At 41.9% G+C, this 144,179-nt stretch overlaps 1 protein-coding gene across 2 annotated transcripts; it reads right to left on the reverse strand.

The window, feature by feature from the left end:
• Nucleotides 1-32,586: 32,586 nt before the first annotated feature.
• SDHAF3 (succinate dehydrogenase complex assembly factor 3) lies at nucleotides 32,587-111,016 on the reverse strand. Of its 2 annotated transcripts, XM_084618567.1 has the most exons (3): nucleotides 110,491-111,016; nucleotides 109,772-109,846; nucleotides 32,587-33,269 (listed from the first exon to the last, which is right to left on the reverse strand). In XM_084618567.1, the coding sequence occupies exons 1-3, from the start codon at nucleotides 110,671-110,673 to the stop codon at nucleotides 33,066-33,068; spliced, it is 462 nt and encodes a 153-aa protein (XP_084474693.1). In that variant the 5' UTR covers nucleotides 110,674-111,016; the 3' UTR covers nucleotides 32,587-33,065. The 2 variants fall into 2 exon arrangements, with proteins under 2 accessions (XP_084474693.1, XP_084474694.1); XM_084618568.1 differs by lacking the exon at nucleotides 109,772-109,846 and having other exon boundaries at nucleotides 110,491-110,747.
• Nucleotides 111,017-144,179: the final 33,163 nt, after the last annotated feature.

A 144,179-nucleotide genomic window follows, 5' to 3' on the forward strand; every position in this document is an offset into this window, starting at 1 on the left:
GAGAGCAGCCGGCCAGGGTTCCATACCCATGAGACATTTACTGTGGGAGACATTATGAGTGGGTAAAAGAAGTGTGCCCCACATCAGGACAGCATTGCAAGAAAGGCAGCTTGTTGAACCATTTTAGCAGTGTATGCAAGAGCAGAGGAAGCTCCTAGAAAGATTCAGTCAGAGTTGTTTGATATGGGAATGGCACATCAGACAGTGGTGATGATATCATGGTTCTCTCTGAGTGTGAGAGCATAACAGGATCAAGCTGTTGGGGCAGAAAAGCAACAAGCAATAATACCAACCACTGTGCATGCAACAAGGTTAGCAGGGAAATGTCATATGTGATTTCAGCTGTACTGTGGGGCCTCCTGCAATGTGACATTATGATGTTGAACAGCTGCTACTAAAGTTAGACAATTTTAAGTCAGCAGGTCTGGATAACTTGCAACCAAGAGTTTTAATAGAGCTGGCTGAGGAGCTCACTGGACCATAAATGATGATTTTCAATGAGCCTTGGGACACCACAGAAGTTCCAGAACACTTGAAGCAAGTTATTGTGTAAATATTTCAAATGGGATGATCTGGGTAATTATAGGCCTGTCAATCTGACATCAATCCTGGACAAGACAGAGCAACTGATATGGATTCAATTAATAACAAATTAAAGTAGGGTAATATAATTAATGCCAATCAACATGGGTTTACAGACAATAGACCCAGTCAAATTAACTTGAATTTTTTAAAAATAAGGTTACAGGTTTGGCTAATAAAGGTAATAGCGTTGATGTAATATGCGTAGACTTCTTTGACTTGGCATGGCATGACATTGTGATTAAAAAAACAGAAAGATAAGAAATGAACAAGGTGAATATATATATTAAATGGATTTAAAGGTTGGCTAACTGATAGGTCTCAAAATGTAATTCTAAATAGGGAAATATGACTGAGTTGGTGTGTTTTTAGTGGGATCTCACAGCGATGTTCTTATCTCTATGCTATTTAACATTTTTATCGATGCCCTGGAAGAAAACAAAATCATTAATGATAAAATTTGTAAATGACACAAAAATTGGAGGAGTGATCAATAATGAAGCGGACAGATCACTAATACAGAGCAATATCAATCAGTTGGTAAACAGCACGCAAGCAAACAATATGCATTTTAACATGGCTAAATGGAAATGCATATCTAGGAACAAAGAATGTAGGGAAGCAGTGACTCTGAAAGAGATTTTGGGATCGTGGTGGATAAGTTCTGTTGTCCACAATTCAACAAGGGTGTTGAAAAATTGAAGAGGACTCAGAGAAGAGCCACAAGAATGGTTAAAGGATTAGAAACATGCCTTATAGCAATAGACTCAAGGAGCTCAATCTATTTAGCTTAACAAAGAGATGGTTAAGGGGTGATTTGATTGTATTATGAAAAACTACTGTATCATGAATGCCTAAACGTATGTGGACCCACCATTGCTGACAGCCCTGTGACAGATACAAAGCTGCCAGATTCACTAAGGGGTGCTTAGGACTCAGTAACCCTATTCAGATGCAAACACCAGGTATAATGGGCGACATACGTCATTAGAAAATTAGTCAGTTGACTCCCCTACATACGTCATTAGAAAATTAGTCAGTTGACTCCTCTGAAGGGAGGGGGGAAAGAAAGCAGCAGTGGAATGTTGCCCAAAAGCCAGAACAAAGGAAGCTCGGGGAGTTAATAGCAAGCCAGACAGGAAGAGGACGTGTGGGGTAGGAGAGAGCAAGAAGCTGGGTAAGGGGCTCCAGGAGGGGGAGACTACCCATCATGTAACAGCCTGCATGAGTTAGGGGACTGCCTCCCTTCCTGGACACCAATGGTCCCTAACGACTCACAAGGGAAGGGTGAGCTAGTGAAAGACGTTACAGTAAGTTTACAGTGTGGATTGTATTGTATGGTCTGTGCTTTTTACGGTTAACTAAACGACCAGTCATGTGTTAGACTCTGTGCAAAGCTAGATACACTGAGTGTGTTAACAGCTTCACAAGCAACTGCATTGCCTGAGAGAGTTAACTTGTAAACCAGGAGCTTCACGCTTTGGGGATGGAGCTTTGGGATAGGGCATGTTCAAGTAGAGGGGAGTCTGAAGTGTTGGTGCTGCACTCAGAAGGTCTAGGCAGCTGGACAGCAGGTGCCAGCCCTTAGGTCTGGTGCCCCAAGAATGTAGCTGTGGACCCCAGGATGGGGGCAGTGGTTGATCTCCATTCAGGCACCAGGGGCCCAAAAGGCCCTGGGACTCCAGAGCACCACAGATTTGGATTCCCCTCAGAGCAATCCTAGTGGGTGGCCAGCAAGGGGGTTTTCACTGGGATCAGTGACAGGGCGGTGTGGATAGGTAATAAATACAAAGCCAACAACTGCCCTACTAAAAATAGCTTTTAAAAGTGTTTCTTAAAAGTGGATCGATATGACTGGCGATACTAATTCCACCTGCCAGCGCAACAGCAAAAGCTTGCTCAGCTGTTGAACTAATATGCCATGGTGAGCCACCATGAAATGACTATGAATAGCCATTGGACAGGGCAAGAGAGTGAGAATGACTCCTTAGCCTGGTGGTTAGGGCATTCACGTAGGATATGTAGGAGCATTAATTAAAAATATATATATGTGTTCCAGTCATTCATTATTTATAAAAAGTTGAACAGCTTCAACAGGAGAGATTGAGAAAGTGCCACACCACAATATCCCGTAGAGCAGCCATAGCTAGGGCACTCTTCTGCACTGTGGAAGACACAAGTCCAAATCCCTTCCCCACCCCACAGGGGAATACAGCCTGGGACTCCCGCATCCCAGGTGAGTATCCACTGAGCTAAAGGTTATAAGAGAAGGCCGCTCTCCTCCTTTTCCCCTCCCCATAGTGGTTTGTTAATTTAGTCCTCCTTTGCTTTTGTCAAAATGCCCAAAATCCAAAAGGAAAAACTGCAAGCTGGGTAGAAATGAAACACTTCATTTCAACATCCCTGAAACATTTTGATTTTTTGGGTCCATTGAAACTATTCACCAAAGTCGACACAAATTCATGAATCGTTTCGGGTTGATGAAAACCCCATCTTTTTGGACGAATAAACAATTTGCTAAAAAAAAAAATAAAAAAATTGCCCAGCTCTATTCCTCATCAGAACAGCCAAAGTGGCAGAACTTACGGATAGAACAGAACTGATTTGGCAGTTTATACTCATGCAAAACTTCCTTTGTAGTTTTGCATAAGAGACGAATGATCTGGAGTTTGATTCTATACCCACTGAAATCAATGAGAGTTTTGCCATTGACTTCAATAGGAGCAGGCCCTTGCGTTTTTTCCAAGTGATAGGGAAGAGTCCTCATTTTTCATCTCTAGGACAACATTACTATTAATTAAATCAACATAATTGATATGAAAACATCCTCAGACATCACCATTTTCTCCCTTGAAGTCAATGTGTGCAGGCTATGGGACTTCACCCTTCTTTAAAATAGTGCATCGTGCTTGCCATTTCAGCAGAGAAAAGCAACATTTCACAAGGCTGCCTTGTTAATTCAGGACATATAAAACCATGGCCCTAGGAGCAGCTGTGACTGAACAGTGAATATGAGACAGCGCCCTGGGTTAGGAAATGCTTGAAATGTTATGTTTGAACTAGTCTGTGCTATTCTGCTGCCTTATCTGGAACTTTTTACTTAAGACAAGAAATAAAAGGCCCAGAGGAGACTCCCAGAAAATGCTAGAGAAGATGTTTATGATGATTGAGGCAGCCTGAGTAAGATTTTCTCAAAAGGACTTTAGTAAAATAAGATTAATTGGATGGCATATTACAATGTCACCTTAACCACTATCAAGCAATGCTTGTGGAGAATACCAGCACACTGATCCAGACAACACCACAAATGGTGATTTTCATTACGGTCAGTTTGTAAATGCAGTTACTGATGTCTTTGGAAAATAAAGGCAGTCGTTTTATTAATCAATTTTATATGTTGGGGAAGCATTCTACAAATTGAATAATCAATGAGATGAGGTACATGAGACAAACCCCAAGGATGAGAACTTTACAGCTGTAGCTTTGTATTTAAACCCTCTGAAAACCAGCTGTTGAGAGCCAAAAGAGTGCTAACTTGGAGACCTACACAACATATTAATACAAAAACACAAACCCTGAGAACAGAATGGGATTTGCCTGAAGAGCAAGCATCTTGTTTACCAGTTTATAGCAACTTAACTGAAATCCAAATGAAAAAAATTCAGGATCAAAATTGAGGTCTGTCATAAATATAAAGGGAAGGGTAAACCCCTTTGAAATCCCTCTTGGCCAGGGGAAAGCTCCTCTCACCTGTAAAGGGTTAGGAAGCTAAAGGTAACCTCGCTGGCACCTGACCAAAATGACCAATGAGGAGACAAGATACTTTCAAAAGCTGGGAGGAGGGAGAGAAACAAAGGGTCTGTGTCTGTCTATATGCTGGTTTCTGCCGGGGATAGACCAGGAATGGAGTCTTAGAACTTTTAGTAAGTAATCTAGCTAGGTATGTGTTAGATTATGATTTCTTTAAATGGCTGAGAAAAGGATTGTGCTGAATAGAATAACTATTTCTGTCTGTGTATCTTTTTTGTAACTTAAGGTTTTGCCTAGGTGACTACAGACCCAGACCCTTGGATCTTAAGAACAATGAACAATCCTCCCAACACTTGCACCCCCCCTTTCCTGGGAAATGTTGGATAAAAAGCCTCACCAATTTGCATAGGTGACCACAGACCCAAACCCTTGGATCTTAGAACAATGAAAAAGCATTCAGTTTCTTACAAGAAGACTTTTAATAAAAATAGAAGTAAATAGAAATGAAGAAATCCCCCCTGTAAAATCAGGATGGTAGATATCTTACAGGGTAATTAGATTCAAAAACATAGAGAACCCCTCTAGGCAAAACCTTAAGTTACAAAAAAGATACACAGACAGAAATAGTTATTCTATTCAGCACAATCCTTTTCTCAGCCATTTAAAGAAATCATAATCTAACACATACCTAGCTAGATTACTTACTAAAAGTTCTAAGACTCCATTCCTGGTCTATCCCCGGCAGAAACCAGCATATAGACAGACACAGACCCTTTGTTTCTCTCCCTCCTCCCAGCTTTTGAAAGTATCTTGTCTCCTCATTGGTCATTTTGGTCAGGTGCCAGCGAGGTTACCTTTAGCTTCCTAACCCTTTACAGGTGAGAGGAGCTTTCACCTGGCCAGGAGGGATTTCAAAGGGGTTTACCCTTCCCTTTATATTTATGACAAGGTCCAATTATTCTAGATGCTCCAAACACACAAGATTGATGTGGGGAAGACATGGTCAACACCCTACAAAGAAGTTTACAGTCTATTTTAAGAGTGAATGAATATTAAACAATAGAAAGGAAGAGCAAGGACAGACAAAGATAACAGTAATAAGATCACACAGTTGCTGTCTAACAATATGCACAATTTGATTATTCCAGATCATTTGGGGAACGTTTTTTTTAATACCACTGTCAGATTTTGTTTCTAAAACCTCTGCATATGTCCATGTTCCACCTTCCTTCTTATTAAATCTCTGCCTAGTTATATTTTTCCTTTTTCAGACAATCTATTTCTATACCTTTATTTTCAAATTACTGCTCATCTCTATTTCCCTCCTACCCATCCCTCCCTGCTCCTTTCAAACCTCTATTTCTATTACTGTGTTCTCTCGTACTTGTGAAACTGCCTTCCATATGTATATATGGGCGCAAGAGATCAGGATGTACAGCAAGTAATGCACTTCAGAAAATAGCGAGGGGGGGGGGAAATCAGTTGAAAATAGTTTATTTTTTAACTTGGAAATGTTCCGTGGGATCCCATGGGAGTTATAGTTTGGGTGCTTCATGATCCATTCTCCTCTATAGGCAGGGTGGCCTCACCAGACTACACCACCTACAATGCACCATGGTCTCCCCCGGTGAGGGAGGTGCATCATGGGAGTCTCTGGCTTTGGTGTATTATGCAAGATGTAGTCCAAGACCAGCCCATGGAGGATAACGGAGATGTGAGGAAACTGAACTACAATTTCTATGAGGCACAAAGACAGGATAATTTAATCAAAACATTTGCAGCTTTGGCTGAAACATTTGAATATTTGTTTTTTCAATGAAAAAAAATCAAAATTTTCCCTGCAAAGCAGACACTTCATGAAAAAATTCATTTTGTAGATAATCCCATTTTGTGTCCAAAAACAGTTCTGAAAGAAAATTATCAATCATCCCTAGCAGCAAGTTACCTGTGTGATAAACCAAAGGGTCACCATAATGCTTTGGCTTTGTTTATAATGATTGTTTCTCCCCAGTGGATGGTCTGAAAAGAGGACCAATTACTAGCAGTAGCTAAAGAAGTTCTCTTTCAGCTCAAGTATTAGATGTTTTTGGTTTTGGTGCTGAAAGTTAACAGGGGATAGAACATGGAATCACCCCGTGTCTGTACATCTGTTAAATTTTGGGGTTTTTTTACATATTGGTTAGGGCCCTATCAAATTCAAGGCTATGAAATCTGGTCTTGTGTGCTTTGTGTGCTTTTCCCTATATAGATTTCATGGGGGAGACCAGCGTTTCTCAAATTGGGGGTCAAGACCCAAAAGGGAGTTGCTGGGGGATTGAAGGTTCTTTTAGGGAGGTTGCGTTATTGCCACCCTTACTTTTGTGCTGCCTTCAGAACTAGGCGGCAGGATAGCGGTGGCTATTGGCCAGACACCCAGCTCTGAAGGCAGTGCCCCGCCAGCAGCAGCGCAGAAGGGAGGGTAGCAGTACTGCAAACCTCCACCCCCAATAAACTTGCGACCTCACCCACCCCCCACAACTGTTTTTGGGTCAGGAGCCCTACAATTACAACACGATGAAATTTCAGATATAAATAACTGAAATCATTAAATTTACAATATTTAAATTCCTATGATCGTGAAATTGACCAAAGTGGACCCTGAATTTGGTAGGGCCCTAATAATGGTACCCCAGCTGGGATTTGCATTCCTGTGTGGACTTCAGGGACTTGGAGGCTTATTAAGCAGGAGGGTTATGTAACACGCTGTCCTAATGCTTGTGACCAAAAGTCTACTAAATTCTGACTGCTGAAGGAGTAAAGGGCTTCACTTTTGGTGCTGAAGATCTAGATTTCAGTGCCCACTGAACACCTTAGTGCCTACACCTGGGCAGTAGGGGACCACAGTTTGTTACATCAGCATCAAGATCATTATCATGGTTACACTATTTCTCACAACACATGAGATATAAGTATTTCCTGACTCTTAGGTGGCTGCGGTCTGTGCTAATGAATGTTGTGTAACATAATTCACATGCCACCTTTCAGTCAAAAAAGGGGATTCTGGGGACTCAGGGTGTAATTTTGAAGTGAACAAAGTACCATTCGCATTGTATGCGAGCCCATATCTCAGGAGATCTTTTTGAGATTAGCTTTAGGCTTGGACTGTGTGGAGAAATTACTTAAGAATGAAGATTCCATTTGAGTAAGTGAAATATTGATGACTATATAGTACTCTGAAGGAAAAATTCACATGAGAAGAGGCTGTGAATAAAAGCTGAAACATTTTAAAAACTCAATAAATAAAGAGAAAACTGAAACAGAAGACTGAATGAAAGGGTCATGAGGAACAAGCAGCTAAGAGCTGTTGTATAAAAGAATAAAAAATGGAAATCTGAACCTAGAGTGGGACTTAATAGTTAGATAGCCCAGCAGAAATAGACAACACTTTCCTTAAATAGACAAGACTTTCCCATCTTAGAAGTACTGAGGAGAAATGATTGATGTGGGGAAGATCTTTTCATTTCATCATACACAAGTCCACAATAACTGAGTAGTTTCCAAGGCCAGGGAAATTCAAGGTGGGTGGATTAAGAAGTGTATCTCATTAGAATGTATCACTTATCAATTCAGATTTGAGTCAGACACACACACACGAGACCCACCCATTTTTAAACTTAAAATTGATATAATTTCTTTGAAAAAATGTTATATGGTTTTTCTGTTATGCTTATTGTTCTCCATGGGGTTCTAAAATGTGAATTTTATTTTGTTGGGTGTACTTTCAGTGTTATTTAATACAATATTTTCTACATGAGATATTCACTTAAATGCCATAGCAAACTTCTTGTTGCTAGATTGAAAGCCTAATCCTGTGAAGCACTGAACGCTTTCAGTTTCCAGGAGTTGAGGATGCTCTTCACAAAATAAGACCAAATTATTTATGTGTACATTCCTTTTAAGAAGTGGTCTTTTTCTCTTGATTCCTTAACACTGAACATCATTTCTGAGGGCAATTGCCTTGGAAAGGGTTTGGTAGGTACTACTGGTAACTTTATAGTTACTGTGTTTCTTTTGCTAGAAGACAATGAGATTGCAATTTAGCGGGAGCGCAAACTCAGCAAATCCACCACTTCCATGGCAACAATAAAGCACGGCTCGATGTCTAAGAACCTTTCACAAGGAGTGATAATATTCTGGCAGTGTAATGCAACATGGCACAGCAGGTGAGTTTGACAGCAGTTGTAGGGGGAAATCCTGCTGATCCCCTTACCTTCTTTGTAGGTACAGGCCAGAGGTGAAAGTAAGCCGGTACGCCCCGATACGGAGTACCAGTAAGATGCGGTGTGCCATACCAGGACCGGCTTTCTGGGAGGGCAATTTAAAGCCCTGGGGTAGCGGCAGTGGAGCTCAGACCGGGATTTAAAGGGCCCTGGAGCTCCAGCCCCCGCTACCCTCCCGGGGCCCTTTAAATCCCCACCTGAGCCCTGCTGCCCGAGCCCTGGGGTAGCAGCGGCGGGGCTCTGGCGGAGATTTAAAGGGCCCCGGAGCAGTAGCGGTGGCTGGAGCCCCGGGGCCTTTTAAATCCCTGATGGAGCCCGCCCACTGCTACTCCAGGGCTTGGGCAGCAGGGCTCAGGCGGGGATTCAAAGGGCTCGGGACTCCAGCAGCTGCTACCACAGCGGAGCCCCAGGCCCTTTAAAGCTCTGCCAGAGCCCAGAGCCCCAGGGTAGCAGTGGCAGCTGGGAGCCCCCAGGGCTCCTCAGTGATTTCAAGGACCCGGGGCTCCACTGCGGTAGCGGCAGCTGGAGCCCTGGGCCCTTTATCACCCTCGAGCCCCAGGGCTCCCAGCTGCCTCTGCAGCTGGCAGCTCGGGGGTGATTTAAAGGGCCCTGGGCTCCCAGCCACCACTACCACAGGTGGAGCCCTGGCCCTTTAAATCTTGATTTAAAGGGCCCGGAGATTTAAGGCCCTGCCTCTTCCAGTTGAGGCCACGCCTCTTCTGGTTGAGGCCACGCCCTCTGCTCAGAACTCCAGCATAGCGGTAAGTTCTCTAACTTACTTTCCCCCTGGGTACAGGTGGACCTAAACAGAGAGGTCCTGTGGGTTTGCTATGCAGGAGTGGCGAGAGCAGGATTTGGACGGCCAATGCAGCCTTCATGAGACAGAGGTACAGCAGCCTTCAGGATTAGTATAGCCCAAGATTACTGTAAACCATGTCAGATCAGCCCTGTGGCCTGGGCAAAGGATGTCTTTGGCCCCCAGCAGATAGCATGTTTTGAGACCCCAAATTGCCCAACTAAATCTCTGTTTAAGGGAGGGAGCTACTATAAAATGAAAGCCACAAAACAACGTGGTTTTGCTTGTAATCATTGCTAAGGATTACACCTGGTATTCATGAAACAGCCACATTGGAGAACAATGGTGTAGAATGTGCTATTCATCCTAGTATCTAGTTTAAAACAGCAGTTTGAAACAGCTACCCCAGTAGCACCCATATTCCATCTTACAAGATGTCCCCAAGTTTCTTAAGGCAGAAGGGGCAGTAAAAACCCTTACAATTTACTATGCCTTAACTAACTGCTCAGTAATTCATTTGCTTTAATGAAAGTGTATTATGTAGAGCATGTTGCAGCAACAATTAAAATCATCACAGTGATTATAGCTCTCCGATGGAGTCATTGGATATGTATGCTTCCTGGACCAGGTATTGTATTTTACATCAAATGATAATCTCATTAATTTTTTTAGCAGTCTAAGTATGTCTCTCAGGCATTTTTAGCTTTCCAATATCTCAGGTTTTCATAACTATTTGTCTTAAGAGCCTGTACCATTGTTGTTCCTAATTATTCTTTGACATGAAAAAATTAGCCACTATATTTAAACTTCAAGTGGTTCCTATGGTAATAAAAAGATGCATCACGAAGGGCAAAATATCACGAACAGACAAACTGATGGCTTGAGAGTTCTATACGACAAGTGCAAATTGCCCTTGGTGACTCAGCTGAATCATAAGATACATTCAGTGTGAAGGGAATAACAAACATGGTGAGCTGGGATGAGGATATATTTTGCTTATATCAAAAGTTCAGGCCACAGTACTAAACCTTAGCACAATTCCGGGAAGGGAAAAGTTATTGAAGTTATCACCTTTTGACAGCACAAGTCACACTTGCAAGGACCCATTTGTCCCATTAAGTGAATGAAAGCTCAGACCCGTGAGCCTTAGGTGAACCTTTAGCATACTTACCAGGCTTCAGCAAACCAGTCAGTTCTTTGAGCTTATATGTACAGTACACAGACATGTCTGTTATTCCAAGAGCATTAGGCAAGCTTCAATAGGGGGAAAGAAAAAACAACACTGCACTTCACCACATCACTATATCTGAAAAGGTTGGTGGCATACAGAGAGGTGAGAACAAATAACTCCTTTAGTGCCCTAAGCTTTTTTTTCCCTCTTCATCCCCAAATAACCAAATAACCAAAACTATAATTCAGCCAAAAGCATCCTCAGAAACAGCAGTTGCAGCTTCATTTTATTCAAAAGTGTTTTGAGAACTAGGTCTGAAAGGGTCAGATTAGATTCAGTGAAGTAAACAAGTGCTTTGGAAAAGTTTATGTTTTCTTTTTCTTAAATGAAACACTTCCTAGAAAATGGTTTGCCTTTGAGATAAACTAGTCTTCCCTCTTCAGTTATTTACCTACATATTAACTGGGTGTACTGCTATATAAAGACAAGAATCAAAGTTACATTTAATGGCTAGATCCAGCTATATAACAGTAAGTATAACAAAAATTAAGGGCTTGGATTGTTCCCAGATTTGTAAAATATATAGGGGCCAGACAGCACTTAAAAAGGTTCCTTCCCTCACCATCTTCTTTCCTTGGACACTTGCTACCCAAAGGAAGCAGGAAGGGGGCAGGCCATAACAGCACCTCCATGTCTGCAGCAGTCGGCAGGCTTTTGACCCTTTTGAAAAGCTAATGGAATTCCCACCATTGCACATTGCACCATTCCACCATTGCACATTGCAACCGATAGGCAGTCTGGATAGTTTATTCTAAGTACCTCTACTTAACCTCTGAAGCAACATCCTGCACATGTTGCTGAACTGTCACTCCCAGAAACACCAACTTTGTGGAAGTGTTTTAGTGCCCAGAATATCTGGGTACCTGTAGGTGAAATGGCACATGCAGAAGTGTGGCTCACTCTGGACATGCACTGTTATAATAAAGCCCAGACACAGTACATGCAGTGAGCAGGTACATTCTTTGCTTAGCAACCCTAAAGCCTACTCATGGCATGGAGTGCTTGCACAGAGGTGTGCAAAGTCATCAGCTCAGCTGTGTACAGTCACATGGAGAAATGAGACTTTTTAAAAATGCTTTTCATGAAAATCTGTACAATTGTTTAAGGGTGAAGTTTCATGGCTTCCATCTGCAGAGTTATCTGCTGGGAAAATGGCAATATTTTTTTCAGGAAGCCATCCAGATAAATCTTTAATGCTTAACTTGAAAAATACCTGTACAACAAGCCCTGACATTCTCAAACCCAGAGGGTTAGTACTCTGTCTACCTAAGAGATTATATAATGAGAGAAGGCACTCCAACGCTCTGTGGATGCAACCCTATCCACTCTATACATCTTGAACAAATCCATACTTAGTCTCCTGTATCAATTTCTTCACTCATACTTGGCAGAACCTCTGAACTCACCTGCCTATCCCCCACCACATTTCTTGTCACATCTCTAAAAGGTGTCTTTGAATCTACATTACACCTCTCTTCATTTGTCCTTGCTTTTCATATAAACTTTAATAAATGGAAATACCTCAATATGCTTCAACATATTTTTTGCCATTCTCACAACACTTCGGATGAGATCCAGCAGCCCTTATGAATGCTAGTAGCTCCAGTAACCCTTATTTATGTGAGTAGCTTCAGTGACCCTATTAAATCAGTGGAACTATTCACGTGAGTGTAACCCTTCTGCCAGGTGGAGCCAGCAGCAACCAGGGCCGGATTCAATATCTAGGGGTTCCTTTCCATTGATACAACACAGAACCAGCTTGAGCTCCCACCCAATAAACAGGGAAATTTACACACCACCTGTGGGTGCCTCTGAGAGGCAATACTTCCCGACTCCCAAGCACAGAGTCTGAGTGTAGAAGATAAACTTTTAATAAAAGGAGGAAAGTAACTGGGTGTTAATTTGGGAAAACACTGCAAACAGGGTTCATAAACAAACCATGAGTAAAAGACCCACTCCCAAGTAGGATGGGCAGTGTCCTTTTCCGCTCAGGTTCTTAAGTCCAGCAACCCAAAAGTCCCTTTCACATGCCCGACCCTTCTCTGAACCCCACTCACAGTTGCTGTCCTTGATCAATGCAGACCCAGAGTTCAGAGGTGCATCTGAAGAGTTCACCTCCCCCTCACAGTGGGGTAAAGAGGTACTTTACTCACTTCACTGCTCAGGCACTCGCTCGCTACCCCTCTCTGCCAGCCACCCTGCTGGCCGCTGACCGGCCACTCCTGCCAGCTGCCTGTTCACTGCTTCCACCAGCCACCTGCTCGCCACACCAGCCGCCCGGCTGGCCACTCATTGCACCTTTCTGCCGCACCAGCCACTTGTTCACCAGCTGACGGTCAGTCGCCTTCTGCTGATCACTTTGACACTGCTGTATCTGATGAATATATAAACAGAGCAGGAGCAAACTGTATGTACATAGACACACCCAAAGTCTCTTCCCCTGCTGGTAGCTGTCAGGGAAGCATTCATTCAGACCCTGCTTACATGAGTTAAAACCACAGGTATGACCCTAACACTGACGGGAACTACAGGTATTTTGTCACAATCAGGTCTCAGCCATTCTTGAACCACTCTGCATCTTGTAACGATGAGTGTGGTATTACAAAATTTCAATGTTATGCACAAAAGCAACCTCTCAAACAAACTGTATGTGGGACTTTGAAAAGTGGGATATTGATGTATTCTGAAATACTATAGTCAGTGCTCTCTAAAAAACCTTTAGTTTAATTCTTTTTCCTTCTCTAAGCTAGTGTATTTTAGAGGTGCTGGATGACTTGGGCTTAACATTTATCATTAAGAAATGGATTCCAGTAACTATTCTAGTGAGCAAACAAATCATTTTGAGAAAACGGAAATCAACAAGTCCTCCCTCATTCACAGACTGGCTGAGTTAGCTCTCTACTGATGCATTAACGGGCGAAAATGCCTCAGAAATGTTTGGAAAAAATACAAGGACGTCTGGTCACACGTGATACTATTGCATACCTTTGCAATTTAGTATATATTAGTCCCCAGACTATGTTTGCATTTATTTTGTTGTTTTAATAATCAATGCCCTGCATGACCTCTACGGGTTCAGGTTTTGTTAGTTTTGCTTTCAGGTTTTGCAAAAAATGAACATTGAACTGTGTTATTTATACACTATTTCCATCTTGTATATGTATTTATGTATGTTTTGCTCTATTATGTTCTTATATTTCATATAAAAACAATAAAAATGTTTAAAACAAAGAAAAACAAAGCAGGATATTTTCCCAAGTTTTTGATAGATTCATTTAAACACATTAGGCCATATCCAAAGAGCCACTGAAGGTGCCCTTCCAGCAGCTAATCTGGGTGATTTACCACAATGGATGGCTTCTCCAGTAGGAGAATAAGGGATGTGGGAAGCTGAATTAGTTTGCAGCCAGGGCTTAATAGGAGGCCCATTGGCAGAGGTTGCTGGAGGGCTCTACTGAATCATTGCATCACCCAGCCTGGCCACAACCCCTTCCCAGTTAGCATCATCCTCTTTTTTGGACCGAACTCCCGCCCAGGGCAGACTGTGGTTACTTTCTGCTGCAGCTGCAAACTCTTCCTAGGTGGGCTTTCTACAGGGTGGGCTTTGTGTCTCAGGTCCATCAGCGTAAACCAAATAAAATCTGGCCTTTGATGTAACTCCAATGGAGTTACACATGAGGTGAATTTGGTCCATTTCATTTTATATGCTAAAATATGCTTTCAAAGAAACCACTTAGTAACAAGCTAAAATTTTGCTATTTCACCAGTCAAAACAGGACTCTTCGCCTGTTGAAAGCCAGTAAATGGAGTCGTTAGCTTTCTTAACAGCACTTGGAGGTTTCAGTTCATTTTGTTAAGGTCAACATATCAAAAGATAATCAAAGAGAGGGCTCACCTTCGCCAGGAGTTGTATGTTTCAAATAGAGTTTCCCAATTGACCGTACCTTAAAGTCATTACAGATAAAACCACAGACTTGTTTCTGTGTTTTACAGCATTTCCATAACAAGCTGAAAAATGCTGAACAATGAAGGTCATTTTATGAAATAAAAGATTTATTTCTAAGGCCCTGAGTGCTAATTTCTGAACTGCAGAAGCGGAAATTCACTGTGGTAAATCATCAACTAATATGCAAAAATAAGTACAGTAAAAGCTGTTATCTGGCTCTATACCAGACGGAAAGCTCTATAAACTGGCATTTCTAATCTTCAAAGAAAGTCCGGTTTATAGTCCGGTTGGTGCGGGGCCAACAGGCTCCCAACCTGGCTCCTCATAGCTACTCGGTAGTGGCGACATGTCCCTGCTGCTCCTAGGTGGAGGAATGGCCATGAGGGGTTCGGAATGTGGGAGGAGGTGCGGGGCTGGGGTATGGGAGGGGGTGCAGGCTCTAGGAGAGAGTTTGGGTGTGGGAGGATGGCTCAGGGTAGGGAGTTGGAATGCAAGCGGGGACTCGGGGTGCTGGATCCAGGGGCACTCACCCCAGGCGGCTCCCTGCAAGTGGCAACCTCTCCCTGCTCTTCTTAGGTGGAGGCACAGCGATATGGTTCTGCATACTGCCTCTGCCCGTAGGTACCACCCCTGCAACTCCCATTGGCCGGAAACCACAGAGGCATCCTCCATGACCTTATCTAGTTCTTTTTTGAACCCAGTTATATTTTTGGTCATCACAACATCCTAGGGCAATGAGTTGCACAGATTAATTGTGCATTGTATGAAAAAGTAATTCCTCTTGTTTGTATTCAGCCCTCTGTCTATTGATTTCATTGGGTGACCCCTGTTTCTGTATTATGAGTAGGACTGTCAAGCGGTTAAAAAAATTAATCATGTGGTTAAAAAAATTAATCATGATTAATCACACTGTTAATAATAGAATACCATTTATTTAAATAGTTTTGGATATTGTCTACATTTTCGTATATATTGATTTTACTTACAACACAGAATACAAAGTGTACAGTGCTCACTTTATATTTATTTTTGATTACAAATATTTGCACTGTAAAAAACAAAAGTAATCATATTTTTCAATTCACCTAAGTACTGTAGTTTAATCTCTTTGTTATAAAAGTGCAATTTACAAATGTAGAATTTTTTTGTTACATAACTTCACTCAAAAAACAAAACAATGTAAAACTTTACAGCCTACAAGTCCACTCAGTCCTACTTCTTGTTCAGCCAATTGCTCAGACAAACAAGTTTGTTAACATTTGCAGGAGATAATGCTGCCCACTTATTTACAATGTCATCTGAAAGTGAGAACAGGCATTCGCATGGCATTTTTGTAGCCAACATTGCAAGGTATTTACATGCCAGATATGCTAAATATTCATATGCCCCTTCACGCTTCCATCACCATTCCAGAGGACATGCTTCCATGCAGACGATGCTCATCAAAAAAATAATTAAGTATGTGACTGAAGTCCTTGGAGGAGAATTCTATGTCTCCTGTTCTGTTTTACCCACATTCTGCCATATATTTCATGTTATAGCAGTCTCTGATGATGACCCCGCACATGTTCGCTTTAAGAACACTTTCACAGCAGATTTGACAACACGCAAAGAAGGTACCAATGTGAGATTTCTAAAAATAGCTACAGCATTCAACCCACGGTTTAAGAATCTGAAGTGCCATCCAAAATCTGGGAGGGACGAGGTGTGGAGCATGCTTTCAGAAGTCTTAAAATAGCAACACTTCAATGCGGAAACTACAGAACCTGAACCACCAAAAAAGAAAATCAATCTTCTGCTGGTGGCATCTGACTCAGATGATGAGTATGCACATGTATCAGTCTGCACTGCTTTGCATAGTTATCAAGCAGAGCCCATTATCAGCATGGATGTATGTCCTCTGGAATGGTGGTTGAAGCATGAAGGGACATATGAATCTTTAGTGCATCTAGCACAAATATCTTGCAACACCTACTACAACAGTGCCATGCGAACACCTGTTCTCGCTTTCAGGTGATATTGTAAACAAGAATCGGGCAGCATTATCTCCTGCAAATGTTAACAAACTTATTTGTCTGAGCAATTGGCTGAACAAGAAGTAGGACTGAGTGGACTTCCAGGCTGTAAAGTTTTACGTTTTTTTTAGTGCAGTTATGTAACAAAAAATCTACATTTGTAAGTTGCACTTTTACGATAAAGAGATTGCACTACAGTACTTATATTAGGTGAAATGAAAATACTGTTTCTTTTGTTTTTTTAGAGTGCAAATATTTGTAATCTAAAATAAATATAAAAAGTGAGCACTGTACACTTTGTATTCTGTGTTGTAATTGAAATCAATATATTTGAAAATGTAGAAAAACATCCAAAAATATTTAATAAATTTCAATTGGTATTCTATTGCTTAACAGGGCAATTAAAACTGTGATTGATCACGATTAATTTTTTTAAGTTAATCACATGAATTAACTGCGATTAATCAACAGCCCTAATTATGAGATAGTAAATAACACTTCTCTATTCACTTTTTCCACACCATTCATGATTCTATAGACCTCTATCATATCCCTCCTTAATCATCTCTTTTCTTTAAGATGAACAGTCCTAATCTTTTTAGTCTCTCCCCATATGTAAGTTGTTCCACATCCTCGATCATCTTTATTGCTCTTCTCATTTCCCTATAACATTTTTAAGATGGAGCGTCCAGAACTGGACACATTATTCAAGGTGTCAGCACACCATGGGTTTATATAAGGGCATTATGATATCTTCTGTCTCATTATGTATCCCTTTCCTAATAGTTCCTAACATTATTAGCCTTTTTGAGCAATGCTGAAATTTTCAGAGAACTATGCATGATGTCTCCAAAAATCTCTTCCTTGAGTGGTAGCAGCTAATTTAGAACCCATCATTATACGGGAAGTTAGGATTATTTTTTTTCTAATGTGTATTTCTTTGCACTTATCAATGTTGAATTTTGTCTGTCATTTTGTTGTCCAGTCACCCAGTTTTGTGAAATCACTTTGTAATTCTTCGCAGTTAGCTGCCTTGAGTATTTCTGTATTATCTGCAAACTTTGCCACCTAACTGTTCACTCCCTTTTCCAGATTATTAATGAATATATTGAGCAGTATAAGTCCTGGAGGGACTCAGTTATTTACACCTCTCCATTGTGAAAACTTACCATTTATTCCTACCTTTGTTTATTCCTATCTTGTAATCAGTCACTGATCTATCAGATGACCTTCCTTTTTATCCCATGGCTACTTAGTTTCCTTAAGTGGGACCTTTGGTGAGAGACCTTGTCAAAGACTTTCTGAAAATCAAATAACACTTTATCGACTGGATCACCCTTATCCACAAACTTGTTGACAGCCTCAGAGAATTCTAATAGACTGATGAGGAATGACTTTCTTTTACAAAAGGTAGGCTGACTATTCCCCTATAAATCATATTCATATGTGTGTATGATAATTCTGTTCTTTACTATGGTTTCTGCCAATTTGCTCAGTACTGAAGTTAGGCTTACCGGCCTGTAATTGCCAGGATAACGTCTGGAGATCTTGTTAAAAAATCAGTGTTACATTGGCTACCTTCCACTCATCTGGTACAGAAGCTTGTTTCAGTGATAGGTTACATAACCCCAGTTAGTAGTTCTTCAATTTTATATTTGAGTTCCTTCAGAACTCTTGGGTGAATACCATCTGGTCTGGGTGACTTATTCATAGATACTAAAGTCAGAAGGGACCATTATGATCATCTAGTCCGACCTCCTGCACAATGCAGGCCACAGAATCTCACCCACCCACTCCTGCGAAAAACCTCTCACCTATGTCTGAGCTATTGAAGTCCTCAAATCATGGTTTAAAGACTTCAAGGAGCAGAGAATCCTCCAGCAAGTGACCCGTGCCCCATGCTACAGAGGAAGGCGAAAAACCTCCAGGGCCTCTTCCAATCTGCCCTGGAGGAAAATTCCTTCCTTCTTTTAACTACTGTAGATGGATACAAATGTATCCATCAATACAAATACCTCTCTATCCATCTACTACAAATGTAATGTAGATGGATACAGAGGTGACACATGGGTGGTGGGGGGGGGGAATGCTGAGTCATGTGCTTGGCTTGTACTGAGCATGCTCAGTAACACTCAGTAACACTGCTGAAGCTGGCTGCCCTCACTCTGCACCCCCACTCAGGATGGATACATTTAATTGTAGAAATATTTTCACTTTCCAACCCAGGAAAACCTTTATATGAAAACACCTAAGCAACACTATAGTGGAACTTCAATTTGAAAATGCTCAAATAATTGACAACACGGATGATTTAAAACGTTTTGATTTTTTTCCACAAAAAATATAAGACACTTCCTAACTTTTGTTTGAAATTTTTTGCAGAACTTTTTGGACTTTAAATTCAATGAAAAAGAGGTTACTTGCCATACGGTCTCTGGAGTTGGAGATGCATTTGTCCCCACAGATCTCACTGTAGGTGTGTGTAACCCATATGTGCAAGCCTGGAATCTTTTAACCAGCAGCATCTATTGGGGCTCCACAAAGGCCTTTAGCCACCCCAACCCGGCACTCAGTTCCTTCGTTCACACAGACATCCAGGTATAAAGGGGCTCCTTCTCCCCATATCCATGGGGAAGGAGGATGGGTTGTGGGATGTGTGTGGACAAAGGCATCTTGAACTCCAGTTACTATAAGGTAAGTATCCTGTCTCTCTTCTTGGAGCATTTTTCCAGATGGATCCAACTGTAGGTGATTGACTAACAGTTACCTCTCAAGGAGGTGAGTGATGGAAGTCCTGTCTAAATAACGGTAAGAAATCCCTGCCAAATAGGGCATCTGATCTAGAATGGAGTAGTGATTGGTAAATGACTAAGCAGAACTCAAAGTGGCTGCCCTACAAATCTCAGAAACTGGGATTTGCCTAAAACAAGGTACAGATGTTGCCTGAGTCCTAGAAGAGTATGCCTTAACTTGAGAGGGACAGAGTGGTTTGTTCAATACATTAGAGACCTTAATAGAATCTGAAACCTACTTCAAGAACCTGTCCCTTGGATTTTTCACCAGCTATGATAAGCTTGGGAGACTTTTCGGATATGTTTTGGCCTAGAAAGGTAAAAGCGCAGGGCTCTAGGAACTTCAAGTCTATGAAGTTGAATCTCCATCGGAGAGCCTTCAGACTTGGGAGCAGAAAAAACCCCTCAAACATATGAATTAGTTTAAATTAAAATCCAAAAAATTAAAAATTTCAGGTGCAGCCTGCAAGTGACTCTGTCCTTACGAAATACAGCTATGGAGGGCCCACCATCAAAGCCTGTATCTCACTCTTCAAGTTGAAATGATAGCCACTAAAAATGCTGTTTCGATAGAGAGAGGATATAATTAACAGGATGACAGGTTCAAAAGGATGGACCATGAAGGACAGAAGCATTGCAGTCAACTCACTGGTAGGAAAGGCTCTAACAGCTGGAAATATATGAGTCATACTTTTGAAATCTGGATACAATAGAGTGGGGAATAAACAAATGACCCTTCACTTACAGATGATGCACCAGAGATAGCAACCAAATGCACTCTAATAGAACTGATTGCATGTGTCACAGACAATAAGTAGTCCAAGAAAAATTGAGATAGAAGGCTCTAAGGGTTGAAGTGCTTCCATTTAGTTTTATGTGTCAGTCCTTTAGAGGCATTTCTGCTCTGAATCCAAACTTCTTGACCTGCTGCCGTACAGCTTCTGTCAACAAAGATTAATCAGCTGATCTCCACATTCTCAGATGTAGAAATATTGAGTTTGGATGAAGTACTAGATCTTGGTTCTGTGAAATGTTGTCTGGAAGGTTTGAAGTGGAAAAGGTGGGCAGATTGATAAATGAATAAGAACCAAAACTGATGTGACCAGGCTGGAGCTATTGTTATTACCCAGACCTTATCCTGACTAACCTTCCTGACAATGCTAGGAGTTAGTGGAATAAGGGCAGGGGGAGAAGACATATGGCAGCTTTTTCCCCCATGAATCAGAAACATATCCATTAGAGTGTCTGGATTCACTCCTCCCTAGGACCAAAATATGGAACACCTCTTGCTAATATTGGTAGCAAATAGGTCTACAGAGGGAACCCCAGCCCCACATCTCTGGAATACTTGACCTAGAACCAAGTTATTTACTTCCCTTCCCAAGTTATTTACAGCCCTTCCTGCTAAGGCAATTCACCAAATTGTTCCCTGCCCTAGCAAATGAAGGGTTACCAGGTTGATTTGACAAAGAATGCACCATTCTCAGCTGGGGTGACTGGCCATGGTTATCAGGGCTGGTAGGCTTCATGCTCTGCAGCAGGGAGTCTGGCAGTTTTGGGGTCCCTGGCCTGGGACAATCCGCATGGCAGGCTGCCCTGGAGCTGTGGATCCCAGAACCCATGATTGCAAGCAGCCTGTTAGGAAACCAGCCATTTTCTGATGAACGAGTATTTTCCAGTGAAACTAAGTACCACTGGAAAATTTCCAACCACCTCTATTTATAGCTACACAAACAGTAACACTAACGAATTAACTGTCCTAAAACTATCTAATTCAGGTCAGATTACAGGGTTGTGAACAGCAGCACACACTGAAGTACTGTGCTGTGATTTCCCTGTGTGGACACAGCAGGAGCAAACTAAAAGGTTCTTGTTTGAAGAGGACTATGCCTGCAGCGTCCACATCATGGCAGTTACAATGCAGCACTTTGGTGCACACTGCTATTTCAATCCCCGTAATCTGGACTTTGGGACAGTATAGAAGAGCCCTAAAAAAACTACAGGGAAGCAGCTGGATACTGTAGCTCTGTCTCACTGCCGCAGGCAGTGAGAAGGATCTGAGTGGCAGTTGGGGCTGCTACATCCTTTGTGCCTTCAGGAAAGGGGGGCATGCAGAGTTCATGCATAGCCCCAGCAGTGGGCACTGCTGGCTAAAAGACTCCAAGTTCACACATCTGGGATGCACACACCTACAGTTGGATTCATGTGGACAAATGCTCAAAGAGACAAATAATTTTTGAGTTTCACACTGAAAAAATATTCATTCCCTGCCCCTTTCCTCATTTTTTTCCACCTGAAAGGAGAGAAAGGGGAAAAAAGCGAAAAAACATTCACAAATATTTTAGTCAAAAAGCCATTTTTAATAAAAAAATGTTTAAATGAAAAAAACGTTGACCATTTCTAATTGATGCTGTTTTCAATCTAGTACTGCACCCATTATTTCTTTTCCAATATTTAATAGCTCCTTCATATAATGTACATAAAACCAAAGCTTTTTTAGAAGCTTGCTCCAGAAGCCAACACTATGAATCTAGCACTGTGGCATGAAAAGACAGTAAATATTTAACAGAGCTCAGCCCTTCAAGTATATTACCCCTGGAAGGGTCCACAAAACAGCCCCCTGACCACAACAGATGTTACAGTTACTTTTCAGCATTAAGACATTTAGACTTTACTTACCTGCCAAATTTGTATTTTGGGCACATTGAGTGGGAGAGTTTGTCACATCTCTGAGGGATCTGTCATTTCAACACTCATTAGATGAGAACCTTGATCTGTTATTCTGCCTCTGACAGCCTCAGTAAATGTGCAGCTAAATACCATTTCTTGTAGATCAAGGGAATTACTCAGATTTATACATAATTCTATTGTCTATGTTTAATAATCATGAGAGGGGGGTTTTAGAAAGCAACTTGTTTACAAAGGAAAAACAATAAAGGTTTGAAGTTAATAAATAATTGTTTTCTAAACAGATAAATATAAGTATATGCAAGTAAAAACATTGTTTTTGATGTAAATTCCCTGAATTATTTTATCCAAGATGTAAAGAACTCACATTCTAATGTTTTAGCTTTTCTTAGATTTGTATTATTTTACTTTGCAATTATACCGTAAAAGCAATTGAAATGCCTCCAAATTATTATACCTAACCATTATGCTTTTATCTGTTGCCTCAACTAGGGAAAAGGTATGTTTTTCTATATAAATTCTGCTAGAACATTCAATTACAGCATATATTTTGAGGTTTTAAGCAATCGCTGCAGGTAGCAATTGCTTGTGAAATTGAATATTATGAATGTGAATTAGAGCCAGCTGATTTGTGCTTCCATTCACAAATGGCATAATAACATACCATGGACTATGTAAATTTAAAATAATCAGTGCAAAGATATGATATTGATAATGTACAGAGGTGGCAGATTTTATAATTATGAAAGAGACAAAAGTCAACACAAATTCTGGCTTCCATGGCACAGAACTTAAGACATCTTCCTAACTCAAGCCCTCCCCCTTCCAACACACAATTTTCAAGTCTTTCTCACTGCCCGAAGTAGAAGCATAGTTATCAGTTTTCTCTTAGCAGTTCAAATACTTTTCTGATCGTTCCCTCACTGTCTTGTTTGATCGGTCCTCTACCTTCCATATCCCGCTTCCTGTCAGGGTCTCACAGAACTCGGTCTTTGACACACACACACACACACACACACCTTTCCATCTACACCCTCTTTCTAGATGATCTATATGCTTGCACACTGTAACATCACACAGCTACGTGATCTGGCTCCAGGCTTGTTACTGCCTCAGTTTCCCCCTCACACACATTGGTTCTCTCAGCCCTCGGCATGGTCAGGTCACTGAGGTGATTTGGCCCTCTCTCTAAGGCAGAAGTCCAATCCCTTCCAAGGTACAAACAAGCACAAAACCAAAAGAGTCTTCAGCCCCACTCTTAGGCTGGGCACAGCCCTCACTTCCCAAAAGTTCTGTCCTATTCAGCCATACATTTGGCCCTGCTCCTGGGCTCTTATCAGCGTCTCACGTCTCCCCTTATTATAACGGGTCATTGCTTCACTTTGGGAGGTGGCAGTACAGGGGGAACCCACACCCTTCTGTGGATTCCTAGCCCTGGGACCCTAAAGAGTTGTGTTGCTTGCTCCACATAGGCTCAACCTGCCCTGTTTCTCCTTCCTACGCCCTCTTACCAGGCTTCCCCACTTCCTCCCACTCTTTATAGAGAACTGACACCTAAAGCCCCTCTCTTCTTGGCTCTCCAGCTAGAATCAATTCTTCTCTGCTGTCAGGTTTGCCCTTCTATCTTCCAGCAGGCCCAGCTTTTAGTCACCTGACCCCTCCTCAAATGACTGCTTTTCTCCACCTGGGGAGGTGAGTTGGGTCAGTCACAGGTGCAACTGAGCCCCAGCTCTTAAAGGGCCAGCTCACCCTGTGACCACTCCACCCTTGACCTTTCACCCTGCATCCAATCCCACATCTCAGCCAGTCTGTCTGACACTTGTTTGCGGATCTCTCGCTGTTAGCTTAAATACAGCAAAACTGAACCCCTCAGTTTACCCCCAAGTCCTCCCTTTTCCTGCCAATAGTAACTATCATCATCATCCTCAGTCACTGGCCTGTAACCTAGGGGCCACTTTTCTGACGGAACCCTCACTAAATCCCCATGCAACCAGGCCATATCAAAATCTTGTTTCTTCTTCTCAGTGTTTCCAAGATCATGCCTTTTCTCTCTATCCACAGTGTTAAAACTCTCATCCAGGTCCTTTCTCTCATCTGGGTGCCTACAACCTTATTCTCTACGGCCTTTCTTGTCCCACCTCACCCAAAAGTTCCATTCTAAACACTCCTGTAAAGATCATCTTCCAAACCCAATTTCTGATTGTGTCAACAATGCCAGGCTTGATCACTGATTTGGCCTCTTCTCTCCCACGAGGACCTTCAAGCTTCTTTCCATGCCACCCTTTACGTATTGAAAATCCTCACTGCACAGCCACTACCCTGTCTTCCTTTTCATTCTTCTTTCACAACCGCTCCTACCATGTTGCCTAGAGTAAATTGCCAACTCATAATAACTAGGCAAGTAGCCATCAGGGGTTATGGTTCTTATTCTATAGTTTATTTATGCATTTTTAAATCACCTACACCACGTTGCTGCTACCATCAACTTCCCTTCATAACACCCTGCCTTTGTTTGTTTACACTCCCTTTCTGCATCTTGATTTATTCTAGATTGTAAACTCTGCCGAGCAGGGATTGTCAGCACCTAGCCCAATGGGTCCCGAATCTGACTGGAACTTCTGGGCACTACTGTAATACAAATAATGATGATAGAATACATAATGTTTTTTAACAGATGACATTACAGGCTTTGTTTAAAAATGGTACAAGAGCCCAGTGCTATTGATGCAAGAATCCATGGGAACTGCATCCTGTTCAAAAATAACAGCATCCTTGTTCGCATCTGATGTGTACTTTTAAATTGATAAGAGCCAAGCCATTCAGTTCATTAACGTTCCCAAAGTTTGGGGGTGCTTAGAAACAGAGTTTTGGTTCAGGCCAGTATCATAATAACAAATAGATGTTCTTGTACAATGCTTAGAAGACTCTAGCTACTTAATGAATAATGATTTGTATTTAAGCATCAGCCCTGTACAAGGCACAAATATATAATGAATCATGGAATCATAGATTTTAAGGTCAGAAGGGACCATTATGATCATCTAGTCTGACCTCCTGCACAATACAGGCCACAGAATCTCACCCACCAACTCCTGTAACAAACCCCTAACTTATGTCTGAGTTATTGAAGTCCTCAAATTGTGGTTTAAAGACTTCAAGTGCAGAGAATCATCCAGCAAGTGACCCGTGCCCCATGCTGCAGAGAAGGCGAAAAACCTCCAGGGCCTCTTCCAATCTGCCCTGGAGGAAAATTCCTTCCCGAACACAAATATGGCGATCAGCTAAACCTGAGCATGTGGGCAAGACTCACCAACCAGATACCCAGGAAAGAATTCTCTGTAGTAACTCAGATCCCACCCCATCTAACATCCCATCACAGGCCATTGACCGTATCTACTGCTAATAGTCGAAGATCAATTAATTGCCAAAATTAGGCTATCCCATCATATCATCTCCTCCATAAATTTATCAAGCTTAGTCTTGAAGCCAGATATGTCTTTTGCCCCCACTACTTCCCTTGGAAGGCTGTTCCAGAACTTCACTCCTCTGATGGTTAGAGACTTTAGTCTAATTTCAAATCTAAACTTCCTGATGGCTAGTTTATATTTATTTGTTCTTGTGTCCACATTGGTACTGAGCTTAAATAATTCTTCTCCCTCTGTGGTATTTATCCCTCTGATATATTTTTAGAGAGCAATCATATCTCCTCTCAGCCTTCTTTTAGTTAGGCTAAACAAGCCAAGCTCTTTGAGTCTCCTTTCATAAGACAGGTTTTCCATTCCTCGGATCATCCTAGTAGCCCTTCTCTGTACCTGTTCCAGTTTGAATTCATCCTTCTTAAACATGGGAGACCAGAACTGCACACAGTATTCCAGATGAGGTCTCACCAGTGCCTTGTATAACGGTGCTAACACTTCCTTATCTCTACTGGAAATACCTCACCTGATACCTCCCAAGACCGCATTAGCTTTTTTCACAGCCAGCTCATAGTCATCCTGTGAGCAACCTGTGAGCAACCAATACTCCGAGGTCCTTCTCCTTCTCTGTTACTTCCAACTGACACGTCCCCAGTTTATAACAAAAATTCTTGTTATTAATCCCTAAATGCATGACCTTGCACTTTTCACTATTAAATTTAATCCTATTACTATTACTCCAGTTTACAAGGTCATCCAGATCTTCCTGTATGATATCCTGTCTTTCTCTGTATTGGCAATACCTCCCAGCTTTGTATCATCCGCAAACTTTACTAGCACATTCCCACTTTTTGTGCCAAGGTCAGTAATAAAAAGATTAAATAAGATTGGTCCCAAAACTGATCCTTGAGGAACTCCACTAGTAACCTCCTTCCAGCCTGACAGTTCACCTTTCAGTGTGACCCGCTGTAGTCTCCCCTTTAACCAGTTCCTTATCCACCTTTCAATTTTCATATTGATCCCCATCTTTTCCAATTTAGCTAATAATTCTCTATGTGGAACCATATCAAATGCCTTACTGAAATCGAGGTAAATTAGATCCACTGTGTTCCCTTTGTCTAAAAAATCTGTTACCTTCTCAAAGAAGGAGATCAGGTTGGTTTGACAGGATCCACCTTTTGTAAACCCATGTTGTATTTTGTCCGAATTACCATTTACCTCAATGTCCTTAACTACTTTATCCTTCAAAATTTTTTCCAAGACCTTGCATACTATAGATGTCAAACTAACAGGCCTGTAATTACCTGGATCACTTTTTTTACCTTTCTTAAAAATAGGAACTATGTTAGAAATTCTCCAGTCATATGGTACAACCCCTGAGTTTACAGATTCATTAAAATTTCTTGCTAATGGGCTTGCAATTTCATGTGCCAGTTCCTTTAATATTCTTGGAAGAAGATTATCTGGGCCCCCCGATTTAGTCCCATTAAGCTGTTCAAGTTTCGCTTCTACCTTGGATGTAGTAATATCTACCTCCATATCCTCATTCCCATGTGTCATTCTACCATTATCCCTAAGCTCCTCATTAGCCTCATTAAAGAATGAGGCAAAGTATTTGTTTAGATATTGAGCCATGCCTAGATTATCCTTAACCTCCATTCCATCTTCAGTGTTAAGCAGTTCCACTTCTTCTTTCTTTGTTTTCTTCTTATTTATATGGCTATAGAACCTTTTACTATTGTTTTTAATTCCCTTTGCAAGGTTCAACTCTACATGGTTTTTGGCCTTTCTCACTTTATCCCTACATGTTCTGACCTCAGTAAGGTAGCTTTCCTTGCTAATCCTTCCCATCTTCCACTCCTTGTAGGCTTTCTGCTTTTTCTTAATCACCTCTTTGAGATGCTTACTCTACCAGCTTGGTCTACAACTCCTGCCTATGAATTTTTTCCGCTTTCTTGCGATGCAGGCTTCTGATAGTTTCTGCAACTTTGACTTAAAGTAATTCCAGGCCTCCTCCGCCTTTAGATCCACAAGTTTTTCAGTCCAATCCACTTCCCTAACTAATTTCCTTAATTTTTTTAAGTTAGTCTTTTTGAAATCAAAAGCCCTAGTCACAGATCTATTTTTGTTTATCCTTCCATTTAGTTTGAACTGAATTAGCTCATGATCGCTTGAACCAAGGTTGTCCCCTACAACCATTTCTTCTATGAGGTCCTCACGACTCACCAAAACCAAGTCTAAAATGGCATCCCCTCTTGTTGGTTCAGCAACTACTTGGTGAAGGAATCCAACAGCTATCGCATCTAGGAAAATCTGAGCCCTATTATTATTACTAGCACTTGTCCTCCAATCTATATCTGGGAAGTTAAAGTCTCCCATGATCACACAATTCCCATTAGTATTTACTTCATTAAAAACATTAAAGAGGTCTCTATTCATATCGGATCCCAGCAGTCTCTAGCACACCCCAAGCACTATCCCAGGGCAGGCTCTAGTAGCTTTCTTCCCCAATGTGATTTTTGCCCAGACAGACTCTGTCTTATCCATTCCATCACTTTACAGTCTACCTCATCGCTGATATACAGTGCTACTCCACTGCTTTGCCTTTATTTCCGTCTTTCCTAAACAGCACATACCCTTCAATACCTGTACTCCAGTTGTGACTACTATTCCACCATGTTTCTGTTATCCCTATAATATCTGGTTTCACTTCCTGCACCAGTAGCTCTAGTTCCTCCATTTTGTTACCTAGGCTCCTCGCATTGGTGTACAAACATCTTAATTTTTGCCTTTTGGCTTCACTCACATTCTGTACCAGATTGGGCACAGACACTCTACCACCAATATGACCTGTTAGATTGGTATCAACACTGCCCTTCCGCCTTATGTCCATTCTCCTACCCACAGCTTTCAAGAGCTCCATGTTTAATAATACTGAACATAAGCATTTAAATCTATTGTTTTTCTGTGGTATTAAAGTCAAAAGTTGACTGCCTCTCTCTAAATATTTCCCTTAGTTATAAAAAGATAAAAGGAGTGTTCTAGATTTGCATTTCCTCTACTCATTCGTGCTGCTAATAGCCCCAAATTAAATGAACTGTTAGTCGGCATGTTTAGATTACTAATTAAATTAGGGAAATTTTCTGAAAGCATATTCTTGAAGCCTCCTGGAAAAGTACAAGAATATATCTTCTCAAAAATAAGAAGGGGAAAAGGTAACAGGAATTAAAAGTATTTACCAGCTAGAAAAGAGAGACACACCCAAATGCATTCAATTAAAATGGCTACTTCTAGGGGAGCAGCAGCTTCTTTCTAGCAAATTTAAAGAGCCGCCCCCCGAAATGCAAGTTGGGGAAAAATTCCAATAAAAGGGTAATCCTCAATTAGGAAAAGTCATTAAGGGCCAAGTAACTTCAAAGGAAGCTGTGTTATGTACTGCTGTGTTGTTGTGCATCAAGATGAGCTAATAAAAAATGTAGTTACAGGTGAGTTGTTAATCATGGGTCTTATTTGCTTTTGTTGCATCTTTCCCCCTATTCCCTGGGTATTTATCTATTTAGACTGTAGTTTAAGCTGGAGCCAAGGGCCAGACAGGGCTGAAGGAAGGGGGAACAGCAAAGGGGGGTTACCTGCTGGTTTCCTTGCTGGAGAGCTGGACTCTGAGGAGCAGTGAGAGAGCTGGGGGAGTGAAAGATGAGAATGCTCCTAGCAAAGAGTTGGTGGGAGATCCCACAGGTAAGAAAGGGGTGAACCCCACAAGGAAAGGCTGGGGTGACTGTCCTGGCAGAGGGACACGAGTGTGAGAGAAGACAGCAGGGTACAGTGAGAACAAAGCTGTGTTTTACAGACTACATGTACCAGTGGGGGGTGGGGAATTGGATTACGTTTGGGGACTTTTGTTATGGACTATCTGCACTACGTCTTGTTAATGCACTAAATGATAAGCTGATATGGAGCTAGTGGGGACCCAGGAGGGAAACTGAGGTAAGGAGCCACTGTAGGCCTGCCCCCAGGGGGCCCCGGGAAGAGGTCATGCATTTACAGACTGTATTCCTGTTTACCTCTCCATTTTCCATTTCTAGTGATTAACACCACAAAAAGAAAAGGAGGACTTGTGGCACCTTAGAGACTAACCAATTTATTAGAGCATAAGCTTTCGTGAGCTACAGCTCACTTCCTCAGATGCATATCGTGGAAACTGCAGCAGGCTTTATATATACACAGAGAATATGAAACAATACCTATTCCCACCCCACTGTCCTGCTGGTAATAGCTTATCTAAAGTGATTTCCAGCACAAATCCAGGTTTTCTCACCCTCCACCCCCCCACACAAATTCACTCTCCTGCTGGAGAGTGAATTTGTGTGGGGGGGTGGAGGGTGAGAAAACCTGGATTTGTGCTGGAAATCACTTTAGATAAGCTATTACCAGCAGGACAGTGGGGTGGGAATAGGTATTGTTTCATATTCTCTGTGTATATATAAAGCCTGCTGCAGTTTCCACGATATGCATCTGAGGAAGTGAGCTGTAGCTCACGAAAGCTTATGCTCTAATAAATTGGTTAGTCTCTAAGGTGCCACAAGTCCTCCTTTTCTTTTTGCGAATACAGACTAACACGGCTGCTACTCTGAAACCTAACACCACAAACTTACTCAGACCTTTGATCAGTTCCTCATGAAGCCTCATTTTCTGCTGTTTGTTGTGTCTTTTTTTCTTTCCTCCTTTGCTCCAGTGAAAGAATAGTTTGTGCTCTAATTTATGCATCCTTTTGGACTCCCCAACCTCCTTCTACACTAGGGGATTTTAATACTTCCTCAGTTGGCCCTTACTCACCAGATTTCTTACACTTCCAAAATCTGCAGTGTGAAATCTAATATCTAGGCACTGTATGCTCTCGGAGTCCAGTCCTTATTGTGCAGAATTCAAGTAGCCTAAGGTAGCTGGTTCCCAAGATTCCCATATACTCCATTCTTCTCAAGAATAGTAGATCCAGTACAGGTTTTCCTCTAATAGGGACTTCACATTTTAGATCATTACCTGCTTGCTATATAATTTTGAAAACTTTGATGCATGTTTGGCCTATACTTGTTACCCAACACAAGATAGTTTAAAATCCCCCATCAGTAGAGTATCCTGTGCTTCCAAGGAACCTGATAGATGCATTCCTTAACAACTTTCTCACTCTTCTTCAGTGCTGGTGGGCTGTAGCAGATGCCCATTGTCCTTTATTTTTCATTCATTGTATTACAAACCAAAGCCTTTCACCACCTCATTGTTTGTTGCTGGACGCGTAGCTGGTTGTTTTTTTAAGGACTATTCGTGTATGGGAAGTTAAGCACCTGCAGTGTTTGCAGGATTGGAGCAAAACTTGTTTGTTATGACCAATAGTCTTATAAAGCTTATAATGTGTTGAGATTTTTCCATCAATACTGGATTTTTGTGAAATGTGTAGGCAAAGAATATTGTTTAACTTACAAGCTGATAATAAAAACTCTGAACTGAAAAAAATTTAACTTCAGGGCCAAAATTAAACTTGAGTCCTTGCATTTATTAAAAAGAGGTGGTGGGTTTTTTTTTTTAAATAGATTAATCTTATCCCCAGTTTACTTTAAGTGTCAGGCCTATTTAAATATTTTAATGTAGATATTTACATACCAAATCACTCTATTACCCAATTTGTCTACTAGACATGTGTGTGACTAACTCTGCCACCAAATATTTTTATATGACTATAGACATATTCAATTAGCTATTTAAGAGTCAGATGGGTTTCATTTTTATGTGCTAACAAAGGAAGATGCGTTTAGAATAAGAGTTTTTTCACATTCAAATATTAATGGTCTAGAGGCAGAAATATAAAATGGTGCTGACTTCGCTTGAAACTATTAAAAACAAGGTTTTGCAAGTGAGATTATTTAAAGAAGCTTTCCCATGAACGCATACATTGTTCCACATTCAAGCTTGAAGGAGACTTATTACAGAAACTTACCAAATTTACTGTAAATCCAATTTGAATTTGATAAGTTTACGAACTATATTCAAAGGTCTGAACTGGAGTTTGATTTAAAAAAAAATCTAAAGACTTTTGAGCTATTGAAGAATGGACCATGTCTTCCTATGTGTTTACATAACAGCACAATGAGGTCCTGATACTAGTTGGGCTTTTGGGTGGTACGACAATGCAAAATAACAAGCGCAGCTGAGGCATGCTGCCAGGACATGCTGCACAGCAATCAAAAGCACCCCTTGTAAAGAATCTAGGCATTGATCACTGAATGGTGATAAACAGCCTGCAACTCCTACTGAGGGTTTCAGGAGCTGGGAGATACAGGGTACTCCCTAAACCGCTCAGAATTAACTCCCAGAACAGTAATTTTGGCAAACACAGCATTTTGCTATGGCTTGAGATCTGTACATGCAATTCCTTGTCAAAGCTGCTGTCCTGAAAGAGGAAAGAAATTATCTTGAATACTCTACCGGTAGCAATCAGTGGAAGATCCAAAAGTAGAACATGAGCAATAATTATAAATAGGAAAATACGGAAGAGAAAATTGCCTTCGAGCAGATAGGCTGTGCATTTTGAAGAGATGAGAGGGCTAGATGGGAGGGTTTTTTTTTTTTTACAAAACTCTGTACATCACAATGATCTGAGCATTACAATAGGTACACACTGTATTGCAGAATGCAGTGCTTTGTTTCCATCAAAGCTTGTCTAATCTATTTCTAATATTTATAAAATACTATGAAAGGGAGGGGTCATTCCTGTTGTTGGATATAACCATTTTTTCTTCTATAAAGCAGAATATGGGATGATACTGAGCCTTTAAGCTTCTTTATATTTTAATTGTGTAATAATGACTGAGTATGCAGTTCTACTAAAGAATTATTTTATTGCTGAATTAATAAGACTGTAAAATAGCAAGATTTCAGGGATAAGGAAGGGAATCCTACTTTGATAGATTCTAGGGATCTAACTGACAAACTGATTATTTTGCTTGTAAGACTGGTTTTAAGCAGGGTGAAGTTTAGAATAAAAATGTATCTTGTTTTAAGGAAAATTACACAATAAAACTGATGAAGAAAACTAGCATTCAAATGAAAGAACAACACATCCTTGTAAGCATGGTTTACTTCTTTGCAATGCAAAAAACCCAAATCAGTAGCACGCATTCATTCTTTGTACTGTTATTGCTGAATCCCCATCAGAAAATTACTGTTGATTGCATCCTTTCCATTATTAGCGGAAGAAGTGGATGATACACAAATAATGACTTGCTTGAAATCAAGACCTACCAGGTGCTTAAATCCAATTCTAGCATAAATCTTTTAATTTTGAAAACATGACAACTTTAATATTACCAAATTCTTAAAATAAAGAACATTTTCTAAGTTCCACAAAGTGCAAGTGTTATAATTTACATAACCTGGGATCATACAATAATTATAACATCATTGCATAAGGAAACAGATACATCAGGTTAAAACACAAAAAAGTTACCATATTATCAGCTTTCATTATTCATAATAATGTTCTATTCAAATTGAAAAAGGAAGCTCTATAAAATGCTTTTAAGTGCATTTTTAAAAAATCTAGTTCTTGTATTCAGAATCATCAGAAATATTAAATTGCTTATTAGGTTTAGTGGCTTCTTGCATCAATTCCTGCAGTTGTCTTATCTGTTCATTATGGAAGTCATTAAGTTTCTCCTCTGTGAGGGGGATTCCAAAGCAAGTCTTTTTTCTTGAGTTTTGTCTGTCTTTGTTAGCTTGCTGCCACAGCGTTTCTGCATAGATCTAGTACAGAAAGAAGAAAAAAAAAGTCAAAGAAAGATGACAAAAGCAAGACTTGTGTTGACTTTGACTCTGCTAAAACATACAAAGCATACAGTTTTTTTTACCACGCATCCTTCTCTGGATCTGTCTCAAAACAAATGACGAAATGGGCATCTTCAATAAGAATGAAATCCTATTAAAATATGTATCAGAATTCCAATACCTTTTCGTAGTTTTACACTTCTACTTAAAAATTAATCTGCATCAGCTCTCTACCAATTTATTTGTCTGTTGTATCAATTCATGCATCTCCACTGGCCAATAGTATATTTAATTATAGACTTTTTTGAGCAAAAGTATCAACAGAATTCACTTTGCACATTGGTGTGATTGGACTGATACTACTTCCCTGCAAATTACACACTAGAATACTGCAATACACTGATGGGGCTAGCCTTGAAAGTTACTCAATGACTCAACAGCTAATATATAATATTGCTCCCTGATTTCTTAGTAGCATGTTGACAATATTCTGTGCTCCAAAGCTTGAGCTAACTATTGGCTATTCACATGCTTCCTCGTAAAATCAGATTTTGATCCATAAAACCCTACCTATTTTGGAATACTGTCTCTAACCCCAATTTGGAAAAGTGCTTAAGACCACACCTGAGCCCTACTGACCTAAGACATGTTTAAGTGTTTTTCTGAACAGGAATGTTTTCCTAAATTGGGGCTGATGTGTCTTCCTCATCTGGGGGTGCTTATCTATATTGCACTTTTTAAATGCACCTCTACAGAGCTCAAAGCATATGTACAAATCATTTTTAAAATGCATACAAGATTTCCAGTTAGTCTCATAGTGGCATTGGTTTTCATTCCCTCTAACCATCTGATGGAAATTTTTTCCATTGACTTCAGTGAGTTTTGGATCAGGTCTCTCATGAATTACAATACATTATGTAAGCATCACAAACTCTGAAAGTGAAACTTATAAAGAAAGCAATTTTTCAAAAAGAGAATTCCGTAGCATTCAGAAAGAGGTCAGATACCTAATTAAAAGGAAAGACCATATTATGAATTGGCAATGACTGTGTGAAAGGAACTGATAGAGTGGAATGGTTCTCATAGAGCTTAAGGTCAACAGGGACCATCAGGTTCATCTAGTTTGACCTCCTGCACCTTGCAGGCCAGAGAACTTCACTCACCCTCTCCTGTAACAGACCCCTAATCTCTGGCTGAATAACTGAAGTCCTCAAATCATGGTTTAAAGACTTCAAGTTAAGAGAATTCTGCATTTACACCAGTTAACTCCCTTTGCAAGGTCCAAGGTTCTACTTGCTTGAAATGGTGAAGATATTCTCATGGGAAAAGATTTATTTGGTGAATAGACATTCTAAATGCTTATCAATTACTTAGATGACTGCTTATGGCACTGATGTCTGATTCCAACTTTTCCGTTACACAGAGCTTTCACCTTGTTTTACCTTCTAGGATTAAATAATTGCCATGGACAGCAATAGTCTACTAGGAAAGTAAATGGGAGTGGTAATGAACATTACTACTATTCTTTATGCTAACTGCATTCCGATGTAGCTATCTGAACTTAAAATATTATCCTACTTAATTATTTTTACAACACTAATTTCTCCAAATACAAGATGATCACAATAGGAAATCTCACCTCCCATCCAAGGTCCTAGATTTGTCAACTATAGTGACCGAAAGATTTATTAAGAATATTATATTACTTCACTCATTTTTAAAAACTTAAATCCTACAGTTTAGCCCTCAATTACACATCTGTCTAGGGAATATGGACCCAGAGATAGCATTTTCTTTATTGGGCAAGAGAGAAGAAATTAAATGTAACCAAAAATCTTATTAAAAGAGACCCCCAAAAGTATGCACACTAGAAAAATAAGCATCTCACTATGCAAAGATTCAGATTTTAAGGTGAGAGAGAATCATTAAGTTGTTTAGTTTGATATCTGGTATAACACAGGCCACAGAATTTCACCCAGCTACCCTTGCATTGAGCCTAATAACTTTGTTTGACTAAACTAGGGGTCAGCAACCTTCAGCACGAAGCCCATCAGAGTAATCCGCTGGCGGGTCGCGAGACACTTTGTTTATGTTGACTGTTCGCAGGCACAGCCCCCCGCAGCTCCCAGTGGCCGTGGTTCGCTTTTCCCGACCAATGGGAGCCACTTCCTGCAGCTCCTATTGGCCAGGAATGGTGAACCAGGGCCACTGGGAGCTGCGGGGGGCCGTGCCTGTGGATGGTCAACGCAAACCAAATTTCTTGTGATGTGCAAGCAGATTACCCTGATGGGCCATATGCTGAAAGTTGCTGACCTCTAGACTAAACCACAACTTCCAGAAAGGCATCCAAGTTTTGATTTGAAGACAAGAGATGAAGAACCCACCACTTCCCTAGGTGGCATGTTCCAGTGACTAATCACTTTCACTGTTAAAACTTGTGCTTGATTGCTCATTTGAATTTGTCTGGCTTCAACTTTGAGCCATAAGTTCTTGGGACACAATTGCCTGCAAAACCAGGGGACTGGACTCAATGACCCAGGAGATCCCTTTCAGTCTTATGTTATGCTGTTCTCTGCCAGACTGAGCAGGAGCCCTTTAGTATCCAGTATTTTTTCCCCCTGAAAGTACTTACATACTGTCATCACATCACCTCTCCAATCTTCTTTTTGATAAACTCAAAAGATTGATCTTTTAAGTCTCTCATTATATGGCATCTTCTCCAGCCCTGAGATGATTTGGGTGGTTCTTCTCTATACTCTCTCCAATTTTTCAACACCATTTTTAACTATTACAAAATGTATTAAATCCATAAGCTCACACTGCATCTTTCTAAGTCACAATAGCCTTATGCTAGTAGGTGCAATGAAGAATGCTTGGGATGTTTTTCTACATTTTCAAATATATTGACTTTTTATTACAAGACAGAATACAAAGTATACAGTGCTTATTTTATATTTTTATTACAAATATTTGCACTGTAAAAATGATAAAGAAATAGTATTTTTCAATTCACCTCATACAAGTACTGTAGTGCAATCTCTTTATTGTGAAAGTGCAACTTACAAATACAGATTTTGTTACATTGTTTTGTTTTTGAGTCCAGTTATGTAAAACTTTAGAGCCTACAAGTTCACTTAGTCCTACTTCTTGTTCTGCTAATTGCTAAGCCAAACAACTATTTACGGGAGATACTGCTGCCTGCTTCTTATTTACATCACCTGAGGGTGAGAACAGGTGTTCACATGGCACTTTTGTAGCCAGCGTTGCAAGGGATTTACCTAAACATTCATATGCCCATTCATGCTTCGGCCACCATTCCAGAGGACATGCTTCCATGCTGTTGATGCTCATTTTAAAAAAATAATTAAATATGTGACTGAACTCCTTGGAGGAAAATTTCTGTCTCCTGTTCTGTTTTACCCACATTCTGCCATATATTTCATGTTATAGCAGTCTCTGATGATGACCCAGCACATGTTCGTTTTAAGAACACTTACACAGCAGGTCTGACAAAACGCAAAGAAGGTACCAATGTGAAATTTCTAAAAATAGCTACAGCACTCAACCCAAGGTTTAAGAATCTGAAGTGCCGTCCAAAATCTGAGAGGGACGAGGCATGGTGCATGCTTTCAGAAGTCTTAAAAGAGCAACATTCCGATGCAGAAACTACATCACCCAAACCACCAAAAAAGAAAATGAACCTTCTGCTGGTGGCATCTGACTCAGATGGTGAAAATGAACATGAGTCAGTCTGCACCGCTTTGGATGGTTATCAAACAGAACCCGTCGGCAGCATGGACGCATGTCCTCTGGAATGGTGGTTGAAGCATGAAGGGACATATGAATGTTTAGCCCATTTGGCATGTAAATATTTGCAATGCCGGCTACAACAGTGCCATGCAAACACCTGTTCTCACTTTCAAGTGACATTGTAAACAAGAATCGGGCAGCATTATCTCCTGCAAATTGTAACCAACCTTGTTTGTCTGAGCGATTGGCTGAAGTAGGACTTAGTGGACTTGTAGGCACTAAAGTTTTACATTGGTTTTTTTTAATGCAATTATTTTTTGTACATAATTCTACATTTGTAAGTTCAACTTTCATGATAAAGAGATTGCACTACAGTACTTTTATTAGGTGAACTGAAAAATACTATTTTTATGGTGCAAATATTGGTAATAAGAATAAATATAAAGTGAGCACTGTATACTTCATATTGTGTTGTAACTGAATTAAATATATTTGAAAATACAGAAAACATCCAAAAATATTTAAATAAATGGTATTCTATTATTAACAGCATGATTAATCGTACAGTTAATCAAGATTAATTTTTTTAATCGCTTGACAGCCCTAGTTATAACTAGCCACGTCAGGGGACAGTACTCACTTGTTTGTACTAGCGTATAAAGTGTATCTCAGAAAGAGTATCTTTGTCTGGCCTAGGGAGGAAAGGAAAGTCCTGCCGTTTACTGAACTGATCCATTGTTACGGGCATACATATATTAGTGGTCTGGTAGAGTCTGTGGGATACTAGTACCATGCTTTGTCATCAATAAACCTGGCTGGGTGCATTCATCCCTTAACGGATCTTGTGATCATTTGGTGGTTCACTTGATGTCTGCCATGCCAGCTGTCTGCATAGGGTTGGGGCGGTACACAGAGGAAACACACACACATGCAGCCAAACATCAATCAACGTCAAACCACACTATGGAATAAGGTCCTACCCAACATGAGTAACAGTGGTGAAAATAGTCCCAAAATAATTTTGTTTAAACTAGCCTTCACAGGTTAAGGGCACGCATTCTGCAACACTTGCTCTTGGTGTGTAGTACCTTACTCTTTGGACAGCCCTACTGGTTTCAATAGGACTATTTAAAGTATAAGGTACTGCTTACCATAAGCCAGGGTGGTGGGGGGCATGGATCAGTGTTCATGTCACACTCCCCGTCAGTACACAGCCTGGGCTGGGGAAGCTAATGATCCAACCAGTGGACCAAAGTCAGTGATGAATCCAGCTCACATGCCACCTGAGGCACATTGTACATATGTGAAGAAGCAGCAAGGGTGGCAGAATCCTTAATGGGGATTCGTACACTCTATGCACTAATATGGCAACCATCTTTTCAAATAATTGCTAGTAGAAAGATAAGGGAAAATGGCAAGGAAAAGGATAAACATTTCCATATTGTTTTGAATATTTACTTAAAATAAGTTAGTTCAAGACCCCTTTGCTTTTCTCCTAGTACAAACCACTTCCTCAATCCCATTCCAGCTTTTCAACAGTAGAGCGTAGGCCAATGAATATGTACAATTCTCACTGTGTATTCCTCAATATTAAATGGAGAGCTATTTAAAAGGCCTCCAATTTAACTTTTATAAGAGATAGCAAGAAATTAAAGTGGCATGGGATTAAAGTGGAAGGGGGACAAGAATTAAAACTTACTTTTCCCCCTCTTCTTTTAAAGCCTCCGGCAACTATAACTTGCTGACTGTCAAGACTCCAGGTTTGGCCAGACAGCTTAAGGTTCTGTAAATTTGTTCCAGGTAATTATGCAATGGAATTGAAGCAGCAGGATACAGCTGTAACACTGCTGGGCTTAGAACATCTCAACAAGCCTTCCACCTACTCAGAGGCCCCTTCTTGCTGATTCTGACAGCTGCAATTTGAGCCAGAAGATTCCCAGCTGTTACCTCCTATATATACACTTCTCAGTGCTGCTTGGCACAAGGGCTTTTGCTGAAGCTGAGAAGAAAATGATACTGTGAGCAGGCTGGGAAACCTCAGTTTCACACAACAGGACTGGATATCAGTTCTGACGTGTGGGGGAGGTGGGTGAAAAGGAAAGCAAAATGTTTTCAGGGTAGATTTATTTTTGAAGACAATCCAGATCTAGGGTGGGATTTGAGGGAGATCACTATAGGGTTTGAGCATTTTGTTGACTGGATTTGTCAGGAGCTGCCTAGGATGCTCAATGATTAAGTATTTGAATAGTTCCATTGATTTCAAAGTTAAACACTGGCTTAAGTGTTTTTGCTGGATTAGAGCCTAATTATTTACTTTTCTTAAGATGACCTGGGAACAAAAAAACTCTAAAAGTTAGAAATGAAGCATAAAATGCATTTGAGCATAATGATTTCAGTGGAGTTACATTAGGCAGGAACTGGCCCTAGGTTTGTGGATGGGATCACAATTTGAAAGGCACTGATGTTAACGAGACCATAGCTCAGAAGCTATGCCATTCCTAATGAGGCTAGATTCCAAAGGGGCAGGAATACCTTCCCCCACGTGGTGGTGAGCAGCCTGGGAGTTACTCTGTGATTGCTACTGCAACTATGAGGATATAGCAGTTTCCTTAGCTCCCGCATCCCCACTCAAGAAGGGACAAGAGCTAGGGATTTGAATACATGTCCCCTGGGAATACCTATCCCTTGCCTTCCACCTCTTCTGTGTGACAGTTCTCTGCTCCACGACATTTCAAGGGTGGCACCCAATAGTTGCCATCTAGATGCATATAATCACTGATTTCCCCTTTCCCTGGAGACATCTGCCTCTGTGCGGGTAGGTGCGTTCATCAGAATTTGTCTCTAGGTGAAAGAATGCTTTGGATGTCTCAGAAAACTTCAATAGTTCCTGCATACATCACAAACTGATATGAAACAGAGACTTGAAAATACGAGTTTAAAGATACGTCATCCTTTTCTTTTGCATGTACCAGAAAATGGAAAAGTCTGACCTTATCGTACCTAAAGGCAATGATGCATCAACACAAAAGTAGCATCTAAAAGAACAAATAGAGTGGATCTGGCTTTGTCTGTGGTGCCATTTCAGGAACCACCCAAACTTGATTTGAATACTTATTGAATTCAATGTTGTTTCTGTCTGAAATTCACATTTATTCTTTACGTAATTTGCAAATATCTGTAAAATGTATTACATAATTTGCTGACTTGGAAAACTGTAAATTTAAGTTTCTGCTTACAATATCAAGTGACATTTTGTTCATTGCATACATATTTTGACATGCAAGGCTGAGACAAAACTCCTACAGTAAGTTAAAAGCCATAATGGGAAAACAACCTAATCTTCAAATAAATATGCATCTCCTCTCTGTCCCCATGAGATGAATACATGTAGGTAACAAGCATCAAGAATGAAGTGCCTGCAGCATGTCTTAGATTTCATCTAATAAAATACTCTAGATATAGATCACCTTTCTGTGAATACCTACCAGCGTGTCAGTGTCCTTGAAATGAGAACTGAAAGCAATTCAATTAATGAATTGAACTCTTGTTTTTCACTACCATATCAGTAATTTACCTCTCTTCTGGCACAATGTTTTTTGGGGGTTTTTTTTGGTAACTTCCAACTATGGAAAAACTCCTCAGTACATCACAATATTTTACATAGCAATACACACTGGATGGATTATTCTGCCAGGTTTGTTATTAATAGTTTGTAGCAGGCACTCTGCAAAATGGACAAAACTGAAAACAAGTGGCTAGGTCTGCAGGTGCTTCACAGCCATGCTGAGTGCACTTGAGGAGGAAAGGGAGGCACATAGGTGTCTTTCTGTCTTCCTGTCCAAGGTACTGTGGGGCCAGGGTCAGCGAGTGCTACTTTGGCCCCTGGTGCATATTAGAACAGCCTTAGGACTGCTCTAACTAGCGCTGGCTTTAATGACTCCTTATTGGCTCAAACTGCAGCAACTTTTCACCAGCTGGGTATTCCGCTATGCAAGGAGACCTGCTAAAGCCGCTTTCTGTCCCTTGTGTCTATCAGTACAAAGAGCACAAGAAGGGGCAGGGATCAAGCCCAAGGTGCCTTCCCCAAAGAGTTTACATGCTAAATGTACTGCCGTTGAAAAACACCAATCTCAAAAACTGTGCTCAATCAGGACTCTAGGTAACTCTATATGTGACCACTCTGTGAAGCAAAATACTAAGAGCAATTAAGAATTGATTCCCCAGTAAAACTACATTTAAGATACCAGCAAGTGAAATACGAGATACTAAAGAATACTTTTTAGGTTTATTGGGTGGATTTTTCAAAAGAGGCTAAATAAAGTGGCTTAGGCACAAGTCCCATTTAAAAGAAATCTCAATGACGCTTGTGTCCTACATCACTAAGGCTCCTTAGAAAATCCCATCTATTATGTTAATTTAAAAAAGCAAACCTTCATTAAGCCTTTTCTACAAAAAACGGCAAGACAGTATTTACAGTAAGTGATAACCACAGAGATAAAATGAATGGGTTAGTCAAATAATAATGAGGTTCATACAGTTTTCTTCCTCTCTTATGAATTATTAACATCCATGGAATTCATAAATTATAAAAAGGCAATTGAATGCATGATATTCAAAGTTCTAAAATATCATGACAAAGGACGAAAGTATTAGTCTTGCGGGCTCCAAACTGCAGAAAGGAAAAACGTCTCCTTTGAACTGCAATGTACAGACTGCCACCTAGTTCAGTGAATGCTGTTATGTTATGCTGATGACAGAAATAAATTCTAAAGCAAACATAAGAGACCATTTTTGGGACAATATTTGGGACAATAGGAGCTGTTGGACGTGGCGCTGGCCTAGGGACGTCCTGGCTGCCGCTTCCAGCAGCTCCCGTTGGCCTGGAGCAGCGAACCGCGGCCACTGGGAGCCGCGATCAGCCAAACCTGCGGACACGGCTGGTAAAAAACTGGCCCGGCCTGGCAGGGGCTTTCCCTGCACAAGTGGCGGAACAAGTTTGGGAACCACTGCACTAGACCATTAAAGCTGATTTTCAGTAAGTCTTGGAGCATGGGGGAAGTTCCAGAAAACTGGAAGAAAGCTAATGATGAGCCAATTTTTAAAAAGGGTCCCAATTTTTGACCCAGGTAATTAAGAGCCCTGTCAGACTGTCATCAATCCCAGGCAAGATAATGGAGTGGGTCATATGGGACTTGATTGATAAAGAATTAAAGAAGAATAATGTAAATGCAAATCAACATGGGTTTATGGAATGTAAATCTTGTCAAAGTAAATCTTTTTTTTTATGAGATTACACGTTTGATTGATGAAGGTAGTAGTGTTGATATCTATGTTTACTTCTGTAAGGTGTTTGACTTAGTACTGCACAAAGTTTTGATTAAAAAGCTAAAATGATATAAAATTAACATGGTACAGACTAAATGGATTAAAAAATGGCTAACTGATTGATCTAAAAATATAACTGTAAATAGGGAATCTTTATCAAGCAAATCTGTTTCCAATGGGGTACTGCAGGGATTGTTCTTGGTCCTACACAATTTAAGATTTTTATCAACGACCTAGGGAAAAAAACACCATAAAATCATTGCTGATAAACTTTGTAAATGACACAAAAATTGGGAGAGTGGTAAATAATGAAGAGTCCCTCAGGGAACGGATGGGTAGGATCCCCTGGGGGACTAACATGAAGGGGAAAGGAGTCCAGGAGAGCTGGCTGTATTTCAAGGAATCCCTGTTGAGGTTACAGAACAAACCATCCCGATGTGTCGAAAGAATAGTAAATATGGCAGGCGACCAGCTTGGCTTAACGGTGAAATCCTAGCGGATCTTAAGCATAAAAAAGAAGCTTACAAGAAGTGGAAGGTTGGACATATGACCAGGGAAGAGTATAAAAATATTGCTCGGGCATGTAGGAATGAAATTAGGAGGGCCAAATCGCACCTGGAGCTGCAGCTAGCGAGAGATGTTAAGAGTAACAAGAAGGGTTTCTTCAGGTATGTTGGCAACAAGAAGAAAGCCAAGGAAAGTGTGGGCCCCTTAATGAATGAGGGAGGCAACCTAGTGACAGAGGATGTGGAAAAAGCTAATGTACTCAATGCTTTTTTTGCCTCTGTCTTCACGAACAAGGTCAGCTCCCAGACTGCTGCGCTGGGCATCACAACATGGGGAATAGATGGCCAGCCCTCTGTGGAGAAAGAGGTGGTTAGGGACTATTTAGAAAAGCTGGACGTGCACAAGTCCATGGGGCCGGACGAGTTGCATCCGAGAGTGCTAACGGAACTGGTGGCTGTGATTGCAGAGCCATTGGCCATTATCTTTGAAAACTCGTGGCGAACGGGGGAAGTCCCGGATGACTGGAAAAAGGCTAATGTAGTGCCAATCTTTAAAAAAGGGAAGAAGGAGGATCCTGGGAACTACAGGTCAGTCAGCCTCACCTCAGTCCCCGGAAAAATCATGGAGCAGGTCCTCAAAGAATCAATCCTGAAGCACTTACATGAGAGGAAAGTGATCAGGAACAGTCAGCATGGATTCACCAAGGGAAGGTCATGCCTGACTAATCTAATCGCCTTCTATGATGAGATTACTGGTTCTGTGGATGAAGGGAAAGCAGTGGATGTATTGTATCTTGACTTTAGCAAAGCTTTTGACACGGTCTCCCACAGTATTCTTGTCAGCAAGTTAAAGAAGTATGGGCTGGATGAATGCACTATAAGGTGGGTAGAAAGTTGGCTAGATTGTCGGGCTCAACGGGTAGTGATCAATGGCTCCATGTCTAGTTGGCAGCCGGTGTCAAGTGGAGTGCCCCAGGGGTTGGTCCTGGGGCCGGTTTTGTTCAATACATTCATAAATGATCTGGAGGATGGTGTGGACTGCACTCTCAGCAAATTTGCGGATGATACTAAACTGGGAGGAGTGGTAGATATGCTGGAGGGCAGGGATAGGATACAGAGGGACCTAGACAAATTGGAGGATTGGGCCAAAAGAAATCTGATGAGGTTCAATAAGTATAAGTGCAGGGTCCTGCACTTAGGACGGAAGAACCCAATGCACAGCTACAGACTAGGGACCGAATGGCTAGGCAGCAGTTCTGCGGAAAAGGACCTAGGGGTGACAGTGGACGAGAAGCTGGATATGAGTCAGCAGTGTGCCCTTGTTGCCAAGAAGGCCAATGGCATTTTGGGATGTATAAGTAGGGGCATAGCGAGCAGATCGAGGGACATGATCGTCCCCCTCTATTCGACATTGGTGAGGCTTCATCTGGAGTACTGTGTCCAGTTTTGGGCCCCACACTACAAGAAGGATGTGGATAAATTGGAAAGAGTCCAGCGAAGGGCAACAAAAATGATTAGGGGTCTGGAACACATGACTTATGAGGAGAGGCTGAGGGAACTGGGATTGTTTTGTCTGCGGAAGAGAAGAATGAGGGGGGATTTGATAGCTGCTTTCAACTACCTGAGAGGTGGTTCCAGAGAGGATGGTTCTAGACTATTCTCAGTGGTAGAAGAGGACAGGACAAGGAGTAATGGTCTCAAGTTGCAGTGGGGGAGGTTTAGGTTGGATATTAGGAAAAACTTCTTCACTAGGAGGGTGGTGAAACACTGGAATGCGTTGCCTAGGGAGGTGGTGGAATCTCCTTCCTTAGAAGTTTTTAAGGTCAGGCTTGACAAAGCCCTGGCTGGGTTGATTTAATTGGGGATGGGTCCTGCTTTTGAGCAGGGGGTTGGACTAGATGACCTCCTGAGGTCCCTTCCAACCCTGATATTCTATGATTCTATGAAGAGAACAGGTCACTAATACACAGCAATCTGGATAAGCTGGTAACCTGGACCCAAGCAAATAGTATGCATTTTAACATGCCTAAATGGAAATGCATATATCTAGGAATAAAGAATGTAGGACATACTTGCAGGATGGGACTCTATCCTGAGAAGCAGTGACTCTGAAAAAGATTTTGGGTCATGCTGGATAATCAGTTGAACAGATGATGCTGTGGCCAAAAGAGCTAATACAATCCTGGGATACATAAACTGAGGACTCTTGAGTAAGAGTGGAGAGGTTATTACTTCTGTAAAATACTTCTGTATTTGTTACTGGTGCAATCACTGCTGGAATACTACATCCAATGCTGGTGTCCGCAATTCAAGGAGGATTTGACAAATTGGAGAGGGTTCAGAGAAGAGCCACGAGAATGATTAAAGGATTAGAAAACCTGCCGTATAGTAACAGACACCAGGAGCTCAATCTATTTAGCTGATCAGAGAGAAGATTAAGGAGTGACTTGATTACATTCTATAAAGTACCTACATGGAGAACAAATATGTAAAAATGGGCTCTTCAATCTAGCAGAAAAAGTTATAACTGATCCAATGGCTGGAAGTGGAAACTAGACAAATTGAGAGTGGAAATAAGGTGTAATTTTTTAATGGTAAGAGTAATTAACCCTTGAAACAATTTACAAGAGTCGTAGTGGATTCTCTATCACTTAAAAGTTTTAAATCAAGATTTTGGGGATTCTCCAGGATGAAACGTGTGTGTTGTGTAAATACAGAAACAATCAGAAAAACTTCCAAGAGTCCTAAATTCCAATTTGGAAAAAAACAAAAGGCTCAATAAGAGAAGAGGAATTTGGCTATTATCATGATTTTGTTTGAGATTCAGGAAAAGGTATTGTAATGAAACAGGAGAGGGGTCAAGACCATGTGGTGATTCATGTGAATTACAACCACATATACATAAGTCACGTTTTTAAAATTTATTTATTTATTTCCTGTTTTGTTTTTTGTAATTTGGGAGAAGAGAATGAAAGATTGTTCAGTTACAATGGAGCTGATGAATAGAATCATGCAGTATTTAGTAATGAGTATGGAGAAATATTATTAGATCAGGAAGATAGTAAGTGGGCTGCTTTATTTGAACATAATTTACTAATGATATTAAGAGGAAGAAATGACATTTATTTAGAGGAACGTGAAATGGCTCAATGACAGATTCAATAATTTTGTTTTTTTTAGTTTAAGGACGTAGCAGGGTTGCTGCAGGGTCCTCTTCGCTCCTGCTACTGATGTGCTGACAAAGTCACTCGGAGACCCTGGGGTTCAGCTACCACGAGTGTCGTTTATTTACAGCTTGTGCTCCCACCACCTTTCCACCATACACAGCTTGGGTTCCAGTGTCTACACCCAGGAGGGAAGAGCTATCGCTCTGCTTCCGCTCCCTCACTTCCCGCCCCCTTTCTGGCTTCCTTCCTCCCACTCTTCTCTATAGCCCCAGGCTAATTGGGCAGGCAGCTGTCTCCCATTCACCAATTAGGCCAGCTCCAATTTACTTCCCTTAATGGGAGCGGGCGTGACAGAGGGCTGAGTCAGCAGTTCTTGCCCAGCACCCGGTCATAAAGGACATTCAAATTGGACATGATTTTTTACATGAGACATCTTAAACTGGGACAAAACTGGAATGTTTGTGTGGCCTCACTGTTAAGCTAGGCGCAGAGCAATGCTGTTAAGTCAGTAATATGTTATAACAGTAATAAAACGTAACAGAGGTAGGAATATTGTAATTTATGGATGATTAATCTGTACTTAAGTGTGTTATTTTTATGCAGAATAGATGTCTTGAATGCTTTTGATCTCATTTTTTAAGTAGTAACATAACTTTGCTAATATTCACTATTTATGACTAGGCATGGTGATTTTAATAATTAAGAGATAAATTCTTGGTCACTAAAAGCCTTATACATGGTCTCATAATAACCCATAATCTTTAAAGGGCCTCTTCACTAATGATAACAGGGTTTGGATCAGGCCTTAAATTTAGAACTTGTTCCCCCAATTTTAGTGAAAAAATATGGAAGCAAAGTCTAAGAAAGAAGAAAGCAATTGACATGCTATGAAACTATGGGAGAAGATCATTGAAAAGTGTCTGCATAGAACAGTTGAAATTTGGAAGGGTCAGTATGGATTTATGCCAGGAAGTAGTACAATTGATGCTATATCTGTTTTTTCCGAACTTCTCCAACAGGATTCGTAAAAGACTGCAACTGGGCATAATCTTTATGGACTTGAGAATGCCTGTGATCATGTACCAAGAATTAGTTTGGTGGAGCTTGTGATTGAGTGGTGTACCATGAGGATACATCAGTCTTATCCAGGATGTGTATGATGGAGTTACAATTATAGCCAAAACCAAATGGGGCTACAGCAAAGAATTTCCAGTAAACACTGGTCTGTACCGGGGTCAGCGCTGAACCCTTCTCGTTTGCGATTGTCTTGGATGTGATGAGTAAAAATATACAAAGGGATCCAGCCTTCAAATATGCTGTTCACTGATGACTTAGTGATATGTGCAGAAGATTGTGAGACTCTGCAAACCAACTTTGAAAAATGGCAACAGCTTTGAGCCGGTGAGACTTAGAGTGAATGTTGGTAAGACTGAGGCTATAATAACTGGGGGAGGAGGACCTACCATAAAGAATATTACAGGTAGAGAGCTTAGAATAGCAAAAAAATTTAAATACCTAGGGTAAACAGTTGCTATCGATGGTGCCCTCCTGAGTGATGCCTGGCTTTGTACTGAAGCTGCCTGGTGCAAATGGCGGGAGCTGAGCTCACTTCTCTGTGATAAAAAGATGCCAATTAAGTTAGAAAGCAGAGAACTTGACCTCTCCTAGTATACAGAGCAAACTTAGCCAGCCACAAGAAAAAATATCAGTTTACTCTCCACAACAGAAACAAAGATGTTGAGATGGTCAAATTTTTGGGCACTTCAGGACGGGGGGCCTAATGTGGGTTGCCCCAACTGAAGACAAGTTGAGGGAAGCTAAGTTCCATACATTGGTATGGACAAGTACAGTGAAGACCGTGAGTAATATTGGTAGGATGGCCCTTGCAATGATCGTGGACGGAAGATGACCAAGGGGGAGGCCAAAGACTTGGTACCCAAACCAGATATTAGCAGACCTTAGAGCAGGGGTGGGCAAACTATGGCCCACGGGGTGCCGGATCGGGGGCCACACCACACAGCTCCCAGAAGCAGCCGCATAGCCCCACTCGGAGGGTGGGGGGCCGCTTCATGCATAAGAGTCAGAGAAGGGACAGGCCACAGCTTCCGGGAGCCACTTGAGGTCAGCGCCGCTCGGAGACTGCACCCCAACCTCCTGCCCCAGGTCCCCCTCCCGCTCTCCAAACCTGGAGCACCATCCTGCACCCCAAACCCCTCATCTCCAGCCCCATCCCAGAGCCTGCACCCCCAACCAGAGCTCTCACCCCTTCCTGCACCCCAACCCCAATTTTGTGAGCACTTATGATCCGCCATACAATTTCTATTCCCTGATGTGGCCCTCGGGCCAAAAAGTTTGCCCACCCCTTCCTTAGAGAGACGAATATGCGCAATAGACAGACATATTATCATGAGTTTTGGAAGAAAGCTATAAAAATCACCAACCCTGCACAGGGAAGTGGTGAGGAGGAGGAGGAGGAGAAGGAAAGAGATTACCACCTGAAGTTTAAATGTTGCAATAAGTGAGGGAATTAACAGAAGGAAGGGAATGGGATGAAGAAAGAACACATGTCTGGGTAGTCCATGTAGCGGCTCAAGAGCGGTTCTTATTTTCCCCTGCTTGGACATATCAAGGTTTCAATCCAGCCTTAAGAGACACTATCTTCTTCTTCTAAGGAAAAAAAAGCTTCTCCAACTATCTGTCAGTGTGCTCTGGGAGGCTTTTAAAGTGGTACCAATTGAAAAAATATTTATTTTCAGAAAGATAATATAAAAATCTTAATGAATCTAATTAAAAATTCAAAACAAGCAAAGAAAATTGTTCATTCTGGAGCTCTAATATATAAACAGGATGATAAACATATTTTATAATCTGCTATATGATGATAAATTATACCTAGCTCTAGAAGAATAGACAGTAACCAAAGAAGTTACAGAAAGGAAATAATTGCTTTGTTGAAAAATATTCATACACATTCTAACAAATCCTCAGAAGAAAAGTCAATTCCAAAGATGACTCCGTTTTTGTTTTGTTTTGACTTTCTCTGCTTTATTTGGCAGCTTTCTCGCCAACTAAACAATATGTTCAATGCATTTTGCCTACACTTGCTATTTTGTCTGGCAAATGTAATGCCGCACACACAGGCAGAATACAAAGTTTTACCACTTGCTTACAAGTAGAATAGAATGAGGAACAACATTTTTAACCACACCATCAATTAAGCATAAGAAAAAAGGTTTAACAGATTGTATTGCATTTTTTCACTTTTATACTAAAAAATATAGCTAAAGCAAATTATAGCCTGGGATTTTTCTAACACTGACTGCTTCCAGTTAATTGCAATTGTAATCTCATTCAGACCTTTGATGTAATAAATTATAGGGCTTTTGCCAATCTAATTCAGCAGCACATAATTAAAGCACAAAATGGAAACATCTCTTACACTGCTCTATTCAAAGTTCTCTAGCTGAAGGACTATCACCTTAAATTATCAATGTTTTTTCTTTGGGAAGTTCAAGCCTACTACTTCCAGGTTTTCCTGGAAGCCAATGTAAAAACATCAGAAACAGTATATGCTAGAACATGTAGATATTTGCAAGGAAAAACCCTGTTTCCAAGACAACCACATTAGCTTCCAGATCAGCAGACACTAAACAAGAATGCATGAAAGATTACGCATCGCAGCTGATGGCAATTTAAAGAGCATGCACCATGTTTCAGTGCACATTCTTATACTTAATTTATACCCAATGAAGCTCTTCAAGCATAAATATTTCCAAAAAGGACTCAATACTGGTGTTCTTTTACTGGTCATGTAGGATGATTGTAGCCAAAGACTCAGATATACTAGAAATTAATGTAGCAATGAAAATCTAAACACTGAAATTCCTGTGGGAGAATACAGAATTCTTTCTACACATAGACACTGTATGCTGCTGTTACTGGCCTAATATAAATACAACGTTTGAGAATAATCTGTTAAAATAATAATTTTATATAAAATGTAGGTAATATTTCATAAATCATCCAGAAAGTTGTGTCTGAAAAACTGACACGCACAGCACAAAGCACCGACTGAAAAAAACCAAACCTATTTATCTGAATAAATTCCATATTCTCTACTTTAATAGAATAAAATTGGGTCCTTCAGTGGTCAATCTGGAAAACAAACTGGTAATAGAAAATACTGTACACGATTCTGTCCTGCAGTTCTTTGCACTACCGTGGCCAGTTCTATCCTGCTCCCGCCCAGTATAGACCAACTGTGGCAGTCCAGCTATCCCTAGTCCAGCTATCCCTAGGGAATTACAGCCCCTTGGGGGTCGTTATTTCAACAAAATTGCATATGCATCTTTAGGCATTCCTCCCCTGGAGCTAATCCTGGGAATTTCATTAGGATTTCAATAAAAAGAAAACCTATACATGGAGCCATGTGCTTTTTAAGTATGAAGAGTCATTGGCATTGGGCAACATGGCTGGGATTTTCAAAAGTTTCAGACGGAATTTGGCACTCAATATAGCCCCTTTGAAAATCTCACCCTCCAAAAACAGCCATGCATGTGCAGACAATGGCTCCAAAGACTGAAAAAAAATTATTTGTCATTAAAATTCCCTCCTTACTTGTTTTTATGTGATATCTCTGTGAAAAGAAATATATAGATTAATTCTCTTAAGAATAACCTCAATAAAATTGGTTAATATACCAAACTACAGACGGTTTATATCCACTGTGTGTCCAATAACTCTTTGGAAGGACCATGTAACAGGAGAGCCAAGTGAAGTAGCAATTTAAATGATTATTGGTAAGGGAGGCTCATTTGTGTAAAATCCTATAAATTAATTATGGGAAAACCAAAAAAATGTTGGAAGGCTACTTACTTTCAAGATGTCTGGTCTCTATGGATATTCACTGGGGGTTCACATGCACTCCATGCACTGTGATCAGAAATTCAATAGCACCATGCATTGGTCCATATCTGTGCACTATGCTTCCTCATGCTGCAAGCCGAGGGTATAAGTGATGATGTAGACCGACTGCCCCTTCAGTTCCAACAATACCACAAATCATAAGAATGGCCATACTGGGTCAGACCAAAAGGTTCATCTAGCCCGGTATCCTGCCTTCCGACACTGGCCAATGCCGGGTGCCCCAGAGGGAATGAACAGAACAGGTAATCATCAAGTGTTCCTCCCTTGTCGCCCAGTCCCAGCTTCTGGCAAACAGAGGCTAGGGACACCATCCCTGCCCACCCTGGCTAATAGCCACTGATGGACCTATCCTCCATTAATTTATCTAGTTATTTCTGAACCCTGGTATAGTCTTGGCCCTCACAAATCATCTGAAGCAAAGGGGAAGGAGGGCAGGTCGTGAATGCCTAAAAGAACCACACATCTCAAAGCACTCCAGTTACTATAAGGTAAGTATCCTTTCTTTTGTTCTTTGAGTGCTGGTCCCTATGGGTATTCACTGTGGGTGATTCCCAAGCAGTTACTAATTAAGGAGGAAGGTATGAGGAAATAAATGGCACCAGAATCTGCCAAGACTTGAGTCAGGGCAGTGTATGTATGGATTGAGCTCCAAGTAGCTGCCCTGCCAATTTGAGAAAAAGAGGTGATGCTACTAGGGCAGCCTGTGCCCTATTTGAGTGAGCCCTGATACCATGCAGAGGAAAAGTTTCTAAAAGCTGGTTGCAGAGATTGCCCTTCAATCTTTTGGCAAATGAAATGAACAGTGAAGGAGATTTTGAAAAAGCTTTGTTTGATCCAAGTGGAAAACCAGAGCCCTTCGTATATCTAGAAAGTATAATTTCCAGTGACTCTAGTGCTGTATGGTTTTGCCTAAAATACAGGTAGATGAATTGTTTGATTCAGATGGAAGTCTGATGGTACCTGAGGAACAAACTTAGGATGTAGTCAGAGTGACATCTTGTCTCTGGGAAAGATGATATAAGGCAGATCTGCCCTGAGGCTCATCCTACCCTCCTAGCTGAAGTAAATGCTGTCAAAAAGGCCACCTTCATTGATACATATGAAACCAAAGGGTCAAAGGACGGCTGCATTAGCACTGTCAGCTCTAAATTCAGATCCCAGGGAGCTGTTGGTCGATTTACCAGAGGAAAAAGTGCTAACAATGCTTTTAAGGAATTGGACTATCATGGGATGAGTAAAAACTGAGTAGCTCTCTACAGGATGGTGAAATGTGATGATAACCACAGGATGCACTCTCACTGAGCTGACTGAAAGTCTTGATGTGTTTAGGGAGAGGTAGTCAGGGATATAGGAATGTTTTGATGGTTCCACAGAAAGGTGAGGTTTCTGGCAACACAGCGAAAAATGCTTCCACATAGCAGCATAACAGGTATAGAAGGTTGTCTACTACTAAGCAAGATGGACTGCATCTTATTTGAGCAGGTTCACTCTAAATCTGTTGCCCAACCAAAAACTAGGCTCTGAACTGGAAGGAAGTCAGGTTGGATGGTCTGTCCTGTCCCCATTCAGAGAGAGTCATGGGCAAAATGATTGTAGGTGAATTCATATGTGGGTGGTCACGATGGGGCCACCAATATGCTGTTAGAATTACCTTCACCAGAGAACATGAGATCTGAGAGGGAAGCGATACATTAAATGACTCTGACCCAAGACTAGGAAGGCATCCCCTCTGAAGTTCAGACCCCTGCTGTTGTGAGAGCAATAAGCTCGGCATTTCCTGTTTTCTTTGGTTGAAAAGAGGTCCCAGGACAGGTACCCCCACTGTTGGAAAAATTTTTGGACCACTAAAGAGTGGAGTTCACACTCGTGGTCATTTCTGAAATGTCTGCCAGGGAATTCATGAGTTCCTGAAGATGTGCCCTATACTGCGGAAAGGGTAATGTGCTGGATGCACCAGTTCAAAAGTTGTACCACTTACCTGCGTAGTCGTGTGGACCTGGTTCCTCCCTGCTTGTTTATATAGTAAACAGTGGTCATGTTGTCTGACCTGATCTGAACTTGAGTGGATCAGTTGATGGATAGGAAGCATTTGCAGACAGCCTGTAGTTCTAGCAGATTAATATGAGGCGTGGACTCCTGCAGGGTCCATGAGGCTTGGGCTATGTGGTTGTTCAGGTGTGCTCCCCTACCCAGGAGAGGCGCATCAGTAATGAGTATCTTTGAGGTAGGAAAGGGAGTGAAAGGGATCTCTCTGCATACATCATTCCTCTTTTCCCACCAGGTGAGAAGCATTCAAACTGGAAGCAGGAGCAAGGCCTTCTTCTTTAAGGAGTCCTTGTTCAGGATAGAGACCGATTTTAAACCAGGTTTGAGGACTTCACAGGTGTAATCTGGTGAATGAGGTCACATAGATGCATGCTGCCATGCGCACCAACAGCACCAGGCAGAAACAAACTGTCGTCTGAGGCCTGAGAAGGATTTGGGCACTGAGGTCCCTGAAGGCTAGGAACCTGTCTTGTGGTAAGTATGCTTTGGCCATAATTGAGTACAGGGTTGCTCTGATTAACACCTACATGAACTATAGAGTTTAAGTGGACCTTACATGAAGCCCCAAGGACTGGCACAGGTCTAGTAGGGTGGTCAATATTATGTATACTTCTTGGTTGTGGTCGATCCTTTGGAAGCCAATCATTGAGACAGGGAAATATGGTATTTTGTGGAAATGGTCTGCTACTCCTGCCATGACTTTTATGAATACCCTTGGGGCAGCTGATAGCCCCCATGGGGAGTATTTTGTACTGGAAGTGGTACATGCCCACCATAAAATGCAGAAATCTCCTGTGGGTTTGATATATGGAAATATGCATCTTTCAGATCAAGAGCTCCAAACCAGTCATGTTTATTCAGCTAGGGGATTATGGCAGACCGTGCAACCATCCTGAATCTTGTATGACAGATGAAAACATTCAATTGTCTGAGGTCCAGGATTGGCCTCCAACCCGTCTTCTTTGGAACTAGGAAATACCTGGAGAAAAAACTCCTCCTTCTGTAATCAAGAGGTATGGGCTCTATGGCTTCTAGCTGGATCAAGCAGTCCACTTCCTAGTTGAGAATACTCACATGAGAGGGGTCCCTGAAGAGGAACAGGGAGAGGGGTTTAGAAGGTGGGGTGGACTGCAACTTGATGGTGCAGTCAGTGGAAATAATGTCCAGTACCCATCCGTCCAAGGTTAAGATCTGTGGGAGGAAACAAGCTAGGCGACTGTCGAATGGGGAAGAAGGTGGTACTAAAACAACTGGTGACAGCTCTCATTAAAATACCATTTTAGAAGGCTTCTGAATCTGCAGGAAAAATGGTAATGAAGCCCTATTTCTGCCTGTTGCAGTCTTTGCCACTTTTTTGGTAGCTTACAGGACTCTGGGTGGTGTGGCGGTGGTCGGTATTGGTTGTGATCTCAAGAATTTTCTCTATGAAGGTGAGGTATATAAATCCAATGTGCAAAGGGCGGCGCAAGAATCTTTCAGTGAGTGGAGTGCCTCGTACATCTTCTGCTGAAGAGAGTGCTCCCTTCAAAGAGGGGGTCCTCTATTGTTGCTTAGGGAACCCAGATGTCTGTAACAAGGTTTGTCTCATGACCACAAAGGTTGCTAGTGAGCAGGATGCCATGTCTGCTGCATCAAGTGGTTCCTGTAATAACAACCTGGCCACTAGCTTCCCTCATCAAATATGGCCCAAAATTAAAACTTACTCCCCGAAGGTAGTCTGTCAGCCGGCTCTACCAGCCTATAATAATGGAGAAAGTCATACTTCAGCAAAAAGGGTTGGTACTTCACAATCCTGAGGAGGAGGCTGGTTGAAAAGAAGTTCTTTTGTCCCAGTAGGCCCAGCCTCTAAGTCTCTTTATCTAAGGCGGTGGCTTTTGTATGATGGGGTCTTCTACGTTCTGTCGCCTTCTGAACTATCAATGAGTTGGGTTGGGATGGGAAAATAAGTATTCTGTCTGTCCCCTTAGGGGTTGACCCAGAGGCAAGATTTTAAGGAACCACACAGAGAAAGAAAATTAGAATTCATTTTATATGCTGAATGTCCCTCTGATATTTAGGAAATTCAATACTAAGGAGTGTTGCAATGTAAGATTGACTTATTTCAAAGCACTTTGAGAAGACACCTTTAAATCCTCTTTATCCACCTTTAAACTCCTAGCAGAGATCAAATACAATGTGTCAAATCTGTTTCTTTGAAAAACTTATTGCTGTTAACTCCATAAAATAAATCCTGCTCGAATGACAAACACACTTAAATCTGCTCCTGTTCTTTCTTTTCTACTTCTGCTACCACACAAGCATTTTTCCTAATGTTATGTGTGCTTTGCCTTATGAGCCCAAAATAGATTGGGGGGGAGGGAGCCAGAATAATTGCTGAGAGGTGTGTTCAATTTGCCTAGAAATGCATATACATTTTTGTAATTCTGTAAGTTGTACCAACAAAAATCCTAAATGCCCCCATAGAACTCTCATCCATTTTGCATATATGCTGAAGTAAAAATATTTCTAAAATTGGCCTTAAAGTTCTTACTATATTTGAATAAACTGAGGAAAAAGTCTTGTAAAAACAGTTACTAACCTTTCATAATTATTGTTTTGAGATGTGTTGCTCATGTCCATGCCATGATAGGAGTGGCTTGCTGCGCACACTGTTGCTGGAGATTTTTCCCTAAGTGGTATCAGTTGGGCTGGCTTTAGTGCTCTCTGCAGTGCATGTGCACTGGTATAAGGGGTGCCACCAGCCCCACAACATCTCAGTTCCTTCTTGCTGGTAACTCTGACCGAGAGGTAGAAAGTGGGTCATGGAATGGACATGAGCAACACATCTTAAAGAACAACAGTTACAAAAGGGTCGTAACCGTTTTTTCTTCTTCGAGTGCTTGCTCATATCCATTCCATGGTAGAAAGAATAGGAGTACTTGTGGCACCTTGGAGACTAACAAATTTATTTGAGCATAAGCTTTCGTGAGCTACAGCTCACTTCATCGGATGCGTTCAGTGGAAAATACAGTGGGGAGATTTATATACATAGAGAACATGAAACAATGGGTGTTACCATACACACTGTAACAAGAGAGTGATCACTTAAAGTGAGCTATTACCAGCAAGAGAGCGGAGGGGGGAACCTTTTGCAGTGATAATCATGGTGCTAATAAGCGATGGTCACATAAACACCACCCTATACCAGAAACCTACTGACCACTATTCCTACCTACATGCCTCCAGCTTTCATCCAGACCACAACACACGATCCATTGTCTACAGCCAAGCACTACGACACAACCACATTTGCTCCAACCCCTCAGACAGAGACAAACACCTACAAGATCTCTATCAAGCATTCTTACAACTACAATACCCACCTGCTGAAGTGAAGAAACAGATTGACAAAGCCAGAAGAGCACCCAGAAGTCACCTACTACAGGACAGGCCCAAGAAAGAAAATAACAGAACGCCACTAGCAATCACCTTCAGCCCCCAACTAAAACCTCTGCAATGCATCATCAAGGATCTACAACCTATCCTGAAGGATGACCCATCACTCTCACAGATCTTGGGAGACAGGCCAGTCCTTGCTTACTGACAGCCCCCCAACCTGAAGCAAATACTCACCAGCAACCATACACCACACAACAGAACCACTAATCCAGGAACCTATCCTTGCAACAAAGCCCGTTGCCAACTGTGTCCACATATCTATTCAGGGGACACCATCATAGGCCTAATCACATCAGCCACACTATCAGAGGCTCATTCACCTGCACATCTCCCAATGTGATATATGCCAGCATGTGCCAGCAATGCCCCTCTGCCATGTACATTGGTCAAACTGGACCGTCTCTACGTAAAAGAATAAATGGACACAAATCAGATGTCAAGAATTATAACATTAAAAAACCAGTTGGAGAACACTTCAATCTCTTTGGTCACTCGATTACAGACCTAAAAGTTGCAATTCTTCAACAAAAAAACTTCAGAAACAGACTCCAACGAGAGACTGCTGAATTGGAATTAATTTGCATATTGGATACAATTAACTTAGGCTTGAATAGAGACTGGGAATGGATGTGTCATTACACAAAGTAAAACTATTTCCCCATGTTTATTCCCCCCCTCCACCCCCCACTGTTCCTCAGACATTCTTGTCAACTGCTGGAAATGGCCCACCTTGATTATCACTACAAAAGGTCCCCCCCACCCCTGCTCTCTTGCTGGTAATAGCTCACCTTAAGTGATCACTCTCTTGTTACAGTGTGTATGGTAACACCCATTGTTTCATGTTCTCTATGTATATAAATCTCCCCACTGTATTTTCCACTGAATGCATCCGATGACAAAAGCTTATGCTCAAATAAATTGGTTAGTCTCTAAGGTGCCACAAGTACTCCTTTTCTTTTTGTGAATACAGACTAACACGGCTGCTACTCTGAAACATTCCATGGTAGGTGACTCACAAGCAGTACCCTAGGAGGTGAGCTCAGGGTTTATGGACATGCTCACTGTAACAATGATCTCTCAAAACCAACATCATCTTGGGCCTGTTGCGGGATGGCACAGTGGGACACAGAGGTATGAATCGATGACCAGGTTGTAGCTATGCGGATGTTCTGGATTGGTACTTGTGTGAGGACTGCTGCTAGCGAAACCTGGGATCTTGTGGAACGAGTGGTCAAGATGGCTGGAGGTGGGACGTTCGCCTGCTCATAACTGCCTGTATTCAGGCTTGCTATCCAGGACAAGATTCTTTGGGTTGACACCAGCAGCCCTCTCATCCTTTCTGCTATTGCTACAAAGAGTTACATGGATTTACAGAAGGGCTTAATCCTCTCAGTGTAAAAGGCAAGGGCCCACCTAATGTCCAACATATGAAACCATCATTCCTCAGAGCTTTTTGTGCGGTTTTGGGAAGAAGACGGACAGAAAAATGACCTGGTTGTTGTGGAATTACGACACCACCTTTGGCAGAAAGGCCAGATGGGGGTGCAGTTGGACCTTGTCCTTGAAGAAAGCTGGGTAAGGTGGTTCTGACGTAAGGGCTTTGATCTCAGAGACCCTTCTGGCTAAGGTGATCGCCACCAGGAAGGCGACCTCCCAGAAGAGAAGTAGTAGGGAGCATAATGCTAATGGGCCAAAGAGGGGGCCCATAAGCCTTGCCTGGACCAGGTTTAAGTCCCATGGGGGAACTAGTTCATGGACCTGAGGATAGAATCTTTCCAACCCCTTCAGAAATTGGACCGTCATATTATGGGGGAATACTGATCTGCCATTCACTGGGGTGTGGAAGGCTGATGGCTGCCAAATGAACCTTAACAGACCAGAGTGCCTGGTCCAAGATAGACTGAAGAGAAGATCGAGATGGAGAGAGATCCTGTTCAGAGGCCCAACAACTGAAACATTTCCATTTGGCCAAGTAGGTAGCAATGGTGGAAGGCTTTCTACTACCTAGCAAGACCAGTTGAATCTGTTCTGAGCAAGCCTGATCAGGGTTCAGCCACTCAGTGTCCATGCAGTTAGGTGCAGGGAGGCAAGGTTCGGGTGAAGCAACTGGCCATGGTCTTGTGAAATCCAGTCCCAGCAGAGTGGGAGTGAGAATGGAGCTGCCACTGAGAGGCCCAGAAGTGTCCCAAACCAATGCTGGTATGGCCATACCAGTGCTATCAGGATAATTCTTGCCTTGGTCCATTTGATTTTCAGAGAACCTTGTGAACCAAGGAGATCGGGGGGAAAAGGCGTACAGTAGGCAGTCTGCCCACAAGAGCAGAGAAACGTCAGAGAGGGTGTCATAAATATAAAGGGAAGGGTAAACCCCTTTGAAATCCCTCCTGGCCAGGGGAAAGCTCCTCTCACCTGTAAAGGGTTAAGAAGCTAAAGGTAACCTCGCTGGCACCTGACCAAAATGACCAATGAGGAGACAAGATACTTTCAAAAGCTGGGAGGAGGGAGAGAAACAAAGGGTCTGTGTGTCTGTCTATATTCTGTCTTGGCCGGGGATAGACCAGGAATGGAGTCTTAGAACTTTTAGTAAGTAATCTAGCTAGGTACGTGTTAGATTATGATTTCTTTAAATGGCTGAGAAAAGAACTGTGCTGAATAGAATAACTATTTCTGTCTGTGTATCTTTTTTGTAACTTAAGGTTTTGCCTAGAGGGGTTCTCTATGTTTTGAATCTAATTACCCTGTAAGGTATCTACCATCCTAATTTTACAGGAGGGATTTCTTTATTTCTATTTACTTCTATTTTTATTAAAAGTCTTCTTGTAAGAAAACTGAATGCTTTTTCATTGTTCTCAGATCCAAAGGTCTGGGTCTGTAGTCACCTAGGCAAATTGGTGAGGCTTTTTACCAAACCTTGTCCAGGAAGTGGGGTGCAAGGTCTTGGGAAGTATTTTGGGGGAAAGACGCGTCCAAACAGCTCTTCCTCAGTAACCAGTATTAGTTTGGTGGTGGTAGCGGCCAATCCAAGGACAAAGGGTGGAATATTTTGTACCTTGGGGAAGTTTTGACCTAAGCTGGTAAAGATAAGCTTAGGAGGTTTTTCATGCAGGTCCCCACATCTGTACCCTAGAGTTCAGCGTAGGGGAGGAACCTTGACAGAGGGAGCCTGAACTGTGCCCACACAGCGAACAGAACTGATGACACTTTCTGTTCTGTCTGGTAGCGAACAGGTCCACCTGGGGATGCCCCACTTTTGGAAGATGACACCTATGATCTCTGAGTGAAGAGACCACTCGTGGTTAGAGAAGGACCTGCTGAGGTGATCCACCAGTACGTTCCCAGCTCCTGAGAGGTGAGAGCCCTGAGATGAATGTGTAGTGTCTCGCAGAGAAGTCCCATAGACAAACAGTCTCATGACACAGGGCAGAGGATTGAGCCCCTGCTTGCTTGTTCATATAGAACATGGCCATGGTATGTCAGGACTTGTACCACCTTGCCTGAGATGTGGGGAAGGAACATTTGGTGTGCCAGATGTACCACCCTGATATCACAACCTCAAGGGTTCCCCTGGGAAGGCAGATCAGCATTGTATGTGGCTAACACTGTTGCAAGCATCACAAACCATTTTGGGGAGGGTCAAAGATGTGTGAGTGGAAAGTGGAAGTTTCCTTTGCAGAATACGAAAGGCCAAGGGGGAGAGAAAGAAGAAGAGAAGAGAACGGGTTAACTCAACACTTCAGCTAGCTCCATGTGAAGATAAGACGCTGGCCCCGGCCCAAGATCATGGGCTCGATGAGAAATCAGCAGCTTCCCAGCCTTAAAAAGAGAAGAACTAAGTTGAGCAGAGCTGCAGAGATAGCAGCAAAAACAGTGAGAGCAAATAAGACAGCGACAACGAAGGCCAACAGAAGGAAAAACAAAGTCCCCAGATCCGGGATGTTTTGGGAAACCGAGGAGGCCACAGCAAGCCGGTTTGGACTGGCACAAAGAGCACCAGAAGCAGAGGTCCTTGAGTGGAATACACTCCCCCGCCCCGCCCAAGGAGCCCAGGACTTAAAACCCTCCTTAGAGCTGGAGCAATTTGGAGATCAACAGTGCATTCTTGGACGACCTGGGCCCAGGACACCACTCCCGTTCACCCTCCCCCGCCGCCCTGCTTCTTCTGACGTTACACCCAGGCCTGGCCAGTCTTGGGTAGTGCATGTGTGAGTATGAAAGTGGGTTAGGACTTGGGGCATTAACGCTTTCTTTCTTCCCCTGAGTGACGTGGGAGCATTCCCAGCACTCTCTGCTGTTATTTTATTATTTTATCAATAAAGCTTTAAAATTTAGATGCTTCATGTATTTCACCATCTCCCCACCAATGATCCTGTGGCATCAGTCTGATCATCTGATGCGGCAGCAGATTGGTAACAGAAATCTGTCACGTTGAGCTTCCTGACATTTATGTGCAGGGAGGGTTCTTCCCGGGACCAGAGGCTCTGAGTCCTGAGGTTGTTGGGGTGATGCATCCTAGGTCTGATGCATCCGAGACTAAAGACACCGATGGTTGTGGGTTAACAAAAGGCACCCCCATCATTACCAATCTTGGTTCTTTCCACCAGCCCAGGGAGGTGAGGACCAAGGGACGGACCGTAAGCACAGAGTCCCAGTGCTGTCTGCTCAGGGAGTATACTGACGCTAGCCACATCTGGAGGGGTCTGGGGCACAGCCTTGCATATTGAACCATGTAAGTACAAGATGATATGTGACCCAATAGCTTGAGGCACACCCGAGCTGTCGTGATTAGGTGGGACATGACCTTGGATATCAGGTCTGCCATGGTCTGGAAGCGGGCCTCCGGCAAGAAGGTCCTGGCTTAAGTCAATTTGAGCACTGTCCCAATAAATTCTATTCTCTGAACCAGGACAGGAGTTGACTTCTGCTCATGTATCAGCAGACCCAGCACCCTAAAGGTGGTACAGACCTTGCTGATGCTGATCAATGGTCATTCGCAGGCTCAAGTGAAAAAAAGCAAGTCATTGATGGACGGGTAGACCTGTATGCCTCCACCGTCTGAGGAAGGCTGCTAAAACCGCCATACACTTTGTGATAACCCATGAGGCTGCTGATAGGCCAAAAGGAAGGGTGGTGAATTGGTAATGGCGATGACCCACTACAAACCTGAGATATCTTCTGTGGCCATGGAAGATAAGAAAGTGAAAGTATGCGTCCTTTAAGTCAAGGGCAGCATACCAGTCTCCTGGGTCCCAGGAGGGAATGATAGAGGCCAGGGAGACCATGAGGAATCTCAGTTTCTTGGGATATCTGTTGAGGCGATGCAGGTCCAGGATGGGCTGGATCCCCCCTTTGGCCTTTAGGATTAGGAAATACTGGGAGTAAAATCATTTTCCTCTCAAGTCTTGAAGCAATTCCTCCACAGCCCCTATACATAGGAGGAATTGCACCTCCTGGACGAGGAGCTGCTTGTGAGAAGGGTCCCTGAAGAGGGATGGGGGTGGGATGGGGGATGGGAGGCAGGGGTGGATAAAAACCCGAAGGGTATATCCAACTGTCACTGTACTCATAACCCAATGGTCCAATGTTATGGATGTGTATGCCATACTGAAGAGTGACAGACGGTCCAAGAATGAAAGGGGGAGAGGAATATCTGAAATGGTGACTGGTACAATACCTTCAGGCGCACTTTCAAAAGTCCTTCTTAGGCCCACCAGAATATCTCTGAGACCCGACTGGGAGGTTGAGGTGGACAGAAGTGGCTGGCACAGTTTATAATCTCTGCCTCTTCTATGGTAAGGCTCCTGTCTTGCAGGCACTGAGAAGGGAGGACGCTGCTGGGGCCTGAATTGCTTTCTGGAGGCAGATGGAGCATAGAGGCCTAAGGATCATAGAGTGGCCCTCCAGTCTTCAGTCCATGAACTCTCATGTCCATTTGCTCCAAGAAAAAGGGAGGAGCCTTCAGATGGAACATCCTGGATGGACTATTGGACCTTGTGGGGAAGGCCAGAGGACTGGAGCCAGGAACAGCGCCTCATGGTGACCGTGGAGGCCACTGTCCAGGCCACCAAGTCAGCAGCATCCACGGCTGCCTGGAGAGAGGTCCTAGCCACATTCTTACCCTCTTCTAAGAGGGCCACGAACTCCTGTCTCAACTCTTGGGCAGGGAGTTTCTGAATTTATTCAGAGAGTCCCACAGATTAAAATTGTATCTCCCTGAAAAGCTTGCTGTTTGGTGATATGCAGTTGGAGACTACCCATGGAATAAACCTTTCTTCTGAAAAGGTCCAGTTTCTTAACATCTTTTTGGTTCGGGGTAATGCTTGACTGGCCCAATATGTCCCTTTCATTCACTGCAGACACCACCAGGGATCCCAGAGCCTGTGGGGTGCGAGTACAGGTAATCAAATTCGCTTGTTGGCACATCATACTTTTTCTCTGCCCTATTTGAAGTCCACAGGAGAAGTTTACTATAGGGCCTTGACTGGTCCCATCATCGCCTCATTGATGGGCAGAACCACCCTGGATGGAACTGCTGCAGCCACAATATCAATAAGGCTGTGCAATGTCTCTTTAAGCTCCTCAATCTTGAAGCCCCGGTTTGAAGCAACCCACTTTGGAAGGTCCTGATGGGCCCTCAAATCATCCCGGGGAAGTAGGCTGCTGGGACTTGCAAAAGCCTCATCTGGGGAGGTCGAGGAGTAGGCTTGCACCGGAGGAGGGGCTCCTTCCTCTTCCTCAACTATGTCCACTGGAGGCAGCTACTGGATTTTGGTGCCAAGGTCTGTACCAGAGTCGGTGCTGAGCAGGAAGCAGTAGGTAGCCTGTTTCTCAGAGAACACCAAATAGGAGCAATGGGAGGAAGGCACTGGTACCAGGGGAAAACCCCAGTTGGCCAGTAGGGCCACTGCATTTTGAACCTATGACCCCCACTCCTGATCCTGTTTTTCCTTATTTGTCCCCTGTCTTCAGTTGAGTCCCGGTTTCTGTGGCTCCTCCTCAAAGGTTGGGGGAGGGGCCTTTAGATGCAGGCAGGCTTGCACCCACCTGCCTGCCTCCCAGAATTCAATAAGGCTGGTGACCTGCTGGCCAGGTGCCAGCTGGGTGACCAGCACTGAAGCTTGGTGGTGTGTAGGCTGGGTACCAATGGTGGGCTTTCGGCAGTATACAGGATTCCCCTTCAGACTCGGAAGAGGATTCTTCTCTTGGTGACAATGGTGGAGCGGTACCCGCTTCTGCCTCCATATCATTCCAGGGACTTGTGGCATGCTGGGAATCGGGATGCTGGGATCAGGTGGGGCTTGTCCCTGGATGGTGCCAGTGGATGCACCCTGTTCCCCTCTGCTTCCGGATGTTGGAGCTCGTAGGTGCCCCATTGGGGTTGGAGGGACCGGAAAAGAGAGGTCCCTAGCCACCTGAAAAGCCTCCAGGGTTGATGGCACTGTTAGTCCACTGGTACCGTGGTGCTTCCTGGTGTGAGGGGGTCCAGCACCAGACTCAAACGCCCTTGGCAGAGTCGATGGTGCTGACGTGGGTCCAGGGGTAGAACAGTGGCCTGGTGCAAATCTCATTCTTCTCCCTACTTGTCTCTCTTCTGAACCAGTGAGCATCCTCTCTTGGTGCACTGCTTTTTGTACTTCTTCCTCAGCACTAGGGATGGAGAACAGTGCCAAGAAGAGCTCAGTGCAGGGGAGCACTTCACACCAAAGTACACCAAAGTACTTGGCACCAAATCAGAGAGGCTCAGCTCTGACACAGATCTGAGGATGGCTTCCATTGAGGATAGCCTTTAGCCAGATGTTCTGGTCCTTCTTAGTGCAGGGTCTGAAGTCCTGACAGATCTGTCCCTTGTCCTTTATGTGACTTTTCCCCAAGCACTTTAAGTAATTGGAGTGCAGGTTAGTCACAGGCATAGTTTTGCCACAGGAGGTACCAGGCTTGAAGCCCAGGGACTGGAGCATGCGTGGCCCCTGGGGTGAAAAGTCCCTTGACGATAGGAACTATATACACTACCACTACTTGCAAAAACTATATACACTAAACTATTAACACTACGAATGAAGAAAGAGTTCAAAACTACTTCGAAGAATCCTTGCCAGAGCAAGAAAGTGTCATTCCAGCAACTGTCAGGTGCAATAAGAAGGAACTGAGAGGGTGCAGGGCTGGTGGCGCCCCTTATACCAGCGCGTATCTGCATGGCTCCGGGGGGGCTAGAGCTGTCCCAATGGATGCCACTAAGGGAAAAATCTCTGGCAACAGTGCACACCCCTAGTATAGAATCATAGAATATCAGAGTTGGAAGGGACCTCAGGAGGTCATCTAGTCCAACCCCAATAGAAAGAATGTTAAGGGGTAAAAAACAAACACTGGAAAAGCTAGGAAATGTTAAGTTAAGGAAAAGCTTTAAGAAGAAAATTATTTACAGGTAAGTGTCATTGTCTCAAGCAATCTTAATTAGGTTCTGTTTTGCTACCAGCCTCCCCTTTTCCCTTTGATGACTTGTGTCAACTGTTAAATTCTTAAATTTAGTTCTGGATTGATGATTTTTTTTCTAATTACTTTAGGAAATCCTTAGCCAACAGTATCAATGTTTGGAGAAGACACTGGGCTTGTATAGTGAAGTACCAAGAATAGAAAACAGCATTGCTTATTATACATAAATGTCTCTGATAACCACCTCTGCTCTTTGTATGTTCGGTGGCATAATTTTATGGCCTTGGCATAGGAGGTACACGTACATAGCTACGTTAGCCCTTGAGTCTAATGACAAGTTTATAATTAGCAGCAAGACTAATGTAGCCTTCTTTATGCTGCTCTTCAATTTGTGAATTGGAAAAGTATACCTTTTTCTAGGGAACATCTATGGCTTTCAAGAAAGGAAGAGTTTTCACTGTCACTGTACAACCAAGCATAAGGTAACCTCTTCTTGGGGACAATTGATTACATGAACATTCCTAAGTGTTTAGTATGTAAATTAAGTTCATCCACACTGACCTACTGTCTAACTTCACTAACGAGCATAGCTTTAAAGGCTGTATACTTTAATGAGATCTGCCACTTATTTTCTAATGTATCAGAGGATTCACAGGAGTCTTAAACCAGGACTGCCACTGTGGAAGAACTGCCAAATCAGCTGCGTCAGGACAATGTCAGAATAAGGTGAAATAACATTTATACTACAAAGGGACTGGATTCTGCGTTGAAACTCCACTCTTGATAATTATGAAGTTTCCAATGAGCGGTATTCAATTTAATATTCACTCCACTAAATAATGAAAATATATTATTGCACAGTAGAACCTTCACTGTTCCTCTAAAAAACACACTTGCAAGTAGCATTGATTTCACTGAACATTCTAAGCTCCCAATGCAGGTTTGACAATGAGACCAAAAAGTACCTTTTAACAGAAGCTCTTTAGCAAATTGAGGATCCTATAGAAAGTTACACAGATTTTAAAAAATGACTTCTAATTCTCTAAAAAATTCTCTAACCCTGTTACCCATCCACATTGTTGCATAAATATATAAGCAAGATGCAAGCTAAAATCCACTGGAAGGTTTTGAAAGCTATCGAGTAAAGCATTTTAGTTGTACCAAAACAAATGTTTACAACAGCTACAATTTTAAATATTACAGGGATATATGACTGACCAAATATTTCCAACATGGGTGCCTAAAGTTAGACTCCTATATCTATCCTTATAAGTCTACAGTCCTGATCCTGCAATGAGCTCTATGACTGTGAGGAGCTCATTGTAATTTTGCCGCCTAAATATGCATTTAGGAGCTTATTTGAGGTACCCAGATTTGGAAATGTTAGCCCCTGTAAACAGCATTATGGGAGTCCAAGTGTATTGTCTGTCAATAACTAGATCAAATTTGCTCATCTTATAAGTACAAATACGATTTTTAGAGAGAGTACCAGCCCTGTAAAATCAACCAGATATCTGAAAGTTAAGATGAGCTATTTTTGGCTCAAACCCAGCAAAAAAAATATTCTGTAATTGGAACTGTTAAATTGTTCTATGAAAGAAGCATAACACAAAAGAATCCAGATGATTATCTCACAGCTGTGCTGATTCTGCAGTGCAAAAAGAAGTAAAAATTAGTTTAAAACAAAGTTTGCCAGTAAGCAGATATGACTTTAGACATCTGTTGAGTAATAAAGGGTTATTTTTACATGACTGCTTTTCTGTCCACAACTGCACGTAAATATTTTCTCTATCAAAAATAAAATCCACATAATCAAAAGTAACATAGGACTACCAAGTTTTCCACAATACCACAATATTCCTTGCCCTATCACAAAAAATGTATTCAGCCTTTCCTAATTCTTTCTTTCTTTCTTTTTTTTTTAAGCAACTGGTTGTGGGTAGTGGAAGCCAAAAGACCCTCACTAGCCAAAAGAAAAAAATACTTTACTGAGAAATATGGCAACTGACAAGTGTTTGCCCAAACTTTTTTTTTTGAAGTTGAAATTAATTTTACGCTGTACAAATGCAAAATACAGCTGCACAATGAAAACACTTCTGATATATGTGTTTGTATTTCTTGTCTGTCTTGCTTCTATTTTTTACTGACTGAAAAAGCACGATGTGATAATGTATAGCCTACACTTTCTTATTTTTAAAAAACAGCCAATCCCATGCATACCTTTATATCCTCCTTTACAGAACTTCCCTCCATTTCTATTTTAAAAATGGTAAAGTATAAAAATATGACAAAGTGGTAACTGATTTTTTTGAGCAAGAACTGTGTAAAATATTCTCCTCTGCACAGCAAAATGCCATCACTAGTTATTTCACCAGGTGGGTGTAGAATTTTCCTAGGGAAATTCTACCACTATTGCTGTCAAAGTTATCATGCTTATTTGAAAAATCTTTGGGATCATGTGTTCCCTCAGAAATGTGGTGTATAAGCAATTTCTAACCAAAAACATAACAAACAAAAAAGTTATAATACTCATGAAAGAGGAGACCCTGTAGTTTTATGTACCTTGGCAAGCATAGGAACACATGCCATTGAAATATTACTCTCTGGAAGGTTTTAATCAATAAATGGAATATGATCATTAGGACAAGGTCATTAGAACTCCAATAAATGCAACACAATGAGCACATTTGAAGGTGAAGAACAAAAGACACAAAACAGAAAATAAACCCGAATCTGAAGTGCTCATTCACAATTAAATTCATTATCTGCTGTTGCTTGTTTTCTGCCAGGTTACTAAATAAACTCACGTGAGGTACCATTACTTACTGATTTGGTTAATACATGCCTAACGTTTTAATTCTTGTGAAAGAAACCATCTGGAACAAAATCTTTTTGATGCTCTGGGACTGATCTTCAGAATTAAAATCTTTAAAGATTCACATGCCTAATTTGCATTCACAGATACTATACGGTAGCAGTATGTTAGGAACTATTAGGAAAGGGATAGAAAATAAGACAGAAACTATCATAATACCATTATATAAATCCATGGTGTGCTGACACCTTGAATACTTTGTCCAGTTCTGGTTGCTCCCCACTTCTGAACCCCAGTCCGTGACCCCCACAGCAGCTCCGTATGTCCCATGCTGTCTATCCCAAGCCTCCTCCACCTGGCCCTGCTGTGAGGAACGCAGTCTCTCGCATCCCCCTCGGCCCGCTGGCTGCCCTCTCACCTGGTGGGCAAAAGGTATAACTGCAGCACCTCTACAGCAGAATCTATAGTCTGCAGAGAAAAAAATCTGAGGGGGGACATGAATTATGTGCATGCGCAGTGGCGCAGAATTCCCCCAGGAATAGAATATGAAGGCATTAAGAGCCAATTTTTCATATAACTCTCAACCCAGCTTCCATCCACTAATCATTCATGCATGAAATTTTGATGCACCGTTACTTGTGCACAGTGACAGAATGAACATGTGCAAAACACATTTGTACGAGATTTTCACACAAATGGATTTGTGCATGCAAATTCTATGGTTAGTCTGTACATGTTATAGTGTGCAAAATTTGAACATCTGCATAAATGGAAGAATACTTTGAATACTGGTCCTAAACTCACTGTTACAGTTCAGGGATGACCTGTATTTGTGATCTCTCTTACAGTCTCTCCCATGGGCATCCTTTCCAAAAGGCCAGGGCCAAAAATAACAAAAGCCTAACTTCACTGTGTGTTCCTGAAACTTAGCTTTTTTTGCCAGAGTATGCAGGTTCCACCTGCCCCAGCCTCCCCCAAACACCGCGTTGGGTGAGACAGGTTACCCCCTGCAACTGCTGCCTCCTGGACAGTTTGACACTCCAATAAGTAGCTCTCTCCTCCTTAGTCACAGAATCTATCCCCTAGTCCATTTTTTCAGAATTCCCACCCAAAGATCAAATGGGGTTCTGATCAGGGCACCTGAACCTGAGGCCAGATTCTGTCCTGTGATGAGCTCCGCTCTCTGGAGGAAAAAAAGGTACGTCTATATGGAGGGACTGAGGGGTCAGGGAATCAGAGCTCAACGGGTTCTGGCTCTCTAATCCTGTGTGCTTGGCTCGGCTGCACCAGACCAAACATGAGTTATGGCCCTAGCTGCTCTAATTTACACACTGGCACGTAGCCCCTAATGCAGAAACTAGTTCTTGTCATTTTACGTCAATAAAGATTTACTAACCACTAAGTGAATTCTCTGTTAGCCAACTATGGCCAGAATCAGTCCCTCTATAGCAACTGAATGGCACAAAGGGGAAGAAGCAGAAAGAATAATCTGGCCCTTATGCCTCAAATATACACAAAGGTTCAACTTGGATTTATCAAGACTGACAATTAAGCTGGTCAGCTCAAGGACCTAGCTACACTTCAATTGCCATTGAGCCCTGGGACCCAGTGATAACAGCTGTGCCCCCACCCGATTACAAGCCTGTCAAAATTTCTAATATGGATGGGTTCTAACCAAGTTCTGCATCCATGCTTCAAGCTTTAGCTTGATTAAAGAAAATGGTTAGGACCCATGCACACAGCACATTTTTACTACAGTATAACAGTCAAGGGACACACACTGTAGTAACTGGGGCCCTTGGCTCAGTTACAGTAGCTGGAGAAAAATAGTCCAGTGCACCAACCTGCATAAAAAGCAGCAAAATACAGCAGAGGTGGCCAATGTGGAATTAAGGTATAGTCAAAGAATGCTTGGCCCACTAGTTCCTAGAGAAGACTAGTTTGTATGGGGTACTTCCAAGTTATCTTCATTAAAGCTATTACACCTTATGTAGATGCACCTGCCTCTGTGCACTCATTGGTCTAGCTGCACATTACAGTCAATAGCAAAGGCTGAAACCATGAACTGCCAGCATCTTAGATACCTAGATACCATGGTGATGGACACAAATGAAAAACCTGAATAGACTGGACTCCTATAGTTCAGGATAATTAAATGAAATTGGAAATCTACTAGAAGGGGATCACTCTAAGAACATGGCAGTAAAACATGTAAACTCTTTGGAATACTTATGCTGAGACCCTACTAGATGTGTGGTGTTTTTCCTGGTGCTGGCCAACAGTGATTAACCCTGCTGAAGATGAAAGATATGAGTGAACACTGCAGAGGTGGAACTGTATGAAAACCACAATACTGGGCAAGAGCTAAAGAAAATGTATAGAGCCACTAAAACTAAATTGCAAAATAAACTTTGGTAAAGGTATGACAGACCGTGCCCTTATGTTCACCACATGTACAAAAAGTATGCCTTGTGAGGTACATTTGAAAACTCATGATTCACTGATCATTATTGTCATGGTAAAACATGTGTGGCAATATTGTATGTAAAGTCATAAGATTATACTGTATGATGTTCCTAAGGCATATTCCGAATCTGAGGAAACAGCCCAAACCAGCTCCTCAGAGACAAATGGACATCTCAGCCAGTGTCAACAAAATCAATTGGACAATCACCTGGGTAAGTGGCCATTCTTTGGCAGGAAGAGGCATGTGGGCAAGAAACTTACATCTTGGCAAACAGACTTGCTGTTGCCTGAACCCCAGCTGAAGATAATTTTCAAAGAGAAATGCTATAAGGGTGAACAGAGGACACAAATCATCTCTCTCCCCTCATCTCTACTCACAGCATCAACATTTGAAAGACAAAAGGAGCATCACTGAACTGAGGGTGGGGTCCTGGCTGAAAGATCCAGCCAGACTGCTGTCATCATATGGTGAGATAAATCTTTGCTTTGGAGTCACTTAGTTTGATAAGTTAGGTATTAGTTTGCATTTTACCTTTTATTTCTTTGTAACCAATTCTGACTTTCTTGCCTCATTACTTGTAATCGCTTAAAATCTTTTATCAGGGTTCTTAAACTTCATTGCACCATGAACCCCTTCTGATAACAAAAATTACTACATGACCCCAAGATGGGGAACTGAAGCCTGGGCCTGCCTCCCCTGATGAAGGGGCCAAAGCCAAAGCCCAAGGACTTCAGCCCCAAGCAGGGGGCCTGTAACCTGAGCCCTGCCACCCAGCAAAAGCCAGAGAACTCACCTCCCAGGGCTGAAGCCCTCGGACTTCAGCCCCTGGAGGCGGGGCTCAGGCTTCAGCCCCCGGGCCCAGCAAGTCTAAGCCAGCCCTGGCGACACCATTAAAATGGGGTCTCAACCCACTTTGTGGTCCCGACCTACAGTTTGAGAACCGCTGATTTAAACTAATGTGTGTTTGAATTGAAGTATTTGGGAAACTCCATTTGAGAGAACAGAGTTTGTGCATACCATTTTCTATTAATGAAATGATGGACTTCAGGACCCTGGACTTCAGGAAAGCAGACTTCGACTCCCTCAGGGAACGGATGGCCAGGATCCCCTGGGGGACTAACTTGAAGGGGAAAGGAGTCCAGGAGAGCTGGCTGTATTTCAAGGAATCCCTGTTGAGGTTACAGGGACAAACCATCCCGATGAGTCGAAAGAATAGTAAATATGGCAGGCGACCAGCTTGGCTTAATGGTGAAATCCTAGCAGATCTTAAACATAAAAAAGAAGGTTACAAGAAGTGGAAGGTTGGACATATGACCAGGGAAGAGTATAAAAATATTGCTCGGGCATGTAGGAATGATATCAGGAGGGCCAAATCGCACCTGGAGCTGCAGCTAGCCAGAGATGTCAAGAGTAACAAGAAGGGTTTCTTCAGGTATGTTGGCAACAAGAAGAAAGCCAAGGAATGTGTGGGCCCCTTAATGAATGAGGGAGGCAACCTAGTGACAGAGGATGTGGAAAAAGCTAATGTACTCAATGCTTTTTTTGCCTCTGTTTTCACTAACAAGGTCAGCTCCCAGACTGCTGCGCTGGGCATCACAAAATGGGGAAGAGATGGCCAGCCCTCTCTGGAGATAGAGGTGGTTAGGGACTATTTAGAAAAGCTGGACGTGCACAAGTCCATGGGGCCGGACGAGTTGCATCCGAGAGTGCTGAAGGAATTGGCAGCTGTGATTGCAGAGCCATTGGCCATTATCTTTGAAAACTCGTGGCGAACGGGGGAAGTCCCGGATGACTGGAAAAAGGCTAATGTAGTGCCAATCTTTAAAAAAGGGAAGAAGGAGGATCCTGGGAACTACAGGCCAGTCAGCCTCACCTCAGTCCCTGGAAAAATCATGGAGCAGGTCCTCAAAGAATCAATCCTGAAGCACTTACATGAGAGGAAAGTGATCAGGAACAGCCAGCATGGATTCACCAAGGGAAGGTCATGCCTGACTAATCTAATCGCCTTTTATGATGAGATTACTGGTTCTGTGGATGAAGGGAAAGCAGTGGATGTATTGTTTCTTGACTTTAGCAAAGCTTTTGACACGGTCTCCCACAGTATTCTTGTCAGCAAGTTAAGGAAGTATGGGCTGGATGAATGCACTATAAGGTGGGTAGAAAGCTGGCTAGATTGTCGGGCTCAACGGGTAGTGATCAATGGCTCCATGTCTAGTTGGCAGCCGGTAGCAAGTGGAGTGCTCCAAGGGTCGGTCCTGGGGCCGGTTTTGTTCAATATCTCCATAAATGATCTGGAGGATGGTGTGGATTGCACTCTCAGCAAATTTGCGGATGATACTAAACTGGGAGGAGTGGTAGATACGCTGGAGGGGAGGGATAGGATACAGAAGGACCTAGACAAATTGGAGGATTGGGCCAAAAGAAATCTGATGAGGTTCAATAAGGATAAGTGCAGGGTCCTGCACTTAGGACGGAAGAACCCAATGCACAGCTACAGACTAGGGACCGAATGGCTAGGCAGCAGTTCTGCGGAAAAGGACCTAGGGGTGACAGTGGACGAGAAGCTGGATATGAGTCAGCAGTGTGCCCTTGTTGCCAAGAAGGCCAATGGCATTTTGGGATGTATAAGTAGGGGCATAGCGAGCAGATCGAGGGACGTGATCGTTCCCCTCTATTCAACATTGGTGAGGCCTCATCTGGAGTACTGTGTCCAGTTTTGGGCCCCACACTTCAAGAAGGATGTGGATAAATTGGAGAGAGTCCAGCGAAGGGCAACAAAAATGATTAGGGGACTGGAACACATGAGTTATGAGGAGAGGCTGTGGGAGCTGGGATTGTTTAGCCTGCAGAAGAGAAGAATGAGGGGGGATTTGATAGCTGCTTTCAACTACCTGAAAGGGGGTTCCAAAGAGGATGGCTCTAGACTGTTCTCAATGGTAGCAGATGACAGAACGAGGAGTAATGGTCTCAAGTTGCAGTGGGGGAGGTTTAGATTGGATATTAGGAAAAACTTTTTCACTAAGAGGGTGGTGAAACACTGGAATGCGTTACCTAGGGAGGTGGTAGAATCTCCTTCCTTAGAGGTTTTTAAGGTCAGGCTTGACAAAGCCCTGGCTGGGATGATTTAACTGGGAATTGGTCCTGCTTCGAGCAGGGGGTTGGACTAGATGACCTTCTGGGGTCCCTTCCAACCCTGATATTCTATGATTCTATGACTTTCTATGAGCTTGTACTGCACAGAAGGAAAGAGCTGGGCAGTACAAGACAAACATTTCTAGGGACAAGTCGGGGACTAGGAATTCGCTGGTGTGGCTCAGGAATACAATTCAGGAGTGGCTGGCTAGAAGCACTCAGATAATTCAGCTGGGAGTGATTTTGCATGCTAGAGGCTGGGTGTAAACAGGACAGGAGTGATTGTTCTCACAGCAAAGCAGGTAAAAGGCACCCCAGGTTGGACAGATGAGAGGACACAGCCGTTCAGTAGTCCAGATTGTACCCTGGGGAATGTCACAAATCGGTAACATCTCAAATTAAGTAAACTGATAGAACTGTAACATCAACTGAGACTGATACAGAAAAAAGTAATTTGAGTAAATAATCTTAAGAATATGAGCACTTGCTTGTGTGTAAATTGAATTTTGCCCCCAAAATTCTATACTATACTTTATTAAAACAAATAATATAAAACAAGTTTGGCAGCCATTTTGGAGAAAAATAAAATTTGCCAAATTTTCTTCTGCCCACTAGGCTGCATATTCATAAAGCCACTACATATGGAATATATAATAGCTGAATACCACAAGGAAGGGAATGAGTGAAAGAGAGGAAAATGCCTTCTATTTTAAGAACAATCTACTTTATGTCAAGTACATCCTGGAGCATCTTGGACTGAAGGATGCATGCAATGAAACTTGCAGATTCTAATTCACAAAAACATACTCAGCCAAACTGGTGACAGAACGTGTAAATCACAATCCTTGTGACAGCAAACCCACTTATTGGTGTTCACCCCAAGGGAAAGCAGGTGGTGATCATTCTGTCTGACCTTCTTTGGTGTTTCCATCAGATAGGGACAGCTCTAATTTCTACTAGGGACTCCACAGTTTCCCTCCACAGTCATCACCACTTGGGGACATGCTAATCAGGATACCTTCTCTTTGCCCTGGTCATATCCCCTTCCCAGGCAGCATCACTCACTTTTCAAGCTGTGCTAACTTAAAAGGCTCCCTGATAGAATGGAGGTTGTAGAGGAGGGGTTCTCATACGGGGGGTCAGGACCCCTCAAGGGGTTGCAAAGTTATTACATGGGGGGTCGTGAGCTGCCAGCCTCCACCCCAACCCCAGCTTCACCTCCAGCATTTATAATGGCATTATAAATTTAAAATGCTTTTTTATATATTTAAGGGGGGGGTCACACTTGGAGGCTTGCTATGTGAAAAGGGTTACCAGTACAAAAGTCTGAGAACCACTGTTGTAGACCTTCACCCTCAGCCTTGGTCTACACTAGGAGTTGAGATTGAATTTAGTAGCGTTAGATCGATTTAACCCTGCACCCATCCACACAACAAAGCCTTTTTTTTTTAACCTTAAAGGGCTCTTAAAATCGATTTCCTTACTCTACCCCCGGCAAGGGGATTAGTGCTGAAATCAGCCTTGCCGGGTCGAATTTGGGGTACTGTGGACACAATTCGATGGTATTGGCCTCCGGGAGCTATCCCAGAGTGCTCACTTGTGACCGCTCTGGACAGCACTCTCAACTCAGATGCACTGGCCAGGTAGACAGGAAAAGGCCCGCGAACTTTTGAATTTCAATTTCCTGTTTGGCCAGCGTGGCAAGCTGCAGGTGACCATGCAGAGCTCATCAGCAGAGTGACCGTGATGGAGTCCCAGAATCGCAAAAGAGCTCCAGCATGGACCGAACAGGAGGTACGGGATCTGATCATTGTATGGGGAGAGGAATCCGTGCTATCAGAACTGGAGGATCAAACTAATATGCTCCAGCATATGGTTGAGCTGCAGGAAGGCAGCTGGAGCACAAACCGCCACGACAGCCCCTGTGTAACCAACCGCCCTCCTCCCCAAGTTCCATAGCCTCCTCTCCCAGATGCCCAAGAACACGGTGCGGGGGCGTCCGGCCACCCAGCCACTCCACCACAGAGGATTGCCCAAGCAACAGAAGGCTGGCATTCAATAAGTTTTAAACTTTTAAAGTGCTGTGTGGCCTTGTCCTTCCCTCCTCCACCACCCCTCGTGGGCTACCTTGGTAGTTATCCCCCTATTTGTGTGATGAATTAATAAAGAATGCATGAATGGGAAGCAACAATGACTTTATTGCCTCTGCAAGCAATGATTAAAGGGAGGAGGGGAGGGTGGTTAGCTTACAGGGAAGTAGAGTGAACCAAGGGGCGGGAGGTTTCATCAAGGAGAAACAAACAGAACTTTCACACCATAGCCTGGCCAGTCATGAAACTGGTTTTCAAAGCTTCTCTGATGCGTACCGCGCCCTCCTGTGCTCTTCTAACCGCCCTGGTGTCTGGCTGTGCGTAACCAGCAGCCAGGCGATTTGCCTCAACCTCCCACCCCACCATAAACGTCTCCCCCTTACTCTCACGGATATTGTGGAGCACACAGCAAGCAGTAACAACAGTGGGAATACTGGTTTTGCTGAGGTCTAAACGTCCAAGTGCACATTCTACCACCATTCTGCACTTGCTCAGCCTGTAGTTGAACAGCTCCTGACTACTGTCCAGGCTGCCTGTGTACGGCTTCATGAGCCATGCCATTAAGGGGTAGGCTGGGTCCCCAAGGACAATTATAGGCATTTCAACATCCCCAACGGTTATTTTCTGGTCTGGTATTTTCTGGGACTTTCTAAGTCCCTTCCTGCAGCTTTTGAAACAGACCAGAGTTCCTGAAGATGCGAGCATCATGTACCTTCCCCGGCCATCCCACGCTGATGTTGGTGAAACGTCCCTTGTGATCCACCAGTGCTTGCAGCACTATTGAAAAGTACCCCTTGCGGTTTATGTCCTCGCCAGCTTGGTGCTCCGGTGCCAAGATAGGGACATGGGTTGAAGCCTGCCACCAGAATTTAGGCTACATTTAGCCAATAGTGTTTTGTGAGGAGGGGGTGTATAATGGACTGAATGGCAACTTGACACATTTTCTCAATTAATGTAAAGGACTTCGACACGCTCTAGATGAATGTGCTTCTTTATAGGAAGCTGAATAAGTTTATATAAGTGTATCTAATGGATACAGAAACCAAGCTATAAAGAATGAAGATTCTTTCCCCCTTTTACCTCCAGGATACAAAATGACAAATGCAAGCTATCACTGCCTAAAATCCTTTGTTCAGCTGAAGAAGAGCCTTATAGTTCTTCTCGTATCAAGCATGTACCACACCGTCTTTCCTGACACAGATAGAGAGTTTAGAAAGACAGTAAGATTTCTTTTATCCTCTGACAAACTACATTCTCCTTTAAGGAATGAGTCAAAGTTCTTAATAGGATTTTTTCCTCTGTGGACTACTCAGAATTGCTCTTCACCGAATAGACTGCCGAGCTTTGAAACCTTTTTTTGCTAGGGTAATGGCTATAAGGACTACTGCTTTAATAGGTTGGAAATAGAGTGAGAAAGAAGTTCAGAGAGAGATATCTGTTAAAGCTTTCAGAACTGCATTCAGGTTCCAAAGAGGACACTTCCTGATTTGGAGACAACTATATACAATTTGACAGCTTATGAGAATTTGAGAACATAATGGGAAGAGATTAGATTTTGTCCATCTGACAGTAAAGTAGTACTCAATGCTGACAACTGAACTCCAAGAGCGTCAGTGCTGAGGCCCAGTGATAACCCTGGCTGTAGAGAATTCAATATTCTCTGCAATGGTTACCTTTCTGAGTCAAATGTTTCTTTCACATAACAGCTTGAGTTTTAATGATATTTCAGTGCAAAGACAAGTATTGCATTCTCTCTTGGGATGAGTAGTTTTTATTGAGCAAAATTTTTCTTTCAAAGACATACAGCGTAACCTGAAGAGGTTTGAATGGCTGACAAATCCCTGCTATAAAATTCGGGTCAGAATAAAAGAGGAATCAGTCAAAACACTAACATGTTTACTAAATCCAGATATCAATTTCTTTTAGGCTAGTTATGGACTACCAGAATCATTAGTGATCTGTCTTTTGTAATATTTAATTGTATGTGTTAGAAGACTGAGTGAAAAAGCAGGATGTACATGAGAATAAAAGTTTAGTTCACGTTCTTCAATCTTCTCAGTTTTCTCCAATTATGAAGTACTGGAAAACTGAATTTGGCTCCATTCTCTTAGCTGAATAGTTTTGTATTTGAGTTGGTCCATCTTCATACTTTATGGTCTCTTTTATATTATAAGGTATATTTCAGTAAAGTAAATGAAGAGGCACATCATACCTTCTTTTAAAGAGAACTTATCTTTGTCTCTCTACATATCCTAATGCGGGACACAATACTAAACACGGTTTGTCACATGATCACTTAGCGCTGATAATGCTAGTCGACAGAAAATATAAATCTGAGTGATACTGCCTGCCATCATTTGCCTTGAACAGTGTTCTGAGCTAAAATGAAGAAATCTTACTGGGAGAATTTACAATTGTTGCTTGCATATATTCACATGATTATATCACCTTCAGAATTATGTCCATATTCAACAGTGTCTCTATGAGTAAGAATTTAACTAGACATGGCTTTAGTTTCCCTGTATTTTATCTCATTCCCCATAGTGTCTCTTTCTAAAATCCAATGTATTTCAAATTAGATGTGTCCTTCCTCAAACTTGTGTGATTGTTACTTTGATCTTCACTTATTTCAGAATATATATATGTATATTTTCACACCTTAAATTCAACTTTCCTAAGTGTTTTGTCTCTTTATATTTTATAGTTAGTCTTTGCTAAAAGTCTGGAATAGGTTTGTATGTCTTTTCATTATTGTTCTACTCAGGACACTTACAAAAATGTAATGATTTTGTTTAGTTATTTTCTTTTTCCAGTTTCCCTACCTATGTTGTAAGTGACACTTACAAATTGTTTGCACAAAAGCCACTAAATAAAACTGTTGTGTATGGAATAAAGCAAACAAATACTAGGACAGATGCAGTTTTGTTTTCAGCATGTAAGATTTCAACTCTACTTGGCAAAGGAAAACAAACAAGGAAGAGGAGCATAAGAAGAACAGATTATTTTGAACAACTGTTAAGCATTTGTTTCTTATATTTGGTTTCAATTTTGTTTTACTATCAGAAAAAAGAATTCAAACTACTGATACTAAAAAGGCTATAATAAAAATTTTGCTGTTTGTGAATCCATAGTGCAGTTGCAAAAAGTATCACAAAAAGCCATCGTTTCAATTAAAAAACAATAGTTTGAAAGCCTGACATAGTGCAGAAGAAAAAAAAAAACCACCACCAAGAAACTGGATTGTATTTATTTGATCATTCCACAATTCTGATTGAAAGGGTGATTTCAGACAGTCACTGGAGCTGAGTGCATATTGCCCAGTAAATGGAATCTTTTGTCCAACACACACTGACTAAACCTCAACTTTCACAGTTTAGCCTTCTTCATATTAAACCCAGAACTGCTCAGACAAAATGCAGTGCCCTCCAGGAGCTGTTCCATAACAGAGCCAGCCATCTGGCTTGCTACATGTTATTTTACTCCTCTAACCCCACTTCCCTTAGCACTGGCACAGTCCCTTACCAGGACATCTTTCAATACAAAAGTTGTTCAGCATTATGAATTATGAGTAATTCCACCAAAGTAAACAGAGCAAAATCAGGTCACGGTTTTGATTGTGGCTACATGACCTTGTCAGTTACTGCAGTAAGTGTCCGTTGCTTTGAGACAAGGAATGGAATTTACCATATGTTCATACAGCGCCTAGCACAATGTGGACCTCACTGACCTCTAAACAGAGCACTATTGCACTATGGGACTGATCTAAAGCCCACTAAAGTCACTGGCAGTCTTTCTATCAATTTCAATGGGCTTTGGATCAGGTCTTATTATTTACTATTTAACATGCATAACAAGACAAAGGAACAGACATCAAACAAATCTTGGAGAACAATTAACACATTGCAAATTCAGTATCAGAAAAACTGCAGTCAATGAATTAATAGCTCATACTAGGAAAGACTACAGAGAATATTTTAAAAAAGGAAGGATTCAACATGTTACAGTGGACATTGAAGTCAGAAGACTTGTTTCTGAAACTTAGTGGGAATACAACAAGAGTCCTTAGAAGAAAAAAAACTCATTACAAAAGCTGACTAATATGAATAAATGCATATTATAAAACGGTTTCTGGTCCTCATGTTCTCCTTTACATAGGCTATGGGACATCATTTGTAAAGTATCAATTTAACGAACAGGAGATTTGTTTTTCTCTGATTTATCCAAAACCCATTTTACAATACGTAACAGCCAGAAAAGGATTCTACAAAGTTTCTTTGTGCCAGTTCATTCTTTTAACTTTCATACTGATGAAAAAAGCACATGGTTTTAGCATTTCAAAACTGAAATCACATTTGCAAATGCAGGACTTTTAATATATAGCTACCTCTACTGCTCAATGCATCAATCATGCAATATTTCAGAAATATGAATGTGCATTCCAAATTTCCCCATTAAAAAAAACCAGATTAGATTAAATGTAATAACTATCCATCTGAAGACAGGAGACACACAATAAAATCCAAAACAGATGATAGAAGCACTTACACTACTGAATGTCGATCTTTCATTTTAACTGCTTGTTTCCTCAAGCCCAAGAGTGCTTTTTTTTTTTTTTTTAAAAAGAAAACAGTAGTTTTAAAGAGATGATGTTTGAGTTATTGTACGTGCACGAGTCTTTTTCTTTTAAATGGTTAAGTGTATTTTTCTTCTCATCTAAATCAAAGGGACTGAAAAGATGATCTGGGGCATTAAAGAGCACCTTGCAATCACGGCTCTTCCACAAGGCCCACAGTAGCATTGCTACAAACAGCAGCAGTATTGGCTGGGCCGAGGTATGGCTAACGTGGCAAAGGCTTCTCTGATTCAGTACATCCTCAGTAGCCTTAATCTGACAAAGCCTCCATGGAATCCCAGCCACAATTTAAAGCTGCCCTCCTCTGGTGGAAACCCTGGGGGAGTGCAGTGACAGAGACACTGCCTGCTCTCCTCCCCAGTGAATCCCCCAGGGTTGGAGTGGCACCCCATTGTCAATACCTGCTTCCCTGCACCAACACAAGTGAATCTAGAAAAAAGGAGATCTTGTGGCACCTTAGAGACTAACACATGTACTTGAGCATGAGCTTTCGTGAGCAACAGCTCACTTCATCGGATGCATTCAGTGGAAAATACAGTGGGGAGATTTATACACATAGAGAACATGAAACAATGGGTGTTACCATACACACTGCAATGAGAGTGATCAGGTAAGGTGAGCTATTACCAGCAGGAGGGGAAAAAAACCTTTTGTAGTGATAATCAAGGTGGGCCATTTCCAGCAGTTGACAAGAACGTGTGAGGAACAGTGGGGGGGGGGGAATAAACATGGGGAAATAGTTTTATTTTGTGTAATGACACATCCACTACTTCAAGGATCTAGCACATTCATGAAGTACAATAGAAAATAAAAAGATCCTTACAATGGTTCCTCCTCCACTATCCAATACAGCACTGTTGAATAATACAGTACCTTAAATCAATTTTTAACTAAACTGGGAAGCCTTTTACATTTAGCAGAACAGGCTCTCTACTGGTGCAGCATGGAGGGGTTAGGGAGATTAAATCTATCCCCATAACCTGGGGCTGAGCAAGGGAAGGCTGATATTCCAGCGTATAAGCCGTAACAGTAACCACAGTTTGTCCTCACCAATTGCAGATTATTAGAGCCACTAGTCCTCCAATGCAGACTTCTATGGCGAACACAAGGTTTATCCATACCATGAGCACATGAAACCCTCAACCATTAAAAAATAGGAGTCTGCTTCTGGTATATGTGCATGTAACTTACGGTTCAGATATGGGGACATGCCATCATTCATAACCAAAGACAGTTAGCCACGTTAAGTTGTTTCCAAAATAAATAGTAAATACGTAAATAATAGAAAATTCTTACTAGGGACTAAAATATCATGGCCCGTTTTTATTGTTTGGCATTTCCATTCTGTTTCTTGACATATGTAATTACACATATATTAGAGACTGGGTATTATTTTCCCAAGAGCCTAAGTGACTTAGAAGCAAAAGTCCCATTGAAAGTCACGGGGACCTGTGTTCCAAAATCAGTGAGGCACTTTAAAAAACTATGATAATGAGTGGGGTTTTCCAGTTCCCAATAAAGACCCCTAATCCCTTCAGTGAACCCTAATGTATAGATCAATCTCATAACAAAGCTCCTTGAGCTCTGAGATATTTCTACTTTAGTTTCTAGTCAACTAAAACAGCTGCTCAACTCAACTAATTCCAAAATTCAATAACTTTGCAGGACCAGAAAGCTAATTTTATTTACTGGCTTTTTAATCCACCTGTTTTCACTGCAACAGTAGAAAAAATTCTTCAGAACAGTTTTTACAATATTTTGTACTGAGTAGTGTTAAGAAAGTCACCAATAAGTATTTAATTGCTTGAAGTATAATTTGCATACTCTAAAGAGACAAATGAAAATACCAAGATTATTGTCACGAAGGCTTCTAAGGAACAAGCCACCTCACAAACATTGTCCGCCATTCAGTCATTGCTGCATATGCTGGTCTCCCTGTTCAGGACTGCCATCTGCTGTCAGATGGTAAGCAAAACTGACATTCATGATAACAGAAAAGGAGTACTAGTGGCACCTTAGAGACTAACCAGTTTATTTGAGCATAAGCTTTTGTGAGCTATAGCTCACTTCATTGGATGTATTGGATGAAGTGAGCTGTAGCTCACAAAAGCTTACGCTCAAATAAGCTGGTTAGTCTCTAAGGTGCCACTAGTACTCCTTTTCTTTTTGCGAATACAGACTAACACGGCTGCTACTCTGAAACCATTCATGACAACAAAGTACATTGTTCACAAAGCACCTTCCACTCACCTCATCAGTTCCTGGGACAGCACTATTTTTCTTAAGGAGAACTATACAATTCATATACTTTCCTCATGGCAATAATGATGGTATTGTACTACCAGATAGGAACCAGGATGCTACAGTACCAACACTAGAGTCATGAAAAGAAGAAAAAAAAAGCATACAGAATTGTGTATCAATAACAGAACTGCAGAAAATATACCTGAGATACCATCTTTGCCAGGTACTAAAGACATGATATTGTATGCTTTGTTTAATCTAACACTTGAAAGGTAGAGCTATTTTACAGAAACTCTTATGTTTTACTGTAATCATAGTAGGAAGCTTGCCAACAGGTGCCAAAGTGAATTTCTAAAAAAAACTGTCACTCTAAGAGGAACAGAGAACAGCTATGGCATTTTGCTGTAATCTTGAAACAAGTGTAAATTAAAATAAGAAGTGTGAAAAAAATTTAGAGTTTAAATTACACAGCTTAACTATTTTAAATGAAGTAAAAAGGTTTTGTATAGATGTGTATATACACACACACACACACACACACGCAGAGTGAACTAATAATTCCTAGAGAAACTGGAACATAATTGTAAGGGGAGATGGCATTGACATCTATGGTTAAGATTGCCATACACTTCCCATTATAAGATCCCGTTTCAATGTTGCTTATAACTTTGCCGAACTTTAACCATTTAGGCTGAATTTTTTCATGCTGGGTGTTGCCATTTCTAAAACTGAAATTAGAAAAAAAAATGTTGTTTTGCCCATATCTATATCTTATAACTGTTTCATTAAGAAGTTTTGGAGCACCTCCATGTTTTGGAGCAGGGACTTGATATTTGGCAAGGGGGTGAGGCAATGTGGTGTCACAGATGGACCTTTTGCTGTCAAAATAGGCCAAGTTACATGCCTCCAAAGATCTCAATTCACTCATGCTCAGTAGAGGCTTGCTAAAGTTTAGCAGATAAATTCTCTGAAGATTCCATGTGCACTGAGCATGCAGGACTTTCTGTGCAATTGCTCATCCCAGCTGCCAGAGACCAATGTCAAGCAACTGAACTGAGAGCAGAGACTACCTCCCCTGTGTTCTCAATGTCCCTTCTGCTGGTACCCAAACAGTAAGGAGGAAAAGATGGAAGGAACCTGACTGGGATGCAGAGAGGTTAGAGAGGGAGGAACAGAAGTTGAAGGTGGTTGGAAGGGGGGCAGACGGGCAGGGAGCCTGGAGCCAGGAGATGGATAATAGCCAAGGAGGGGAAGGACAGGAGTCAGGTTGTGGGTGGATATGAGTAGAGGGAAGGGAGGAGCCAACATGTGTGAGTAGGAGCAAAGGCGGGGGGGCAGGCTAAGACCAGGCAGCAGAAGGGTATATAACCACTACGGCCCATCCCCCTACAGAACCTGGAATTGAACCAAGAAGTCCTCAGTCTCTACTTTCCTCTGCTTGCAGAAAACAGAGGTGAAACTCACTGGCAAAGAGTGTGTCTCATCCCCCCATTATAGTTACTGGTCCACATAAAGGATAGCAGTCTACCTCTGCTGCCAATTACTCCATTAGCTCAAATGGTAGGAGGTTTTTGCTGTGGTTCTGAAGTCTTAAACCCAGCTGATGACCCAAGTTGGGGGTCAATATCTTGATGGAATTTCTGTTTTTTTCAGTTTGGGTTTTTTATATAAAAGTTAAGAAATTGCATTAAAAATAAGCTATGTTAAAAAGAACATTAAGGTTGCAAAGTCAATCAGCCAAAAATTAGGAAATGCCAGAATTAAGGCTGTGTAGGCAATTATGTTATAGTAATTACATGATCACATACTATTTTTAACACCAGACGCCTGCCTCATTCGGTGCACAGATCAGGATGAACCTGTGCTGGGAATGCATCACAATCACGTAGTGCCTGAGGCTGTTGTCCATAGGGTCCTGCCTCATTTGTTGCAGAAGTTGGAAAATATGGAGAGAATAGGCAGGGAACTGCAGGAGGAGAAAAGGATGGTCTTGTGGTTCATACAGCTGAATGCCACTGGAAAGAATTTGATTCTACCCCTGCCTCTGCCAGAGTTCCTATATGATGCCAGGCAAGTCTTTTCAACCAACGTTTTCACAACTGGTCACTAATTATGTGTTCACATGAATTGCCAAATAGTTTCAACCCAAAAATAATCTGTCTGGGACTTATATGCCATTCACAAAACAGGAAGAGGAGATAGCAGCAGTGGCGGTCTCCCTTTTTAACCCTGCACTTAGGCCTGGTCTACACTACGAGTTTATGTCGGATTTAGCAGCGTTAAATCGAATTAACCCTGCACCCATCCACACAATGAAGCCATTTTTTTCAACATAAAGAGCTCTTAAAAACTATTTCTGCACTCCTCCCCAACGAGGGGATTAGCGCTGAAATCGACATCGCCGTTTCGAATTAGGGTTAGTGTGGACACAATTCGAAGATATTGGCCTCCGGGAGCTATCCCACAGTGCTCAATTGTGACCGCTCTGGACAGCACTCTGAACTCGGATGCACTGGCCAGGTGTTCAGGAAAAGCCCTGGAAACTTTTGAATCTCATTTCCTGTTTGGCCAGGCGAGCTCATCATCACAGGTGACCATGCAGTCCCAGAATCGAAAAAGAGCTCCAGCATGGACCGAACGGGAGCTACTGGATCTGATCGCTGTACGGGGAGAGGAATCCGTGCTAGCAGAACTACGTTCCAAAAGACGAAATGCCAAAACATTTCAAAAAATCTCCGAGGTCATGAGGGACAGAGGCTACAGCAGGGACACAACACAGTGCCCCATGAAATTTAAGGAGCTCAGACAAGCGTACCAGAAAACCAAAGAATCGAACAGACTCTCCGGGACTGAGCCCCAGACATGCCACTTCTATGCTGAGCTGCATGCAATTCTAGTGGGGGCTGCCACCACTACCCGACCCGGGATTCCGATGATGGGGTAGTCTCTGCCATGCCTGAGGATTTTGCTGACGGGGAAGAAGAGGAGGACAAGCTTGAGGAGAGCACACAGCACACCGTTTTTCCCCGACAGCCAGGATCTTTTTATCACCCTGACTGAAATACCCTCCCAACCCAATGAAGGCGAAGAAGGGACCTCTGGTGAGTATACCTTTTTAAATATAATACATGTTATAAAAGCAAACGTTTTTTAATGATTAAGTAGACCTGAGGACTTGGGATGCATTCGTGGCCAGTACAGTTACTTGAAAAGTCTGTTAACGTGTCTGGGGATGGAGTGAAAATCCTCCAGGGACATCTCCATGAAGCTCTCCTGGAGATACTCTAAAAGCCTTTGCAGAAGGTTTCTGGGGAGAGCAGCCTTATTCCGTCCTCCATGGTAGGACACTTTACCACGCCATGCCAGTAGCAAATAATTTGGTATCATTGCATGACAAAGCCTGGCAGTGTATGGTCCTGGTGTTTGCTGGCATTCAAGCAACATCCGTTCTTGATCTCTCTGTGTTATCCTCAGGAGAATGATATTGTTCATGGTAACTTGGTTTAAATAGGGGAATTTAATTAAGGGGACATTCAGAGGTGGCCGTTCCTACTGGGCTGTTTGCCTGTGGCTGAAAAGAAATCCACCCCACAGTTAGCCATGCGGGGGGGGGAGGGAGCGGCATTGGCACTGAGCTATTTGTGTTTGGCTAACAGGGATCTTCCCTGATAACAGCCAGGTGGTGGGGGGAGGGGAAAAGCGATCATCCCAGAGAATTGGATTGGAGGGGGTTAGTTTGGTTTCTGCTGCTGCACGTTAACAGGAAAACCGCAGCACTAAATGGCCAACTCAACGTGCTTTGCTTGGTATGGGAGAGGAGGGCACTGCTGTTATGAAGGTTGCAGAAGCCAAAAGACTATGGCTTACCATGGCCGTCTGCAAGCCGAATTCTGTTGCCTGGCACTGCATGTGTGATCTCTAACACCAAAGCCGCAGGCACTCAATATAAGATGCAAAATGCGACCTTGTACCAAAATCACATGTGCTATGTAATGTGAATAGTGTTGTTCACCGTGAAAGAGTATAGCCATTGTTCTGTAAAATGTATCTTTTTAAATACTTCACTCCCTTTTTTCCCTCCAGCAGCTGCAAATGTTTCAAGCCTCCCTCCTCCGTCCCAAAGGCTATCTCAGATAAGGCATCGAAAAAAAAAGCACGTGCGATGAAATGTTCTCTGAGCTCATGCAGTCGTCCGGCACTGACAGAGCTCAGCAGAATGTGTGGAGGGACACAATAGCAGAGTACAGAAAAGCGGCCAATGAATGTAAGGAGAGGTGGTGGCAGGAATATCAGAGGAGGCATGAGGCAATGCTGGGGCTACTGAGGGATCAAACGGACATGCTCTGGCGTCTGGTGGAGGTTCATGAACAGCAGCAGGATCACAGACTGCCGCTGCAGCCCCTGTTTAACCTCCCTCCCTCCTCCTCAAGTTCCATAGCCTCTTCACCCAGACGCCCAAACGCTGCGGGGCGGGGGGGAAGGCTCCGGGCACCCAACCACTCTACCCCAGTGGACAGCCCAAGCAACAGAAGGCTGGCATTCAACAAGTTTTAAAGTGGCCTTTTCCTTCCCTGCTACCCTCCTCCCACACCCCACCTTGTGAGTTATCTCCCTATTTTATAATCAATTAATAAAGAATACATGTTTTTTAAACAATAGTGACTTTATTTCCTTTCCTTGTGATCAAAGCGGGGAGGGCGGGTGGCTTACAGGGAATTTAGAGGCAACCAAGGGTGTGGGTTTTCATCAAGGAGAAGCAAACAGAAGTGTCACACAGTACCCTGGCCAGTCATGAAACTGGTTTTCAAAGCTTCTCTGATGCGCAGCGCTTCCTGCTATGCTCTTCTAACCGCTCTGGTGTCTGGCTGCAGGTATGCAGCGGCCAGGCGATTTGCATCAACCTCCCACCCCACCCTTTAAACGTCCAAATGCACACTCTACCACCATTCTGCACTTGCTCAGCCTATAGTTGAACAGCTCCTTACTACTGTCCAGGCTGCCTGTGTACGGCTTCATGAGCCAGGGCATTAAGGGGTAGGCTGCGTCCCCAAGGATAACTATAGGCATTTCAACATCCCCAACAGTTATTTTCTGGACTGGGAAGTAAATCCCTTCCTGCAGCCATTTAAACAGACCAGAGTTCCTGAAGACGCGAGCGTCATGAACCTTTCCCGACCCTCCCACGTTGATGTTGGTGAAACGTCCCTTGTGATCCATCAGTGCTTGCAGCACCACTGAAAAGTACCCCTTGCGGTTTATGTACTGGCTGCCCTGGTGGTCCGGTCCCAAGGCAGGAATATATTTCCGTCTATAGCCCCACCACAGTTAGGGAATCCCATTGCAGCAAAGCCATCTAGTATGACCTGCACATTTCCCAGAGAGTCACTACCTTTGATAGCAGCAGCTCAATGATTGCATTGGCTACTTGCATCACAGAAACCCCCACAGTAGATCTGCCCACTCCAAATTGATTACCAACTGACCAGTAGCTGTCTGGTGTTGCAAGCTTCCACAGGGCTATTGCCACTCGCTTGTGAACTGTGAGGGCTGCTCTCATCTTGGTATTCTTGAACTTCAGGGCAGGGGAAAGCAAGTCAAAGTTCCATGAAAGTGCCCTTACGCCTGCAAAAGTTTCGGAGCCACTGTTGCATCCCAAAGCTGCAACACTATGAGGTCCCACCACTCTGTGCTTGTTTCCCGGGCCCAGAATCGGCATTCCACAGCATGAGCCTGTCCCAGTAACACCATGATCTCCAAATTGCTGGGGACCACGGTTTTAGAGAAATCTGTGTTCATGTCCTCATCACCATGCTGCCGTCACCTCCTCGCCTGGTTTCTCAAGTGCTGGTTCTGCATAAACTACACGATAATGCGCAAGGTGTTTACAATGGTCATAACTGCTGCAGTGAGCTGAACGGGCTCCATGCTTGCCGTGCTATGGCGTCTGCTCGTGTAATCCAGGGAAAAGGGAGTGAAATGATTGTCTGCTGTTGCTTTCATGGAGAGAGGGAGGGTTGACTGATGACATTTACCCATAACCACCCGCGACAAATTTTTGGCCCCATCAGGCATTGGGAGCTCAGCCCAGAATTCCAATGGGCAGCGGGGACTGTGGGAACTGTGGGATAGCTACCCAGAGTGCACTGCTCAGAATGTCGACGCTTGCCACGGTACTAAGGAGGCACACCGCCGAATTAATGTGCTTAGTGTGGATGCATGCACTCGACTTTATACAATCTGTTCCCCAAAATCGACTTCTGTAACATCGGAGTACTTTTGTAGTGTAGACATGGCCTTAGGGCTCTCCCCTGGGATGTGGGAGGCCCAGATTCAATTCCGCACTCTGCCTGATGTGGAAACAGGATATGAACTTGGGCCTCCTTCACTACAAGAGAGACAGATATTCCAGGGTGGGCCTCTCACTGGAGCAGGGACTTGAATTTGTGTCGCCCATATCATAGGTGACTGCCCTAACCACCAAGCTAGAGTCACTCTCACGCTTTCTCTGGTCCAATAACTATTCACTAAGAAAAGGAGTACTTGTGGCACCTTTGAGACTGACCAATTTATTTGAGCATAAGCTTTCGTGAGCTACAGCTCACTTCATCGGATGCATACTGTGGAAAGTGTAGAAGATCTTTTTATACACACAAAGCAATTTTATACACACATGCTTTGTGTGTATAAAAAGATCTTCTACACTTTCCACAGTATGCATCCGATGAAGTGAGCTGTAGCTCACAAAAGTTTATGCTCAAATAAATTGGTCAGTCTCTAAGGTGCCACAAGTACTCCTTTTCTTTTTGCAAATACAGACTAACAAGGCTGTTACTCTGAAACCTAACTATTCATGGTCATTCATACCCAAATAGATTTTTTTCTATTTTTTCAGAACTTCCAACCATCAGTTATTCACCCAGCTCTAGTTTGGATGAATGAGGAAAATAAAAAGAAATACTGAATAACTACCTCATTCACTGAACAAGGCAGGTGCCCTGTGGAAAAAGTAGATCATGTACTGAAAAAACATACTGCTTGGGCCTGGGGGCGAGGGGTGTGTGAATTAAGATTGCACTGGCAACCTTAATTCTAGCAGTTCCAGACTTTTAAGTGCTAAAATTTGCAGCCTTGACATTTTTAGAACATAGATTATTTGGATGTATTATAGAAGTAAGATTACAGAGACACATAAGGTCTTCAAACATATTAGAGCGCAAACACAATGGAGAATAACATAAAATCTATAGATTCAACTTAAAATATTTTTAAATCACTTTTGCACTTTTCAGAATCTCTTGTAAAAAATTTAAAAGAAAATGTCATTCAAAGACAAGAAAATCGAAATAATTAAAAAAGCAAGAGGAATGTATCCAAGCAAAAGGGTAGGATAAAACAAATAGGCCAGAACTGAAGGACTGAGGGATGGACCCATACTAAATATTTACAATTCTAAGTATAAGATTAGTGTTTGATTTTTGGAAAGAATTTACAGTGTAAGCAATCTGATTAAATTAAATTTAAAACATGAAAATTCCCAAGTTCTTCTAGTCTAGGAAGAAGCTTTTGAAATGTAAGTATTTGCTGCCATCATGTGGAAACTTCAGAAATGGCACTTATGTCAACAAAAACTGAACATAATGCATAGAAACAGACAAACTGCCAGAATATCTATTAAAGCTTTAAACTTTTAAAATTTCTTTATGTAAAGGGGGAATTAATCATTTGGAAGTTTTTTTTGTTTTTTTTTTTAACAGTATGGCAGATTACAGAGTTGGATATAGTCATATGTAAAGCACTATGTGAATTCACAGTTCCGTATGTTTTAGAACAAGAAGTTCTGGAGTGACAGTAGATATCAGATTAAGACTGTTCACTGATCTCCATAACACAAATTGGTGAATTCAGTTCATTATGGGCTGGTACTCATGTCATAAAACCATCATCACAACTCAGCACTTTGCCGATAGCTTCTCTGCTGAGGTTAAGGACTGAATGGCTTGGAGAAGTAAATCCTCAGAGATGGTCTGTTCAGGTCCAGATTCAGACAAACTGAATTGGTAATGGGTTATAGCCTACACTGACCCATACAAGATATAATGGGTTGGCTTATAGGAATTCTATACATTACAATGTCAGGAATGGAGTAACTAGGAGAAGGAGGAAAGGAAAGAGGTTAAGAGAGAGTTGGCTGCACTAGTTTTATGCCACCCAGGGATTCCCCTAGATCAAGGAAATCTGCAGCTGCCCCATAAGGGCCACTTTCCAGTGCTTTGTGCTGGGTAGATAAGGCAAGTGGATGGATGACCAATGATCTGGCTTTTTGAGTCCGTGGAATGGCTTCATTTCTTAATGTAAAGAAAACAGATAAATTCCTATTACCCTAAACTATCAACATGCAGCAGCTTCAGCTTTCACCTGTACTATGGATCACTACAACTAAAGAAAATGCACAAATCATTTTAATGAGTCATCTAAACCCACTAGACCCCAACAAATCTAATATAAAAGAAATTAAAGGATATGACCTTAAACAAATCAGAAAGATAAACAATGTACTTTGTAGTGCACTATAATTATCAAGAGCTTGATTTTCCAAGTAATTGCCAATTAAAATACAATTTGAAATTAGTAGCTCCCAGGCACAGGAAAAAGATTTCAGTACAAACAACAAGCCGCTCAGTGTACTCCAAGTATTAGGTTACAGTGTGAACTGGAAGAAATCAATTACAGGAGCTATTATTGTATGTACATTCACATGGCCCAGCTTCAAGTGATGAAAACCTTCAGCAATACAAAAGCCTTCTCAAGCAAAATGAAGATCCTCTATGTTGCTAATCCAAACACAAGGTTACAAAGACAAAACTTTAAATTCCTCACCTCACATAAATGCATACTTGATTTGACAGAATCCAATACCACAGTAAACTTTACCTTAGGTCCTGATCCTGCAATTGACTTCATGCAAGTAAGCCAATGGGACAAAAGTGCAATTACGAAATATATCCTAAAAAAACTAAAACCGTTTTGAAACCTGCATATTGACATATGTGCAGGCAACTCATCATGATGCTCCAGCAAGAAACAACATCTTGGATTGGAGGGCCAAAGAGAGACATTTCTGAGAATCAGAGAAGCGGAGGAATTTTGAGATGGCCAGGTTTGGGAAATACCAATATCCTAGGCTCAAGGAACGCTGGAGCTGGCCACCAAGGAATCGGACAGGGAGGAAGTCAGAAAAGAGGCTTGGCCATTTGTAACCACCAGAGGCAAAAGGTCATGGCAGCACTTGACATGGCTGCAGACATACAAGGATAGGCAGGCTGTGGACACTAGAGAGAAGGGGATCAAGAAGAATTCCACACAACTAGAAGTTTCAAATCAATACCAGGTCCTCAATGTGAAAACTTTGGAAAATATACCTCTCATGATCCCATAGGTCCAAAGGAATGGAGAGATGTACCAGACACACACAGATGGCAGATCAGTACAACATGTAAGAAAATCAAGCTTGCCTGCAGAAAGTTCTCCAATCGTCCCAGGAAGACGGACAATTCTTGTCAGAGAATCGAATACTCAGATTAATCAAAAGAACATTCTACATGGGACAGGCAGACAACAAGACAGCCTGCTGCCTTCCCAGAGCCAAGACATGAGATGTCCGATTGGATAGGCTTCTGAAGTTGACATACAAAGATCCACTGGTGATGGCTCATACTGGCATTAACAACACTAAGTCGTGGGATATTTCATAGATAGTAGATGACTTCAGGGAATTCAGAAGCATAAGTGGGATGACCAAAGTAGTCACAGGCCTATCAGCCTGACATTGATACTGGGCAAGGTAATGGAATAGCTGACATGGGACTTGATTAATAAAGAATTAAAGGAGAGTAATGCAATTAATGCAAATCAACATGGGTTTATGGAAAACAGAGCCTGTCAAACCAATGATATCTTTTTTTGTTGAGATTACAAGTTCGGTTGATAAAAGGTAATAGTATTGACATAATACACTTAGTGTTCAATAAGGCATTTGACTTGATACTGCTTGACATTTTGATTAAAAACCTAACATGGCACACAGTAAGTGGATTAGTCACTGGCTAAATGATAGGTCTCAAAATGTAACTGTCAATGGAGACTTGTCATCAAGCAGTTATGTTTCTATTAGGGTCCCATAGGGATCATTTCTTGGCTCTAAGCTATTTCTACATTTTTATCAATGACCTGGAAGAAAACATAAAATCAACACTGATAAGTCTGCAGATGGCAAAAAACTGGGGGTGTGGCAAATAATGAAGACAGGTCGCTGATTCGGAGCAATATGGATCTCTTGGTAAACTGGGTGCAAGCGAACAATATGCATTTTAATACAGCTAAATGTAACTGTATGCATCTAGGAACAAAGAATGTAGGCCATACTTACAAGATGGGGGACTCCATCCTGAGAAGCAGTGACTATGAAAAGATTTAGAGGCAGGAGGGATAATCAGCTGAGCATGAGCTCCTTTTGTGACGCTTTGGCCAAAAGATCCAGTCCTGGGACGTATAAACAGGGGAATCTTGAGTACAATATATAACAACTGCTCCTGGAATTCTGTTTCCAGTTCTGGTGCCTACAACTGAAGAAGGATGTTGATAAACTGAGGAGGGTTCAGAGAAGAGCCATGAGAATGATTAAAGGATTAGAAAGCATGCCTTATAGTGATAGACTCAAAAAGCTCAATCAATCAATTTACCTTCTCTTTGTTAAGTTTAAGACTACAGTCTATAAGTATCTACCTGGGGAACAAATATTTAATAATGGGCTCTTCAGTCTAGCAGACAAAGTTATAACATGATCCAATGGCTGGAAGTTGAAGCGAGAAATAGACTGGAAATAAGGCATACATTTTTAAACAGTTAGGGTAATTAACAATTGGAACATTTTACCAAAGGTCATGGTGGATTCTCCATCTCTGATATTTTTAAACCAAGATTGGATGTTTTTCTGAAAGAGATGCTCTAGGGATTATTTTGGGGACATTCTATGGCCTGTATTACACAGGAGGCCAGACTAGATGATCACAATGGTCCCTCTGGCTTTGGAATTTATGCATCTATGGTAAGAGTTACTATTTAAGAAGAGTTCCAGATTCAATATGAAATGCATTCACTACATTAGCTCATAAAAATAACTTTTCTGAGGTATCCTCAGTCTTACACAGGCTTTCACAGTACTGAAGTGGACATGCTTAATGTATACACAAACACAGCACTAGATACTTGACTGCAATTATTCCAGAACATGCTACTTTATCTATCGCTGTTGTGGAAAGCTAGTGATTTTTAAGTTGGTATGCTAGTTTTTTCTACTTTTTTATTTTTGAATTCACTTTTACTGCAATGTTTATAGATCATTTCCAGATAATAGCTAGGCAGGTGGCAAGCAGAAATTACTGGCACAAATCTCCTTATTTAGCTCCCTATCTGCAAATCATGCACACAGAAGCTCTATGAAAAAAAATTGTTTTTCTATTACTCCATCTTACTTTTCCCCAGCCTGTTTCACTCACTTGTTACATTTTGTCGTAAGGTAAGACTGCAAGCTCATTTGAGCAGTTACTGTCTTTGACTATGTGTCTGTAGAGAACCTCAACCCAATAGTGCCCTAATCTGGTTAGGGTTTCTAGGCATTACTGTGAAACAAATAATAAAACTGGATACTGGAAGAATAACAAAATGGAAAAGACAATGTCTGGCAACTTTTCCTCTTCTTCAAAGCCATACTCAGCAGTTCTTACTCAAGGGATCTCCTAATAAAGTCAGTTTTGTCCAAATAATTAAGGAGTGCTAAAGTTGGAAACTTAACAAAATATGTTTACTTGTACACATACAAACAAAGATGGGCTTTACAGATTTGATCTTCACTATTTTTTTTATATCCAGTTAGACTTTTTGTTTAAAGCATAATCCAAGAGCCCTGAAAAAAACAGAAATATTATTAAATTTGCAGCAGAACAGGAGATCATGTTCTGATAGATTCAGAAGTTCTTCAGGAACCTGAATGTAATCCTGGGATAACAGGTTCTAATCATGATGGCCCTAAGTTACAAAAACCTCACGGTCATGTACAGTTATGCACATAATTTGTGTGCACAATCTTCTGATTTGTTAAGTTTGAAATCTACAAGCCCCATAACAAGATAAATAGGTTATATGTAGCTGAGGTAATGTTTTTCCTGTTTGTCTCATTTCTGTTGGACAGAATACCCTACCACCACTAGGTGGAGGCCTAAATTATCTTTTAAAAGATAACTTCATATTCTTTTTAATGCTGATTATAACAAATGTGTTCACTATAATATTCTTTTGAGAGACCTAATCATGTGTTGGCTATTACTAAACTGTATTTATGAGAGAAGTAGGGATCATCCACAGATGAATAAATGGGTTCCAGGACATAATTCTGTACTTAAACTACAATTTTTTTAAATAATGTGTTAGTAATAGTATGACTCTTGATACTTTCACTGTTGTTACTGAAAGCATTAAATATTTAGACATAAGATCACGCAGGTACAACTACAGGGTAAGCTTTAAAATTCATATATTAACAACAAAAACAATAAGTGGTATAGCAATATCGCAGCAGTGTTAAAAATACTAATGGTATTGCCCATGCCATTTTGAACTTGGAACATGCAGTAAAGGCCTGTACCAAATGCCCGTCTCATTTTCCATTAACTCAAGACCACACCATTATTGGAATGCAGGGGAAATGGCACTGTATTTACATATAACAGAGTTAACAAAAGAAGCTAATCAAACATTATACCATATCCATGTGAACAAAGAAAAACACAAAAATTACCGACCTCAGTAGTGGAAAGACTAATCTAAAAGAGAATGATGTCACTTTCCAAATGAGAGGTACCAAATGCTTCTTCCCACGACAGATGTGTACCACACACATACAAATTCATCTACTGGGTATACTCACAGATCATTCCAATTCTCTCTGAAAGACAAGATTCCACTATATGATAAGGATTCTTGACTAAGGGCCCTAACGGGGCTTGTGTTTTTCTAGATTTGGAGGCAGCACCGGTAGAATGAGAATGGGGCCATGAAATTTTAAGGCTATATTACAATGGAATCCTGTTTTACAAATCTGTCTGGGGAACCTTCATTTTGATTGTTCTATCCCAGGGGTGGGCAAACTACAGCCCAGCCTTCAGACGTTTTAATCTGGCCCTCAAGCTCCTGCCGGGGAGTGGGCTTGGGGGTTTGCTCTGCGTGGCTCCCAGAAGCAGTGGCACATCTATCCGGTTCCTATGCCTAGGGGCTGCCCGGGGGCTCCGAACGCTGCGCCTGCCCCAAGCGCCAACCCCACAGCTCCCATTGGCCAGCAAATGGGGCCAATGGGAGCTGCAGGGGCAGTGCCTGCAGACAGGGCAGCGCGCAGAGCTGCCTGGCCACGCCTCAGTGTAGAAGCCAGAGGGGGGACATGCTGCTGCTTCCAGGGAACTGCTTGCGGTAAGCACCGTCCGGAGCCTGCATCCCTGACGCCCAATCCCTTGCCCAGCCCTGATCCCCCTCCTGCCTTCCAAACCCCTCAGTCCCACCCACCTGCACCCCAACCCCCTGCCCCAGCCCAGAGCCCCCTCCCGCACCCTGAACTCCTCATTTCTGGCCCCACCGCAGAGCCCGCACCCCCAGCTGGAGCTCTCACCCCCTCCCACACCCCAACCCCAATTTCATGAACATTCATGGCCCACCATACAATTTCCATACTTAGATGTGGCCCTCGGGGCCAAAAAGTTTGCCCACCGCTGTTCTATCCAAATGATCACTACACCTCAATGCTGTTTTATGGAAACTTCCCAAATCAAAGATGCAGAAAAAACAAACTCTCTGCCTTGCACAGAGAGTGAATAAGACTAAGCATTTAATGCCAAAGCAGATCAAGCGGATTAAGGGAAGTCACTGCAGCCACACCACACACATCTAGCCTGACAGTCAGAACAGCATCCTGATTTCCTATCTGCGGTCATGTCTGATTCTCACAAGCTCTCTCATTCATCAGCTACAACTAAAGACACTCAAATGAATGAGAAAAGTCTTTTCTGACTTTGAGAAATACAAAAAAAAAACCTAAGGAAACAGTTTCCAATGTGATCCTTACAACCAAATGCCCACTGAACACTCTAAGTTAGGGTTAAGGTTATCAGCAACAATAGGAATTTACTTTTAATAAATAGTTTTTGATCCACATAATGCAACATTGCCAGATACAGCAGAATTGGTTTTTAGTGACCTTTCGACTATGTGGAAATATGAAATAGCACTCCTGAATCTTATGTCACAATTTTTATTAAAATCTGAAATGACAAATGCTTCAAAAATCATATTTAACAAGGTAATAGATTTTTGAAAGTTAGACAAAGACCAGATCATCTAATCAATGTACTTCATTGCCACTTACAGCAGAATACAAAAAGGTAGCAGCGGTCTTAAGCTTATATATCCAATACAGTTGCTGAGGGACAATCAAACAGGCACCCCAGATTTCCCATTCATAGCCCAGGTTGATTCCAGCATTCACAGATGATAGCAGAAGCTCAGTCCCCTAAATGCTCTTCCTCAACCATCACCTGAAAAATTGTTTTTCAGTTTCACCTCTCAAATCTCAGTCCATTTGTGAGTGGGCAAAGACCTTAAGAACAAGTGAAAGTGATGTAGGGAGAATCACACCAGCCCAAGGAGTTCAGAAACAGGAAATGATGTTGTGGTTATGTGAAAGTAGGAGACCCAGTCATTGACAGGTTGCCCATTCCCAGCTTCTGGCAAACAGAGGTTAGGGATACTTCAGAGCATGGTTTTGCATCCCTGCCCATCCTTGCCATTGATGGACCTATCCTCCATAAAACTTATCTAGTTCTATTTTGAACCCTGTTGTAGTCTTGGCCTTCACAACATCCTCTGGCAAAGAGTTCCACACCTTGACTGTGTGAAGAAATACTTCCTATTGTTTGTTTTAAACCTGCTGCCTATTTAGGGTTGCAACTTTCTATTTGGCAGTGCAGGCTCCAGGATGGGGAAAGAAATGAGAGGTTCAGGGTGCAGGAGGAAGCTCTGGGCTGGGGCACGGGGAGGTGAGAGCACCAGCTTGGGCAGACTCTGGGGCGGGGCTTTGCATGAGGGGTTTGGGGTGTCGGAGTGGGCTCTAGGCTGGGGCCAAGAGGTTTGGAGTATGGGAGGGGCCTCAGGGCTGGGGCAGGAGGTTGGGGTGCGGGAGGGGATGAGGGCTCCAGGCGGTGCTTACTTCAGGTGGCTCCCAGAAGCTGCCGGCATCTCCCTCTGGCTCCTAGGCGGACGTGGAGCCAGGCGGCTCTACACGCTGCCTCTGCTTGCAGGCACTGCCCCTGCAGCTCCCATTGGCCACAGTTCCCACCCAATGGGAGCTGCAGAGGCAATGCTCGAGAATGGGGCAGCGTGTAGAGCCCCTGTTGCCACCCCTACGCCTAGGACCTGGAGGAAGATGCCAGCAGCTTTCCAGGAGCCATGTGGAGCTGGCAGGCACCCTGCCTGCCCCACTGAGAGTGGCCAACTGGACTTTTAAATGGATCGGTCAGCAGTGCTGACTGGAGCCACCAGGGTCCCTTTTCGACCAGGCGTTCCGGTTGAAAATTGAATGCCTGGTAACCCTATGCCTATTAATTTCATTTGGTGAACCCTAGTTCTCATTATTTACTCCTTCTCATAACACACTTCCTCATTTACTTTCTCCATACCAGAAATGATTTTATAGACCTCCATCATATCCCCACTTTGTTGTCTCTTTTCCAAGCTGAGAAGTCCTGGTCTTATTAATCTCTCCTCATACAAAAAACTGTTCCATACTCCTAATAATTTTTGTTGTCCTTTTCCAATTCCAACATATCTTTTTGGAGACGGGGTGACCACATCTGCATGCAGTATTCAAGAGGTGGGTGTACCACGGATTTATATAGAGGCAATATGATATTTTCTGTCTTATTAGCTATCCCTTTCCTAATGATTCCCAACATTGGCTGCCGCTGCTCACTGAGTGGATGTTTTCGGAGAACTATCTACAATGACTCCAAGATCTCTTTCTTGACAGCTAATTTAGACCCCATCATTTTATATGTATAGTTGGAATTATGTTTTCCACAGCTCCTGAATGCCTTCATGTGTTACTAGAGAGCAATGTAAGCATCTCCCTTTTTCAATGAGCCAAGCACACTATGGCAAAGCATAACTCTGAATCAATTTCAGTCACGTGGTAGCTCATAGAAAGGCTGTCAAAATCCAGTGCTCCAGGGCTAACAATGGCTAGAAACTGGTAGAGGCAATTTATTTAGCTTATTAGGAAGATGGACTCTCTTGTCACTCTTTAGTGATTCTCTGTAGCCCCAAGACAGCCTAAACCTTCTTAGCTAGAGGACTGGTCCTCGTAACATGGCAGCCTTAAGGATTGGAGGAGGACAATTCAAATGTCTTAGAAGTGAATAAAAAAAGATGCAGCTGAATTTTCTGCTGTAACAACACTAACCCATAATTTGTAACCCAACCAGTTTGGTAATTAATATTAGCTTGTTATTATTTGTTTTTAAGCAATACATACCCATCAATTATTGTACAATTTAGAGGTTGAGCTAAATTACTTATCAGCTCTGCCAACATTCATAACATTCCCAGGCAATAATCATCATCAATCTAATTATACCAGCTGCCTCTTGTTCATGAGCACCAATTATTTTAATTAAAATATTAAATATTTAGAAAATAGAAAGCAATGTATATTAATAATTGATATGCCTCATTTGAATCCACCTGAAGAGCTATAGTTCCTGACTAACAAAGCTTGTTTTCTTTAGAAGTATCTCCTTCTAGTATTAATACTTCCCCAGGGGTTTCAAGATACAAACCATTAATCTGAGCCCACTGCTATAAAATATAAATAGGCATAACATGACATTATACAACTAATTATTTTTATAAATTTAACATTTACATACATACTGTTTCTATTAATCTAATTCTTAGAGGCCTTGTTTCATGCAACAGCATTCAAAAGGCAGTTCATTTTTCTATTTTGTAAGTTCAAACAAGTCAAATTAGATTTCCCATAAAAATATTTCATTACCCACTTACATCTTTTCAAGAGTTTAGGGATTTATTTTTTTAACAAGCTTCCTAAATTCCTGTACTAAGCAAACTAAAGAAACCCTTGTCTCTTTCTAGTACAAATTATAGTATAGCTAAGACCCTACCTGAATCATGGGATGTTCTTCAAATAATTGCTGCGGAGTTGCGGACAAGACATGGAAAATCGTAGAATAGTAATTACAGACCTTAGTTGTAATTGGAAAAGCCACAGTAGACCTATTTGTTTAAAAAAAAATTGCTGGAATGATAAACACTCACTTATTATGTTCTTGAGACAAAGTGGGAATTTTTCTTAATATTTTATATAAATACTGTGTGTCCCTCAGTTTCCCCTATGTACTGCATGTTTAACTAGGTGGTGGGAAAAGGTGGTTTAATCTTTGCAGAGGCCCAGGGGACCAAGCGTGACTGCCACCTAGCTGTCTGGGCCCATACAATGTCCCAGACCTTTTGTAACCTAGCAATTGATGACCCTGGGACCCACCCTCTGCAAGAAGCCAGCCAGCTACAACCAGCCAGAGAACAAAGAATTGAGCTGAGTAGCCAGGTGACCTGTTTTTCCCAGGAATCAGAACAAAGGATGGCTTTGGAGTGTTGTATAGTGCACGCTACTAGAAGCAGGACTCTCACTTCTGGATTGGGACTCAAGGAAGGTCAGAGAGAGTGCATGAGAGATCAGGGTTCTGGACAGACCCCGGTGGACTTTGCTGTAACTTCTCCGTTCTTTATGCTAACGTAAGGACTTAATCTAATAAACCCATCTGCCTTTACAATACTTTCTAGGAGTCACTCCAGTTTAAGGAAGTCAGGCTGTATTGTCCTCTTTGGGCGTGCAAGCCTTCCCCAGATGTCCAATTTGAGTGGACTAACTGAGGGGAACTCATGAGGTGACGCAGAGGTGCTGAAGGCTGTGAAGTTCAGTCCCAAGAGGCAGTGAAGCCAAGGGGCTTACCCCAGAGAACTTGTGCAACCCTTGAGCAAGGATGACACAATGAAGGGAGTTCTCGCAGGGGCTGTTCCAGAGCACGGGACCTGTGAATCCATGACAGTTATGCCTCCTCATTATTATTTTTTTTTGACAACCAGACAATTTGGTGCAACTATATTATATTATAGGGTTCAAAAAAGAACTAGATAAATTCACAGAGGAAAGGTCCATCAATGGCTATTTGCCAGGATGGACAGGAATGGTGTCCCTAGCCTGTTTGCCAGAAGCTAGGAATGGGCAATAGAGGATGGATCACTTGATGATTACCTGTTCTGTTCATTCCCTCTGGGGCACCTGGCATTGGCCACTGTCGGAAGACAGGATACTGGGCTAGATGGACCTTTGGTCTGACCCAGTATGGCTGTTCTTATGTTCTTATTCATTTTTTTAAAAAGTGACTGGTGCAATATAAAATTCAGAAGACAAATTCTTAACAGAACTGCTATAGAATTCAGTCACTTTAGCCATTTATATTTTACAGGCACTGAATATTACTGCAGCACACCCCACTACAGGGGTCTCCTTCATGTCCTGTCTTTGCTTTGTGAAGACTTGTCTGTATCGAGATGTTGCACACTCAGCATCCACAGAATTAGGTAAGATCAATAGTGATTGCTTTGCTGCCTCTGCTAACTCTGGAAAACGCTGTAGAACTGCAGATGAATCCCAAAACTCTCCAAGATCATTTGAAGTACTAATAGGCAAAAAAGTGTATTGCAAAACTCAAAATGTATGCAAATTGTGGACTGTGCAAAGTAAGATGATTTAAAATAAAACTACGGTGGAAGCCTAATATTGCAGAATCTGCAATTTCTGGAATATCACAAATGAAGTAGGACCTTAAATACAGCAATATTACAGTAACTCAATGGTTATTCTGTGTTCATTTATCTATTGAGACATTATATCTCAAACTTGATCCCATTTCTCTCATTTTTCTTTAAAATTAGTCTTAAAATCTGCCTTTAATGTTTCACTTATCTTTTTATACTTTGCAAATATATTTAAGATGGCAGCATTCTTGCCTGTGAACTAAATCATAGGTTCAAGTTTCACATTGAGATTTGGGTACATATCCAAGGAGAGCTGTCCTGAAACTAAAATCCTAAAATACTATGTTACAAAAGATGGTCCCAAAATATGAAACAGAGAACTTAAATTATGTGGATTGATTTCCTTGACATAAACACCTGATGCGCTCACTTTCCTGAATCTGCATTTTTTATGTAAATAATAAAGTAAGAACAATAAAATTGTTTGGAACAGTGGTAAGTTTTGGTCAAAAATGCCAGGGCTATTTTAACAATTAGTAAGTATCCAGGAGGAAGGCTGGATAACAAGAAGGCACAACACAACCACAGTCCCAATTATCAATGGCCCAGTATACATACTCAATAAGGCATGATACACACAGTGGGCATGATCCTCCTACGAATGAAATCAGTGTTAAAACTTCTACTGACTTCAGTGGTGCAAGGCCAAGCCTTCTCTTGGAGTTAATAGGAGTTTCAACCACAAAGTCAAGTAGTTCCAGATTAAGGATTTCTTTTAAAACCTAGGAAAATCCACTAAAAAAACCAAAAAAATTCTGAGAACATTAAGGTTGCATAATTAGATACTCAAAGTCACGAAATGACAAAGTTAACATTTGCAACTTTAGCTCAGCTCTCATGTGCTTACATTCAGATACAATATTTAATTATAGGATCACACATTCTCTCTCTCCATTAATACAACATATCGAACCACATTGCAATATGCATCTTGTACAGTGTGTAGAGAGTGAGGAAAAAGCCTGTCCAGGAATTAAAATTGTATTTGTGCAACAGTAAGCTATACATCTAACAAGAAAATCAGGAATAAAAATACTTCACATATGCAACATGCCAAGTTAATGTTGCTGTAAGAAACTTAACTATTACATCATTTTAATTGTGAAACTTCAAAGTTGCTTTGACACACTATCTAGCATTTAATAGAATCGTAGGCCTGGAAAGGACCTCAAGAGGTCATCTAGTCCAGTCCCCTGCACTCATGGCAGGAATAAGTATTCTAAACTATTCCTGACAGGTGTTTGTCTAACCTGCTCTTAAAAAACTGCAATGGAGATTCCACAACCTCCCTGGACTATTTATTCCAGTGCTTAACCATCCTAACAGTTAAGAAGTTTTTCCTAATGTCCAGCCTAAACTGCCGTTGCTGCAATTTAAGCCTATTGCTTCTTGTCCTATACTCAAGAGGTTAAAGAGAATGTTTTTCTTCTCCTTCTAACAACCTTTTATGTACTTGAAAACTGATATGTCTCCCCTTAGTCTTCTCTTCTCCAAACCAAACAAACCCAATTTTTTCAATCTTCCCTCATAGGTCATGTTTTCTAGACCTTTAATCATTTTTGTTGCTCTTCTCTGGACTTTCTCCAATTTGTCCACATCCTTCCTGAAATGTGGTACCCAGAAGTAGACACAATACTCCATCTGCGGTATAATCAGTGTGGAGTACAGCAAAAGAATTACTTCTCGTGTCTTGCTTACAATACTCCTGCTAATACATCCCAGAATGTTAGCTTTTTTTGCAACAACATTACGCTGTTGAATCATATTTAACTTGTGATGCACTCTGACCCCCAGATCCCTTTCTGCAGTAATCCACCCTAAGCAGTCATTCCCATTCTGTATGTGTGCAACTATTTGTTCCTTCCTAAATAGAGTACTTTGCATTTTGTCCTTATTGACTTTTGTCCTATTTTCTTCAGACCGTTTCTCCAGTTTTCCAGATAATTTTGATTTTTAATCCTATCCACCAAAGCACTTGCAACCCCTCCCAGCTTGGTATCGCCCACAAACTTTATAAGTGTACTCTATATGCCATTATCTAAATCACTGATGAAGATATTGAATAGAATTGGGCCCAGAACTGATCCCTGCAGGACACCACTCGATATGCCCTTCCAGCTTGACTGTGACCCACTGATAACTACTCTCTGGGAATGATTTTCCAACCAATTATGCACCCACCTTAGAGTAGCTCCATCTAGGCTGTATTTCCCTAGTTTGTTTATGAGAAGGTCATACAAGACAGTATCAAAAGCCTTACGAGAGTCAAGATATACCACATCTCCCCCTCTTCCCCCGCCCCCCGCATCCACAAAGCATGTTATCCTGTCAAAAAAACCCATTAGTTCAGTTTGACATGATTTGTTCTGTTACTTACCAACTTGTTATCTTTTAGGTGTTTGCAAATTGATTGTTTAATTATTTACTCCATTATCTTTCTGGAAATTACTGAAGCTAAGCTGACTGGTCCAATTTCCCAGGTTGTCTTTATTTCTCTTTTTATAGATGGGCATGATATTTGCCTTTTTCCAGTCCTCTCCTGTCTTCCATGACTTTTTGAAGATATTCCCTAATGGCCCAGATACCTCTTCAGTCAACTCCTTGAGCATTCTAGGATGTATTTCATCAGGTCCTGGTGACCTGAAGACATCTAACTTGCTTAAGTAATTTTTAACTTGTTCTTTCCCTATTTTGGCCTCTGATCCTATTGCATTTTCACTGGCATTCACTATATTATAGATGTCCAGTTGCTACTAACCTTTTCAGTGAAAACTGAAACAAAAGTCATTTAACGCATCTGCCATTTCCACATTTTCTGTTGTCCCGTCCCGTGGGCCTCCCCCCCCCCCATCTCCTCCCCCATTGAGTAATTGGCCTATCCTGTCCTTTGTCTTCCTCTGGCATCTAATGTATTTGTAGAATGTTTTCTTGTTACCCTTATGTCTCTAGCTAGTTTAAACTCATTTTGTGCCTTGGCTTTTCTAATTTTGTCCCTACATATTTGTGTTATTTGTTTATATTAATCCTTTGTAATTTGACCTAGTTTCCACTTTTTGTAGGACTCTTTTTTGAGTTTCTGATCATTGAAAGATCTCCTGGTTAAGGCAGTGTGGTCTTTTGCCATACTTCCAATCTTTCCCACGCAATGGGCTAGTTTACTCTTGTGCCCTTAATAATGTCTCTTTAAAAAACTGCCAACTTTCTTGAACTGTTTTTCCCCTTAGATTTGCTTCCCATGGGATCTTACCTACTAACTCCCTGAGCTTGCTAAAGTCTGCTTTCTTGAAATCCATTATCTTTCTTGTGCCATTATCCTTCCTACCTTTCCTTAGAATCATGAACTCCATCATTTCATGATCGCTTTCATCGAAGCTGCCTTTCACTTTCAAATTCTCAACCAGTTCCTCCCTATTTGTTAAAATCAAATCTAGAACAGCCTCTCTACAATAGCTTTCTCCAGCTTCAGAAATAAAAAATTGTCTCCAGTACATTCCAATAATTTGTTGGATAATTTGTGCCCTGCGGTATTATTTTCCCCAACTGGTGTCTGGGTAGTTGAAGTCTACCATGACCACCAAGTCTTGTGCTTTGGATGATTTTGTTAGTTTTAAAAATGCCTCTAGATGTTTTTTAAAGAAAAAATAGAAAAGAAAAGAAGCTGGGTGCACGCAGAATTTCTAGAAGCACAGCTGTAATAAGCAATATGCTAGTACCACTAGTGCACACTTCTTTAAGTGTGCCATATACATGCACTTCATAGACGCACTATTGCAGGATGTTCAAGAACTAATCTAGAGCCTCCACGAAATTAGTATTGAATGGGCTATTCCCTCCAGCCAAGGGATAGACTGATGCCCTATATCCCACTGGAATAAAAAAAAAAAAAAAAAAAAAAGAGATAACACTGGCCTGAGAACCTGTTTCCCAGCAAGGGAAGAGAATGATGAAGAAATGCTTTGGGGCCTGTTGTCCAATTATCTATTTCAAGATTCCAAGGCTCTGGGAGTCCTAGCGCATTCTAAGGTGCAAAAAGTCCCTTAACTCTGTGAAATAAATGTGAGATTTTTAGTTATCACACCTTCAGACTGACACAATTTGGGGGGGAAATAAGAAGACTGAGATATAGGTAAAAGGATCCACATGAACAGCTTGGCAAAGCCTGAATCTTCCTTGGTATCTTTTCAAACTGTCCATATAATGCATCCCTCTTGAAGTGTGCACTATGCCATTTTCAAACAGACACTATTAAATCTAAAGCAATTTCCCGTTCCCACCCCCATGCCTTGCAAAACCATTAGTGCTCATTAAAGATCATCCTAAGTTTCAGGTTTTGAAATTCAGGTTTTTTGCTGAAAAACCATGTATTTTTACAACTCCAATGGGACTAAAAGGAATTTTGTTAAAAAAAAATTCCAAGTCACTTTTGGAAAAGAACCAAACATGGAAAATTTAAACCGCAAAGTTGTACACTACAGGCAGCTATGAGAGGAAACTGTTTTACAGCTTTAATTATAGAATTCACTACCAAATAAAACCCATGGTAGCATGGGCTGTTTGAGAGGTATGACCAAGATTTTCAGTTTTCAAGCTCTATCAGCTGGTATGGGGAAATGAAAATCAGAAAATCATTTACTTTTTAATTCTGAAAAGGATATCTTGCAGGATTCTCACTCCCAAGCTGTGACTCCTTACTGAAAAGCTGATGGAACTGTTCTTACTCTCAAGGTTTTTTGACCCTTAAGGTCAGCAATAGTGAGATAAAAAATGCAAGTCAGGCCCCCCGTTAGCCATTCCATGGCTCTACTGCTGACTCTAAAAGTGCTGCCTTCCGATTATTCCGTTCTTATATTGAGCAGGACATGAAGCTAAGAGAAAGAAAAAACCATTCAGGATGATCAATGTGAGATTACAAATAAAAAAAGTGCACCTCAGACAAAAATGAAAAACAAGGTGTAAGAGAAAATGGTCTTTAAAAAAAGTTAAAAGTTAACCTCCAGACTCTTACAGGAACCGGGCAGGTGAACGAGAATCCTGAAAAAGGATCTTTTAGAGAAGTAGAATTATAAATTACGTATTTTTCCCTGTCTAATGAGAGCATCTGTGCAGGACTCTCACTTCAGGAAAGAAAGACTGAAAAATGTCCAAAAAGAGAGACAGACATTAAAACAAGTGGCAATAACAAGGTTAGTGACAAAAGCATTAACTGAGATCTTCTTTTATTACGTCCAGCATTAAACAGTATAAGGAGCAGCAAGTGACCTCTTACAAATCAAGTAATTGGACATAACATTGAAGTCTGCTGAAAGAAATAATTATCAGAAAGACAAACCCACACAAGTGAGACAAATGAAAATTTGGGATATCTTGACATTAAAAAAAAAAACTTCTCCAGGTAAAAGAGTTTGGCCTTCTCCACCTTGGAAATGCAAGAATCCAAAACAGGATTTCCTCCTGGATGATGAGCCTATGCAATAATGCTTTGTGAACATATGGAGAGAAAACCATGCAGCTACTTTACATATGTCTGATGAAAACATCCATGAAGGTAGGTTATGGTCAGCGTTCATCTGAATTGCGCGAACATTGACATAACTTTCTAGTTTCAGGTCAGCCAGTCCCTAGCAATGTGAAATGCAATCAGATATTCATTCAGGTATAGTCCTCTAGTAACAGCCATGCCCAGTGAACTGGTGACAAAAGAAACAACAAGTTAAATGGACTGTCTAAATGTTTTGGTCTATTCCAAGACCCTTTTAAACTAAACTCATGAGGAAGGGCCTCCTTTGTCATGAAAAGAGCATTGACAAGAGGACAGACTCACTATTGTGGAAACTTCAAGACCACCTTGGAGAGGACTCTTAATTATCCACTTGGAGTTGTAGCTCCTTTTTGTAGATGGCTTCTGAAATGCCAGGAGGACCAAATCACCTGCTCAGAGATACCATACCTGAAGATCTCTAACCTAAAAGGAACAAGATGTCAGAGAGATGGCTCTTAGGTTGATAGAGAAGTACTAGTTCTGAATGACTACTGAGGCCAGATTCTGAACCTGATCAGACCAATATGGGACTATTAGAATCATTAAACCTTTGTGTCTCATAAGCTTTAATACGTCCTTTGCTACTAGAGGTAGGCTGTTGAAAAGTACAGCAGCATCCCTTCCCCAGCTGGTGGAGAAAATATCTTTAGCTAACATTGCCTTTTCTTGATGCCATGAGCAAACCACTAGCTTTTTCTTCCAGTGAAAGGCAAAGAGAAAGGTGTCCTCCTCCAGAAGAAGGCCTAATCCACCACTCCCTCCTCTCCTACCACCTGTGAGACTATATCACTGATTGACTCAGACTGAGATGGGTGTTCTGATCTTGTAAACCCTTCCTCTAAATATACTCAGGATCAATACAAACAGTCTTCCTTCTATCTATGGCTGACTCCTCAAAACTCACATAAGGAGGGTGAGAGCTGTAGAGGGTATGATGCTGACAGACCAGGTACCAGCTCATGCCAAGATCCCCATGTCTCAATTGAACACCGACAAATCCATAACTGGAATCAGTCTGGCTCACCTGTGTAATAGTATTGTTATAATAGATATTAGAATTATAAGAATGTGTTAGATTTTATTGAATGCTTGTGAGTTGCTGCATGCATTCTCACTTATAATATGTATCCCATATTACACAATAATATTTAAGCATTTGTATTGTAAGCCTCAGTAACTATGTAAATCACTAGACAGGAGAGGGACATTAACTAGTGTGAAATGCTGGTCTCCAACAGAAGGTGTTATGTCCTGCTCAACAGGGAAGGCCCATCAACTCCAAACAAACTACTATGGAGCATTAAAGAGGACAAAAGACTTTGCTGATTGCTCTCTGCCATGAGATGCAAGATGAGTCATGCAAGTGAATTCCTCCCATTAGATGAGTTTGCAGCTCAGAGCGCAAGGGGAGAAGTGAATAAAAACCTGTAACAAGAAGGAACTGTTTCTCATTGCTGCTTGGAACCTGGAGGCAAGGTTCCTAAACATAAGCCAGTGATCCCCTGCAGTTTAGCCTAGATTAGCCCTAAAGGACATACAGAGCTTGCTTATTAGAGAATCTACTATTACCTTTTGAAATTTAAGATTGTAGCTTATTTCTCTACCTATGTTTACCTGATTTAACCTTGTAAATAACTCTGTTTCCTTTTCCTATTTAATAAATCTTTAGCTAGTTTAGGATTGGCTACAAGCATGGTCTTTGGTGTGAGCTCTAAGGTGCAACTGACCCGAGGTAAGTGACTGGTCCTTTGGGACTACAAGTAACCTGAATATTGCTGTGACTCTTGATGTAACGTACCATCTAGCACAAAGGTAGGCTTATCCGGGTGGTAACACAGAGAGAGTACCCAAGAGAACTGTCCGTGACCCTGTGTTAAGGCTCTTGTAGTGCCTCAGAGTTTATACTTGATAATTGGTTGGTGACATCTAAGTATAGAACTCATGACCAATTTGGGGGGTTGGTGCTGCCCTGAGGTTGGTACTCTTGCTCTTGAGTCACTCCAGACAGTTAGATAGCTGGGATCACCCTCACAAAGAAAATATTTTTTTCATTGGCTGTCTTCCAGGCTTGGTCAGTTGCATGAGAGGTCTGCTACACCTTCTTCAGTTGCTGGTCCAAAATAGGATGCAAGAGTATCCTGGGCTATGTACTTCAACTGGGGACTTAGCAAATTTTTGGACCAGTTTCAATTAAAATGCATTTGTTTAGTCAGCTTCTATAAGAACTGGAGAAAGTTGGACTCCTCTCTTGTAGGCATTGGTGTGTTCCTCTACCGCAGAAATTATCTGGCATAAAATTAGTCCTCTTGCTCACCTAAGTCCAAAGAACAGCCTTTATCACCCTGATACTCAGTCTGCCCTCATTTACACAGCTGGAACTGTCTAGGTGATGGAGGGGTTCTAAGCATCTTATCTGCTTTGTGAAATCCACAGCGTAAGAGGTGCTAGATCATCATTGTCAAGACTTCCTACCTGGGAAAAACAGACTCTTGCTGCATGAGCATCAGCCTTAGCACAAAAAACATTCCAATGCATCAAGAGATCCTACCTCTGCCAATGCAGGGTCAGAGGAATGCCTCAAAGGTACTATGGGTTTTGTGGCAGACGTGCCAGGACTAAGAATAATTGTGACAGACCACTACACATACCAATATCAGGAAACTCTGCCCCATGCCCGCTTTGAGCTCATGAATGCATAAGGATGCCCAGAGACCTACATACTCAAGCTACCAGGAGTCATGGGCTTTGAGAAGCTGTTAGACCTCTCTTGGTGTTTCATGCCTTGGCCTTTTCTACGGAGGCTCTGCTTCACACAATGAACCAGAGCTCCGTACCACCAACTTCAAACACTAAAGCCCCCAGTGTGTCCAGATGCCAATATTGGAGTAGAGTGCCAAAATGCCCAAGGCACGGACCTCTAATATTTACAGCACAGTCTCAGATCTAGCTAATTGGAAAGGTTAGGCATACAAGAGAATACCTGACAAGGCATTGTTGGGATCTGGGAGATAGCTGGAGAACTGGCCAGTGAGAGCATCTTGTGGTGAAGGGTAAACTGAATGGAAAATTGGGGGAAGAGGGGGAGAGAGAGAGGGACATGACAGTTAGTAGGAGGTCTGCTACTACTCCCCCCACCCCAGCCAAAAACCTTAAGTGCTATGAGAGTTCTACCAGTCTGGTGCCACGCAGAGAGAAGCCTGCGCAGAGAGAAGCCTATTATCATGGGTATCCCTTAACCTTGTGCTGAGGTTGTTGGAGGTTAGTATACAATAATAAATAGGTTACACTTATAAGCTTTTTAAAAAAAAATCTGCAGTTCTCAGGGTACTTTGCAGAGGTGTCTAAACATCACAGCTTCCATACTATGCAGGGAAGGCCTGAGGCGGAGAGAAATTAAGCCCTAAATTTTCTACAATGAGGTCACTGGGAGCTGCAGGTGCTCAGCAGCTACTTTTGAAAATATTGGGCCTAGAGACTCCCCCAGGCCAGGTCACGCCACGCAGTAAGTCAGAGCACAGCCCAGATCTCCTGACTCCCCATCCCCGGCCTTAGCCCCAGGCTGCGAGCTGACGGATGCAGCCGAGGCAGGGCCCGAAGGCAACACCGAGGTGAGGGAGGAGCTGGATGGCCCGCAGCGCCCCCAGCAGCGGCGGGGCTGGGGTGGGGGGGGGGGGGTGAGGCTTGTCCTAGGGCACTTGCCTCCCATTCCCGCAGGAAGCGCTGGGCATCAGCAGGCCCGACCGAGCGGTGCCTCCGGAACTCCTCCTTCACGTACTCATCGCCCAGCGCCTTCAGCTCCAGCGGCAGCGCCCGGTGCAGCAGCAGGATGCGCCGGTACAGAGCCCGCACTCGGGACACGTGCGGGGCGAGAGGGCCCGGCATGGCTGGGAGTCCAGCGGGCTGCGCTCAGCAGCAGGGGCGGGGCGGGCCGGTCAGTGCAGCGGGCGGGCGGGCTGGGGCGGTGCTAGGGCAGCCGCAGGCCCCGGAGAAGCTCCCCGGGGGGGCAGCGGGGCGCGGAGAGAAGCGCTCGCACGCCGGAGCTTTGAGGCGGTGGCACCGGGGGGCGGGACGCGGCGCGTCGGGCTCTTCCCCAGCCGGGACGCCCTGCCTGGCCCTGGGCCCGCAGGGAGCGGGAGCCGCCAGGCCGGGCGGGGGGGGCGGATCAGCGACTCCCCGCAAGCCGGCCCGGCCGAGCTCAGGGGCTCTCTCGCCCCCAGCCGCTATCCCGGCGGCAGCCGAGCAGCAGCCGGGGCGGGACGCCCCCTGGCGGAGCAGGGGCAGCGGAGCCCCGGGAGTCCCCAGCCCAGCCCAGCGCACTCAGGCGCCCCCATGCTCTCGTATGGAGGCTCCCTGGCTGGGGCTACAACCACTATCTCTGTGGGGCGGCCTGAGCCTCTGGAGCCACATAAGTAAGAATCCACCAGCCATGGGTTGCGGGTATAATAGGCCAAGGGTGGCTCTGCCTCCCCTGCCCTTCTACCTCTGGTTGCAGAGTTGGGAGGGGGAGTTTTTGCTTAATTATGCCCCATGCGTGGAGATTACTGATGGACCTGGAAAGGGCATAACACAAGAACAGCCCAACTGGGTCAGACCAAAGGTCCATCTAGCCCAGTATCCTGTCTTCTGACAGTGGCCGGTGCCAGGTGTCCCAGAGGGAATGGACAGATCAGGGAATCATCAAGTGATCCATCCCCTGTTGCTCATTCCCACTCTCTGGCAAACAGAGGCTAGGGACACCGTCCCTGCCCATCCTGGCGAATAGCCATTGATGGACCTTTCCTCCATGAATTTATCTAGTTCTTTTTTGAACCCTGTTATAGTCTTGGCCCTCACAACATCCTCTGGCAAAGAGTTCCACAGGTTGACTGTGCATTGTGTGTAGAAATATTTCCTTTTATTTGTTTTAAACCTGCTGCCTATTAATTTCATTTGGTGACTTCCAGTTCTTGTATTATGATAAGGAGTAAACAACACTTCCTCATCTACTTTTTCTACACTAGTCATGATTTTAGAGACCTCAATCATATCTCCCCTTAGCCGTCTCTTTTCCAAGCTGAAAAGTTCCAGTTTTATTAATCTCTCCTCATACGGAAGCCGTTCCATACCCTTAATCATTTTTGTTGCCCTTTTCTGAACCTTTTCCAATTCCAATATATCTTTTTGAGATGGGGCAACCACCTCTGCACACAGTATTCAAGATGTGGCTTTATATAGAGGCAACACAATATCTTTTGACCTATCTATCTATTTATCTATCCCTTTCTTAATTATTCCCAGCATTCTGTTCGCTTTTTTGACTGCCGCTGCACATTGAGTGGAAGTTTTCAGAGAACTATCCACAATGACTCCAAGATCTCTTTGTTGAATGGTAACAGCTAATTTAGACCCCAACCTTTTTGTATGTATCATTGGGATTATGCTTTCCAATATGCATTACTTTGCATTTATCAACATTAAATTTCATCTGCCATTTTATTGCCCAGTCACCCAGTTTTGAGAGAGCCTTTTGTAACTCTTCACAGTCTGGTTGGGACTTAACTATCTTGAGTAGTTTTGTATCATCTGCAAATTTTGCCATCTCACTGTTTACCCCCTTCTCAGATGTTGTTGCCATCTCACTGTTTACCCCTTTTTCCAGATCATTTATGAATATGTTGAATAGGACTGGTCCCAGTACGGACCCCTGGGGGACACCACTATTTACCTCTCTCCATTCTGAGAACTGACTATTTATTCCTACCCTTTGTTTCCTATCTTTACCCTTTGTTTCCTATCTTTTAGTTGCCAGTCCATGAGAGGACCTTCCATCGTATCCTATGACAGCTTACTTTGCTTAAGAGCCTTTGGTGAGGTACCTTGTCAAAGGCTTTCTGAAAATCTAAGTACACTATATCCACTGGATCCCCCTTGTCCACATACTTGTTGACTCCCTCAGAGAATTCTAGTAGATTGGTGAGGCATGATTTCCCTTTACAAAAACCATGTTGACTCTTCCCCAACAAATTATGTTCATTTATGTGTCTGAAAATTTTGTTCTTTACTATAGTTTCAACCAGTTTGCCTGGTACTGAAGTGAGGTTTACCAGCCTATAATTGCCGGGATCACCTCTGGAGCCCGTTTTAAAAATTGGTATCACATTAGTTACAGTTAGTAGTTCTGTAATTTCACATTTGAGTTTCTTCAGAAGTCTTGGGTGAGTACCATCTGGTCCTGGTGACTTATTACTTTATCAATTTGTTCCAAAACCTTCTCCAATGACACCTCAATCTGGGGCAGTTCCTCAGATTTGTCACCTAAAAAGAATGGCTCAGGTTTGGGAATCTCTCTCACATCCTCAGCCGTGAAGACCAATGCAAAGAATTCATTTAGTTTCTCCGCAATGGCCTTATCGTCCTTGAGTGCTCCTTTAGCATCTCCATTGTCCAGTGGGCCCACTGGTTGTTCAGCAGGCTTCTGATGTACTTTAAAAAAAATTGCTATTACTTTGAGTCTTTGGCTAGCTGTTCTTCAAATTCTTTTTTGTCCTTCCTACTTATATTTTTACACTTCATTTGCCAGAGTTTATGCTTCTTTCTATTTTCCTCACTAGGATTTAACTTCCACTTTTTAAAGAATACCTTTTTGTTTCTCACTGCTTCTATTACTTTGTTGTTTAGCCACGTGGCACTTTTTTGATTCTCTTACTATGTTTTTTAATTTGAGGTATACATTTAAGTTGACCCTCTATTACGGTGTCTTTAAAAAGTTTCCATGCAGCTAGTAGGGATTTCACTTTTTTCACTGTTCCTTTTAATTTCTGTTTAACATCCTCATTTTTGTGTAGTCCCCATTCCTGAAATTAAATGCTACAGTGTTGGGCTGCTGTGGTGTTTTCCCTGCCACAGGGATGTTACATTTAATTATAGTATGGTTACTATTACCAAGCAGTCCAGCTATATTCACCTCCTGGACCAGATCCTGTGCTCTACTTAGGACTAAATCAAGAATTGCCTCTCCTCTTGTGGGTTCCAGGACTAGCTGCTCCGAGAAGCAGTCTTTTAAGGTGTAAAGAAACTTTATTTCTGCATCCCGTCCTGAGGCGACGTACCCAGTCAATATGGGGATAGTTGAAATCCCCCATTATTATTGAGTTTTTTATTTTAATAGCCTCTCTAATCTCCCTGAGCATTTCACAATAACTATCACCAGCCTGGTCAGGTGGTGGATAATACATCCCTACTGCTATAGTCCTATTATTAGAGCACAGAATTACTATCCATAGAGATTCTGTGGTACAGTTTGGTTCATTTAAGATTTTTACCTCATTTGATTCTATGCTTTCTTTCACATATAGTGCTACTCCCCCACCAGTATGACCTGTTCTGTTCTTCCAATATATTTTGTACCCTGGTATTACTGTATCCCATTGATTATCCTCATTCCACCAAGTTTCTGTGATACCTATTATATCAATATCCTCATTTAATAGGAGGCACTCTTATTCACCCATCTTATTATTTAGACTTCTAGCATTTGAATACAAGCACTTTTAAAAACTTTTCACTTTTTAGCTGATGTAATTGAATGGGACTTTTTTTCATTTGACTGTTTCTCATCAGATCATACCTGTATTTTATTATCTTCCATCCTTTCCTCCTTGGTAGGACATAGAGAATCTCCATTAATAGATCCTCCCCTAAGGGATGTCTCTGTCTGAACCACGTTTTCCTCTGCACCTGTCAGCTTTTCCCAGCCCTTAGTTTAAAAATTACGACCTTTTTAAATTTAAGTGCCAGCAATCTGGTTCCATTTTGATTTAGGTGGAGCCCATCCTTCCTATATAGGCTCCCCCTTTCCCCAAAGTTTCCCCAGTTACTAATAAATCTAAACCCCTCCTCTCTACACCATAGTCTCATCCACGCATTGAGATCCTGCGGTTCTGTCTGTCTAACTGTCCCTGCGCATGGAACTTGAAGCATTTCAGAGAATGCTACCATGGAGGTCCTGGACTTTAATCTCTTACCTAGCAGCCTAAATTTGGCTTCCAGGACCTCTCTCCTATCCTTCCCTATGTCATTGTTACCTAGCTGTACCATGACCACTGGCTCCTCCTTAGCGCTATACATAAGTCTATCTAGATGTCTGGAGAAATCAGCAACCTTTGCACCAGGCAGGCAAGTCACCATGCGGTTCTCCCGGTCATCGCAAACCCAGCTGTCTATGTTTCTAATGATCAAGTTGCCCATTACTAATACCTGTCTCTTCCTAATAACTGGAGTTCCCTCCCCTGGAGGCGTATCCTTAGTGTAAGAGGATACCACAACATCATCTGGAACGAGGGTCCCAACTATGTGATCATTTCTCTCTGTTCCAGTTGGATATTCTAATTCCCTGAAACTTTTATTCTCCTCAACAGTACAGAGGCTGTCAGACCAGGGGAGAGACTGTTCTACTCTGTCCAAGTCTCATCTATGTACCTCTCTGTTTCTCTTAGCTCCTCCAGTTCAGCCACTCTGGTCTCCAAAGCCCGTAAACGGTATCTGAGGGCCAGGAGCTCCTGGCACCAAATACACACATATGCCACCTGCCCATAGGGCACGTAATCATACATGCTGCATTGGGTGCAATAAATTGGATAGCCCCAATTCTGTTGCTGGAATTCTCCCTGCATTATCTTTTTATTCCTGCAGCTCATTCCTTTGTTGTTGTTGTTTTGTTTTTATCAGGGGGTGCTTCTGGCTTTAAGTTTAAAGAAGTTTAAGGAATGTGAAGTGTATCTAGCCCCTGCCTCCCTCTAAACTCCTTCGCAAAACCCCCTGTTAGCCACTCCTGTTCACTAGCTCCTCTAGTTGCTTAGGAGCAGGCTTTTTAAAGCCTTGGTCTTCTTGAGTACCCAGATCCCCTGGTTAAGGATTGATAGGTGTTAAAGGGCTTAGGGATCAAAGCCTCGTTAAAAAGCTTTCAGTCTTGCCTAGAATGCCACTAGGCTCAGCAGACAGTCCCCCAAACAAACAGACCACATGTTTGAGGAACATCCCAAGTGCGGAAGGGGAAGGGTAGAAAGAAATGGTTGTCAGAGGAAGAAGGTGCTGAGCAGCCTGTCGGGGAGGGAAAGGTCCCAGGCCTGTGTGGTGGGAGGAGCTGTGTAGCCCCCAAAGGCGGCCTGCTGGGCAACTGCATGTGAGGAGGTACAGGGCTTTTGGCAGGGCTGTTGCTGCAGCCAAAGTCTTTAGGAAGGAGAAGAGAGCAAGGGGTGTTATTGCCCGGTGCAGCCCATGTTGTGGTGTAAGCTGGTCTCTAGGAACTCTGCAGTGTGTCAGGTTGTTCCTTGTTAGTATAGTGGTGAGTATTCCCGCCTGTCACACAGGAGACTGAGGTTTGATTCCCCGATGGGGAGCACAGCACCTTTTGAATGGGGAGAAAGAAATGCCTTTCCCAGCCAGCACATTCCTCACCTCCTTCCATGGTGACTTCTGTTCACACCCCGCAGTGTTGATTTTCACCTCCAGAGAGACAATTATCCAGCAAGGCCACCCCTGCCTGCTTGCCCTAGCAAAAGCCTCTACATCGCCTTCCACCACTGAGCCTAGCTTCAAGACCTGCACATCAGGGCACATGTCAGAGTCGCAAAGGAAAATATTCTGGCCAAGGGCATGGGGAAAATCGCAAACCAAACAGGGTGGCAGCTGGCAGGCTGGCCTCGTCTCTTTTTCCTTTTCACTGTGCGGGGAGACCTGAGAATTTTGTGTTGAGTTTGTGATGGCGTGACTTTGAAGAGCTTCCAAAGTGTGGAAGAGGGAGGATGGAAAGAAATGGTTGTCAGAGGAAGAAGGTGCTGAGCAGCCCATCCTGAAGGGAATGGTCCCAGGGAGGTGTGGTGGGAGGAGCTGTGGAGCCCGCAATGGTGGCCTGCTGAGAGGTTTTTCCCTGCAGCATCTTGGGTTTTGGGGAAGGGAGGCGCAGGACGACTGCGGCTGACCCAAAGCACCTCCGGGTCGTGGCGGGAAGGTTCAGGGCTTCAGCTGGCCCAGGACGACTCCAGCTGAGCCGGGGGGACATTTGGGCCTCCAGCTAGCGCAGATCTTCTGGCTGAGCGGCAGGTGCTCGGGAATCCTCTGGGTAGGGGGTACTCTTGGCACTGGCCACAGGGCAGCAGCAGGGGCTCAGACTGAGGTGGGTTGTGGGGTGGTCGGAAGAGGCAGACCCAAGTGCTAGCCTCCCTTAAGGAGGGCTCCACCCACTGGCCAGACCACTAGCTCATTTCCAAGCCTGCTAATCCAGGTGCTACCCTCGCCTTCAGATCTCCACCTGCAGGAATCAGGCCTTTCCTACACTGGGCTTTGTCAAAAGCTTGTCTTCATTGGGTGAAAATGGTGCATTTGAACTGGTGTGAAACTAACCATTGTAACTAACCCACCTAGGCTATGTCCATACTGCTCACTCCTGGCAGCGAGGTGCAGGGTGTAGCTACTCAACGAAGTGAAAAGCAGGCTGTGTCCACACTGCAGTACGTAGCTACACCTGTTCGTGAAAGGCTCTGGCAGCTCCCCACTGCAGGAGTCTTTTCCTTCTGCCTCACCACTTAGTCTTTCCCTGATACTGAAGCCTTTTCACTGCAGCAGGGAGACAGCAGTACACTGGGGGAAAGAACTGCTTGGCGAGTGGGGTGCATACCCACGGCGTTCAGCTATGTCCTTACTCTTCTCACCTAAGCTCTGCCTCACCATCTACACTGCTGTTTATACCCTGCGCTACACACTGCCACAGGGAGTGTACAGTGTAGATGTACCTGTAGACAGTTACAGTTTTAATCTGTTACTGGTTCAGTTAGACTGTAGGGCCAGCTAACACTGGTTAAAACTACAAGTGCCTTATGTATATGCTAACTAAGGATACAATTTAGTCACGGAGGTCACATATTCCGTGACTTTAACGAACCTCCATGACTACTTTGGCTTCAGCTCCCATGGCCACAGCAGCAGGAGCTAAAGCTGTCAGTTGCCCCCAGCGGACAGCCCACCGCACTCACCCACTTCGTTATTTTTAGTAAAAGTCACAGACAGGTTGTGGGCAATAAACAAAAATTCATGGAAGCCCGTGGCCTGTCTGTGACTTCTTTTCTAAAACTAACCGTGACAAAATCTTAACCTTAAAAACTATATGTAAATACCACATTTTTTTCACTGAAGGCTACCTATGATTTGAACACCGTTTAGCTTAACATGAGTTAAAAACTATACTTTTTATTTTTCCTGAGTGCAGACATGTTTCCCTGGCATGTGTGATATCCTCACTCCTCTGATAAATGTATCATACAGATCCTCAGCTCTTCAAAGCCAGGCTTGAGGGCCTGGCACAGCTAGGACAGGGTGAGGAAACCCAGGCTGGTGGAACGGGCAGAATCAGTGGGACCCCAGCACATCAGGTGGCATTAAAGCTTTCTAATGCATGTTCTGTGAAGTGCCTAGCAGACGTGTGGACACTATGAAATAAAAATAATAACCCTCTCCCCAGATCACTGCCAGACAGTGCCCTGCTGTGTCGACCGTGCTGTGGTAATTTGTTCCTCCATCCTTACCCGGGTAATGAAAAAATAATATTTTATTTGCCTGTCCAAAGAGCGCTTTCCCCAGGCAAGCAAAGAAGTAAAATTTTTGCAAGGCTGAGATGAAAATGCTCTATATAAAATGTCTCTTTGGGGAGGTAGAGTTGTGTGTGGCCCATCAAGGACGGAAGAGGTAGGTGTGTTTGTATGTGGTTGGGGGATGAGGGTTTCAAATAGCAACACTCATTTGTTTCAGCTGTACCCACCAAATTAATTAGTAACAATGAAAATAGCCAAATAATTTCAAAACATGAAGTTGAATTTAACTAACATAATAAAATATAGCGTTACCTGGTGTAATGTCACCACCATGCATTAAATCCCCTGTACCCTTAGGTCTTTGTATATGTATAGCCACTTGGTCTCAGTTACCTTGCCATAGTAACCAACATTGTTTTCTACATGGGAAGTCTGTACAACTCAGACAGCATAATTATCTAAATTATGAACTGTGGGAGAAGTTATGTAGAACAGAAATTAGAAAATATTCATTAATGTCTAAATATTAACATTAATGTCTAAAAGTGACTGTTAGCAAAAAAAGATACCACTCTGTGGAAATTTGGAATTCTGCATGTGGGCACATTGGGCTCGATTCCACAAAGCTACTTAGGGTCCTGACTTCCAGATGTAGGGGTGCCACTGGTATTCACAAAACCACCACGTGGCTGCTGCTTAACCCTGTAGCTGCCTAAACACACTCAGCACCTACATTTTTGCAGTAAAAGTTCCCTAGATGCTTATGTTTCTGCCTCGGTGCATGTGTGCTGCAGCCTCACTCAAGATCTAAGCTCCAGTACAGTTCATGAACTAGGGGAAGGGAAGGTATTTTCCTGCCTAATCACATGCTGAGCCAAATCCATTAAGTGTGCTCAGAGGCCACCCAATGCTACACAAAACAGCCTGAGGGGAGAGAAGGAGGGAGCTCCCTCATAACTTTTAGCACAGTGGTTAGTGTGCTCACCCACAATGTGAAACCACCAATTTTTAAGTTCCCTTCCCACTGAGGAGAAGGGATTGGAACAGGGATCTGCCACCCGTTGGTGAGTGCCTTCATCATTGCGCTGTGGGATTTTCTGATGTAGGGCTCCCTCAGTGTCTGCTGTTGAAGCTGTTCTTCTTTGGATAAATAATTAAAGAGTAGGCAGACTGGATCCTGGGTCTCCCCCTTCCACAATGAGTGCCCTACTCTATCCACCAGGCTGTAGCATCATTCTCACTGTCTCTGTGGCCCAGTAATATTTAGTTATCCAAAGTGGAACAACTTTAACAGGAGAGATTGAAGGAGACCTACATCAGAATATACCATAGCCCAGTGGTGAGGGCACTCCCTGTGACATTACACTGACATATTTTTCATATAAATATTGTTATGAATATGGAATAACTAAGATATGGTTTATGCAAGATGGGTCATGTGAGGTATCATTGGAAAGATTATGATTTACTGAATGTGTTTATCCAATTTGCATGCATGTATCATTTCTGTATCTGAAGGTAGGAATATTGTCTACGTAACAATTGCAACTGTGTGTGTGTGTGTGTGTTTATGTACTTGGGAAACATCCACCAGACAGTAAGCAATCAGCCTTAAATGGACCATTAGGAAAAGACAGTGAGTCTTTGAAAATGTGGATTCCCCATCTTCCCAGTTCCTTCCTGTGGACATTGCAAATAAACCTTGTTTCATGGTTGCTTTGACACTGCAGGGTCAGGTGATAAGGTCACCTGGTACAAAATATCACCTTGGACACTGCTGGTACTTTTCCACTGGAAACAAAGGCTTCCCGCCTTATGTAAATTCTGTTTACGGCTGGGAAGCAAGGCAATCTAGGCTCTTGTCCATTACCTGCCTGCCCAAGAACAAAGACTGCTGAGAGTACCTGAAGAGATGAACTAAGCTGAGGGTAAGGCAAGAGCTGAGTCCAGGCTGAGACAGGAGTCTAGTCTGTAAAGAGAAATAACTGGAACTCTAAGCTACAGAAACTTTGCAACCTGCCTAAAACAACATTTAGGGTGAGAAATTACATTTTGTAACCTATTTCTTTAAGTGTATTAAGCTTAGTTTGCATGTTTTGTTTTATTTGTTCAGTAATCTGCTTTGTTCTGTTTGCTATCCCTTATACGCACTTAAAATTTACCTTTTGTAGTTAATAAACTTATTTCTTGTATATAACATAACCCAGTTTGTGCAATTCATACCTGGGGGGCAAGAAGCTGTACCTATATCTCTCCACATTGAGGGAGAGGGTGATTTTTATGAGCTTGTGCTGTGCAGATCTTTCTGTACAGCACAAGACATTATTATTTTGGGTTTACACCCCCAAAGATGGTGTGCATGTGAGTGCTGAGCAATCCCCAACCTGATTCCTCCCACACAGAGCTAATCTGAGTGTCTCTGTGTCCATCTGCAGCTGGGTGTGCCCTTACCTGTGTGTGTGCTGGAGAAGGCTTGAGGGCCTGGCACAGCTAGGACAGGGTAAGGAAACCCAGGCTGGTGGAATGGGCAGAACCAGTGGGACCTCAGCACATCAGGTGGCATCCCGGATGGGGGGGTTCAACCTATCACACTCCCCTTAGATGCGGCTGAGCCCTGTTTTAATTCCTTTTCCTCATTAGGTGGGTGGGAAACTTGAAGTGGTCTCCAATGTCCTGGATGAGTACCTTAACCACTGGGCTAAAAGTTATGAGGGAGGTCCTCTTCCGCACCACAAGAAACACTTTAGGTGCCTACTCCAGGACAGGGTTCACAAATGAGAATCCCAAGTAGAGATAGGTGCCTCCCAGCAGCCTGGTTTTAGGTGCTGAACAACCCTGAGCAGGGCAGAGCTTAGCATACCCCTCCCTTGGCATCTCTGATTGGCTGTTTTAGGTGGCTCCCTGCTTAACATACTGACTTTTGTGAATTTCATTTTTAGGTGTATATCTTCCTCCATTCATTGTATAGGAAGCCTGAGAACCTAACACAGGCTTTGTGACTCCCAGTGATTTTCTAGGCACCCAATTCTGCTCGCTGAATAGTCAATGTATCTGCTTACTGTCTTTTAAATAAAAGTCGTTATTAGCGCTCACGAAGAATAAATTCACAAGACTGGAGAACTAACTGGTCAGTGGTATGCTGCACAACACAAAAGTTCTATACAGCACTGGTCATCAGGATAGTAAAGCTAGGAATCAGCAAGACTGATTTAATCCAGGAAATATGGTCCTCCACTGTTACTCAATATACCTGCTAGGTATCAAATTTCTGTTCATTTGAATAAACGTTCTGTTGAAATATGCTGCTAAATCATAGGCATGGTCTGGCAGACAACAAGGGGTTAAAATACTAGGTATGTAACTGGTTAAGGCATCATTAGTATATAGTTGTACTAAATATAATATCCAAAATAATGTGTTTTATATTGTAATCTGAGATTTAGTGCAATGTGAGACCATTGTACCCTAAGAGAAACTGAAAATCAAGCAATAGCAGCTGTGACAAAAGGCCTGCCTAATTATAAAATATTAACCTTCTTGTAACCAATCAAGTAACTGACTCATAAAATCCAAGGAAACTTTTCTACAGGCCTGATAGGCCTGCCAATAAATATTGGATCAAGGTTGGTAAGAAATGTAGTAACAGCATACTGTCAAGTTACAAATAATATATAATAATACTTTACATTATTCTAGAAAGGATTATATGAATATAATTCACTTATAACCATTTATGATGCTTATTTAATTTCTCACCATTCCACTTGGACAATGAAAAGGGGCTAGGCCCAGATCCTCAAGGGTATTTATATTCCTATCTTCCACTTAAATCAATGGAAATTAGGAGCCCAAGTACCGTTGAGGATCTGGGCCCTAGTCACTTTCACATTTCCTTATAATTAGTTTCTAGTCTATCATTTTCTGATTCTTATGCATAGTGCAGCATTGTTAGGGTTGTGAACACTGCAGGGGTTTGTTTAAATCATAGAATCAACTGTTTTCACTGAATATTTAATTTTTTTTTTTTTTTACATTTCTGTTAGTAATGGGGTTTGTAATTATGAAATTATTATTAATTTATATTACTGTAGTGCCTAAAGTAAATAAATAAATTGAGCCTGAGTTCCTTGTCAGTGGCTCATTAACACCCTCCAAATTAGAAAAAAGGATGAACTCAAGAAGCCAATTTCTGCCCTATCCTATACTCATGGAATCCCACTGAAGTTAGTGAAGCTGCATTGGTTTGAGAAGCTTATTTAAGTCTTCCATGACTTTTTTGCGATAATGACCAGGCAACTTGCTTTGTGGACCTACAGTATTTGTTATCGATACAGCATGTATGGTTCTTAATACTTTATTTTTTTCTGCAGTGGCCTATGTGAGCCCGCTGCTGGACAAATACTTTGTTATTCAGCTACTGATTAACTTCAAGTTATATCAGCCTGTTAGTGAGAACTTTCTTAAACTTAATCTACAACTTTTTGCTTCAGTTTGTGTCCCCTTGTGTAGGGAGAGAAAACTCAGAGGAGTTTCCTAGGAATTCCGTCTTGGAGAAGAAGAGGGTTGTCTCTTCTGACCTTACAGAATAAGCAGTTATTCAGTCCACAGTACTAGCACACATAACAGCCATCTGCACAGATGTCAGCTCTTGAGCCTCCTATTTCTTCCCTTTCTGGTTCCCTGGAATGAATGCCATGCCTGGATTCTCCCACCTCCCTCTGGCATTTCACATCACAGAGAGCGCTCCCTTAGGATCTATCAACTTGGCAGTAGATTCTCCAGGAGGTCAATGGAAGAATGACATATGGCCACCCAACAGCCTTATTCCACCCTCTGCCAGTTTACAGATCCCAAAGCCAATGGAGGGCTCTCCACAGTCTAGAAGGACAGGGATATTTTGTTGCAGAGGCAGTTAAATCCTTCTACATGGACACGGAGGGATTCATGCACAGAACTCACCAAAGCATAACCTGGCCTGGTGGCTGCATTGTATTATTTCCCCATCTGTTTTAAATACACAAACTCAAGGAGGTGTTAAACAAATATTGGTCATGTTATGAATATTTTGTTTTTCAAAACACCAAATGGGGCTTATTCCACATTTAGAACTAATTTGAATAATTAGAATGTATTTTACCATCTGAAGCTGAAACCAAAATAATTACCCTGCAGAATCAGGGTATTTTGGAGAGGATCTGCCTTCATGGAGATCACTGCAGAATTAGGACCTAAGTTCTTGCCATTTTCTAAAGAAAACTCTACTGGAGGCCACTGTCATGCAAGTGTACAGGGTCATTAATCGTCTCCTGCTCCACAGAACTATGACTTTCAGCAATGTGCAGGACATAGTGAATGGCTTTGCAGCTATGGAGTTCCTGAACTACGGTGGTGCAATAGATGGCATACACACACATGACTATGTTGGTCCCTAAGCACCTTGCCTTGGAGTACATCAATAGAAAGAGCTACTTTTCTGTGGTTCTGCAAGTGCTGGTGGATCACTGGAGACACTATACTGACGTCTGTGTTGGCTGGTCAGGGAAGGTGCATGATGCTCACACAGGACTGTTTGGAAAGCTACAAGCAGGGACCTTCTTTCCCAACTAGCAGATTACCATTGATAATGTTGAAATGCCAGCAGTGATCCTGGGGGATCCAGACTACCCCTTGCTCCCCTGGCTCATGAAGCCATGCACCAGCCACCTCGACAGTGCCAAGGGAATATTCAGCTACAGGCTCTGCAGGTTCAGAATGACCGTTATATGTGCCTTTGGTAGATTGAAACGGTGCTGAAGTTGATTATTCACCAGATTTGATCTCAGTGTGAAAAATATCCCAACGGTTATAGCTGCCTGTTGTATCCTGCGTAATATTTGTGAAGCAAAGGGTGAAAATTTGCTGCGGAGGTGGAGCGGCTGTCTGCTGAGTTTGAACAGTCAGACCCAAGGGCTCAGCACAGAGCTATATGATATATGACTCCTAGAGATTTTAAAAGAACTCTTTAACAGTGAGCCACAGTTGTGGTGTACTGGGCCCTACCTGGCCCTGCTGTTTTGGGGCCTGTTACGAATTGTGTGGTGGAAATGTCATTTTGTAAATGTAAATTGTAAATGTCAGTTGAAAATATCAGAATGACTTTGACATCCTTAAACCTGAATGGCATGAACACTGAAAAAGTGTAGGAATAAAATAACTAGAGCCATAGAACACAGGGCACATAAAGATGGTGTTAATTCAGGAAATATGTAAACAAGGAGCAAACCATAATAAATTATGTATTTCATACTCATGTAGATGGATTGGTGTACAAATGCAGACATTTATGTGGATAAAAGAATATTCAGCGTTATAGTAAATATTAGGGGAGAAAAGGTTCTTGGAACAGATACAAAGCTTTGTGCTTCTGAACTTGAGCCACCTTCATCATCTGTTTGTTGATGGCTTTTTGCGGATGATGAGGAAACTTTCCCTGAGTTCAGGTTATCCCATAACTGCAGGATTTTTTGTATCATTCCTCTGAAGCATATATTGATCTCCTGGTAAATATACTGATATATATCTTCTTCCAACTGCTAGACCCAGGAGGATCAACTGCAGGGTAAGTCCTGCTCAGCCTGTGTAGCCCTGGGTTCAAGCACGCCCAAGGCAGATAGAATCTTCAAAGAATTTTGCTGCAAAACTCTAATGAACATGTGCAAACTGAGGTTTCTCAAACACTTCTAATTCAGCTGAATTTAAGCTTAGTTTCACTGAAACAATGCAAGGAACATCCCTGGAACTAGGGCAGCGCTCCATCCCCCACCAGATTTCAAGTTTCTGCTCCAAAGAATTTATTAACAGTGGCCAAAACTGTATTTTTCTTCTCAGAAACTGATTATCTTAGATGAAACTTTTCAAAAGAATTCTGCCTAGGGCTGACACCCAGAATGGAAAATTTCAATCTGAACATTTGAAGTTTGGCAAGTTATAAACTACTGAAAATAGAGTCTTACAATGGGAAGGACCAGGGAACCTTAACTACCAGCTCTGTCTATATGGTATACACATTTTTTTTCAGTATTCAGTGTAAATATGTAACTAAATGGAGATCAAGGCAGAATTGACTATATGAATCCACTTTTGAAAGTTTAAATATAGCCTAAAAATTAAATGTTTAGAATGACTCTGTTTTCCTTTCCTTAATGATCCTTTTTTTAAAAGATATTAATACACCTTCTTACTCTGCAATACATACTAGCCTTTTAGAAAGTTAATATATATATTAATGTAAAGGAAAAATGTACAATATGCTGGAAAATAATCCTAAACATAATTCATGTTCTGTTCATGTATATATCTTTATGTACAATATGAAGAGATACATTTTAAATTATTAAAATATATTTTAAATGTGTGCAATATTCATTTGAAGAGTTTTGTTTTATTACTCTAGTTAGCAAGCCATTTAGAAAATAAGAAAGAAACCAAGATGCTTCTATCAGTGATTTAAAGTATTGTATAAAGGGTCACAACAATATCTCTAAAATTATTACATGGATGATTCCAAGGGAGAGGGAAAGCGATACAAAGGGGAAGATCACTACATCAAATTAATTAAGATTATAAAAAGTTGCCAGGTGAGTAGAACAAATGTATATGACTGTAAAACAATAGCATCGTTTATGGCCCAAGCCTGTGAAGAACAGAGCACTTCCTGGAGCAGCTGAGAATCTGCAGCTTCCACTACTAATGAAAATTAAGGGCACTCCAAATCTCACAGGATAGGGCCCCCCAAGGCCATAGGGAAAAAAACTGATTGGTTTACATTGCTCTAAAAGCTTTTAGATCAACTTTACATTAACCCAAAGGGAATCTGAACACAACAAACACGTACTGAAATGAATTTAGAAGTAAGCTCATGGTCCCATCTCCTGTTTTAGTTAAATATGTTTTATATGAGAAGCATATAAGTTCAAACTATGTGGTTTCCCTGGCGATCTTGCAGTCTGAGTAAATACACTACAGCTTTACTTTGTTTGCCTTTCTCCCTTAATTACGTTTTTAAAGTTTCCTTGGCACTCTATGTGGCTGCTTCAGTTTTGGCAGCAGTACTCATGGCAAAGGAGTTGAGAAGAACATACCCTTTTTTCCAGGTTGTCTAATCACAAATCAGTTATAATTCCTCTACCTTTGCAACATGGCAAGACAGAAGGATGAGAAACAACACATGAAAGTAACAAAGCATGAGCCTTGTTAAATGTTGTGACAGTTTGCACCCGGTATACACTCTACTATACCCAACCACTGTAGGAACAATGTATTGATAGTTTTCAGAGTAACAGCCGTGTTAGTCTGTATTCGCAAAAAGAAAAGGAGTACTTGTGGCACCTTAGAGACTTAATTGGTTAGTCTCTAAGGTGCCACAAGTACTCCTTTTCTTTTTGTATTGATAGTGTGAGATGTCATGGTGAAAGGCAAGCCAAACCATGCTGCAAACTTTAAAACACAGCTTGAGCCTGAACTTGAAAAGTGTAATTGAAATCTGAACTTTTCCATACTTTGAGGGTGTTCAGATTCATCATTTTGATTTCTCACAAAGCCACAAAGTTCAGATGTGGATCCACTTCATCAGAATTTGGGGGGTTTCAGATACAACACTTTGTTTTTAAAATGAGTTGGCATTTAAAGAATCCAAATAATTTTCTATTGATAAAACAAAATATACATAATCTGCTGGCACTCATCATTTGTCAAACAATATTCTACCAGAAAAACAACATTGCTATCCCCTTAGATGCTCTCTGATTGCACCCTACTTGTCCAGGGAAGTTTAACCATTTGGCCATCTATTAAAATACTTTGCTTTTCCCTAGACTGTTGGATATGAGTCTCCTCTCTCAAACCAATTTCAGAGGCTGATATCATATGACAACTATAAACCCAACATGAAACAATGTGCGGTACTGTAACCACTCTATTCTGTTTATGGCATTCCTTAGTTGGAAAAATCAGTACTAGATTACAGACTGAGGGCATCAGAGTGGCTGTTTATTCATCCTAATGTTTTTGTTTTGTTCATCTGATCTGCAAATTTGTGTGGGGTTTTTTTGGTGCCTTGGCAAACGATTTTCTTCTAAATATGTTTCCTTTGTGGTTTCTTTGTGTAACACCAGGTATCAGTGATCCAGATTAAAATCTGGCACGACATGGAAAAGTATAAATACTGAAAGTTCCTTGGCCTAGTTGGAGATTACAATGCCATGGTTGCATATCAAATAACATCTGGAGGCAGGGCTAATAATAATCTAAAGGAAGTGCTGTGTCTCTCATCACTGAGAAGATGACATGAATGAAATATGGATTTTAATATTAATTATAATTATATTGTTAATTAGCTCTGTGGATCATAGGCTTGAAACCCTGATATGGCAAATGGAAGCTATTTTCTATGTGCCACATAAAGCTAGTTTTCAGATTTGGAAAAGACAATATTACTAACTACAAACTCCCGGTGAATTTGTGAAAGACATTCGCTTTTTAACTTTCAGTGACCTGGTATACAGTGAAATATTTAGTGATGATTTACTGTTATCAAATTTGACACAGCAATATATTGAGACTATGGAAATAACATGCCAGTTTTATGGGAAATCAAATTAATATATAGAAAATGATTATGTTTCACTGTAACTGTAGAAAGTATTCTGGAAACTGACCTCTTGAAATTAGAATGTTTATTTTGAGGAAATTCTGTTGTTAAGAGGCTATGAATGAAGTGTCCTGATAACATATAGTCTCCTATTTTAAATAAAAATGTTGATCATTGAACAAAGGTGGAAAATATCTATTTTATATTAATGACTGGGTGAAACACTTAATTCACATGTTGGAAAATCAGTGAAAATTGAGCCTTCAGGGCATATCTAAGCACAGTGTATCATACCAGGGTAATGGCTCCATTATAGTTAAACACTACACTAATCTCAACCTTAAGAGCTGTAAAATCCACAGGCTTACCCTGGTTGTTTTGAACATTTCTATACCATAACAGGAACACGAGTAGGGTTGGTTGTGCAAATGTAGAGTCATTTGATCCAAGGGTTCCTCAGATAGAGCCCTTTCCCTGCTCCCCCCAGTAAGAAGCTGCTTTTAATATGCAAATTATTAGAATAATGCACATTCATAAGTCAATTGTCTTGAAACTGGTATTCCACAACAGGGGTTGTAGTGCAGATCAAATTGGGACGGTTTGGTTAAGGGATTCTTGAGATACAGCAACCCTAAAATGAATGTTTATAAGAATTTCAGATTCTTATAACTATTTTGTTGTAGATCTAGGGGGAATCTAAGGCTCTGAGCCTCTTGAAACATATAGCATGCATCACCCCTGAGCTCAGCTACTGAACAATACCAAGGACCAGTTTTGAAATATTTCAGATCTATTGCTTTACTAGAAACACATCAAGACACAGCTCAGAAATACAGCAAAATGATCACAGGACACAAGTCATATCAGGTTTAAGAAAGAATGACAATTGTACTGATAAGGAGAAAAAAAACAGATGTGTACAGCTTTTCCATCCTCCTGGTGTTGGACCAAACTAAGACTTAGAAAACTGGGAACAAGTGAGTTTTCCATTGCTAACAGACCGATTAAATACATTTATGAAAATATCAAAGACTGTGGAATCTTCTGCAAAGAAACGAAGTGCAGACAGAAGAACTTCAAACTGAGGATAAGCACAGACCTGTTCAAAGTTAGTCAAGACAGAGGGGGACCCTACAGAAGCATTAAAAAGATGGCATGCTCAGCTCTAGTGTAGACGTACCCTGGGTGACAAACAGCAGACTCCAGCAAAGGATGTTCTCAGTAGGTGATCATCGGCTGCAATTGATATATATCACCAATTTTAATTGTATATATATATATATATTCATTAGATGGATGATATCACACATATGGATAAAATACTTAGCATTTACATAAATTGAACGTCTGTTTTCTTGCTGTCATTGATATTGTTCCAGATTCCTAGCTGGCTATTGTGTGTTTGTGTGTGTTATGATGTAAATATAGTTACACATACTTGCCACTTACATATTACTTTACATTTCAAAGCACTGTACAAATTTAATCCAATTAAACTTCAGAACACCTTAGAACAGTGGTTCTCAAACTTTTGCATTGGTGACGCCTTTCACACAGGAAACCTCTGAGTGTGACCCCCCCCCTTATAAATTAAAACCACATTTTTTTATGTTTAACACAATTATAAATGTTGGGGGCAAAGCATGATTTGGGGGTGGAAGCTGACAGCGACCCCCCACGTAATAACCTCGCAACCTCCTGAGGAGTCAGGACCCCCAGTTTGAGAACCCCTGCCTTTGAAAGTGCTTGTATGCCCATTTTACAAATGGAGAATCTGGGAGCTTGTGATATGCCCCAAACCCACCCACACATTGAGTCAGTGGCAAAGTTGGGATTATATTGCCATCATTCCTGGCACTCAAATCCATGCTTAGTCCACTAGACCCTGTTTCCTTGATGGTTTGCACAGATTTGTATTGGTCTAAAATCTATCGATCTGATGGATTTTATGAAAAGTAGTTTGGGCGATGTTTTCTCATCATGAGATAAGTTATCCATGAAACCAGTGAAAAGTACAGGGTGTGCTAAGGAAATCTATATATAGATTATTTAGGCTGTCTCAGAGGGAACACAGTTATTGAGGTTTGAAGTCTTAACCCTAAAATGAGCTGAATTATGTTCCAGCAGCACGGAGAGTTGCAAATGCTCTTAGCAGCAATAGTGCTGAAAGACATTGATTGTCTCTTGACACTGGCTAGCAGAAAGATGCCTTCAGGCAAGATTAAAAATGTTCATAAAAAATATAAATAACATCATTGCAAAATTTGAGCTTTGCTACTTGCATTTGAGTAATTACAGAAAAATACTTCTGGCCCTTAAATTGCAGCTTGCAAAGGCTCTATACTGAGTCATTTAGTTTCTGTAAGGAACAACCCTGTCGTAGCCTCCTTATTGGCATTTACTCACATGCCACCCACATTGAACTCCAAATCTGGATCCAAGAATTGCTGAGCTGTGAACACTGTATTTGTACAGTTCTGCCAGTAACCACCCATATAACCTCAGAAGAATCAAAGAAAAGTAAAGATATGCTGAAGCATTCAGAAATAGTTTGAACACCATCTAATAAGAGGATGCTTGTAGGTCTCAGGAGACTTTAAACACATCTTAATCTTTTCTTTGTTTAGTCTCTAAAATGAGAGAGGGGAGAGAAGGAAGGATACCTGTGTCAGCACTGGCTGGCTGTAGTGTTTGTGTTAAAAAATAAATAAAAACTTGACATTATGACTGTTTTGTCCCATGATGATGGAAAGGCACATCTCAGCCAGTGTACTACATTCCATGATCAGAGGAAGGAGGCTGACCATGCCCACAAAGGGAAAACATCTAAGGAGGAAGAAGACTCTGAGCTTGTTATAATAATTAGCATATGTAGGGTGTTGCATGTTCTAAAGGTTGTACAGCCACTTACTATTAATCCTTACAACTCAGCCTTGTGCGGAAGGTAAGTACTGTACCACCATTTTACCAATGGGAAAATTGAGACAGTGATGAAGTGACTGGCCCAAGACCTTGTAGCAAGTAAGGGGCAGAGCCAGATTTAGAACTCAGACCATCCTCACTTCCAGCCCTTTGCTCATCTCTCCAACCCAGATAGCCTACATGTCCATCTTTTGTATGTCCCTCAAGATGAAGAGAAGAGTTTCTCGTTTGGCAGATTAACGTGAACAATCTCTTGCAGTCCTAAGGTTAGACAAGAAATTTGCAGTTTGATGGGTTTGGTTGATAATGTTTGTGACAGTTATATGTTATAAGGCCTCAACTATCCAAAGTGACCCGTGTTTTGAGTGCCCAACTTAACACATCTTAATAGAGCCTGATTTTCAGATGGCAAGACACAGCTCAGAAGTATACCAAAGTGTCTCTGAAAATCAGGCCCTTTTCAGATGTCTCAAGTTGAGGCACCCAAAATCATTGGTGAAAATTTAGGCCATTATGGTCTATCTAGCCACGTGTGTGCAGAAGTCCCTAATTCACATATACATACACAGCAGTGGGTATGCAAAGGAGGTACATCATTGTACACACATGCTGTAAGCAGACCCGATTACTGAAAATCAGGCCACTAACACACAAGAGCTTAAAATTACTCTTCTGATACATCAAACATCATTTACTTTGCTATGGGTGAAGTTGGTCTTGGACAAAAGATGCCAATAAAAGGACATGCTCCACATAAGAAAGTACCTCACTTGAAAGGTATGTAGTCTGATAGATGGTATGTAGTCAGGATTAGATGGTCACCATGAATGGGAATCTGAATTTAAATGATTCTGCCAAAAAGAAGCAGAACTGACCCAGGCCCCAGCTGCTCAAAAGATCGGAGTAGCACAAAGTGGTTTAACAGCCTCCTTAGCTAAATGGAGCAGAGCTATGGCACAGCTGAGGATCTTGCCCAATATATTTTTTTAAAACCATTGTTCTGAACTCTTTCACTAACCACACCTTAGATCGTTGCAAAGACCTGATTTATTTTACACCATTTAGCTGCTTCTTTGTGTTTTCACGCGTCTCTCAATTTGTACAAGAAAAATTTAGTTTCAGTTGTATGTAATCCATTTCTAGTCAGTTTCACTCTCTGGCTCTTATGGGCATGGCTGTAATGTTTGAGCTGCAGACCTTATAGAGAGAGGTTTATTTATTGTAAACAAAATCCCCTGTTTCCATTGGAAATTATCAATATGGAAATGTGAAAACTTGCATTTACAAATCCTAAAAGTAGGTTCCAGTCCGACATCACAACACCCCTTTAGACAAAAAGCCTGAGCAACCCTATGTTTTTCAGTGGGAGACTGGTGGTTACAATAAATTGTCTTTTTACTGTTCAAGAGATTTTTTTGTTTGGTTGGTTAAAAGAAAACCCCATTATTATCTTTCTTAAACTTTTTTATATATAAAAAAATGGCATGTAACTGACTGCAGGGAATTTAAATAAAGTAAAACAAAGAATTCTCAAAGAGATACTAAATAGTTTCTGGTTCTCACAGTACAGATTAATAGATTCCAAGGACAGAAGGCACCATTGTTATCATCTAGTCTAACTGTATAACACAGGCTTTAGAACTTCCCCAAAATAATTCCGAGAGCAGATCTTTTAGAAAAAAACATCCAATCTTGATTTAAAAGTGGTCAGTGAGGGAGAATCAACCACAACCCTTGGTAAATTGCTCCAATGGTTAATTATCCTCACTGTTGTTAATTTACAACTTACTTTCTAGTCTGAATTTGTCTAACTTCAACTTCTAGCCATTGGACCATGTTAAAACTTTCTCTGCTAGACTGAAGAGACCATTATTAAATATATGTTCCTCATGTAGCTACTTATACACTGTAATCAAGTCATCCCTTAAAATTCTTTGTTCAGCTAAATAGACTGAGCTCCTGGAGTCTATCACTATAAGGCAGAGTTTCTAATCTTATAATCATTGTCGTGGCTCTTCTCAGGTTCTTCTCCAGTTATTCAACATCACTTTGAATTGTGGACACCAGAACTACTAGACACAGTATTCCAGCAGCAGCCACACCAGTGCCAAATACAGAGGTGAAGTAATCTCCCTACTCCTATTCAAGATACTCCTCCTTAGACATCCAGGGATTGCATTAGCCCTTTTGGCCAGTGTCGCACTGGAAGCTCATGTTTAGCTGATTATCTGCCCCACTCCCAAATCTTTTTTCAAAGTCATTGCTTCCTACTGATTCCACCATCCTGTAAGTATGGCCTACATTCTTTGTTCCTAGATGTATACATTTTAATTTAGCCATGATAAAACATATATTGTTTGCTTGTGCCCAATTTATCAACTGATCTAGATTGCTCTCTATTAGTGACCTGTCCTCTTCATCATCATTTACCACTACCCCAATTTTTGTGTCACCTACAAACTTTATCAGTAATGATTTCATGTTTTCTTCCAGGTCATTGATAATCATGTTTAATAGTGTAGGGACAAGAACCAAAGCCTGTTGGACCCCACTGGAAATATGCCCATTTGATGATGATTCCCCATTTACAATTACATTTTGAGACCTATCCGTTAGTCATATTTTAATCCCATTAATATGTGCCATGTTAATTTTATATCATTCTAGTTTTTTAATCAAAATAGCATGCGATACTCAGACAAACACAGAAGTCTAAGCATATTACATCAACACGATTACCTTTATCAGAAAAATCTGCAATCTCAACAACAACATCAAAAAGATATCAAGTTAGTTTGACAGGATCTATTTCCATAAAGCCATGTTGATTGGCTCCTTTAATTCTTTAGGGGACAACTACATTGTCATTCACTCTGTACCCACACACTCGTCCAAATCACTTCAACACCCACTCTAAAGTAAATATAATCAAGAAACAGGGACATAAGTGTGTTATGTTTGTAGTTTTCAGGCCACCTAAATATATCTTGGCTACTGCAGCTAAGGAAATCACAAACATGCAAGAACTCTTACAGAAGTTATGAATGAACTGGTAACTTGTGAGAGCAGCCCGGAAATCTACATCTGATTTATTCTTTTTTCGTTATTAGAGGTCACTGTGTTTAACATGAAAATTCACATCTCATGATATTTCTTTTAAAAGAACTTAAATGTATGTGAACATATGGACAATGCTTTCCTGGTCTTGATTTTTTTCAACATACAATCTACCCATTCAAAACTGAAAGCCGGGATATCAGACTCAAACAAGCAGCGTAACACACATGTGCATGCCTGTTTTGTCCCGTATTCTGAATGCTGCAAGTCAGGACTCAAATGCTACATTCTGATGGCATTTGAAGGGGGAATTCATTTCACAATTTTCCAGCTGCTAGCATTACCGCAGCGAAGACCTAAAGGCAAATTCTAAGCGTGGAGCGCACACCAGGAGATTGAAGTCCTATATACTGCATAAGGTTTCCTAGCGTTTTCTGTGGTGTTTCAAACATCAGATCATTGTCATCATAGATTTCTGTTTTATTACTACAACAAATAAATATCATTACTAGCATAACAGGCCTGACTGGTGCTGCTCTGCCTCTCTCTGATTTTTCTGTTCCTTTCGCACGTCGTGCCTTTTCTCCTCCCTTCTCTCCCTCTCTTCCACCTCTTCTTTTCGCTACTGCCTTGTGAAAATCTCATTGCTGGGTAGTAGGGCTGTGACATCAGAGGTAGTTCCCCTATCCCCTTTAATTCTGTTCTCCAGTCTCCTCCTCCGGCTGTCCTGTGAGCAGCTCATTGTAACAAAGGTAAGTCAAAAAATACATTCAAAATTGTACTGGGGATTTCAGCTGCTCTGTTGCATTGTAAGCCCCCAATTTAGTAAAACACTTAAGCACATGCTTAACATTAAGCACCTTATTAAGTCCCACTGAAGTCAATGGGACTTCAGTACCTGCTTGAAGTTAAGTACATGCTCAAGTAGTTTGCTGAATCAGGGCCTTAACTCTTAATCCATATATTTGAATCAATGCATTCCCCAGGCTATACTCTCCCTGCCCAGTACTGGCTATTCTTTGAGCAGTACATGCTGCCTGCAGGCTATTTTCTGCTGCCTTGACAGACATTCTGCTGCTGAGGGCCTTTCACCTGGGAACCCCAGGCAATCCTGACTTGGGTCTAGTCCAGTGAGATGAGTCAAGGCCTTTGTTGCACTTAACTCCGGATTGATTTGCTTTCATGGGCCTTGAGTCAGAACCTTCTTTCCAAGCACAGTATTCCTCCACTGGATGGTACGCTGACACTAGCCATGTTACATTTCCAAGCCAGTGTCACTCACCAGTAAATTGGTACAACCTAGCATTTTTAGAAGGAGAATATGATGATTTTCTATGGTGCTGGTTCTGCTGCACTGCATCATCTTGGTGAAGCAGCAGAACTAAAAATTGTAGGAGTAGAGTTGATGGAAGACAGGGCACTTCAAAATGATACATTTTGAACTTAGCTGGCATGAAATTTACTTACCTTCCACATATTCAGAAAAATACTTGTTTTGATTGCCTATTTTATTGATTTGTAAAGGCCACGGTATATGAATTACATTTAAAAGTGTTTGTTGGAATACCGTGTATCTCTCTGGGATTGTGGGGTAACATTTTGCATGAAGTTTACAGAGTTTGTAATATTCAAATAGAAAACTGGAAAATAGCATTAGCAATGTGGCACACAAGTGATGACTATATAATTTTAAATGTTGGAAGCCTTTATTTGTGTCTCTTTCTTTTTAAAGAGAAGAGTAGACGTTTCCTTTATTGTGTACTTCCTGCCTCTGCTTTTCGTTTTTCTTATGCCAGATCCACAGAGGTTATAAATCAGCATAGCTCCACTGTCTCGATAGTTGCAAAGTATAACTAAAAATGCCATTGAATTCAACGGCAACACACCAGTTTACACCAGCTGAGGAGCTAGCCCATTATTTTTATTTTCAAATATTAATAAAAGCACAGTTGTAAAACACTTGATTTGTCTTATCATTTCTAGCCGATTGCCAGCTAATTTCTCCATATAATGCACGTCTTATTAAAACAACATTTTATGTTCTTAGTGTTTAGCTTATCCTGCCATCAGCTGCCCCGGAAAATCTGGTGACGAGATGTCACATATATTAGTCATGAAACACTCCTAAGAGCACTCTAACTGAACGCTAGGTGTCATTGTTGTTCCACAGCAACAGCATATTAATCATATTCATCTGGCTGCAAATGAAGAACCCAGTCCTGTAAACAATACTGTTAATTGTTCTGCGATTTTTTCCCCTCCAGCAAAATATATGTTAAAAATTAAGATCTTTACCATAAAAAAGATGAAAATTAAGTTTAAGGAATGTCTTAGCTGTGACTAACTGGCCAGAATACCCTTGGATTAATCTAGGGTGGTACCTATGATGTAAAGTAAACATAACTCTTAGTGGGACAGAAAACACTGTTCAGGAGCTATTATTGAAAGTGACAAGGGAAGAAGACAATGACCTGTATCATGGCTCAGCAAACTTCCGAGAGACACTCTTCTGCAGAGTAATTTATTCTTCAACATTTTAACTGAAACGATTGAATACTTAAAATACTTTACAGCTTCCCCCCTTCATAAAATAACTGAAAGCAGCAGTAGCAACTATTGTATCTCAGGCTTTATGTTAAACATTTCCTAATTTGCATGACATAATAATATTTGTAATATAGTTAGAGCGTTCCATCTGAGGTCAGACTATGATAGCAATAGAGCACCAAACACTTGGCAGTAATCCCAGATTTAAGCTTTGCAAGACACTGCAGGTTTTTGATCAACAGAAACTCAAGAAACTTCATTTTAGGCTTTTTTTGGAAAATAGCTTTTTAAAAACTTAACTAGTTATTTTAATAAGGTTTGATATTTAAAAAATAAATCTGTACTCTAAACTATAATTCATTTCTGAAATGGAAATTCTGAAAATGGAGTTTGAGTTTGGAAACAAAAGCAATATGAATTGAGGGTGAAATCTTCTCATGTGATGAGTGTCAGAAAAGACATTATTGGCCCAAATGCTCTACTGCTGTAAACTGGTGCAAAGCTATTGACTTCAGCTGGGCTGCATTAATTGACACCAGTAGAGAATGTGGCCCCTTGTCTCAGTTTCAGTGTAGAAGTAGCCCTTTACAAGATAATTTAGACTCCAAGGGCCTGCTGCAAAGCCTACTGAAGTGTATGGGAATCTTTCTGTTGATTTCAGTTGGCTCTGGAATAGGCCACAGATAGGTTTTCCACGGGATGTGTCCCACACACCTCTGTTGGGGCCAAAGTGTCTGAAAAAGGCAGTGTGCTTTGACTTAAAAGGAGCATTTTTACCTCAACAAATTCTATTTCAAGTCCTACTAGTTCGAATCTGGCTGAAATGAGGTCATGTCCAGTATAAAAAAAATATTCTACCCTTTAGGTGGGATAACCGATGCACAACGGCTACCTTAGATGTGCAGGCACCATGAGGACCACAGATAGGCACACTAGGTCAGACCTTCGCTCTCTCTCTCTGCCCCCTTTGCACTGGCCGAAGCAGCGTAGAGGCTCTAAAATACCAATTTCTGGCCAGTGGAGAATTTCCTGTGTGCAGGCACTCTGGAGACACTATATGGCTGGTTTCTAAGGATTCCCTTAAAAGCCCTGGTGTATGGGAAGTGGCAAGGAGGGGTAGGTGGCTCAACGGGTGGGTGGAGTTATTGGGGAGGGGGCCACAGCACACAGCACTACAGAGATATTCCAGGTATCTGTGGCCCACACGGCAGCTGAGAGTCTGCCATAGCTTCCCTTAGGCTGTCTTAATTACAGTGGGGGGTGGTACTAACCCCCTGGAAGAGCCTAGGATCAGAAAAGTGCAAAGATGACTTAAAGCCATCCCTTCACCTGGGCCTGCAAGAGTTGCAGCCCAGAATCTCACCCACTGTTTTATTACCACACCTCCCTGCCAATAGAAAGTTTACACACCAATCATCAGCAGTCCATATGTTATGAATAATAACTCAACATGTATCCCTCCCCGCCCCCCCGCCCCCGCCACCAACAGGAAAGCATCATGTGACAAGTTGTAAACCAACTCCAATCTCCTAGTCAAACCACAGGAATCAGACCCAAGTCCCTCATACCATGACATATCTGTGTCATAAATACTCACCTGCCATTATCTGCTATCCTAGCCATATAAAGTACATTGTTGTGTTACTTAGACAAAAACAATCTCAGCCCCCAGCATTCCTAACTTCACTGGGACTATTGATATGAATAAGGCAAGTAGGATTCAGTCTCAAGTCATTTTTCAGGTTAAAAGTGCCTGATCAATAGATATTAAATAAGCAACTGAAAAGTGACTGAAAAGCACAGTGCAAAGCTATAGTAGTATATAAAAATAATAAAAGATGGCAATTTTTGCCCAAGCAGAAGGGAAAAAAATCCATATCTATATAGAATCGGAGAAATGTAGAGCTGGAAGGGACCTCAAGAGGGCATCTCATCCAGCCCCCTGCACTTATGTATTCAGTATAGTGTGTATTGTTATCTTCAGACAAAAAAGCCAAGCATGACTGGTAGCATTTGTCAATGTCGATACCAAGTTTAATTCTATAAGGTAATTTTTCTAAAGTTAATAATTCATGAACATTTTATGTCCAAAATAGTATTAACTAGTTACATCATTGCTAAGTTATGACGAAGCAAAAACATAATTTAGATCTGAGAGAACCATATATTATTGTTTGTATTGCAGTAGTACACAGAGGCCTAAACTGAGATCAGGGTCCCATTCAGAGAGACCTTGTACAAACACTTAATAAGATTTTCCCTTCCTTGAAGAGCTTACAGTCTAAATAGAAAGAGAGAAAGAGAGGCACAAAGAGGTAAAGTGCTCTGTCTGCGGGTATTCAGAAAATTGGTAGAAGAATCATGAATAGAAGCCATATTTTGTAAGTCTCAGTCCAGTACCCTTATGCACTGGGCCATGCTTCCTCTCATAGAGTTTAATCTCACATTAACTGCAAATTCTTTGATTCCAGTAGAATTATAACCTAATTTGCCCTGGTGTAAAAACTGAAGTTACACCTGATTTGCATTGCTCTAAAGTGAGATGAGAAATACATCTATAGTTTTGGGGGGGGGAAAGAATTATATGGCAATTATTATGGAAGGAGCAATTATTATGACAGAAACCCTTAGATTTAGGCTGCCTAACACTTTTCATTGTAAAAGATTCTTTTGACCTTTAGTGAGTAGTATTAACACCTCCATGCCTTTGCAAGTCAACTGGGACAAAGCCCTAGGTCCAGACAAGTGCCTTTTCTTTTTCCCCAAGGTGTTCAGTTCAGGTTTGACTGAGATACTAACTTTTGGAAATCATTGTTTCCATTCTGTTGCTTGGATCAGCAACAAAATATTAGGAGCCTGCCAAAATAATAAGTGACCATGAACATTTTAACCTAAGTTTGGGTGTACCCTGCACTTGAATATTTCAGTGATGAGAGTCCTAGAAGAGACTATGAAGTAAAGACTAAGTGTTTATTGCATGGTGTGCAGTAAATAAGTTAAGGACCACTAATGTAATGATGATGATAAAAAATATTGAACAACCTAATTCCCTGAGCACCTTCCATCCTCTGCACTGAATGAGGCAGGGATCCTCTAAAACAAGGGTGGGCAAACTTTTTAGCCCTAGGGCCACATCAGGTACAGAAATTGTATGGAGGGCTGGGAAGGGAAGGCTGCGGGAGGCTATGCCTCCCCAAACAGCAAGGCGTGCCCTGGCCCCTGCCCCTATTCCAGTCCCCCAGAACTCCCACCCCCATCCAACCCCTGGACCCAACTGCCCCTGCATCCTATCCAATCCCCCCTGCTCCCCACCCCCTGACCAGCCCCGGGACCCCCACCCCATCCAATCTCCCCAGCTCCCCTCCCCCTAGGGCCCCCCTGCCCCCTAGCCAACCCTCCCTTTTCTCCCCGCCCCACGTTACCTGTGAGGTGGGGGAAAAGGGGGCTCAGTTCTTTCCCTGTGCATTTCCCCTGCTCGTTTGGTTGCTCTCCCTGGCAGTCAGGCAGGGCTCGCTCCCTGTCTGGGCTTGGCTGCTGGGGACAGGGGCCAAGCATGCTGGGGGTGGAGGGGGGCCCTGGCTTGCTCTGCCCCGTCCCCGGCAGCAGGGCCCAGGCCTCTTGACCGCGCCCCCCGCTCCTTGCCTCCCCCGAACTCCGCCTGACCGCGCCGCCCTAGAGCACCAGGTCTGGCGGCGCTATAGCCGTGCCGCCTGGCCGGAGCTGCAGCCATGCTGCCCAGGTACTGGGGTAACTGTGACTGCGAGGGAGGGAGGCAGGGAAGGAGGGGAGCAGAAGGGGCAGGGCCAGGGGCTAGCCTCCGCCCCGCTCACCACGCTGCCTGCCAGGGAGTTGGGCTGGCTCCTCTGCAAGCCTGTCCTGACCACACTCCCTGGCAGGAGCTCGGGGGCCAGAGGGAAGGGTCCTGCGGGCTGGATATGGCCCACGGGCCGTAGTTTGGCCCCCTCTGCTCTAAAACAATATGTTATATGATCATGTAATTAAAGACTGTATCCTAATGCATATACACATGGATGAAGAATTAAAGTTGCATGGCATCCTAAATTGTGGCATTTCTTAACTACCACGTGCTTGATTTTTCCACATAAACAACATTGTTTTAACATCTTTTTTTTAACACAACAGGGATATAAACTTTACTGGAGTTGCACCAGCTTACACTGGGACTAAATGTTGCCCATAGCATGTACTATAACGTCTTTTCATCATTTTTAAAAGAAAAGGCTTTGAAATATTTGAGTCTGAAACTCTGTTACTGAGCATGTACATCAGTTACTTTGGATAGGATTTGTTTTTCTTCAGTCATGATAAGACCCTATTTATTCAAACTGCACTTAGCATAGTATCATCACAACGCTCCTGTGGTGTTCTCAATGAAAAGTCAGTTGAGATGACACAATGATGTCAAAATGAAATGCTGTCAGAGTAAATCGATAGAGATGACATAACGATGTCAAAAAATGAAAGAAAAGATCCGTGTGAGTTCTGCTACCACTCAAAAAATCGTAAGAGAAAAGGGTGCCACAGTTTTGGGCAATGTTTGTTATGACAGAAATGCTCAAACAACGTAAAAGGGAAATTGGCACATGGCAGTTAAATAGCTTTGTATCCAATGGATTTCTCAAGATTGTCCATTAATTTCCTGCATGGAGATCTTTGGGGACAGAATGTGGGTTGTTGCTTTTTAATCTGTTCACATTTTTAAGAATCATGTCTTTGTTTCTTTTTCAATATTTAATTTGAAGGCCCATTATTCATTTAGGTACATTATCACCTTTGTTTCAAAACTATGAGAAGGAAAACACTTCTCATTCAGTTCTACTCTATGGACACCAGCACTTGAAGTGTCTTTCATAGGGATATAATAGTAAACAATCCTGAAGGAAAGAAATGCGTAGGCATTATGGATGTGATCAGTCTATGTCTACACACATCTATTTTTTTACTTAATAATGTTCGTAAATCCTGAGAAAAGCTGACACTCTTTGTGGAAAAATCTTCGTATTGCAAGTGTTCATTTATAAATTACGCCACAATGCAGGAATTCATGTATTATCTGAAGTTTTGTAAGAGAATTTTGAAGAGGTGCTTTATAAATGTACCAGCCCCGTGCCTGCAAACCCTTATGCACATGACTAGTCTGAGTGAATTCAGTGCAACCATGGCCAAACATAAAATCACCCTTGTGCATAAACATTTTCAGGAAGCTGTTACAAAGGAGATACTAGAAAGGAAAATGGTTCGTAACTCAAAAAAAAAAATGCAGCTCTCAGGTTTTAACACTCTGCACTTATACAAGCACTTTACAGACATTTTGGTTATAAAGTAGGTCAGTATCATTACCCCTATATTAGTATGGGAAAATGAGGCGCAATTATTATATCAACCTACCAAATAATGTTTGTAAATTGCTCGATAAATGCAAAGTATTTTAAGGCCAGGGAGGAGCAGAGATGGAAATGCATGTAACAGATGTCCTATATGTTTAAGGCTAGAACTATTGCCAGCGTTTAGTCTAACCTCCTGCATAACACAGGCCATAGAATTTTGCCAAGAGATTCCTGCATGTAGCTTAACAACTGGGAGTTGAACTAGTGAAAATCATTTATGAGTGGGATTTTCAAAAACGTTCAGCACTGACCTAACTTTGCTTCTATTGAAGTCCATGATAACCCCCCACTGACTTCAACAGGAAGAGATTAGGGTTAATGGTGGATGCTTTTGAAAATCCCACCCTACAAAGACATCCATAGTCTTGATTTGAAGTCCCCAAGAGATAGAGAATTTATCTTGTTCTTTGGTAAGTTGTCCTAATGATTAATTACTCTCACTATTAAAAAAATTGTAGCTTGTTTTAGTTCAAACTCTCTGATTTCAGCTTCCAACTATTGGCTAGAATATAGGACCTCACAGCTTCTTGTCCTGGGACTAAACCATTAGTTCATATGGCTTTGGAGGAAAGACATGACCTGTTTTGGGGTTTTTTTTTGTTTATATGACCCTTGAAGAATGAAAAGATATTACTCACAGTTCTAGAAAGCTCATCTTTCTATTTCTGGATGCAACTGGAAGTTTACACGGCACAGAACTGCCTTGACTTGTTGATGCTCTATGCTTCTAGTGGATCATGTATAGCTACAATTCTGAACAGCCACGCCATGTTACAGGAGAGATAATGGGTCATTCATCTTGACAAGCCAAGTTTGGTCGCTATCCTACACTGCAGCCAGTGCCACTATAAATGTTTTACTTTATTCAGCCTGTATCCTTCCTAGGAGTAGTAGTCTGGGTATGTACTTATACAACTTCCTTGGTTCCTTCCTAAGAAGCGATCATTAGCTTTCTCTTGCTTTTTCTAGGGTTGGAAAGAGGTCAAACTTCTCTTTGGGTTCTGCTTTCAAGTATTTTCTATATTTTCAGGATTTGCACTGAGTTTCCTCACGACACTCTAAGAGGTTTACCAGATGGATACAGCAGATAGAAAAGGGAATATATTAGTGAGCTTCCTCTAAAGATGTCAGTTTGTATCCTTTATTGAGTATCTCTATGTGCATGCTAAAAAATATTGGAATTTTTTATAAAGCACTGTGGTCTTAGCATATATGATGTGTACCTTTCAAAATCACCATATCTTCTGAACAGAGAGGAAACAATACTCTGTTTTATCATGTGCCCCTTTTCAAAAATGATCAATTTATAGGAAAACAGAAACTTAATTTTACGGCTGGGATCTTCAAAGGAGACTAAGGGAGTTAAGCACCCAAATTTGCCTAAGATCCCAGCCTATGAGACAACTTTTCAGAAGTGCCTAATTGACTTAGAAACCTAAGTCCCATTTTCAAAAGAGGTTTGGTTAGGTTCAGATTTTTAAAGGTATTTAGGCATTGCTGCACTTAGTGTTGCAATTCTAACTGATTTAGTCACCTAATCTCATTTCAAAAGGGATTAAGGTACTCAAGGGCCAAAATCTCCATTGACAGTCAATGAGATTTAGGTTCCTAAGTGCCTAAATCACTTTTGAAAATAAGACTTAGGTACTGAAATGTAGAACACAGCAATGCCTTAATACCTTTAAAAATCTGGTCCTTAGGCACTCAGCAGCATATATTTCAGGGAAAGTCAATGGAATGGTATCACAGCTCAGGGCAACTGACCCTGTATTCCCTTTTGTGGTCCAGCAAGGGCACCCACCCTAGGCTCCCTGTTTCTCAGCCATCACCTCTCTTGGGCGGATACCCATGTCTCTCTCCCTTCTGACAAGAGTATGTCCAGGCTGCACAGCTCCCGGCGTACACTGTGAATTCCCCAGCAAAGTCTGTTGTAATGAAGAAGTTATGACAACAGTTAAACTCAATTAAAAGATTGTGATTCAACCCCAGCATCCAGTATCTATCACCTGGTAAAATAAAATCCCTCACACTCCATCCCACTCCCCAGGTAAGTAAAACTTAACCCCAGTGTAAGGTGCAAACAAAGTGTTATTTATCTGGGGAAAGTGAACACAGTTAAGGGGGAGAAACAATAAACAGAGAAAAACAGCACAGTGGTTGGAACCAGTTGGGCCTGAAGCCCGGCTCCCAACTAACCCTGAGCAAACTATGGGTTTCCCTAATTAGAGTCCTTTTTATACTTGCAGGGTGATGGCAATGACT

Source organism: Lepidochelys olivacea (genome assembly GCF_965140295.1).
Source record: "Lepidochelys olivacea isolate rLepOli2 genome assembly, chromosome: 2".
Taxonomy (NCBI): domain Eukaryota; kingdom Metazoa; phylum Chordata; order Testudines; family Cheloniidae; genus Lepidochelys; species Lepidochelys olivacea.

Coding starts and splice junctions, on each gene's coding strand:
- SDHAF3 (XM_084618567.1), bottom strand. CDS start 110,673: ATGCCGGGCCCTCTCGCCCCGCACGTGTCCCGAGTGCGGGCTCTGTAC. Junction 109,847..110,490: donor GCTTCCTGCGGGAATGGGAG/GCAAGTGCCCTA, acceptor TTTTCCATTCAG/TTTACCCTTCACCACAAGAT. Junction 33,270..109,771: donor TCCCAACAATGCCTTGTCAG/GTATTCTCTTGT, acceptor TTTCTGTACTAG/ATCTATGCAGAAACGCTGTG.